Source organism: Orcinus orca, chromosome 5 (genome assembly GCF_937001465.1).
Source record: "Orcinus orca chromosome 5, mOrcOrc1.1, whole genome shotgun sequence".
NCBI lineage: Eukaryota > Metazoa > Chordata > Mammalia > Artiodactyla > Delphinidae > Orcinus > Orcinus orca.
In genome coordinates this window covers 145,527,175-145,669,237 of record NC_064563.1, presented here as the reverse complement: position 1 = coordinate 145,669,237, position 142,063 = coordinate 145,527,175, and the positions used below count along the sequence as shown (strand labels likewise).

Below are 142,063 nucleotides of genomic sequence, written 5' to 3'. Positions count from 1 at the left end.
AATGCTGCCAGGGTCAGCTGGTAAGGACTGGATACTCAGAACGTGAACGTTTATCAGGAAAAAGAGAAGATTTTCAGGCCGTTGTATACCAGTACAAGCAGATGGGCTTGCCAACATCAAAGAGAGCTCCAAAATTTCTCCAGAGCCAAAAATAGTGATGAAGACCCTGGGATGGGCAATTTCATCATCTGATTCAGTGGAGAGCATTGTGGGAAGAGATTAAAATGTCTGTGAAAATTGCCACCATTATACTGAAGCTAAACATTTTGTTTGACAAAATGCCTGAAGTTGTAACCACCCATTTGAAGTGCTTTCCTTGCTAGTGGCTTGGAGTTTGATCGTCCTGGTGGTGGCTTCTGCAAGATCAACACCCCTTACTGACATCTCCAAAAGTGTCACTAGAAGAACAGAGCACAGGGCCGGTCAAGGACAGCCTAGATGACCTGCGGTTGTAATGCTTACTATGCATAACGACTGGTAGTGGGCATTGCCCTGCTTCTGTTAAAGTCGCTGGCCTTAACAGTTTAGAACTAGACAAGGGGAATTTTGTGTGAAATAGGTAAATCAGAGCCATCGAATGAAGAGGAAACAAGAGGCATGGTTGAAAATTACGCCAGTAAAGAAGTGTGGATTAGAGTTTGTAGAAATACACAGCCAAGTAAAGTAGAAGTTATTGGACTTCTTGGAGGATGAAAGAGCAAAGCAGAGTACGAGCTATATGACAAAGGGTCTAATCCCGATAAGGTTGCCAGTAGAGCGTTTGCTGAAAATAGACATTTTGACACTAACAATGCTAATGGAACCTGTGCATCTGACAGACGAGAAATCTAATGGCCAAATAAGCCTTGACATGAGTGGGTCTGAGAACAAAACACCGTCTGTAGGGCAAAGCTTGGAGGAGCAGGAAGGGAATTGTCTACTCTCCAATGATCTGAAAGTCCCTGAAGAGAAGGACCTTTTGATTCTCTTTCCTTCTACAGCTACTGCATCTACTCCTTACTTGCTGTTTTTTAAGAAATTATAGAACAAGTGCATTTTCCTTGTGTGCACATTAAACAGACCTGGACAAACTGATAAAGTTGTTTACATCAAAGAGTTTATGCCTCTTGAACATCATGCTCAATGGTGAAAAGCTAAAAGCATTTCCTCTAAGGTCAGGAATAAGACAAGGATGCTCACTGTCACCACTTTTAGTCAACATAGTATTGGAAGTCCCAGCCACAGCAATCAGAAAAGAAAAAGAAATAAAAGGAATCCAAATTGGAAAGGAAGAAGTAAAACTGTCACTATTCGAGAGGTAGACTCTGGTAGACACAGAGATGTCCCATTCAGATCCCTCTTCAAGGAAAGACTTGCTGCCCAGCTGTGAGCTGTGCAGTCAGCAGATGGTCTCCAACTGTCAGCTTCTTCAGGGTCAGCCTCACCTGAGATCATGCCCTTCCCAGGGCAGGCTGCTTCAGGGCTAAAAGGATGAGGACATATAAAGGAATGGCTGTTTTGTCCTGCGAGCTTCCTGCTGGGTTGACCCAATGCTTGTGTCCCCATAAAACCTGTCTGTTGAAACCTAATCCCCAGTGTGATAGTATTCGGAGGTAGGGCCTTTGGGGGAGATTAGTGCCCTTACAAAAGAGACCCCAGAGAACTCCCTTGTCCCTTCTGCCATGTGAGGTTATAGCAAGAAGACAGCTGTGTGACCCAGGGCTCTCATTAAAACAAACAAAAAAACTGTCACTGTTTGAAGATGACATGATACCATACATAGAAAATCCTAAAGACACCACCAAAAAACCTCATCTATGAATTTGGTAAAGTTGCAGAAACAAAATTAATATATAGAAATCTGTTGCATTTCTGTACACTAACAACAAACTATCAGAAAGAGAAAAGAACCTCATTTACAATCACATCAAAAAAATAAAATACCTAGGAATAAATCTAACTAAGGAGGTAAAAAGACTTGTACTCAGAAAACTGTAAGACACTGATGAAAGAAACTGAAGACAACACAAATAGATGGACAGATATACGTATTAATGGATTGGAAGAATTAATATTGTTAAAATGACCATGCTACCCAGGGCAATCTACAGATTCAGTACAATCCTTATCAAAATATCAATGGCATTTTCCACAGAACTAGAACAAAAAAATTCTAAAATTGGTATGGGAAAAGCAAAAGACCCCAAATAGACAAAGCAATCTTTAGAAAGAAGAACAAAGCTGGAAGTATCACACTTCCTGGCTTTAGACTATACTACAAAGCTACAGTAATCAAAATAGCACGGTACTGGCACAAAACAGACACACAGATCAATGGAACAGAACAGAGAGCCCAGGAATCAACCTACACTTATATGGACAATTAATCTACAAGAAAGGAGGCAAAAATATACAATAGGGAAAAGTCAGCTTCTCCAATTAATGGTGTTGGGGAAACTGGACAGCTACATGCAAAAGAATCAAACTGGACTTCTCACTCACACCATGCACAAAAATAAATTCAAAACGGATTAAAGACTTAAATGTAAGACCTGAAACCATAAAACTTCTAGAAGAAAACATAGGCAGTATGCTGTTTGACATCAGTCTTAGTAATACTTTTTTTGATATGTCTCCTCAGGCAAGGGAAACAAAAGCAAAAATAAACAAATGGTACTACATAAACTAAAACTTGCACAATGAAGGAAACTATCAACAAAACAAAAAAGGCCACCTACTGAATGGGAGAAGATATTTGCAAATAATATATCTGATAAGGGATTAATATCCAAAAACATACAAAGAACACATATAACTCAACATCAAAAAACAAACAACCCGATTAAAAAATGGGCAGAGGATCTGAAATATATACATATTTATACATATATATATATATATATAATGGAATACTACTCAGCCATATAAAAGAATGAAATCTTGCCATTTGTAGCAACATGTTACCCCTTATATGTGGAATCTAAACAAAACAAAACAAATGAACAAACATAACAAAACTGAAACAGTTATAGATACAGAGAACAGGTGGTTGCCGGAGGGAAGGGGGGGAGGATGAGAGAAATAGGTGACGGAGATTAAGAGGTAAAAACTTCTAGTTACAAAATAAATGAGTCATGGGTATGAAATGTACAGTGTGGGGAATATAGTCAATAATCATGTAATATCTTTGCATGGTGATATATCGGAGCTAGACTTACCGTGGTGATCATTTTGAAATGCATAGAAACATGAATCACTATGTGTGTAACAGGAACTAACACAGTGTTGCAGGTCAATTATACTTCAGAAACAAACAAACAAACCCACAGAAAAAGAGGTCAGATTTGCGGTCACCAGAGGAGGGAGTGAGGGAGGTGGAATTGGATGAAGGTGGTCAAAAGGTACAAACTTCCAGTTATAAGATAAAGAAGTACTAGGGATGTCATGTACAGCACGATAAATATAATTAGCACTGCTGTACTTTATACATGAAAGTGGTGAAGAGGGTAAATCCTCAGCGCTCTTACCCCAAGGAAAAAATTTTTTTCTCTTTCTTTAATTTTGTATCTATATGAGATGACAGATGTTCATTTAAACTGTAATAATCATTTCATGATGTATTAAGTCAAATCCTCATGCTGTACACCTGAAACTTATACAGTCTGTGTGTCAATTACATCTCAATAAAACGGGAATAAAAACTTTTTTAAAAAGAATCTTTAGCTCTTGGTTATTATTAGTCTCTCTAAGTTTTTATACAAATGCTGAAATTAGAATGATTGACAGTCATGATAATTTTTAGAATTCATTTTCCTTGGTAGAGACTCCTAATGCATTAGCTTCTGGGAGCAAAGGTGTATAGGTTCTTAACTGACCGATCCACAATGGGAACATTGAAACACTTTTGAATTGACGCTATCTTCTTTGTTTGCTTTTTAACATAAAGCGCTTGTGTTCATAGCTCATATTTTTAATTATCTGCACGATGTTTACAGGTCCTGTGGTTTCTTCAGCTCAGAAGCAGACCCTCATTCAGCACATTTAGTTTTACAATAGCCATGAAGCCACATCTCGGATGGGCTGTATCAGAGACACCAAGTTTAGAACGTGTGTCCTCACAGTGGTGGACATTATGTGCCTTGACTCACTTTGAAAAATGCCTCAGAAAACCTGGACAGTCCCCTGCTATCTTCACAAGACTTTTACACGTATTTATGAAGATGATTCTGTACTTCATGACTCTTTGGGGCACGGGCTAATTTCTCTCTTCCTAGACATACTCTAAACCATCTGAATATGGTATATCAAACTGAGAGGTGAGACCTTAGATTTAACGTAAACATAGTATGAAACATAGTTTGATGTATATAGTACATTAAACTGAGAGATGAGACCTTAAATTTAACTTCTTTTTAAAAACAAGGAGGTCGATAAAATTTAACCCCCTTCTCCCCAAAAAGGAGGAAGAACCTGCTAACTGTACATAATCTGTTGTATTTGTATAAGTAAGTCTCCAGGGGGAATCTTAGTTTTTGACAAATTTCAAAACACAGAAGAGCTCCTGTGGTTTCCAGGGCCTGGATGACTCATAAGAGATGAATTTCCCTCTGCTCTGAAAGGACCCTGAATTTTACTGAATTTAATTGCTAAACCAGGTGTTTGTCTAGCTCGGAAAAACAAGCAAGTGGGAGAGCCGACCCCTGCAGCCTTGTGTCTGTGCCTCCGTGTAGGAGGTGCTGACTCCCCCGAGGGCAGCCTGGCCAGCCCATCGCACCTGAGCACTGCCGGCAAGAGTGTCTTATTTCCTAGCATCTCTCACTTGAGGTCTGTAGGTCCTGCACCAACGTGGACCTGAGAACCACAGCGGCAGCTCTGCCAGCACCTGTGCCCGCCCCCCGCCAGCTTGTGTGCAGACTGGCTCAGAACTGGAGTCGCCCAGAAGCTGCGGTCCCCCGCACTCTGCACCCCCCACCATGGCTGCTCACCCCCTCTCCGTGCGCCCACCTCCAGGTGAGAGTCTTAGGCATCTTTAAGAAAGAGAAGCCAAACCCTGGTTATTTTTCAGCTGTGCTGGCTGAAGGGGTTGGAGGGGGACTGACGAAGGCTGTGGTCACTGGAAACGTCCCGGTTGGTCCGTCAACCCAGCGGCCCTGTGTGTGGGTCTGAGTTGGCATCTCTGCCAACACCTGTGCCCGCACCCCACTCCCGTCAAGGGGAAGATGGAATCACGCCTGAGGGCGGCCAGCCGGGCCCACAGGTGCGCGTGGTCTTCCAGCTGCCCGGCCAGCCCTCGCCCTGGGTCTGGCCTCCAGGCAGGCTGGTACCTTGGAGCTGCCTTTGCGCCCGTGCCCCGTGTCCCCTGCCTGCCCTTCCCGGGTCTCTTCTGTGAGAAGTCTCCCACTGTGTCTCCCCTGGCTCCCCTCCCCAGGGCTCTTCCTACTGAAGCCCACACCAGCTCTGAGCCTTTCAGCCCGTGATGTCGCCTCCCTGTGCCCTTGACCTGGGGTCATCAGCAAGCCTAGCCCATCCAGTGCCTGGGCTCACCTGCCCCACGAGGGAGCCCACCCAGGGCTCCAACCAGAGCCTCTGAGGGTGATGGTCCCTTGCCCACCCCGTGCCGTCGAGGCCCCTGGAGACGCAGAGTCGCAGAGGCCTCAGGGCTGGTCCTCGGAGGCCAGGAGACCTTGACCTTGACCACCGGCCCCATAGACCTTGGTGAGCCTCCAGGTCCCACCGGTTAAACGTGGATGACAATACCTGACCTGGGGGTGATGAGGGGGCTAGATACCCAGCCAGCAGGCCCTTGGGGTTCTCAAGGCCCGGTTCCCTCTCCACCCCTGTGCTAGGAAGCAAGGCCGAAGACCCCCGCCCAGCCCAGCAGCACAGCGTCCCTGAGGACCACCTTCCCCACAGTGCCACGGCCGGGCCTCTGCTGAGACCCTCCCCCAGCCCACCTCCCACAGGAGACCCTTCCCCTTTGGGCTGCCGTCCCACCCAGGGCCCAGCCGTCTGCTGGCCAGAGCCACTCAGACACCCTCCACCTTGTAAATCCTCCCCCATTTCTGGCCTCCCTCATCCAGCTATCTGCACTTGCCCCCTGGGGTCGTGGTGCACCCCCCTTACACCCCTTGGGACCACTTCAGCCTCCTTCCAGAAGGCCCCTCCCCCCACCCCCGGGCCCAGGAAGCCCAGCCCCACCCTGCTCTACTGGGTTATGGTACCTCCTGTGCCAGGACCTCACATCTTTCCAGGGACAACACCGCCCGATGCTGCTCCCGCTTCCCCCATGCCCAGCACTGGCTGAACCCATGGAAGGCGCTGTGTCTGCCTGGCATGGCCTTGAAAGCAGGGGCCAAGCGTGGGGAGCGGGAAGGATGGGGGGTGAGGGGTGCAGGAGTGTCACTATGGCCTAGAGGCAGCATTTGAAGACACAGGACCTGGAGCCATCAGCCCACCACGTGACGAACGCTGCAAACCAGAGATGCTGACATGGCCCGGGACCCTCAGCACGTGGGGGAGGCGTCCCCACCAATGCACGGGCACACACAACCATTCACACATTCTGCACAAACACACTCCCACACGCACACGCACACACACACACACACGCTCGCCGACATACATGCACACGAACATGTTTTCATATGCGTGCACACGTGTACACAGGCACACATGTTCACGCACAGGCTCCCGGCTTTCCTGCCCTTTCTTCTCCCCCACTGGCTCTCCATCCCGCCTGTGCATCAAAATCACTGGGAGGCTTTTGTAAACCCTGACTTTCCACCAGAATCCCTGCACCAGGGTGCAGCCTGGTCCCCGGTGAGAGCTCGGTCCTATTCTAACCCTTGGCTGGGTCCTCCTGTGCTTACAGTCGGAGGCCTCGGGGTGCAGGGTCTTCCTGGCCCCCCAGGCCACACATGGACCCTCCCCGGATCGAGATCCAGACTCCCGGAGCCCCCTCCCCGCGCCCCATGGTGGGTCTTAGCCCGGCCTCACACTCTGCATGACGGTTCCGCACTCGCCCCACGCGGCCACCAGGATCACGTGCGTGCTGTTGTGGTCGCTGACATTGCAGGACGGGTGTCCCAGGTACAGGGAGGATTCAGGGATGGACTCCTGCTGCAGGAAGCGCTTCTGGATGGCGATGGCCACCTTCTCGATCTCACAGAGCACCCTGACAGCCCCGGTCAGGTTCAGCCGCGGGGACAGGCCCTGGGGGGCTGGGCGGGCACCCTGCACTGAGACAGCCCCAGGTCCTGCTGGGGTAGGGGGCTGCTCTGGGCCAGTGGCCTGGGTTGTGTTGCCAGGAGAGTCGGCTGCAAGACATGAGGAGACAAAGGCATAGGGTGGGTCTGTGCTTCGGGACAGCCATGTGAGCCTGGCCAGAGACGTGGTACAAGGCAGGGGCGGGGCAAGGGGCAGACAGCAGACGGACCACTCCGCACCCTGCAGCAGCGCACCCCGGGGCCGCACATGCCAGCAGAGCCACACACATGCGTGTTGCACATTCCTGCCAGCCCAGGCAGCTGGGCCTGCCCTGGTTCACCGTGGCCCCCGTGGCTGGAGAACTGAGGGGTCCCCTGCCCGCCCAGACTCTCCCAGGCTGACACTGGGCATGTGCTGAACCCATGGGCTTGGGATCAGCCATCACTCCTGGGGGCCCCTGAGTCTTATCTCTAAAGTGGGTTAATGAAGTTCGCTCTCTGGATCCTTGCGTCCCTTGTTCCTACTCCAGCTTCCTGCTTCCCTAAAGCATGCTGGGTTTCGACCTCTAGAAGAACACAAGCCTCTGTAAGAGCATCCACCGTCCTCGGAGGGCAGACCCAGGACACACCTCAGCCCTCCCTGAGCCTCCTCTATGGCCCGGCTCTGCTGCCTGCCGCCCCGGCACCTGCCCTCTCATCTCAAGATGCTGCTCACCTGGCTCCCCAGCCCCAGGATGCAGTCCAAACCCCTGCTCATGGCGTTCACAGCCTTCTCGACTGGCCTCACCCGGCCTCGCTGGGCGGGGTACTCCCCCTCTCTCCCACCCACCTCCTGTAGGCATCACGCTGCAGCCAGCACACGCTGCGTGCCTGGACCATGCCCGCTTTCAACAGCTGTGTTCTTACTGTTGCACCCACCCACCACACCCTGCCCCACCGCAGCCCCCTCTGCTGGTGCCGTCGGAGCCATCCTTTAAGACTAGCTCAAAGACACCTCTTCCAGGAAGCCTTCCCTGACCACACTCAAGGGACTGAAACAACTTAGTCTCCTCGGGGCCTCCTGCTTCTGCCTCAAGTAGAGCATATTCCATATTCCTTCAGACACTGTGTTCACTCCTATAAACATGTCTCCTCTACTTGACCGCAGATCCCTGGATGGCAGGGGCCATCTCAGAGTCAACAGTGAATCCACGAAGGCCCCATTTAATGGGAAAAGTGCTGCGTGGACAGTGGGTCTGAGTAGAAACGCTTCCATGTCATGTGTCATTTGTCACACAGGCTGTATGTTTTGCAAGATCATCTTTTAGCATCTGAGAGGACGCACCTGAGTTGATGTGTATATTTTCTCATCAAGGGCATCAGAAGAAGCACTTGGAGATGAGGCACCACCCAGAAGGCTGGAGGGATGTGGAAGGATGGGGCGGCACAGGCATGTGCACACATGTACACACACGTGCACACAGGCATTGCACACGTGCACACACATGCACGTGGGCACATATGCATGCTTGCACGTGTTCGTACACACGGAAACTTGCCCAAGACATAGAAATATGCCAATCTCGTTTAGAAAAGACGCACTTTGGGGACGAACGTCCTTCAAAGAACAGACTACCTGAGCGTATTCCAGACAAGGGATCCTGAGACTACTACCTTCGCAGGGTCTTCCAGAATATTCCACGGGGAGGTCGGGGGTGCCTCCCTCGCAGCTGCAGGTGAAGGACCCCAGGCTGTTGCGGCAGGAGGAGCCCGGGGCGCAGTCATCCTCCCCGCTGTCGCACTCATCGTAATCTGGAGCGTTTAGGAAACAAGACATGAAACCCTCACAGGAGGCCTGAGAATCGCGGCTCTGCCCACTGTTTACAGGCAGCCTGCATCTCGGGAACCAAGGTTAAAATTATCAAATGATAGCAAAGATGGCCAGTTCTGCAGGGTTCGGGAGACAGGGTGGTACCCTGATTTTCTGCCGGGTATGGGAGTGAGAGGCGGGTGGCAGGAAGTCTGCAGGGGCTGTTCTGGAAGGAGGATGATGGGGGCGGATGGGAGGGGGGGAGGGTGAAGGCAGCTCAGCATCCCCTCAGCTGCCTGGAGACCAGGAGACCAATGGGCCCCACCTGGACCCTGGTATCAGGCAGAGGGACCCCGGCACACACTTGCTTTCACCTCTAAGCTCAGTTACTTACCTTATGAACCATAATGCGGCTTTACTGCAGAAAATGGATAAAAACCAGGACAGCTTAGCAAAGAAAATAAAATGCCCCCTTGAGGTCACCTCCCAGACGTAAGTGTTTGTATGTTGGTGTATTCCTTTCCAGCCTTTCGAAAGGCAGACTGCAATGCAGCTAAGATCACGTTTTATACACAAATGTGAGTCCAGTTTCCATCCCATTTCCTTGGGTCAGGAATATTTTCTATCTCAGCAAACCTCATTTTTAATAATTGCCTGACAGTCCATGGCATGGATTACCAAAATTGACTTACTATCTTCCCTATTACGGGACTGTGGGTTATTTCCGATCTTCTGCTTTTAAGGTAGCACTGAGATGAATGTCTTTACATGTAAACTATAGTCCACACTGAGTTCTGTTTCCTTAGGATGGAGTCCTGTAAGTGCTACGATACATGGGCTACATGCAATGAGCAGGATAAAACATTAAGGAAGAAAGACAAATATCATATGATAGAGCTTATCGGTGGAATCTAAAAAATTGGTACAAGTGAACTTATTTACAAAACAGACATAGAGTCACAGATGTAAAAAACAAACGTATGGTTTCCCAGGGTGTGAGGAAGGGATAAACTGGGAGATTCGGATTGACATATACACACTACGATATATAAAATAGGTAACTAATAAAGACCTGCTGTATAGCACAGGGAACTCTATTCAATACTCTGTAATGACTATATGGGAAAAGAATCTAAAAAAGAGTGGATAGGTATATATGTATAACTGATTCACTTTGCTGTACAGCAGAAACTAACGCAACATTGTACATCAACTGTACTCCACTAAAAATTAAAAAAAAAAAACACAAAGTAAAAAAACCCAAAAAAACAAAGCGGATGAAACATTTTTACAGCTCTTGACAAATACCAGGAAGTGTGAGCAAATCCTATTCTCCCAGCGCTGTGTGCAGGGGCTGCTTCGCTATCAGGATTATCTTAAAAAAAAAAATTCCTTGTAGATGGGCGAAAAGAGTAACTCATTTTAATGGGAATGACTTTGATCCTTCCATCTTTGTTAGTCGCGTGGGAGTCATCTTTCACATATGGTCTATTTGGGTCTTTTGTGTCTGTGTCTATTGGGTTCTTAGTATTTTATCACCAATGTGTGTGATCGCTCTTTATTTAGGATATAATTCTTCATCAGATTGTTGAAATTACTTTTTGGTTCACTGCTTGCTTTACAATGGTGACTGTTCTGTTTGACATGAGAGCTTTAACTTTTTATAGAGTCAAGTAGTCCAGGCTTTTCCTCTGCAGGCTTAACCCTTCTCATTCCAAAGATCAGAAAAATATTCATCTATACTGTCTTTGATTTCATCCATACATATAACTATAAGCCTTTTATCGTTTATTCTCAGGCATGCTATGTGCTAGGGTCTGAACTGTGTGTCCTCAACATCTGTGTGTTGAGGCCTTGACCCCAAGTGTGACTGCATTTGCAGGTGGACCCTTTAGGAGATAATTAAGGTCAACTGAGGTCGTTAGGGAGGGGCCCTGATCCGACAGGACTGATGTCCTTATAAAAAGAGACAGCAGAGCGCTCCCCCTCTACACACACAGAGGAAAGGCCAGGTGAGGACGCAGCAGGAGGGTGGCCGCCTACACGTCAGGAGCGGGCCCTCACCAAGATCAGCTGGCACCTTGGTCTTTGGACTCCCAGCCTCTAGAACTGTGAGAAAATAACTGTCTGTTGTTTCCATCCGTGGTATTTTGTTACAACTCCAGCTGACTAATACAATATGAGAAGAGACTCTAAATTGCCTTTTCTCCCGGCTTTTCTTTTCAATTATTTTTCCTAGGATTTTCCACAGTTTCCTTGGAAACTGTGCTTGGGAGGAAATCTGCCAGCAGAGAGGGACCTGTCTGCCCTCAGCCCATGGAAGAGCAGCAAAGGAGGGAGGGGCAGGATGCAGCCTGCAGAAAGGAGGCGGCATCCCCGGGAATCTTTGCAGGTTCCCCCGAAGATTTTTCAACCCTTAAACCTTTTAAAAAAAAAAAAAAAACATAGGAGCAATAAGAGAGATGAGGGTCCTATCTGTTTCGCATTTTCATCTAATGCAGGGAAGCCGTCAAGAGGAGGCGCATCTTTCAGAAACAAAGCCAGTGGCTAGGATTTCACTGCCTCTCCCTTGCAGAGCAAGCCTCCACCGGGGTCCAGCCTCTGCCTACCCACTATGAAGGGGTCACCTCCGACCACCTCCAGCAGAGAGGCATTCTGAAAGGCGGCCAGGAACGTGGCAGACACCTCCCGGACATCCACGTCTGCGATGACCAGCAAGTTGAACTCCACCACGACGCTGCCGCTGGAGATGCGGGTCACTTCCACCTGCACCCCACCTGTGTCCAGGTGCTGAAGCATGGAGGCTGGCAAGGAATTCCGCACCTTTAGAGAAACAGGTCTGGTGAGAAGAACCGCGTGCCGAGAGAGGAAACGGGGTCCTCGTCCTCTCCTCTGGGGATCGCAGCCAGCAGCAGCGCTGGCCTTGGGAAAGATGTCAAGGCCGCAGGTGAGTTCTGCCCAGTCCCCAGGCCCAGCACGAATGCCGGTGGGGCCTGAGACACGGAGCCCTGTCCCCCAACCAGAGCCAGCCGGTCAACGTGGGGCTAAGTGCCAAAGCCCCACCCTATGGGGCTTGTAACTTGGTAGGGGGCTCATAGCGGCATTTAGCATCTGCTGCTCTTAGCTCAGAGCCCCGGAGGACAGGGCTGAGCAACTGGTCCTAGGGAGGGACACCACCTCTCCGACTCCACTTTTTCCGCGACAGTGCTTGTGGCCTTCATACTGCGGAACATTTCCCCTTCCTTTCTTCCTGCTGCCTTTCCGAAAACTGCTTCCCCGTGGGCATCCTAGTGAGACAGGTAGTTCCTGCCTCTAAAAGCCTTGTTCATTATTCCATCAATCTGGACAGAATCCTACATCACGCACCATATTATTCCATTCTAGCCCATCATGGCCAAAATGCCCAGAAAGGTACCCAATCTTGTAATGAGCCTTAAATTGTGCGTGTAATGCAAATGTGCTATGGAAGAGCCCACCTCCGCGGTTTGCCCTCACAGAGAAAACCTGGTCTGCATCCGAACTGCATGAGGTTCAAGGAACAGGCTCGTGGATTCCCAGCCTTGGGACAGCCAGTGTGAGCAAGTCTGTTGTTACCCATCAGAGGGTGCAGACGCCCCGGAGACCCCAGAGCCGCCTGCAGTCACATGGCTGCCACCTTTATCATTGGAAGAGTTGGTCTTCTCTCTCTCTGTCTCTCTTTCTCTCTGGGATTTCCAGAGAGGGATCTGCCAGAGTCTTGGATTAAAATCACTTTTATCTGCATCTCAAGCCAGTCTCAAAGAGAAGTTCCAGGCCCCTTGCTAGGAGCTGACAAACAACAAAGTGACACATTAACCCACAACCTCCCAAAACGTGTCCTAATGTCCTACGTAGGTGTTAAATTGCATAATTATTTGCTATCCTGAAACTCTAGACAGACAAAAACTGTCCCCCTAAATAGGCAGAAGATGAAAAGTTTTAAAAAGGAGAGATTAATCAAGGAACCTGGGGTAGCAGTGAAGCTGCCTCGTGTGACCACCAGAGCTATGTGAACTGATTTCAGTGATTGTTGTTTAATATGATGTGTAACTATCATTTAACCTAAGGAAGATTTGATATACATATGAATGAAATCATCAACAGCTCTTGAATCCACACACTGGGCCAGAAGCTGGGGACCTCAGAATAAATCAAGCAGGACCCCAGATCTAGAGGAGTCCCAGTATGACAGTTCCTGGAGGCAGCATGACTTTTATCGGGAACGCTGATGGGATTGAACGGAATCACCAAACAGCGCGGCCACCAGCATTGCTAAGGCGCCACCGTGTTATGACTCCACCAATAGGTGGCGCTGCCGAGCTCTCTCTAGTCTGTGTCTTAAACCCCCAGAACAAGGAAAAGCTAAACTGTATGAGACGTCCTCGATGCAAACAAGATCATGACAAGTGCATTCTCTATCCATCAAAGGGTAATCTAACCACCAGCAAAAAGAATATTGAGATTGCTCCTCTAACTAAATTGTAACAATATACCATCCCAAAGAATGCCAGTGGGTTGGCGGAGGGCACTGCAAGGGAGAGTAGGAAAAGGAATTTTTTAAAGGTCGGATCATAGTGGCATTATTCACAATAGCCCAAAAGTGGAAGTAACCCAAGTGTTCATCAATGGATCATGGATAAAGAGAATGTGGTCTGTCCATACAGTGGAATACGATCCAGCCATAAGAAGGAATGAAGTTCTGATGTTGGTACAACATGGATGAACCTTGAGGACATTATACTCAGTGAAGTAAGCCAGACCCAGAAATCACATATTGTAGGATGCCACCTCTACGAAATACCCAGAACAGGCAAATCCACAGAGACAGGAAGCACACATCTGGTTCCGGGGGCAGAGAGACGGGCCGATGATGAGCTAACGGGTTTCTTTCTGAGAGGATGAAAACTTTCTGGAATTAGCTGGCGGTGACGGTTGCACAATTCTGCAAATACAGTCTAAACCACTGAATCGTGCACTTTCAAAGCGTGAGTTTTGCGGTATGTGAAATCGATCTCAATTTTTAAATTGTTTTCTTTTTGAGGCCGGGGGAGGCTTTCTGCTCTACGGGGTCCCGCGTCAATAAAGAAGTTTCACTGAACAGGAAACAATGTGACGTAAGGATGCAGCAGAGGAAAAGGCATGTCTCCCACCTGCTGATGTGTCTGCTTAATGGCAGATCCAGGACACAAGGCATCACACCAGAGCTGGAAGTCCCAGCTTCCTTCAGAAGCGAGAAGTCTGTGGCACCTGCAGGTCTGGGTCTCGTTTGGCTGCCACCACCTCCCTCCTTCACATCCCAAGAGAAAATAAGGACCGATTCCACCAACTCACCATCCGAAAGAACAGCTCTAGGAAGGCCTGGTACTCCTTGCTGCTTGCGTTGCGGAAGGATTCTAAGTACTTGACGTTCACTATTCTGACTTTTCCACTGAGCTTCTGGGCCGCTGCAGGATGGAGAATAAACACGTTTGCAGGGGTATCAGGTAGCAGAGTATCATCTTATCTTAATAAGAGTATTTTTACGTTGGCCAGGAAGAACATCGAACTGAGGCTGATTTGCACTCTGTAGAGAAGGAACAGCACCTGGTACGCACAGACGCAGCCTCCAGCTCCAGAGGACGACGGGACAGAGGCTGGGCGCAGAGGGAGACCCTGCCGGGGGCCGCGGAACCAGCTGAGCCCCTGCGTCTCTCTCCTGCCTGCCTGCGGAGAGGATGGCGACAACTGGAGGGTGTGGCCTGACCTAAAAGCCATCAGGAGCACGAAGGTGCACAGGTGAGAGCAGAGGTGGACCCATCTCAGGCCGGGGTCACACAGACGCGCGGGCCACTCCTCCCTCCAAGCACGGGTGAGACCTCCAGATGGCAGATGTACGCGACAGCCCAGCACCAGCTCTCCTCCGGGGCCGCCCTGCCTGACCGTCCGGCCAGCAGCGACCTCCACTTCTCCAGCTGGCCGTGAACTTGCACTCGCCTTCCTCACCCACATCTCCTCTCTAGTTTCCCAGTTCACAGCTAACTCGTATTTTCAAGCATATAAAAAGAAGTTCTAAACGTTTATGACTTAGGCATCCCCCAGTGGGTCACCTTAGGCGTCTCCCAAGGGACGTGCACCCCATCTCGAAGACCACTGTTATCAACTCTTAGACAGTTGCCCAAGATGTGAGGACTAATCTGCAACATCAGGTCTGCCCTTGGCTGTTCAGGTAAGCTGGACATTCAAGAAGATATGTGGATGACAAATGCTAATGAGGAGAAGAGGAATTTTTTTTTTTTTTTTTGCAGTACGCGGGCCTCTCACTGTTGTGGTCTCTCCTGTTGCGGAGCACAGGCTCCGGACGCGCAGGCTCAGCGGCCGTGGCTCACGGGCCCAGCCGCTCCGCAGCATGTGGGATCTTCCCGGACCGGGGCACGAACCCGAGTCCCCTGCATCGGCAGGCGGACTCTCAACCACTGCGCCACCAGGGTAGCCCAAGAGAAAAGGAGTTTTATCTGAATATATAACTATCGACAAGGCTCAGCTCCACCTTACGCTTCACTTGCTCAATTCTACTCCCCTCCCTTTTACTCTGCGGGTCCCAGGCTCAGTGGGCGGGGAGGGGGGCACTCACAGATCTGTCCATCATCATCCTTCCTGAAAGCCAAGTCCAGGTCTGTTAGGAGTGAGGATGGTCACAGGAAATGGATAGACCAGCACTGCACCCATTTCCCTGCCATGTACCCACGAGGACCCAGATGGGCGAGCGTCTGCAGCCTCTGCAGAGTCTGGAGCGCTTTGCAAAGCAGCCTCTTTGTCTACCACCTGTCCCTGAAGTAAGCCCCCTCCTGTGTGGCCTTTGAACACCAGCTGAGTCTGAAGTGAGCCAGACATTCCTATACTGAGAGGAAAACGGAATCCCTGCATCCACAAGTTCACACAGCTGTTTTAAACCTTAAGCCACCAAAAGTCCTTTTCATGCCTTTTCTCATCCCTTTAAGAGCCAGTGGCAAACGCATCTCTGAAGCCTGTTACCTGTCCTCACTTTCAGGGGGGCTCTGGAACTTTCTTTTCCACATACTTTGGCCACGATCTCCACCAGGTACAAAACACCAGGCTCTAGGCCAGACAGTGTCAGGCTTGCGTTCTGGCTCTCCAGGTGCACAGTGGGGGTCCGCGCAGAAATCAGGGTGAGCTGGAAAGTGGGGCGCGGGGTGAGATCCGCCACCCATGCCACGTGAAAGCCCGTGCTGGTCACATTGGAGACGGTGACCCTTCCGATGGGCGTGGGAGCTGAGAAGTGGAATATAAGTTCCCTGATTAAAATCAGTCCAACGTTCCCAGGAGACAGGAAGGAGAACCGAACCCCCCCCCCCCCGCCACGGGGACATGAGAGTCCTCAGGGGAGGCCAGCCCAGGGGAGTCAAGTCCCCCAGCTTCCACCTACACATGTGGATGCAGAGTCCCTGGACAGCCCCTGAGCCCTGGGCTCCCAGGGACGGCACCCCTGCCCCTTAGGTTTGCTCTGTGCCCACCCCTGAGGTCCCGGGACCTCTGGAAACAAAGTTTTCTTGAGCAGGTTCTGGGCAGCTCCTCCAGAGCGGCTGCCCCCCTCGACCCCTGGGCGGACTCCCCAAAAATCAGCCTGGTGGGCCTTGCTGGCTACAGACCATTCCTACAGGGGACTTGGGTGATGTATGTGGGCTGAAGAGTTTAGTTCTGGATCTAGCCCTGTGCAGCAGAGGAAATGCATCAACGGAGCTGCTTGTAACAGTTGGATGCAATCCAGGGCCAGGCTAGCTCCGTGAGCTCACACGGGGATGCCAAGGCCACCTCCCTCCTTGGGAAGCGCAGGGCCAGGCCCGTTCCCTGCACAGAGGGGCTGCCTGTCTCCTGGGGGATCACCCAGGGGTCTTGGTGATGGCTCAAGCCTCTACAAGTGATGGGTAATGTGGAACTGCCGGGGGTCAGTACGGCTGGGAGGGTACACAGCTGCTGGGGGAGCTGCAGCAGGCTTGGGGATGCAGAACTTCTGGGGAGGAACAGAAAGGTTGGGGGCCCAACCCCGCAGGGGGGATGCGCCCCGTGCTCAGTGCACTTAAAGCAACACATGCCCAGCTTCCTGCTCCAGCTATTGGCAATCGGGAGGCTTAGGAAGGGGGAGGACCGGGCTGGAGGGAAAGCGGGGAGACCAAGTTCTCACCCTTACTAGACCGGAAGCCGACCGCCAGGGGACAGAGCTGCACGGCACTGGGTTGGTCTCACCCAGTGCTACTGGACTGCCCTGGACTGGACGACTGCGTGAGCCTTTGCTGAAGGCTCCCGCAGCTCCCCATGGCCCCTGGGACGCACCCTTCCTGCCACTCACCGCAGGCTGGGGTCTTCAGAGATGCAGGCGTGGTGGCCGAGGGCAGGTCTGGGGAGCCGGAGGGTCCAGGGTCTGAGTTTTGTGGCCACGCGGGGTCCAGAGGTACTGGCGGCGTGTCCCTCATGGGGAGGCTGGTGTGCCACTCAACGTGGTCCATGGGGCGCTGGGTAGGAGCGGGCCGGAAGAGCGGCTCCGTGGTGGAGCTTGGGGGCAGCCATCCTGGGGAGGCTGGTAGGCTGTCCACGGCCCCAAGAGGGGAGCTGTGGGTGGGCCCCGGAGCCCGGGAGGAGAAGGTGCCAGCCACCCTGCTGGCCGCCCACTGGCTGGTGCCCAGGCCTGGGGCCACGCTGGGCTCCCCCTCCACGGCTGGCCCAGTGCTGTTCCTGCCATGACCGAGCGCGCCGCTGACCCCTCTCCTGGGCGGGAGCCCTGGGGTCAAGGCCTGGCCTGCTGCAGTGGTGCTCCGCGGGTATCCAGGGCTGGGGGACAAGGCGGGGCTCTCCAGGCCGAGGGCTGTTGTTTCTGTACCGGGACCTGGGGCTGTTTCGCCTGTCACCGGAGATGGTGCACCACCGGTGGGGCTCACCACGTCACCTGCCGAGACACATCCTCTCTCAGACGGGGCGTCTGGTCTACTCTGGTCAAGAGCCCCCCCCCAGGTGACTTTAAGAGGGAGCACAGGCTATCCCCACGGGTGGTTAAGAATGTTTGACATGGCCCTTGTTTGTGGTCTCCCAAGAGCTCTCGCGGAAGGCCATGGAGCCTCTCCATTTGATCAGTGAGGATGCCGTGACCCTGAGATTAGGGGGTCCACCTGGGAGGCTGCAGAACCAGGACATAAGTGCGAGGCTTGGCTCTTGCTGGCCTCAGATGGACCGTGGATCCACGGGCCTTTGGAAATTGGGATAATTTCCCCCAAATGTGGGCTCAGTGTGGGGCTAGGTTCTGGTCACTCTTATCAGCTCGCTGGGCGACACAGGTATAAGAAAAAGGATGGGAGAAGAGAAGCTGTGTGGGTCTTAGGAAGTGGGACACTATACACAATAGTTAAGGACTAGAGGCTTTCTCCCAGGGAACCATTCTCTGCTGCTTCTTCCAGCCAGAAAGCCTTTGCAGGGATGGCAAACAGGTAGCTGAGCACCTATGCTGCCCACCCTGTGTCCAGAGCAGACATTGCTAGTCGATCACAGCATTTTAAGTCTGTATGTGACCTCCTCCGGCTTCTGAGCTCAGCACGCCAGGTGGCCCTAACAAACTGATCGGAACTTGCCCCCAGAAACGTTGGGGCAGAGACACGCCAAGAATGGGGCTCAGAGACCCCACATCAAGGCCTTCTCCATGCTCACCGGGGCTCCTACACCATCTTGGGGTCCAGTCCACCCAGGGAGGGACCCCTGCCCCCAGGGGTTTCATCATGACTTTCTCTGACCCTTTCATTCATAAAAATAATTTAAAATCATACTTTAAAACTGCACTGGTATGAAGACTAGATTCGTAATTGATATTTACTGTTATTAGATTCTTTTTTTCTTTTGATATTAAAAGCAATTAAATCATTCTCATGGGCCCCTAACAGTATGGTGGGCCCCAGGCACCGTGCCCACCCTGCTTGAGAAGAGCCAACCCTGCTCCACCCCAGGTCCTCAGGGAGGGGGCTCAGCCCAGAGCTGGGGGCTTGGGGATGGGGCGCACCATCACAGGCCCGGCCCGGTCTGGAGGGGTGGGCATCCCTGGCCGTCCGGCACCGGCAGGTGTACGAGCCCTCGAGGTTGATGCACTGGGCGGCCGGCGAGCAGTCGTGCTGCAGGCTGTCTGCGCACTCGTCCCAGTCTGTGGGCGGGGAAGAGACAGGACACGAGCGGGTGAGAAAACGGCCAGGGGCTGCTCAAGCAGAGCGCCATGGTGGCAACTTCCTGCTGACCAGAGTCTTTGCAGCGAACGACAAGGGGTGGAGCAGGGCGTCGGTGAAGCCCTCGGCATCCAGCACCCGGGGCTGGCGGTGGGGTTCCCTGCACAGAGCCCTCCCTGCAGCTCCTCTCTGGGCCAAGGCGACAAACCAAAAGCCCGCCCTTGCCCACCTCCAGCGCTGGCTGGCTGATCTGGGGGCAGAGGTTAGGGAACGTTGGGATTCCTGTGGAGGTATTAGCACCCACAGGTGTGAATATATTCCCCTCTTGTTTATTCTTTGTTCATAAGGTGCTTTCTCTTCCCTCTGACGAGCCAACATCCCCTCCTATTTAATGTCTCAAGAAAGAAACAGAAAAGTAACTGAGCCAGGAGGTGTCCAGTTAGTATAACATGAACTTTCCAAGACACAGATAGGACGGCTGTAAATACCTCCCCCGCGAGTCTGGGAAATGATTGTGAGAGACCCCAAAGCCCTGTGTCCCTGGGAAGCCCTGACCCTTCTGACCTGGGCAAGGAAGGTTCAGTGAGCCCCCAACCCTATAAATCCCCCCAAACCCTTCCCTGCCACAGTCCTTTCTCGGCCTCTGAACTTGAACTTATTTACAAAACAGAAATAGAGTCACAGACGTAGAAAACAATCTTATGGTTACTGGGGGGAAAGAGGGGAGGGATAAGTTGGGAGATTGGGATTGACATATACACACTACTGTATATAAAATAGATAACCAGTGAGGACCTACTGTACAGCACAGGGAACTCTACTCGATTCTCTGCAATGACCTGTATGGGAAAAGAATCTAATAAAAGAGTGGGTATATGTATATGTATAACTGACTCACTTTGCTGTACACCTGACACGAACACACCATTGTACCTCAACTCTACTCCAATAAAAAATAAACAAATAAAAATAAACCCTTAAGCAATCAGTACTCGAGCTGTATTTCAGGCTGGGAGGAGCCGGGGGTCGGGAAGCAGTCTTCCCACAGCTCTAGAAATCCATCCTTCAGCCCAGGTCCAGCTCTACGGGTCGCTGCCCGTCCCATCCCCGCCCAGGAGAGCAGGTGGCTCTTAACAGAGTTGCCTCTGCCAGCGGGGGAGGCTGGGTGCCTCGACGGGGTGAGGTTACCCTCGAGGGGTGGCTACCAGGCTTCCCGAGAGCTGCAGGCGGGGTCCCCGAGCCAGGCTCAGGGCACCAGCGAAGCCCGGACTTGGCTGGACTTCAAGTCAAGATGAGGCATGAGTCCAGTTTTGTGCAGAGAAAACCCCGCCACTGAGCGCTCAGAGGCCGGTTTCGTGGGTTTCAGTTTCGCTTCTTGTGATCTTTACAGAAGCAGCTCCCCGAGCCCAGCAGACTCATCAGCCGATGCAACAGTTACACCCTGACCCAGATCCCCCTGGAGCGCAGCCTGACCACCAGGTGGCTCGAAAGCGCCGGGGGCTTAAGGCCAGGGCTGGAGCCAGGCCCGCCGGGCAGCAGGGCCACAGGAGAGCGGAAGCCCCCGTGGAGACCTGAGCTCAAACCGCAGAGCCCTGGAAGCTATCTTGGGGAGGTGATTCCCCACCCCCTTCGCTCCGCCAGCACGTGGCTCAGGGGTAAGTCTGAGGAAGATGCAGACAACTCTGTTCTGTCTTGTATAGAAGCCCGAGGCCTGGCAGTTCCTGGGTTCAGAGAGGGAGGCGGGCCTGCGAGCCGTGAGAGCTGCCAGGCGGCCTTTGCGCCTCCTGGGCCGCCAGACGAGGATGTGGGCAAAAGCTGCTGGTGCAGGACCTGTCCTCTGCTCCTGCCAGCCCTGAAGCGGGGATGAGGACGTAGCCCACCTCCCGGAGGAGGCGGCAGCTGCGACAGAGCCAGGACTCCTGGCACATGTAAACCCCCAGGAATGAGGTGGGGAGGCCCGAGGACGAGCTCTCCCATCCCTGAAAAGGCAGGCTCCTCGGGAGGCCCCAAACTGTCTTTGGGGCCCAGGTGGCCTTCAGAAGTGAAGCCTGGCCAGAGTCCTCAGCCCTTCCTGGGGGCCAGATTCTCACTCAAGGAGGAAGGTAGTCACAGAGAACTGGGTTCTAACGGCGGCAGGAACAGAGGCTGGACCAAAGGCAGTGCCACCGAGTCTGGAGGAAGCAGGCCCACCCCCGCAGGCCAGGTAGACCGTGACAGGCCCGGGGCCAGGCTCCCCTGCTCGTCCTCCGTCACCCACCGCCCACAGAGGCCACAGGAAGGTCCACTGCGCCTATGATGCTGTCAGGGGTGCGCGGCCGACTGGAAGCTTAGGGGAGCGTGGCTAGGCCAGTCCTGAGATCACAGAGAGGGCGCTGCCCCCCAGTACTGAGGTGACCCCAGGGGAACCCCTCACACAGAACGGCACCGCCATCAGGCCTCATCTGGCTGGCGTCTGCACAGGGCACTAAGCACGAAGGGGCCACATAGATGCACGTGGAGGCCCAGGGGGTCGTCTGCACGTGGAGCAAATGAGCAGGACGGCCCTTCCTGAGCAGATTTTAAGGAAGGGGAGGGGCGAGGGTGGGACGGGATGGAAGTGGGGCGGGACGGAAGGACTGGTGAGGGCTCGGGGACCCTGCAGGACCTTCCGGGCCTGAGAACTCACCCGACATACGAAAGGGCATCCTAGGGAAGACTTAAACCGAAATGTCGGCGGCGCTGTCAGATGTGCGCCGGGCACCCCGCTGACCCCACACCTGCAGGGTCCCTTATTTACCCTCCGGGGGGATGGGTCAACCTTCCTGTCTCTCAGCTGAGCACACCGAGGCCCAGGAGGCGACGTGCCTTGTACAGGGACCCACGGTGAGGGAGTGTCAGAGCTGGGATTCCAGCCTGTCCCGTGAGGCCCCCTCCCACCAGGCAGTGTAAGCAGGGCCGGAGGCCCAGGTTGCTACTCAGCACTGAGCCTCCCCGCACGGGCACGGCCCCCCGGGAGGGAGACCAGGACGCGTGGCCACCCAGTGACCCGGGCGGGGTTGGTATGGGCCTCGGGGAGAAGATGAGGTCGTGACAACATGACCGCCACGCTGCTGGGACCTGTGGATTCACAGCAGCGAGAGCTCGCAGATAACCCGGGAAAACTCAGCAGTGCCAACACCATTTCTGTGGGGTCGCTGAGGAAGGAGCTTTCCGTGCTGCGGTTTGTTGAATTTTTGTGGAATCACAATGAGTGTGCTTCTCCAGTTCCCCGGCCGTGCCTGCGGGGCTGGGGGCTCTGGGACGGTGGGGAAGGCGGGGGACTTCGGTTCGGGCCTCCCCGGGTGAGGGTTGCGGCCCGGGGGCTGCCCCTCGGGCTCTGGATCAGGGGACTCTGTGCAGGGCAGAGCCATCTCGTCCACCAGGAAACAGCCGAGGCCTCCTCGTGGCCCTGGGAGACCCTCCCACCTTGGCCCTCAGCTCCGAAATGTTAAGCAAACAGCCTACCGTTTTTCAGGATGCTGCAAGGTGAGAGCCTGCTCGGGGCTCCCAACTTCCAAGGATACTTCCAGAACTTCGTGGTGGTGGGGGGGCTTCAGAATGATGAACCCTGGGATATTAGCAATGCAGGGCACCTCTTCTTCCTTTGTATGAGTTTGCTGAGGCTGCCATCACAGACTGTCCCAAGCTTTCAAGCTGGCTTAAAACAGAATTCATTCTCTCACAGTTCTAGACGCCAAAGTCTAAAATCAAGGTGTTGGCAGGGCTGGGCGCCCTCGGGCTTTCGGGGAGGGTCCTTCTTGCCTCTTCCGGCTTCTGGTGGCCCTTTGAGCTCCTCGGCCTGTGGCTGCGTCACCTCTGCCTGCATCTTCACGTGGTGTCCTCCACGGTCCCTGGGTCATCTCCTTTTCTGTCTCTTCTAAGGGCACTGTCATTGGACTTTGGGCCCACCCTGATTCAGAATGATTTCTGATCCTTCATTTCAACTGCAAAGACCCTTCTTCCAAATACGGTCACGTCTGAAGTTAGGTGTGTACTTATCTTTGGGGCCACCATTCAACCCACAGCATCACTTGACAAAGCTCTGGAATAACCTGAGCCCTGATGCCAGGGGATGAGGCTGGGAAGCATCTCGAGGTTAGGGCTGGATCTGCAGAAGACGGCTCAGATCTGTCTCAGGTGGGCCCTGGGGGTGCAGGCCGAGGGTCCACCCACAGGCTGCCCGGTGTCTGCCCAGCACTTATCCCCTGAACCCAGGCAGGCAGGCCCACCAGGTGCAGAGGGCCGCCGTCATCTCCATCCCCGAGGGGGTGAATGACAGAGGAAGGGATCCCAGCCTCAGCAGACAGGTGTTTCCCAGGCGTGACTTCAGGTGTGACACTCCCACGGCCCCTTCTCTGCATTCGTGGGCTGGGGGAGCTTGGGACAGCAAGCTGGCAGGCGACGGGGCTCAAAGGAGTTGACAGCGCTCACTCTGGGACCTGCTGCACTCGGGGGTGGTGCGTTCCATAGATTGAGCCCCAAACAGGCTCTTTGATGTAGAGACTGCAGTGCCCTCACCACACAACGGAACTTCATCCCTGCTTTGACAGCAAAACCTTCCTGACGTGACAGCTCGCTGTCTCTCTATGTCTGTCTCTCTCTGTCTCTCACTGCCCCCTCTGCATCCCCTGCATCTCTCCCTCTCTCTGTCTCTTGATGTCTCTGTCTCTGTCTTATCTCTGACTCTGTCTCTCCCTCTGTCCCCATCTCTCTCTCTCTCTCACTGCCCCCTGCCCCCAACCCCCTCTCCCCGCCTCTCTCCATCTCTGTTTCTCCATCTCTCCCCCCCTCTTCCCTAATCTGTGACTTCCTGTATCACCAAGTAAAATTACAAGCCTTTGGGCTAATGAAATAGATCTCCACGTTAACAAGGCGCACAGCAGCCAGGCCTGGCTGGGCCCCAACGCAGACACAGTAACTCCCGTCCCTGTGCCCTTTGTGGACCCTCCAGCCCGGTTCCACCCTGGGTTCTGGGGGCAGCTGAGAAACACCATCGAAGGGAATAAGCGTCCCTGAGCTCCGAGGGGTGCTTCTCCCGTCAGGAATTGGAGGTGTGGGACACAGGTGGGCTCACTGTTTCGGGGCGGCAGCCCCAGGCCCCAGTCCCCATGGAAGAACACGGAATACGGACTCAAATTTCATTTGCTTCATCTTTTGGAACAAAGTGAATGTTGATCAGGACTAACGCAGCCTGGACTTTGGAGGGCATCGGGGTGGCACACCCTGGGCACGGAGAGGAGGACCCACCTTGCACAAGCGTCTCCGACTGGTCCACCTGGAACACGGTGCTCGCCCACAGAGGCGGGAGCATGGGGGACAGTGTGGACACGCCCACCGGGAACTCGGGGTCCTGCACCGTCAGTCTGAGCCTCACCACCACGCTTCCGGCCCGGAGAGACACGACCTGCATCCTCAGCTTCCCTCTTCGGTACAAGTCAGAAAGCGCCGGCGGAAAGGAGGTTGCAACCTGGCCCAGAAGAGGCAACAGATGCTCAGAGGCAGCAGACTTTTCCATCAAAGCCTTCAAAACCAGTCAGCGGGGCCCCGGGTGTGACACGTGGACGGTGCACAGAATCCACGTGTCCTCCTCCTGACCAAGAGGGGGCGCCCAGCCACCCTCCTCGGGGAACAGCAGAGTTACCCCCTCCGGCTCACTGCAGCCCTGGGACAGGGGGCCGGGCCTGCTCCCTCTTGGTAAGGACTCAGAGACCATGACAGTCGGATCTCCATCCTGCAGCCCTAGATGCACGGCCCACTCTGGGTGCCCTGGAAACCGGTGCGAAGATAATGTGTGTGTGAGAGAGATGGCTGGATGGACTGATGGACGAAAGCAGCAATCCCGTGGCTCCTCAGAGCTGCCCCCCTCCCACTGGGCTGTATCCCCAGGAAACATAGGCACAGCCAGGTGATCAGGGGCACCTGTGCCCGAGCAAGGAGACCCAAGCCTCGCCCACATTCCTCCTACACCACTCCTGCACCCACAGGCGAATTACTGCCAGAAACAAGGGAGAATTCTTCAGGAAAGTTCAAAAACCAACTCCTCTCTGCAAGTGAACATTGAGAGGCGACCCTCCTTCCGTCCCTCCTATGTCCACACATTCTGCAAGTAGAAGCCTGGACTGCCCTCTTGTTTCAGAATATCTTTCCAAGACGTTTCTGTGATGAACAGCCTTGGGAGAGAGAGGATGGCCCCATCCAGAGCAGAACAGATCTGTTCACCGTCTGATGTGGTAAAGATAATGTATCTCCGGAGCAAGGTTTAGGCAGGTTTGCATGGGGGTCCTCAGCTGTGATGCAGACGCACTGCATGTGCGTCACCCACCGGGCTCCCTCTGCATCACCCCCGTGGGACTTGGGGGCCAGCAGGGGACCTGGCACCAACGTGATGCTCGTGCTGCCCGCTGTGCTGTGAGGGAGGGAGTCCTTTGTCTCTGACCCAGGCATCTCGTGTCCTCTGCAAGCATCCATGCAACAGGCTAACTTACTAGCTTGCAAGAAGGGCCAAATCCTAGCCCTCTCCCAGCTACTGACAGGTTGGCAAGTCGCTTTTTTCTCCAGCTCAGCATCCCAGGATAGATGATAGCTGCTACTGGCCTGGTTCCCCCAAGCCTCATGCTGGTGCCCGCCTTCAGCCCCAGGGAGGAACGGATGCTTTGATCACTGGTAAATGCTTACTCAGTGAAGCTGCCCCAAAGAAGGAGGGCAGAGGCCCCAGGTCCCCCAAACAGAAGGTTCGACAAAAAACCCAGCTGAGCCATCAAGTGGTCCAGCCCGTTTGAATCAAAGGTGGTTTGTCCCCAAACCTATTTTAAGTCACGCATAAAAGGGGGCACAGGGTGGGTTTCTGGCTCCGGCTCTCGGAAAGCTCCTCTGCCGGGCTTACCTCGTGCAGCAGCTGCTGGGAGAAGTTCTGGAACTCGGGGCTCCCACGGTCCAGCAGCCCCTCTGTCACGTTGCGGTTTAGGATCCTGACAGTGACTTCGAACACCCGGGCATCTGAGACAGACGATGACACAAATGAGCTGAAATCCGGGGAGCGCGAGTCACACGCTTTTCTGTCAATGTTTTCCAATCTCTCCTACTCTTTGGAGGAGAATTTTTTGGAAAACAGATTGAGGCATGAGTCTTAGTTTTGGTAGCCACATTGGGGGAAATCAGCGTGAGGAATATATGCCTCTACGCTGGAGTGAAGGGAACTCAGACACAGACACACACTTTTAGAGCCAAAGCAGGGGGACAAGTTACAGACGTCACATGGCTCACACCGGCGGGAACTGGGGTTCAACCAGCCATGTAGGGTCCGAAGGCCCCTCCAACGATTCCTCACCCAGTGTGGCCGCTGCTTTCCTTGGCACACGCCCCAGCCAGGCCCCTGACACTCAGGTGACAAGTTCATCCTGATTTCTCTGGGACTTTCCCATTTTCCCACCAGAAGTCCCACCTCTCAAGAACCTACTCTGTCCCGGACAAAACGATAGGGTTGGTCAGCCTGTAAGGGACGTGTCCTTTTCTTTGGACATAAGCAAACCTGGAAAAGATTCAAGATGGGACATGGGAGCATGTCTCTTTCGATACCAAGAATGAAACCCACATCCACAGCAGACCCTGCAGCCATGATCTAGATTCTAATGATCTGAAGGCACTCACAGTTTGTCCCACCCTGGTTCTCCACCAGCCAGCGAGCTTCGCGCCGGTGGGGCAGAGTTTATCACCGCTGCACGCACACAGCCCCAGAAATGACACCAACGTTGTTTAGCGTACATTTCTAGATGGGGGCCCCTCTGAACCTTCTCCCACCTTAGCAAAAGGAACGAGTATCCCTTAGGGTCCGGGATTCCCAGGCTCCGGTCCTGCCCACATCACAGAGCCTCTCGGGAGGTGGGTATCCACCAGTGCTTCAGGAATCCAGACTTACCGTGAGGCCCCGGGTCTCCACTGCTACGATAATCTCTATGGCCTCCAACACAGCAAGCATTTAATAATGTCAAGTGAATTAGCTAAGACCTTTAAAGTGAATCGAGCTTCTTAAAAAAAAAAAATAGGGCTCTGCAAACATAAGGCATTTCTACAATACAGAGAAGGAACGAGAATCCAGCTGGGGAAGGAATCAGCTTGTAATCAGGAGTGTTATGGAACCTTCCAAATTATCTCCTCTGCGTTGGAATGTAGGTAATTTTTCCTGAGGGCACAGAGTCCATGGGGTTGGGGCAGAGCTGCATGTTCCTACTGCCCGTCCCAACTGAGATGAATTCGCGCTGGGATGTTGGTCCCACCAATTTTCACTTCTGAGATGAGTTGTGGGGGGACAGAGGGTGGAAGTGATCTGTGGGGATGGAGCCCCTCACGGTCCCAGTTTCCTCAAAGGGAAAAGAGTGTTCCCCCCATTTTCTCCGTGGAGCAACTTGAAAATAAAACAAGAGGGTAAGGTGGCACAAGTTTGGAAATTAGAGGCTGGTGCAAAGTCAAGGGCTCGAGTTTTTGCATGGCCGGGGTCTGGGGGCCCTCTGGGGGCCTGTTCTGCGTGTTTGCCCTTTAGCAGGGGTCGGCCCCCAATCAGTGCATAAAGGGTGTAGGCCAGACCTCCCCAGCCCTCACTCCCTCACTGCCACCATCACTGTCACTGGCGTTATCCCTACCCGTGAGACAGAACCCCCAGAGGGTGCTTTTTTTTTAATTTTTATTTTATATTGGAGTCTAGTTGACTAACCATGTTGTGTTAGTTTCAGGTGTGCAGCAACGTGAATCAGTTCTACATATATATCTATTCTTTTTCAGATTCTTTTCCCATTTAGGTCATTGCAGAGTACTGAGCGGAGTTCCCTGTGCTATACAGCAGGTCCTTGTTGGTTATCTATCTTAAATATAGTAGTGTGTTTATGTCAGTCCCAGACTCCCAATCTATCCCTCCCCCCAACACTCCCCCCACCATAGCATCTTTCATACAGTGATTTCTGCCCTCTGCCTGCTCTGAACCCCCAGGCTGGGTCTCCTCCCCTGCTCCAGTCCCAAGACCAGAATGTCTCAGAGCCACACTGTCCGTACGCACCCTTCCACGTCCTGCTGCCAGAGGCCAGCCTAGGAGGGAACTCCCCGGGCCGAACCTGACAGAGGTCTACACCACCGGGGTAGCACCACGACCAGGCAGAGGGGAGGTGGCATCACGGGGCAGGGCCAGTGTCGGCCACCTGGCAGAGTCACGTGGGTCACGCCAGCTGCCTCCTGGACACTGGAATCCCCAATTCATGCCTACGCTGTGTTTATTTGGGGCAAAAATTTCTTCAGGGCTCCGATGCAGTGGGCATCATGTTAGCTTTGCAAGTGCACGGCATGGGAAATGAGGCATACTTCGTGAAGATCTTACAGATGCTCAGCTCTTGGGTTTGGGGAAGTTATACAGACTCAGCTGTGTGGAATTAAGTGTGGCAAAAGTTCCTCCGATGCGTGTGAACCGCTACCCGCTTCTGCTCTACTATACTTTGGGCTTCACTCTCTCTGACTGCATTATGCGTCCTTCAAACCACAGCAAGATGGGATCTTCACAGAGCCCTCATCACCCCAGGTGTCAGAAGAGCCCCCAGTCAGGATGAGACGCAGGGGAGCGAGGGGAGCCTGTGCTGGCCACGAGCACCGTGGCACTGCTCCGGGACACAGAGCGCCCTCACTGCCCCCCAGGAGAGTTGGGGCCAGGTCAGTGACGGCCCCTGTCCTGCTCGTAGGAAGCACGTGATTGGAATCACCGGGGCCAGCAGACTAGGCTGGAGAGACAGACTCACAGGTCATGTGGATTTCAGACATGTGGCCTTACCGGTCTTGACAGTGACCGTGGTGGTGACGTTGGCCCAGCACCCCTGGTAGTTGGTCCTCACTGCATACAGCACTCCGGCCTCCAGCCCAGCCACCTCCAGGCTCGTCCCCCGGGTGCTGGCGTTCCTGAGCAGCTCCTCAGCCTGGTAAACCTGCACCTGGAAAGTGCAGTTCTGGGTGGAGTTTAAACTCCAAGACACTTGAAAGCTGCTGCTGGTGACGTTGAGGACCACGAGGTCTCTGATGGGAGGGCAGTCTGCAAAAGGGCAGAAGGAGGAAGACGCAGAAAACGTCAGAGAGAAGCAACAGGAGCAGAAGTCAACAAGTGGGCCGACATCAAAGTGAAAAGCTTCGGTCCCACGTGAAACCATCCACAGAATGAAAAGGCAGCCTACACACCGGGAGAAAAATCTGCAAATCATATATCTGATAAGGGGTTAATATCCAAAATATATGAAAATCATACAACTCATTAGCAAAAATAAAAACAATAATCATAATCCCATTTTAAAATGGGCAGTGGATCTGAATAGACATTTTTCCAGAGAAGACACACAGATGGCCAACAGGCACGTGAAAATGTGCTCAGTATCACTGACCATCTGGGAAATGCAAATCAAAACCGCAGTGAGGTATCACCTCACACCTGCTAGAATGGCTGTTATCAGAAAGACAAGAGGTAAGAAATGCTGGAGAGGGTGTGGAGAAAAGGGAACCCTCGTGCGCGGCTGGTGGGAATGTAAATTGGTGCAGCCACTATAGAGGACGGTATGGAGGTTCCTCAAGAAATGAAAAATGAAACTACCATATGATCCAGCAATTCCTTTCCTAGTTATTTATATGAAGGAAACAAAATCACTAACTCAAAGAGATACCGGCACCCCATGTTCATTACAGCATTATTTACAATAACCAAGCCATGAAAACAACCAGGCTGTTTTTGTAGCTGTGGTCATTATGGTGTGTGATGGGCTGAACTGTGTTCCCCTAAAACTCGTGTGTGGGGTCCTAACCCCCCAGTGCCTCAAAATGTGGCCGTATGTGGAGACAAAGTCATTAGAGAACTTGTTAAGTTAAAGTGAGGTCATCAGGGTGGCCCTAATCCAGCCTGACTCGTGTCCTTATAGAACAGGAGATGAGGACACAGCCAGGTAGAGGGAGGACCACGTGAGGACACGGGGAGGAGACGGCCGTCTGCACGCCAAGAGGCCTCTGAAGGCACGAGCCTGCCAACACCTTGCTCTTGGACTTCCAGCCTCTGGACTGTGAGAGAGTAACTTCCTGTTGTTTAAGCCCCGCAGTCTGTGGTGTGTGTTACGGCAGCCTGAGCAGATTAACGCAGGGTGTGATGTTTCTGGGCTACGTTTATAAATGCTGTCTCAACACAGATTCAAAGGGCCTGCTCTTCTGAGTCACAAGTACTTGATCATTTGCCGGAGGTCTTCTGCTCGGCTAATTCGTCACCCAAACAATGGCCCATGGGGAAGCAGGACTCTGGAGTCAGGCTGAGGTGTCCTGCGTTTTCATATCGACATTCATGCTTTAGGGAGTAATACTCAAATATAACAACCAATGTGTATTTTAATGCTCAGATGGAATTAAATGTCTTTTTGGGGGAGAAAAATTCTGGCTTCACAGCAGGCACCTGGCCAATATGAATTATACAAAGCCTAGGGTGGCCCTCAGTCTATAGACACCACCATTTTTACAGCAGAATTTGATTTCTATAAGAAACAAGCGATGAGGAGATTTTTTTTTTTAAATCTTTTGCAAAACCACAGTAAAGAAAAAAGAATTAAAATATATGTGAAGTTTCCAAAGCCCTTCCTGTAAGGATTCATAGGATATATGCTTTCTAATATTACAAAAAAATTGTCTTTCCGACAAATGTGTACGCTTCCTTTCAGTAAAAATTAAAATTGGCACAATTCAACCCATTTCCCTTTTGCCTTGGCTGCCAAGAGGCTCAGGATCAAGACTGGTGACCCAGCCTCATCCTGCAGCTCAGCCCTGCTGAGTCCTCCCTGAGCTGCCCTTTAGAAACGGCAGTGCCCTGTGGATGTGCTCCCCTACCGTGAGCCCCTGCAGGTCCCCGCAAAGCATGGGTATAAACTGGTGGATGCTGGAGAGACAGGTGAGCCCAGCCCTCCCTCCATCTAAATTCTTGCAGCTTCCTGAAAACTCTCCTTGCATGCAGAGGTAGCGTGTACTTGGAAGGAGACGTGTTTGTCCTTTTCACTGAATTGTCCAGTATTTTTCTGTGCCTTTGTCTCACAGGTGGTTTTCACTCTTTATGACGCTGTCCTTTGTTTCAGCTGAGGACTGGACAGCAGCTCAGGCCCTGAGACCGTGGGTCTCACCCCCACCTCCCGGCCACTGGGACCATGAAATCAAGACAATCACCTTCTGGGGGTCTAATAACCACGTAACTTTTCGGTCTGTGTCCCCAGGAACGTGTCACTGAGAAAGTAAGGAAAAGCTACAACTTTTCTAAAAATCTGCTAAAAGCACCGAATGTTCTGATTCACGCAAACCATACAACACCCAACATTCCTTCAATCCCGCAGGTGGCCACACGACACCTGGCAAATAGGACAGTGAGGCTGAGAACGAGGCCTGAGGCCTGGCTGCCGTATCCAGCTCGCAACAAGGTTGCAACCCCGCGTCCTGGTTGCCATTCAGGCATCACTCGATGTGCAACGGCAAACGAATCCGTATGATGGGCCTGTGTGTGGCCCTTTACAAGCACGAGTGCCTCCAGGCTGAGGGGAATTAAAATAGAAAGGGTCCCCTAGGTGTTGGAAAGAACTCCGGGACTGGCGTTTAGGAAGTCTGAGAGGGTATCAGGCTGGCTGGAGACATATTCACTGTTTAAATCAAGACGCCAGAGGGTCCCTAGAACACGGGGATAAGGAGCCACCAACAGGGTGGTTTCGACAGCTATGAAACACTCAGAAGCATCTGCAGAAGCTGCCGTCTGCCCATGGTCCCTGCAGCTAAGGCGCTGTGGGCGTGCGGCCCTCTCCTCCGTAGAAATAAGTCCTCCCTGCAGAGAATGCTACAGCCGAACATTTGTGTAGCTCTTTCTCCAATTGATTACCTTGAGACGTTGACAATTGTCCCGATCCAAGCGTGTTTGACCAACCACAGTGGCGATTTCATACGGTTCGACATTTATTGAGCACCTACTAGGTATCCAGCACAGTGATGGAAACAAGGACGGATTAAGGTCCACAGCGATGCCAGACACACACATGGGATGTCCAAGCCAGCGTGGCCAGTGTCGTAGCAGCAGTGGGGACACGGGGCTGTGGGGACACCCACGGCGCTATGGGCACCCCCTCCCACTACAGGCAGCATGCTGCCAGCCAGGCCATCGGTGACACACTTAGAGCTGCCGTTGGCTGAGGGCTGTGGCAGCGGGCGTGTCATTCCACGCAGCCCTTCTAACAATACCAGGTAATAGGTTCTACTGTACTATGATCCCATTTTACAGAGGACGAAACTGAGGCCCAGAAAGGTCAAGTCGAGAGTCAATGGCAAAGCCGTCCAATCACTCATGACCAAGTTCCCATGCTGCACTCCTAAACTGTCCCACCACCGGCAATAGACTGGGTAATGACCTCCAAAGAGAGCAGCTCCTAATCCCCGGAACCTGGAAATGTGACCTTATTTGGAAAAAGGGTCTTTGCAGGTCTGATGAAGTTAAGGATCTCAAGAAGAGACTGTCCTGGATGATCCAGGTGGGGCTTAAATGCGATCACAAGAGAGAGTCGGGAGAGAGGATGCACGCGCACACACAGAAGAGAAGGCCACGTGCAAAGGGAACAGAGAGAGGACTGAAGACGTTGGCCTTGAAGATGGGAGCGATGTGGCCACGAGCCAGGGGATTCCTGCAGCCCTCAGAAGAAGGGTGAGGCAAAGAAGGGGTCTCCCCTGGAGCCTCCGCAGGGAACGTGGCCCTGCCGACACCTGGACTTGAACCCAGTGATAACGATGGTGGGCTTCTGCCCTCCAGAACCGTGAGAGAATAAACTTCTGCTGTTTTAAACCCCCAAGTGTGTGCCGTTTTGTTACACAGGCCCAGGAAATGAATCCACCTACCCACGCGTCTTTAAGTAGTTTTCAAGGCCGCTGTTGGTGAGAAGGTACAACTTGTTGGGAAGGTCTTTGTGTTGCTGTGAAATCAGCCAACTTCTGACACACCAAGGCTAAGCCCTCTTCTGGAGGACAGAACCTGAGATACTCTAAGCCGGAAATAATGCTTCTTTCCTGACCCTTCCTTCTTCCCTCTGACTTGGATTTCAGTTCATTGGCCAGGACGCTTTCTGTCACTGCCCTTTGGCTTTGCAACGTCCCTCCCTCTGAAAATGTGGCCCAGAAGATAAGCCCAATTCTTGACCGGGTGTGATCCCAGGGTGCCACCGCCCTGCGGCCCTCCCCGGGCTGCGGTTGTGAACCTGAATTCAGGAGTCGACACTGATCTGAGGGAAGCATGTCAGATTCTCTGTGTCCACGGGTCTGGGCCTTTGTTCCTTCCAGGCAGCCCTGACCTGTGTCTGGTGGGGCAGGAAGGGTGCTGCCGGGGCAGTGGGCTTTCCCATGATCTCCCGTGTCAGTCTCTGCTCCTCTTTAAGCCCCGGACCTGCCAGCTGGACACCTGAACCTTGTAAAGGTAGAAACACTGGGCATTTGAGCCAAGACGCTGAGCATTCAGTCGTCGGAAACCTGACTATAGATCAGGTTTGTGAACTTGAGCGGTAATCCTTCGCAGCCTAGTGGACTCTCCAGCGGCGGCCCTGCCCTCACCAAGCAGCCACCTCAGAAGATGGTTCTTTATGGAGCTGAATAGCTATCAGTCTTCAGCTGGGTAGGGGACCGTGTCGGAGGGAGTTAGGATGACCCTTGAATACAGTTCCACTCCATCCTGAAAGCAGAACGTGTTCCACTCCATCCTGAAAGCAGAACGTGTTCCACTCCATCCTGAAAGCAGAACGTGTTCCACTCCATCCTGAAAACAGAACGTGTTCCTGGAACGTGAAGTGCAAACCGGGCAATATTTCTTAGGGGTTTTCTTGTGCAAGAAACCAGCTGCCCTGCGTGTCATTAACTGGGTGACCAACGTCACAAGAAAAGCATCTGAAATTTGCGCTGTATTTTCCACGGGTCTGTACCTCTTACCCGTTCCAGCAGATAGCTCATTTATTGTATTAGCTTCTAAATTTAAAACATGTGCTCTTTCCCTTCACCATATGCGATTGGAATTCGCTCTAACTTTCTGATCGGGAGACACCGGCTTTGTCTTTTCTGCCCTGTTGGAACTGAGGTCGGGGCGGTGCGCTTTCCCTGTTTATGTTGAGCTGTCAGCGTGGCAGTTTGGCAGCACTCCTGCCTGTGAACAGAGTCTGATGTCTTCTCAGATAACCGAGCAGAGTATGGTCAATAACTGTATATTCCAAACTCCTGTTCACATGGCGGGTCGGGTTGCTCCCCCCTGAGGCCACAGCACAGGAGATCTAGGACGGGCTGCTGGGATTCTGTGCAAAGCTTTGTGGGTACATCGTGCACAGAGGAGATGCACGGTTCTAATCGGACAAAGCCCCCAGGGCACAGGACAGGCGAGTCTGGCCGCAGAGGTGGGGCTGGTAGGTGCATTTTTAAAACTCCAGAGACCCTAGGAATAGCCACCACTCAATCACCCCTCTCCCCTTAAAGGGAAAAGAACATGAGGATTAAATCACTAATTTATTCCAACTCAGTTATAACAAGATTCTCCCCAACCACTTCACAATGCTAGCGAAAGTTGTAGTGTTCAGAGAGGAATGTTGGAGGTGACATACAAGTCCCCCACGAGGGAAATAGCTAAGAGCATTGCATCCCTGCTATAGCATACCACTGTTACTCGAGCATTGAAAATCGTAATTATGAAGACAAGGTTGCTTCTTGGAAACCTTTACATGACATAATGGGAAGTGAAGAAAGCAAGATACAAAATTGAATATGTGGCAGGATTTAAATAAGGTCAAAAACAAAAAAACTGGGAGGAAACAGGAGAAAATAAAAACAATTGGCCACGGTGCTGAGACTGGGAGCGACTTATCCTTGCACTCCCGTAACAATGTTGTTAAAGCCATAAATCAGGTTCCAGAAAGAAGAGAGAATTCTAGAGGCCAAAGGGGATAAGGTGTGTCTGCATCTCAACTGAGGCTTCCTTAAGGCCTTCCTTCCCCACCTGGAGAGCCCGGTCGCTCACCTTGACAGCTGCCATCCAGCTTCTGGGGGGACGAGGTGGGTGACTCCGGGTGACCGAGGCACTGGTACGAGCCCTCCATGTTTAGACACCGTCCCCTCCCAGCGCAGGCGTTGAGTTCGTCATAGGAACATTCATCTACGTCTGTGGGAAAGGAGAACAGGTGAGAATACTCATCAGGGCCATCGGTCCTTCCCATTAACCTCTAGATGTGTATCGCACAAGCTGAGGAAGTGGTTTGGGCTGCGGTCCCCAGGGGCCTCTTGATGCCCTGCCTCAGAGGCCCCGTCGGTCACAACCCTCTTCACCGGAGCAGCTGGCCCACGGCTCAAGGCACAGCTCCATGTGCTTGGGTGGGCGCTGTGGCCCGAGCAGATCACTTTGGGGCTGTGTTGAGTCTGAAATCATGAGGTCCAGACATCCTTCCCAAGCATCTATCCTGTGGACGGCAGTGTATGGATGGAGAAATAGGGCAGAGCAGCCCTTGACCTGCAGAAGGGGCCTGGCCCTCTCCTGTCGGAAGCCAGGCTTCTCTGCCGCCAGGACCGAGCAAGGCCATATCACCGTTTTATCTAAGCCAGACGGAAAAAAAAGGCCACCGTCACCCACCGAGCACCAACCGCTCTCTTGGCCGCCGTGAGGGGCTGTTCGTTCTTTACTAACCCTAGCTCGTCTTCATGCTGGTTACCCCTCCCCACGGAGATTGATTGAAATACCCAATCACAGAACTGCCTCTGCTTTCTGACAGCATCCAACCTAGAACAAGCCCCACTCCCTTACCCCTCCCTCTCCTCAGCCACCCAATCAGAGCCGCACCCCATAACGGAGTCTCTCTGACCCCCTCCCGCGGACGCGCCCGCGGGCCCTGCCGCGTGCCTTCTCTCTCGCTGCCTCGTGAGCTAACCCCTCCTGGTTCACCTGCTGGGGAGTTTCTAGGGTCTCCAGACGGAAACCTGTCAGAACGGACGAGACAAGCACTTGGTTTAAGGGCGCTGCTCGGTTTGGTTTTCAAGAACATTTGCAGAGTTGAAGGGAAGGCCATCCCTAGAGCTTTCCCTGGGCTCCAGACCCTGGCGTCTTTCTGTGTGACCTTCAGAGGCATAGAAAGAGCTGCCTCACGAGAGCGGCCATCCTCCTAAGGGTGCAGCAAACTCCAGCTGCCTTCTGTAGTGGGAAGGAAAGTGCCGCTGGAGCCCAGCCGTCTGCTCACGGACTGTCCAAGGTTACTTTCATGCCACTTTGCAAAGCTGAGCTGTTGAAACAGGCCATGTGGCCCACAGCCAAAAATATTTACTATCTGGCCTTCTTCAGAAAGTTTGCCAAACCCTGACATGGACAGAAAAAAAAAAAGAAAAGAAAAGCCAGGTAATTTCTTCTAGAAACACATCTGTCTGCTGCACCAAACTCAGATTTGTGCCAACTCTGCTTTAAGAGCCTTCGAGATGTAAGGATGTCCTTAGCGAGGGTGGGAAAGAGGCCACAAGGAAATTTGGGAACCCGAGAACTGAGCAAATGGGTTATTTGTGTGCTGTTCTAGGATTTGTTCTCCAGCCTCCACCTGGATGGAAGGAGAAACTGGACGTGAGAGGCTTAGGAGGAGGCCGGAAGGAGGGAAGGGGAAGGGGATGCTAGCACAGATCGTGTTCTCAAAATCTCGGCTTCGGAACTTGGAGTTTAAACTCTGGGCTGGGATGAGCTAAAGGTGGGTCTGACCACCCCTCACCCACTGGATGATTCTCCCACTCCGGTGGTCCCCGCCCCCAAGGGGACAACAAAGGGAAGCCGCACCTTGCACCCGGATGTCAATCACTTCATAGATGCGTTTCACCACGCCGTCCAGCGCCGCGGAGATGCGGGCCACAGGCTCCGGCTGCGGCAGACCCAGCAGCAGCCGGGACACCGTGATCGAGGTGTCCCCCCCGGCCGAGTGCAAGTGGTGGACAGCGGTGTCCAGTGGCTGCAGGGCACTGGTGACCTGTGAAACCAGAGTCAGAGCATCAGGTGGTGGAAGGACGCGCCCATCGGACAGACAGGGAGACAGAGGCATAGGGACGTTAAAATTAACTGCACAAACACACAACACACACACACACACACACCACACACACACACCATTCTCCTGTGCAGCAAAAAACTCTCTCCAATATTTTTATTTCTGTTGTCATTCCAATAAAGTCCCGCAAACCAGATTATAAATACTTTGGGGTTGAATTGTGTCCCCCTCCCAAAAAAAAATCCCCATGTTGGAGTCCTAATCCCCCAGAACCTCAGAATGTGACCTTATTTGGAGATAGGGCCGTTGCAGATGTAGTTAGTTAAGATGAGCTCATTAGGGTGGGCCTTGGTCCAAGATGACTGGTGTCCTTCCACAAAGAAGACGTTTGGACACAGACAGACACTGGCAGAGGAAACAATGTGAGGACACAGGGAGAAGCTAAGGAGACGCCTGGAGCGGACCTCGGCTGTGTGGTCTGCTACCGCAGCCCCAGGAAGAGACACCGGTCAACCAGGGTCCCCCCACCGGTCCCCGCCCTTGCAGCTGACAACAGAGAATCAGGTCTGGAATTGGGGAACTGGACGTCAAACCACATCTGACATTTTCTGAAATTGAACGATCCCTTTTCTCGTTTCATATGAATTCTCTTTGTTCCAGTCTAATATCCCGAAATCTCAAGGTAGCATTGATATTTGCCTTGGGAAGACAGGCAAACAGCGTGACTACCAGGCAGAAGGGCATCACCGAAGCAGGATTTGCCAACAAACCCACAAGTCTCCCCTGGAAACCAGAAAGGTGTTTGGGGGGCCCTGGAGCCCGCGCCCTCCTCAGCAGACTTGAAACCCTTCACAGGGGGAGGCAGATCAGGAAGTCAACACTGGCCTCGTGCAAACCCCTTAGTTAGGGCGCCCAGCACCTGATGCAGTCAGGAGCCCATGTGGACAGGCTCTCCTGAGGGGAGGAACAAAACCTTCACACATGAAGAGGCAAAGGGTGACGAGAACAATAACATTCAAAAACCAACAATCACAGCAGCTTAGAACCTACATGGATCAACATCGTTTTAAGCTTTTTAATGTACTGTCTAAACCTCACAGCCACTGTCTCATGTAGGCTTATGATTATTCCTGTTTAATAGAGTAGGTATCTAAGGCACAGAGAGGTTAAGTAACTTGAGCAAGGTCACACAGCTGATGAGTGACAGTATTGGGATTTGAATCCATGCAGTCTGGCTCCAGAGCCATGTTCTTACTGGCCAGCTAGGCACCCCCAGCTAAGAAAAGACAAAAATCTCTTCTAGCTGGGACAGTTAAAGAGGCTTCTGGGTCAAGGTGACCTTTGGGAGTACCTCTCAAGCCGTTTTACTGGACAGCCCAGAGCAAGGTGAGGGTGTGTGCCATCTGTTTTGGGCTCACCCCGGCCAACTCTGGTCTGATTTCATGACCCAGGGGCCACATCTACAGGACCTGACAGTCAGGAAGGACCAGGCACACAGTGTGAGGGGTCCAGTGCGGAAGGAAATGTGCAGCCCCTTGTTCAAAAATTATTAAGCATTTCAAGAGGCAACAGCAGAGCATTATACAAATGCAGGGCCCTTCCCAGCGTGGGGTGACTGCAGGGCACTCACCTGGGAAGCGGGTCCTGAGGTCAGACCACCACCCTGGGCAGGCACTGTCAGGTGGTGGTGAGCAGTGCCTGCCCCCAGCTGGGCGCCCAGGACCTGGGCGGGGGTGGGGCGACTCCCAGAGCGTGAAGACGTCCTGCTCGTTGCAAGGCGCTGCTGAGGCGTCAGCAAGCATGAGCTGTGTCTAGGCTGGGGCTCCCTCCTGGGGGTGGGGTGCGGGCCTTGCCCCTCAGGGGGCCTGTGGCCACATCTGGAGACAGTTTTGGTTGTCACAGCCGGGCACATTTCTGGCCTCTTTTGGGTAGAGCCAGGCCTGCTGCGAAACCCTGTGGGGACAGGCAGCCCCATGACAGAGCCATGCAGCCCCAAACATCGACAGTGCCAAGGCAGAGAAGCCCAGTCTAGAGGTCCCCATCTCAGCACCTTCCAGAACTCCTGGGACTTCCCTAAAGCAGGAACCAGAACTCGGGGATGCGTGAGAGAGGTGCTCAAGGGCACAGCTCTGGGGCCTGGGAAGGCTGCACCCGGGCCTTAAGCAACAGACCCTGAAAACAGGAGGAGTTTCCTGCTTCACGTCGTGATAGGGTAGGGCTCGCACGCCACGTACCTCAAAACACACCAAACTGCACCCTTCCGAGAGGGCATTTTATTGCACAAAAATCGTATCTCTTTCAAGCTGGTTTTTTTTTTTTTTTTTTTTTTTTTGTAATACGCGGGCCTCTCACTGTTGCGGCCTCTCCCGTTGTGGAGCACAGGCTCCGGACGCGCAGGCTCAGCGGCCATGGCTCACGGGCCCAGCCGCTCCGCGGCATGTGGGATCCTCCCGGACCCGGGGCACGAACCCGTGTCCCCTGCATCGGCAGGCGGACTCTCAACCACTGCGCCACCAGGGAAGCCCCAAGCTGTTTTTAAGTAAGAATCCACATTTGGTTCAGAGTCAGTCAGTTGGGGTCTCTTGTGGAACCCCTCCCGACACCCCGACACCTACCATGGAGTGCAGAAGCCTCATGTGATTCAGCAGCCTGGGGTCTGCCTGCTGGAGCTCCGTGAAGTCCATCTTCACCAGGACGGTCACGTTGTACCAGAAACTCGCCAGCTTCCTCTCTGGAGCTGCCCGAGGGCACAGGGATGAGCCTCAGGCCCAGGACAGGCTGGGGCCACAGGAGGCCCCTGGGGAATGGGGTGGCACGCTTCCGACCCCCTGCCCCTGCTTCTCTTATGTTATCTATGGTCCCATTTATACCGTAGAATGTACTATTGTACACAAGGTATATTAGATAACATGACGTATATTACTTATAACATATATACTATAATGTATACAGTATAATAGTATCATTATATATTATATGTAACATAATATTTACATTATGTATACTATTACTTTATACTATGCTAATAAGATATATATTATACTAATACTTCATGTTTTATAATATATTGTATATTGCACGTTATATATCTATACAGTTTATATGTGTTTCCCTGGCTCTGAACCTTGACCACCTCTTCTCCTGGGGGCCTGCACTGACTTGCCAGACGGGGGCCTGGGAAGGATTTCGGGTCCCCGTGGGGCTGCACAAGCAGACAGTCCTAAACCTCCCAGCTCTGACACAGCTCAGCTCCCAGCAAGCTCACCGGGAGCTCTGAGGGCCTCCCCAGGCAATCTTGGGAAACTGGGGTCCCTGCTTTTCCAGGAACGTCTAACCCCCTCAGGGCAGCTGTGAGCACACTTCTCCCCCTGAGGGGTCAGTGGCCGGATTTTATGAGTGAAATGGGCCCGTGCACAGGCTGCAGGCTCCCCACAAAACCCGGGCTGCTGCTACCAGAAATTCACTCCTCCTCCCACCTTCTCCCAGATCAGGCCTCAGCCCTACCTCGGGGGGCAGGGGCCGAGCAGCGGGGGCCCGCCGACGAAGGGCAGCACTTCTGAAGACCAGGACAGTCCGCATCCAGGGTGCATGGCGAGGTAGACGCTTCTGGCCTCACCACTGGGCAGAGGCCGGGTTTAGATGCGAACTCCTCAGACCGATTCAGGGCTGGGGGACAAGCGAGCAGCGATTAGTGCTATTGGCTGTGGAATCCCAGATGGCCCGCATGGCGCTGTGTCTGGATGCCTCCTGGCACTGGGATCTGTCTGCGGTTCCGAGGCGCACAGAGCAGCCCACTCAAGGGCCACCACCAGGCCTGGGCAGGGCCTCGCCCTGTCCTGCAGAGCAGCCATCGAGGCCGTTTGCTCTGACTCCAACGTAGCCTGACCGTCTTTCCTGGGAGGAGGGCAGCTTCTCCCAGGAAGCTGGGGTCCCGGGTGTCCTGTTCCTCTAGGCCTCAGGAGTCCATGTACAGGGCTCTCTACCACGCCCGTAGAGGCCCCCTTGCTGCTCTGTGTCCTGACAGCTCACTCACTCACTCATTGAATATTTATTGAGCACCTACTATGTGCCAGACACAAAGCAAGGTACCCGTGACCCAGCAGTGGGCCCGAGGCAAAGTCCCTGCCTCAGGACACTTAGATGTTGGACAGAGACCAATATGCCAATAGGCCTACAAAAGCTCAGATGAATGAGAGCTGCGGGGAAGAAGCAGGGCCCAGGGGCAGGTAGGCAGGGAAGGCCACCCTGAACGGAGGTCTCTGCAGGGGCCGGGGCACTGGGGGGACAGCCTGTAGCTTGAGGCCCAGGAAGTGGGAATGCGCTGGGCCCCCCAAAGGTGAGAAGGAGGTCCCTGGGGCTGGTGAGGGCGCGGTGGGTGAGCAGGTGGGCTGGGCCACGGAAAGACCCCCGCGGTGTTGAGGTGGGTGCCCTGGGGGTTTGGGGCAGGTCCGTGGTGAAGGGGACACTGTGGTGCCCTGCCCAGACTCTCACTGCTCTGCCAACCTCTGCGTCCCCACCTCCTAGGACCCTCAGGTGGCCCTTGGGGGCTGGAGCTGCCGCACCCCGTATGCAAACCACCTTCCGACCCGTGGCCAATGCCGTGAAATCGTCCCCTGCCTCTGCCCCTTCCCTTCCCTGTCCTGCGTCCACAGCTTCCCTGAGGGCGGCCTGACTTGCTAATCCCTGCGCTGCTCTGGCAGCCGCGCCTGTCGAGAGCCTATTGTGATGGTCCAGGCGCGCCTGTCCAGAGCCTATTGTGACGGTCCAGGCAAGAGCTGGTGGAGGCTGGACCAGGGTGATGGGTGGAAACAAGCGGGAAGCCTCAGATCCTGAGTGTCTGTAGCTGGAAGTGCCCGCAGGACGTGCTGACAGACAGGGCAGGGTGTAAAAGAAAGAAGCTTCAAGATGGTTCCAAGGCTTCAGGCCTGGGCATCCACTCGGCACCATTTCCGGGAGAAGCTGCAGGAAGAGTGGCCTTGGGTGGAGCCAGGATTTGGCCGTGCGGATGTGAAGTGTGGCGCGCTTTCTGGAGGCGCACGTGGAGATGGGGGGCAGCGAGGCCCTGTCCCCTCCCCTGGTCAATGCCCGGGAGGTCCGCTGAGGTCAATCAGCGGGGCTGTGGGCTGCACACCTCCAGGGCCAGCACTCACAACGTGCTCGGTGGGACGCAGCTCGGGGCAGACGATGCAGACGACAGGAGCCTGCAGGAGGCAAAGACGACGGGGGCTGTGCAGCCAGGTGTGGTGAGGGCTGGCGGAGGCATGGGCAAAGAGCTTTCAGAGATCTGATAAAAGCAGGAACTATCTGAGAATCCGGGGGCTCCTAGGGGACTAGCCGGGAGCCAGGGTGCTGACATTCAGGGGACAGGAAAGCACAGGAGAGGGAGAGAAGAACGGGAACCTGGGGGAAGCGGGCGTGCTGCTCTCTGCAGGGAGGCGGCCAGGGCGCCAGCTGATGCTGCCGGACACTCGCTCGGTGGCTGGGCGTCGGGGGCGGCAGGGCTGACCCCCCTGCCGGGTCTGTGCAGGCCCAGCAGTGGATGGAGCTCAGGGCAGCATGGGATGCAGGAAGCTGGGCAGCCGTGAGCGTCCGGGGGCTGAGGGCAGCAGGGAGGGAGCACAAGGAAGGCAAGACCCCAACCAGCGTCCGAGGAAGGGCCTGTGTGAGCTCCACCCACCCACCCGGGGACGAGGGCTCCAGGCCCGACTGGGTGTCACTCAAACCCATCTGCCTCCTGCCCAGGTCCACGTAAAGCTCTGTGTCCTACGTGACAGTCAGGAGAGCCACTCTGGGCTCCCCAAACTCCAGGACAGTCAGCGAAGGCGTGACAGCCGTGCTCTGGAAACGCGCCCTCAGAGCTGGGGAGGGCCAGCCCCTCGGGAGGATGCGTGGGGTCGCCAGGTGGAAAGGAAGAGCCGAGGGGCCGGGGTCCTAAGGGTGGTCCTCTGGGGCTCTCCAGAGTCTCTGCAGGGTGCTCCACAGCCAGAAAGAAGGTGGCGGCCCCTCCTGCTGGGAACACATCACCAAGGCAGCTGCATGGGTCCCCGTCAGCTCTCTCCTCACGGAAGCTGAGCCTGGGCTTGGCGGTCACTGTCAAGCGCGTTCTCCTCTCCACGCTGTCCTCGGCCCCCTCCTCACTTCCTAGTTGCCCCGGTGGCTATTCCGACGTCTGACGTCCTGGAGAAGCGGCCATGCAGGGACAGCTTTGGTGCAGCCCGAGAGAGGCTGTGCTGGGATGGAAATGCCGAGACCCCCGGAGGGCCACCCGCCAAGGATCGGGAGCACGTTGCTTTCTCTCCCATTGTGAAAACGAGCCGCCTCGGTTGGCAGTCCCTCTGCCCACGGGACTCTAGCTAGAATGTTCTGGGCCTCTCCTGCCTGGCAGTTAAGAAACATGAGATTAAATGTATCATGGGCTCCTGGGACTGAAAAATGACATTAGGGGGAAAAAAAGGGAAATCCAAGTAAAGTGTGGAGTAGAATTAAGCAGTAATGCACCCACGTTGGTCCTTATTGGGGAAAATGCTCCCTGGTAATGTAAGAGCTAACATTAGGGACCCTGGGAGAGGGGTGAAGGGGGACTCTCTCTACTGTCTTTGCAAATCTTTGTCTGGAAATTGAAAACTATTCTAAACCAAGAGGTTTAACTAAATGAAAGGAAAATAGCCACCAGGAGAAACGGGCTTCCAAAAACAGTGACCTGATCACAACAGAAGTGCTTTCGAGTTAAAGTTCGTCTTAATATGGAGGCTGCTGGGAAACTCCCTCCATCCCTCAGGGCTGGCCGGCTTACGGAGAGCCAGAGAGAACAGTAAATGGTTCCAACTTGGTAGAAAGTCAAAAATCCTCCTCTCCTTCCCTAACTCGACACAAACAATGACCCAGGACTGCCCAGCGCCTGGCAACCCCAGGTGAGTCACGGTTCACGAGATAAGGCGGAGATTTCTGTCTGAGTCACAGCCCAGGACTCTCTAGGGCTGGGGAATCGGATCCGCTCTGGAATAATCAGATAATAACCCTTCCTCGGAATTCTCCTTCCTCAAAGGGGCCCTGGCCATCAGCCTGGGAGAAGGGAAGTTTGGGGTAGGCTCCGGGTCCAGCGGGGTCCTGGGCTTGCCGTGCAGAAGGGCGTGCGGAAGAGATGGACCATGCGGGAACCGGGGCGTCGCAGCAGGTGGTGAGTGCCCACTGAGATGCTCAGTTCTGCTCTGAGGAATCCATCCTGACTAAATATTCCAACTTTTGTGCAGCAGTGTTCGCACCAGATGAAACTCATCGCAGCGTTATTTATAAGAACCAGAAATTGGAAACCACTAGATGCTAAGTGGTAGCAGATTGCTCAGTGCTGACCCATCCGTGTGATGCGGTGCCTTGTGGGCATTAAATCACGCTGGAGAACACGATTTATGGGCTCGGAAGAGTTCCAGATAAATTGCCAAGGGGTACAAGTGTGCTGCAAAACATCTCCAGCAGGGTGACCACCCTTCTGTAAAAGGTCTTCCCTGAATGAGACTAGAAGAAAATGTTAACCGTGGTCATTGTTGCGGGAGGGGGGTTGTTTGGGGGGGCGGGGGGAGGGCAGACTTACGGGCAATTTCCCTTTTCTTTGTTTCCAAATTTTCTACGTTGCTTGTGTATTCGTTTTTGCACTGTAAAAATACACTTAACTAAGATCATGTATGGCTTATCATGGCCTTCCCACAACTAAGATCATATATGACTTATATCATGGCCTTCCAAATGTGGGACTTAAAAAAATTGAAAAAGGCATCGAGACTGAAAAAAAAAATCATGTGTTCTCTTCTCACGTAATGCTCTTCCCTTTTTTGGGTTCTTGACTGTTGAGTGGGAAGAGAGAGAAGAAAGGAAAGCTGAGGTTTCACTGCTGCCGGGGATGAGACCGCTGAGCTGAGGTTGCCGAGACATGAGAAACCCCAGCCCCGGGCGGCCCGGAGGCGAGTGCCTTCTGCCTGCCTCTCCGCCCCAGGTGCCCAGGCTGCCACATCCGGGCTGTGGCCCCAGGCTCCTCTGTGCCAATCAACCAGTGGGTCTCAGCACATCACTTACAGGGACCTCTCACTTCTGGTTCCAGAGAGCCAAGCCGTCGTGAGGCACCTCTGCACCAGCTTTGATCCGAGGAGCCAGGCAGGTGTGGAGAAAGCTGAGCTGCTGGTGCCCATTGTGTAAATACTTCCCACCAGGCACCTTCTAGCTGCCCACGTGGTGTCCCTGAGCTCGGAGGTGGGGGAGACCGAGGCTCACTGGGGGCCTCCCAAGCTGCAGGAACAAGTGCTGCAGCCCCCCATGCCCTCCCCGGCGGTCACAGGGCAGCCCCGCAGCAGCTGCAGTGTCAAGCGGGGCCCAGGCAGCAAGCCGGGGCCTGCCCAAGCAGGTGTCCAGTGGGCCGTGTGCCTGGACGTTCCTCCTCACTGTGCCCCTCCCACGCACGCCACAGCCCCTTCCTCAAACGTCACCAACTAAATACGACAGGGCTTTAAGTCACCCGCCTCCCCAGGTCTGTGTCCCCGTCTGCTCCCGTCCCGTAGCGACCAGGAATCTCCCACTGGCTTTCACAGGCCCCTTTTCCTCTCTCTTCTCCTTCCTTCTGGGATCCTGCCTGCGTCCTCTCCACGCTGCTTCCAGAGTGACCCTTCCAAGGCACGGGGGGGACTGTGGACCCCACCCCACCCCAATTCAGCCCCCTCTGCTGGGCCTGGGGGCCTTCAGGGTGAGTCCTCCCCTTGCCCTCAGCGCCTCCCACCCTGGCCCCCCGCCAAACACCGGCCGCCCCATGACCTGCGCTTCCCCAGAGCAGATCTGCCCACGGGACTCTAGCTAGAATGTTCTGGGCCTCTCCTGCCTGGCGAGCCCCTGTTTAAAGGCGCTAACACTTTAAAAGTGGGGCTGAGTCCCACGGGAGGCTGGTTCGCTGGGAAGCAAGATGAGCTTGTGTCCCTGCTTCCCAGGAAGCCGGTGCCTCCCGCCTTCTCTCCTGGGGGGAGGGCAGCAGGCCGCACAGACAGGTGACTGCTCAGGCTGGGCGGGGCTGGGGGGCTTAGCCTTTCCTGGGGGCCCCTCTGGCCCTCTGAACCTGTGACCTCACCAGCCCCACGACAGACCGACAGCAGGTGGGGAGAGTGTGGCCTCTGCGGGGGAAGGCGGGTGGGCTAGGGTGGGGCCCCCTCTTTCTACCAGGATCTGATGCTCCAACCCAAGCGCCGTGTGCCCCAGCTGAGGCCTCCCCGACCCGGGACCCCCAGCCCCAGAAGAGCGTGCTCCCAGGGCAGGGGCAGCTCCCGCTGTGCATGGGGCCCTTGGAGGCAGGGACGGCAGACAGAGAGCCGTGGTCACCATGGGAAGGGGCTCCTCAGACCCAGCACCGCCCCTGCAAGTGTCCCTTCAGGGAACCAGCGGGAATACACAACAGGCACCCAGCCGCGGACCTGAGGCCAGCTGGCCCTTCCTGGTTTTTATTGGTGGTGGCGGCATTGGTGGCCATGGTGTCGTTTTAACACTCCCAGAAGAGGTGTGTTCCTGTGACCTGCTCAACGCTGAGCGGTCCGGTCATCTCGGGGCCTGGCCCTCTGAGCTGCATGAGTGCACATGTCAGCCACCCCGTCCTCTGCGGGCTTTGGAGGCTGAGGGAGATGCACTCAGGATAACTACAGGTCCAGCCCGTCTGCAGGGTCTGAGGGACCCAAGACTCTACATCTGCTAGCCCCTAGGGCTGGAGGGCTGGCGCCCCTGGTGTGCCGTGTCCACGTCCTAGCCTGCGGCTGTCCTGCTGCCCGGGACCCCGCGGATGGACGGGTCACGGAAGCCGCTCCCACACCCCGCGAGCTGGTGCTCTCTGCATTTCGGAGGAGGCAGCCCCATGTCTCAGGGTGCCCTATTGCCACCCTTCCCACTTCCCCTCCACCACGGGGGCGGGTGTAGGCAGGCCTCCTGCCTGTTCAGAAACTCATCTCAGCTCTGAAACTGATTCAAACGATCACCACCACCCCCCCACGTATTCACACAAGCACACGCCTGCACCCTTGACCCCGGAAGAGGCCTTCTGGAAAGTTCCCTCCGTGTCGAGAGGCTGAGCCCTGAACGCCACACAGCCCCGTCCGCCCGGCCTCAGACAAGCCTGGGACAGCCTCAGCATGGCTGGTCGCCGCCCCAAGCATCTTTGGAACCACGCAGAGGGAGTAAGAGGCCTTGGGAGCCTCTGGGCAGCTAGGGGGCCCTTTCCATCTCTTTCACAGATTGGGGCTCAGACTAGGGTCTCACAGCCTTTAGAACGACAAGGCTGGCTGCCATCACAGAAGAGATCGCAATGCTGTTCTCAAACTCAGCTGCCTGTTAGAATGGCTGGGGGAGCTTTAAGAAATATCCCTGGGCCCCCAGGCTACGCCCCAGACTGAATCCATCAGAGTGTCTGAAGGGGGACCAGGCGTCATCGTTATTAAAGCTGCCCCGGGGACTTCGGTGTGCAGCCAGGTCTGAGAGCCACCACCCAAAACAGAGGCTCCCAGAGGGGGGCTTGGGCCGGTAGCATCACCATCACCTGGGAACTCGAACTTCACCCCTGCCCCCCTGGGCCTGAAATCCGGGGTGAGGCCAGTGCTTAGACTGGCCCTGTGGATGACCCTGTGGCACACCTGAGGCTGAGGACCCGTGTTCTAGTCAGTTCAGGGCCAGGGGGCGTGAACAGTGACTATCCCAGGACGGGGCAGGACTCACGCAGGACGCAGTAGAGGCCCAGCTGCTCATAGCCTTCGCAGCAGTCGGTCACGTTCCTCCGCTTAGGAACCTCCACCACCAGGTACTGGGTCCGGTAGACGGTCTTGGGGCAGCGCCGCCAGGGGACCCACCAGCCGCAGGGAACGTAGGTCAGGCGGGATGTGTGCACTGCCTCCACGCTCTGGACGTGCTGGCTCACGCTGTAGTTGCACAGCTGGTAGCTCAGCAGCGAGAGGCCTTTTTCTACGAGGGAGGGAGGAGGATGGAGAAACAAGAGAAAATGCCAGAATCAAACCAATGTGAGGGGTTCTCTGCAAATCCTCTGCTTCTGCAAGAGCAGGTGAAAAAGACACCCGCACACGGCGGACCCCTTGGGATCTGCCCACCAGCCCGTATCCGAGAAGGTGATGCAGTAGCATAGACGCAAGGGAGGCAGCATGACACCTGCTGGCTGAGCAACCCTCCCCCACAGAGCAGGAGATGCCACCCCAGCCCGACCCCGGCTCCCCGCACCCAGGGGCCTGACGGTACACATAAGGGGACACAGAGAAACCAAGCTCCTGGGGCTCTTGTCCTGGGCTCTGCTGCGTGTTCTCTGACTCTGCGGGCTGGAGAGCCCTGCGCACACCTCATATCTCCGCAACAAGGGCTGTCACGTGCGACGTGAATACACAGCGGTTCCCTCAGTGAATACATAGTAAAGGCCCACTAAGTGCTGGGCACGATGGCAGTGACACCATTTTTTTGGAATGAGGTGAAAGATAAACACACAAGTCAAATACATGTGAGAAGTTCATAGATGGTAAAGTTCAGTCCAACGGTTGCTGTGGTCAGCGGGAGTGAGGACACAGTGCCCGAGGTGGGACATCCAGCTGGCCTTTTCAGGCCCTAGGTGTCTCTCACCTGGAGCCTGGTTCCTGGGCACAGATGTCCATGGCCTTTATCAGAATTGTCACTTGGTTCTCGAGACCCCATATCACCTACTACCTTCATCAGCCGCAGACCCCTGTGTCGCGGACCACCTGCCACTGCGTGTCCCATCTGCCCGGGGAGCCTCTGTTGCCTCATAGAGCAGGGACCGTGTGAGGGCTGAAATATGTCCCATCCCAAATTCATAAGTTGAAGTTCTAAACCTCAGTACCACAGAATGTGACTGTACTCGGAAAAAGGGTTTTTGCAGACATAATTGGTTAAGATGAGGTGATATTGGTGTAGGGTGGCCCCTGATCCAGTACGACTGGCATCCTTATGAGAGGGAGAATTTGGACACAGAGGCAGGAATGCACACAGGGAGATGCAATAGGAGATGAAGGCGTAGGTCAGGTGATGCAGCTACAAGCCAGGGGTCCCTAAAATTGGCAGCAACACAAACCATCAGAAGCTGCGGAGAGGTGTGTCGGGGACAGATTCTCCCTCCCAGCCTCAGGAGGAACCAACCCTGCCAACACCTTGACCTTGAACCTCTGGCCTCCAGACTGTGAAGAAATAAATCTCTACCACTAAGCCCCCCAGTCTGTGGGGCTTTGCTGAGGCAGCCCCAGGGATCTGACAGGAGGGCCGTGGGGTGCCTCCCACGTCTGCGGCCAGCGTGGGACTTGCTGCGTTCCTGGGCTGTCAGTGAAGGATGAATGAATGCTTTGAATGTAATTCACGTTTTCAGATACTCAAGCTTTGAGCTCTAAGCTTTAGGAGACTGTACAGCCGCTGGGTAGGGGCTCCATGTTGCAGTGTAAACCCTTCAGTGAGAAGGTGGATTTCTGGGGCGAAACTCAGAGGGGGCAGGAGAAATCATCTTCATCCCCATCCCCAGGACAGCACCCCTGAAGAGTTCCACCTTTGGCCTCAGGGTCGCCCACAAGCATGCAGAAAGCGAGACTTGGGGGCCGGTGACCCCCAGGAAGAAATGGGGCCAAGCCAGCCCTCACGCCCAGGCTGCTGGGAGAGCCTGCAGCCTTACTCTGGGCAGAATCGGGTGCCGAAGCTCACTGCCCCAGAGCAAGCCCACTCCCAAGCCATGTGGTGGCCTCCCCTGGGGTGGCAGGGCCTCTGGGAGTAGACCCGACCTGTATTCACCAAAGGGCGGGTCCCAGGAAGCTTTGGGAGGGAGTAAGAGGCCCTTGGCTGGGTGGGGTAGGGCAGGAGAAGGCGGCTTCCGAAGCCAGAGCTTAGAGGTGACTGGGATGAGGGGCTGGAGAAGACGCCACAGTGAAACGCGGTCACTAGTTGAGCGATGGCGCCTTGCATGTGTTCGCGAGAACACGCACACGTGTGCGCACGTGCACGCGCACACACTCCTCCTTCCAAGTGAAACTGCACTGGATCTCCATGTTTTGTTTTTCCCATTCTGTGAGAGGCCACCAAGGCCTCCCCAGGCCTGGCTTCTTGGCCAAGCTCGCAGTAGAAACCGCTTAGCAGATCCTGCTGCTCGACAAATCCTTTCAGGAGCACAGGAGGCAGGGGCCCTGGGTTCTAATTCCAGAGGTAGAAAATCTTAATGCTCTGGGGGGTTCTGGGGTCAGGACTGCAGTCACACCAGCTTCACTGGTACCAGCCGTGTGATTCTAAGCACGTTTCCTGCCCTCTCAGTGCCCCAGCCTTGTCATTTGTAGAATCATAGCTGTGCCTGAGGTTGTAGGAGAATTAAATGAAATCATGCCTGTACCGGAGCATGTGGTACCTGGGAGCAAACAGACGTGCAGCCCTGACGGACCACCTAGCGCTCCTGCTGGGGTCCTCCCGCACATGAAATGCGTCCTAAGGCCTCCTCTGGCTTCCAGACATTCCCATTCGTTCTGCCACTGAGCTGTATGGTTTGCATAGTAGTCATTCCAAAGGAAATATCAAGTTGGTTTTTTTTTAATCACAATTCATTAGAAAAAAAATCACAGAATCCTGCCCATGGGTGAAAAATGTTTAAATTAGTATAAAACTGAAGTCGATGGTAGAAACAGAGTGGCTCTGTTTGAATTCCCAACGGAATAAGATGGATTTCTATAGGAAAATGATGTAAAAGGTTTGCAATCTCAATTCTCTGAAATCTGGGGTTTCAGAAATCCAACGTGTTTTTAGCAGCTGACACGTGTCTCTCAAGGGCCTTGGACATGTGCTTGGTCCCTCACGTCCCCGTGGGCCACTTGCATCCCCACTTGCTGAGGAAACGGGGCTGGCAGAGCCCAAGGTGAGCGGGAAGCCCCACTTCATGATCCCCGCTCTCTGGCGGGCAAAGGAGGTCTGAGCCAGGGTCAAAGGCAGGGGTAGCCCTGGTGGAAACCTTGCCCTCGGCCGGCTTTGTGGCCCTGGCCACTCTGGGTCTCCCTCTCCTTATCTGTAAGTTGAAGACAAACGGGCTGTGCTTCCAGAGGGTTCGATTCTGACTCTCCAGGAATGTGTTACTCTCAGCGTGGCCAGTGGGCCTGTAACATCTGTACCCCAGGCAGAAATGCAGAGTTCCGGGCCCCTCCCAGACCCACTGACTCAGAGTCCACACTTGAACCCCACCAAGCCCCAGGTGATTCGGAAGCATCTCTGCCTGCCCAGCTCTCGGCAGGGCTGCCGTCTTCAAGGGACCCACTCCCAGGGAGCCCATCACCCCTCCGCCATCCCCGCACAGAGCCCGGACCCCTCACCTGTGAAGCCACTGGCCTGGCTCGGGCCCACGGCGGTGACCAGAGCCAGCAGCACCGGCACAAGGGTCCTGAGCATGGTCGGGCGGTGGCAGTGGCTCTGGCCTCTCCCGAGCGGCAGCACAAAGGGGCCTGGGCCGCCTGGACCCAGAGAAAGGGCCCTTCCCTTCCCTGTGCCGCCGACAGTGGCAGTGGCTTCAGAGGATGCGCTCGCCGGGAGCGTTCCCTTATGCCTGCTCGTTAACACCCACCACGGCCGCAGCAGTGTCCCTCGGGGCACCTGCGTGTCACAGCCCATTCTCCCTCCAGGCAGATGGCATCTTTCAGGAAAGGTGAGTACCCAACTGCCAGGCTGCATCTCTGGGTCCCATCTCGTTGTTACGCAGAAAACACATTTCAGACCCGAATCTGACTCCCTCCATCAAGTCCAAAGTATTCTCTTACCTTATCGTCCCAAACTGGCAGCAGAAAACACCAGCAAATCAAAGTGGTGCATCAGATTCAGAAAAGCATCCTTCACACAATTGGACGAAACAGATCAAAAGCCGTAAAAACGTTCCTATGACCCAGTGATCCCTTCCCGAGGCTTGCTCTGAGGGCCATGAAGCTGCAGTCTCAGATGTTTATTACTTGCTAGAATTTAAACCGGCAAAGCGTGGAAGTGAGCCTTTGGGGGAGGAGGGAGAGTAAGTTCTTATAGAGCATCTGGATGTGGCATCACCCAGATGTGCTCCCCATGAAGACGTTTAGCGGCGTGGAAACGGCACCTCATCATGTGAAATCAGAACAGCACCTCATACAGCTCTGTCCCCAAAAGACAACAACTCTATGATTCTGTAAAATTGGGCCCAACCCAGAAAGGACCAGAGGACTACACCACGGTGAGGGATGACAGAATGATAGCTGATTATGTTTTATTTCCATAACCATCGTGTGTTGTGTGAACTGGGTTTTTAAATTTCGTATCAAATACTTCCTATTTGGGCTTCCCTGGTGGCGCAGTGGTTAAGAGTCCGCCTGCTGATACAGGGGACACGGGTTCGTGCCCCAGTCCGGGAAGATCCCACGTGCCGCGGAGCGGCTGGGCCTGTGAGCCATGGCCGCTGAGCCTGCGCGTCCGGAGCCTGTGCTCCGCAACGGGAGAGGCCACAACAGTGAGAGGCCCGCGAACCGCAAAAAAAAAAAAAAAAAAAAAAAACTTCCTAGTTGATGACACGTCCTTATTCCTCCGTTGGGCTGTCTTTCATTGCTTGGTACAATTTTTAACATTAGACTAGGCACAATTATTAACATTAGATGAAGGTCTCATTAGTTCTACTGAGAAAACTTTCAAGCAGGGTAACAGAGATCCACCTTGGCTACATGTTTCAGAAGGATAATTCCCTTGTGTTCAAAATAAAAAAACAGCTCTGCCAGAAGGGCCCTTCTAGCCTAACTCCCAAAGGACATCAGTACGGCTTTTATTCTCGGGAGATTAATTTCTGAGATGATTAACTGCTGCATTTGCCTGGTTAATGACTAGATCACAGATGCCAGGACAAGAAGACAAAAAAAGGAGCTGGAAATAATCACGCGGCTAAGGGGCTTAATGCAAGTCTCCTGGGAGACAGCACCCTTTATAGAATAACAGTACTACAGGATTGACTCATAAACTCTGCTGCTGTAAAGGAGGTTAAAAAAAAAGTGTCAATAAGAAAAGAAGACATGTTAAAGCTATAATATTCAAAAAAATAAACTTTAACTAGCTCTAACAGAATAAATCAGAAAAGTATTATAATTAAGGGAAATATGAACATTTAAAATGGGAGATGCATCTGTATTACAGTATGCTGTCATCTCTTAGAGCTTTTGCTACGATAGCATATGAGCACTTCTATAAAATATGAAGGTGGAATCAAAGATAATGTTATATTTTAAAGCTCAAATTGGCCCTGTGCATGCACCATTTTTTCTCATCTTCAGAATCACCCTGCAAAGTAGGTCCCTTATCCCCGTTGTACAGATAAAGAAACAGAGGGTCTGAGGGACCACACAGCCCATGAGTGGGGTTCAGCCCCGAAGCACACATCCTTCACAGTCCACTCCACTCCCTGTCAGGCCACAGCTCCAAGAGAGGGGAGCAAAGTCAAGACATTTCACCAGCTGGGCGCTTCCTGCTGTTTGGAAAGTGTCCATAAAATGTTGTCACATCATGCTTTCTCTTTATATCGAAACTCACATGAATTAAAAAAATAAACCCTCAAAATTGGCAGCCTATTCCTAGCTCTGTCCTCTCTCACCCTCCCGTTCATATCCTACGGGCATAGAAAGGGTAAGCCTGCGGGTTGTTTCTAGTTCATCCACAGAGAGGTGTTTCCCTCCAGCGTATTTTTTCTGCATGACGGCCACAGGGATTTTCCACATTTGACTTTTCCATGCAAATGCTTTGAGGAGAAATAACCGTCCACTCTAACCAGCGGGGAGAAGGATGTCCCTTCAGGATGTCATGTCTGGGTGTGTCTGGTCACGGGTCCATCCAGCAAAGAGCCCCCAGGTCCCTCTTTTGGGGCAGAAAATCCAGCATCTTGCCTACACCGTGTCCGAGACCTGGGGAACTGGGGGAAGCCAGCAGTGTGCCGGGCTAAACCTAAAGGTACACACACACTCATTGACACTCACAAACTCACACTGATGTGTGCAGACACATTCACACTCACACTTATATGTATACACACACTCACACATGGCTGCAGTCATATGTGCACACTCACACACTCACTCACCTATGCACAATCGCTCACACACATCTACACTCTCACACGCACACGTGAATGTATCTGTGAACTCACACCTGTGTGTAGACAGACTCACAACACTTGCAGGCTTGTGCAATCAGATGCTCACATGTGCATGTGTACGTACAGACACACACCTTTGCACGCTCACACACACGCACAAACATGCAGGATGAGGTTGAGCTCCCCGACCCTGGAACCGGTGTCTCCACGGACCCGCCCTATGCTCCCTGCCGTTGGTGACAGAGTCTGGGCCAAACTCTGCCCACTTCCTCCTCTGGAAGAGGACGAGATTGAACTAGGTGACCTCCAAAGGGCCTTTCTCATCTCTGGTTCTGAGTTCTGTGGTCCTATGAACAGTGGTTCAACAGACTCCACTACAAAATCACATCTGTCGTTACCCTGCAGGCCAAGATGTACACGTGCGCAGCGCCATCCTGGGATGTGGCATTGTGTCCCAAGGGACAGACGTGCAGGGCCATTGAGGGGCTCCAGATATTGTCTGGCCAGGGACGGTGTGGGCAGCCTTGCTCACAGCCTGCTGCCTGGAATCCTGTTCCCTGCGCAGCCCTGGCGACCACCATCCAAGAGGGGCGGGCAGGAGGGGCCGTGCGGGGCCTGCCTTACCTGGCCCGGGGTGGGGGGCAGGGGAGGATGCACAGAAGAGGCTTGGGTGGCAGAGGTGTGGGGATGGAGGCGAGAACTGCCGTGGGGCACAGGGGAGCTGGGGGGCTCTGGACGGGGACAGCGTGGAGTCTGGAGACTGCTCTGCTAGTTGCCGGTTGGTGAGGCCATACTGGAGGTGGGGAGGTGCCCCTGTCTCTAAGGGGGTATTTCCAGGGACACTAGCCATGATGGATGAAGTTATAAAAACGCTGTATTTGGAAGACACCCTAGGCAATCGGGCCCAGCTTCTGACCCAGTCCAGGTTGCCCTCTGTCACACCGATTACCTAAAGCCATGTTTCCCGGGGCGCGGTGAGGACCACCCACATCCAAATACTGCGGACGGGCTTAACGGAAGTGCAGGAGCCTGCTAGCCTCGCCCCAAACTTCTCAGGCTGTTCGGGGTGGGTCCCCAGGGGCTCAGGTCCCTCAGGGGCACACAAAAGCTTGAGCACGTTCTGCTCCCGCCGGCTGCCTCTAAATGGACATCCAGCTTTAACTGCAGCACCTGGAGGCAGGTGTGCTACACCCTCTGATTTGGGCAAAGTCATCACTGAGGCGGAGGGAAGGAGTAAGCAAGTGGCAGGTGGGGTGACGTCCCCGGTGGCTGCCTCACTGCCCCTCCTCAGAGGGGTCAATTCCGGTGGCTTTCACCCCTGCCTGCCCTAGGGATGGAGTAACACACCGTCCTGGTTTGCCGGGGTTAAGGTACTTCTCAGGATGTGGGACTTTCACTGCGAACTCCAGGAAAGTCCCATGAAAGCCACGATAAGTTTGTCAACTACTGGGAATCTCATTAAGAAATACCAGTCCCCACCCTAGCTGAGGAAAGAGCTTAGGACCTCTGGGGGAGGGGCAGGACCCTCTTTCTTTAAGGCACCTGATGTGGGGCGGGGGGCGTTCAAGGGGCAGCAAGCTGGACAACCTCTTGTCCGGTCCAGATCCAGCATGGTTTGCCAACGAGGAAACGGAAGTGAGATGCCCTTGGACAAGGTGACCGCATGTAATGGGCTGAATGGTATGTCAAAAGATATGTCCAAGTCCTAAACCCCGGTCCCGTGAATCTGAATTTATTTGGAAATAGAGTCTTTGCAGATGTAACCAAGACAGAGACTGGAGTGATGCGTCCACAAGCTGAGGGACGCCAAGCGTTGGCGGCTACACCAGAAACTGGAAGAGACGAGGAAGGAGTCTCCGTCTGAGCCTTCAGAAGGAACCATGCCGCTGACACCTTGGTTTCAGACAACTGGCCTCCAGGACTGTGAGAAAATAATGTTCAGTTGCTGTAGGGCGCCCCAGTCCCCCCAGGCCACTCACACACCAGCGGCGTAGCCTCACCCACCTTTCCTGTGAACCCCCAGCTGGCACTCTTCCCTCCGCCCCCTGCCCTCTGCCCACCTCCCCTCTTATTCACCCCCACGAGCCCCACCCCTCTTCCAGCAGAGTTTATTTGCGGTGAACAATGAGAGACATTTGATACACGTGGGGTCTGTGAGCGACAGGTACATTCATTCTTTCAGGAAGTGTAGGCATCAACCTAAAATAACACAGCCGGGTTCTGTGCCTTCCAGGCATGGGGGCTTTCTGCAGCTTCCGGAAATGTCTCCAGAGGTGACTGTTAAGTCTCATCGCTGGGCATTTCCCGCTGACAGCCCAGCCCGCTGTCGCGCTCTGCCAGCCGCGATCAAATGGGTCTATAACGCCTTCATCCCACTAGGAAAGCACCTTTTCCATCCTCTGGTGCAAGGGAGCTGTGCGCGGGCTTGGGCTGTATTGTCTCAGCCACATCTGGTGCTTCCCCTGCAGAGACGACTCACTAGCGGCCCACACTTTGTTGTCCACACCCGGCACTGGCCCTGCCTGGTTTCTTTGCAAACCTTCCCTCACTTTCACTTGGAAATTCTCTCACATTGCCTGTTTCTCGTACTGCCTACAGTGAGTGGTTTTCAGAGAGTGCTGTTTTCGTCCTGAGGCCTTTATCCTGCTGGATGGTCCTAGTATTCAGCACCGAGGCCTTAGCAGAGCTGCGTCAGAACACCCAGCCCCCAGCATCAGGGCATCCGGGGCCCCAGCCCAGACCTAGCCCTCTCTGCCTCTCTGCCTGTCATGGCCTCAGCCGGTAGTACAAGACAACATTTCTCTTTGTGCTTCACAAGGAAAAGGGAGATTCGTCCTGAAAAAACTGCATGTTGTGGACTAAATGTTTGTCTCCTCAAAATTCACAGGTTGAAGCCCACTGTGGCTCTATCTGAAGGAAGGAAGTATATAACTAAGGTTAAATGAGGTCGAAAGGATGGGGCCCTGATCTGATAGGGTTAGCACCGTTATCAGAGGAGACCCCAGAGCCCTCTTCCTCTCTCTCTTTCTGCCACGCGAGGACACAGCGAGAGGGGAGCAGTCTCCAAGCTAAGAAGAGCCCGCACCAGACACCTCCCCTGCTGGACCCTGCTGGCGGACTGCCGGCCTCCAGGACTGTGAGAAAGTAAACGTCTGTTGTTTAAGTCATGCAGTCTGTGGTCCTAGCTAAGTGCATCGAGAAGCTAGCAGCAGTGTTGTTGACGGCAGCCGCCCAGCACTATGGGTCTTGCTGGTTTTCTGAGACGAGGTCAGAGATGAGCTCTGAGCCTCTTGGGGGAAGAGAAAGCCCCCAAGATCACAGTCTGGGGGGCCTCAAGAGGCACCCTGGGTGGGATTTTGCCTGCAGACAAGTGGAAACAAGAGAACACGAGAAGGGGTTGCCTGGCGTCCGAGGGAGCAAGGTGGGTCCACATCACAACAAGAGCCAGCCGTTTCCAAGGTGACACAGGAAGCTGCTGGGGACAAGTGCGGGGCCAGAGCCCAGGAGAAAGCGTCGTTGCAGGTCTTGCTCCTGTGGGCACGTCCAGCCCTGACGGTTTGATTCTGAAACAGCTCCAAGGAGGGGTAGGAAACAGGAAGTGAGAAAGGAGGAGGGGAGGCTTTGATACTGAGAGTTCACATTTGAGAAGTATCAAACATACAAGAAAGAAGAGGAAGAGAGAGAGAGCTTGCCTGCACAAATCAGGCTCCTCTGGGATGTCCGTCCTTTTCATCCGCAAGCTGTTTACAATCAGCTCTCTGCCTGTCCATCCATTCATTCATTCCACACACGTCCCCGTGGTGCCTTCCAGGGCCACCTGGGGACTCAGCAGTGGACAGGGCTGACCCAGACCCAGAAAGCCCTCAAGTCTGCTGTGGGTTAAATCATGTCCCCAAAAAAGATATGTTCAAGCCCTACCCCCAGTACGTGGGAAAAGAGGTCTTTGCAGTTGTAATTTAGTTATGATGAGGTTATCCTGGCTTAGGGTGGACCCGAAATCCAATCTGCTCGCTGTCTTCCGAGGAGGGAAATTTGGATACTCACAGAGGCCGTGTGATGACGGAGACCGAGGGTGGGGGCAGCTGCAGGTCAAGGGACACTGGGGACCGCCGGCCACCGCAGAAGGGGACCCAGCCCTGCCGACTCCTCGATTCTGGACTTCCGGCTCCTGGGCTGAGAGAGAACAAATTTCTGTTGCTTTAAGCCCCCCAGTTTGTGGTGCCTTGTTACGGTGGCCCTAGATATCCCACAAAATACAGTGGAGAAGTCTGACATTAAATATAATTTCACAATTAATTATGTCCTGACAACGGGGCCCGTGGAGAAAGCTGAGACCGGGAGGTTGAGGACTGGCTGCAGAGGCTCTGGGGCCGGGAGCTAGGTTCCTCCAAGGAACTGGTGGAGGGGAGGGCCCCGGGGCTCAGAGAGGCCAGATGCAGCCCCAGCCCGTCATATCATGCCATCTTTCAGGCCACAGCCCAGGACAGCGTGGCATCCGAGGGCCGTGCCTCTCTTGAAGTGGGTATTGAGGCAGAGTGCCAGGGAAAGCATCCCGGTGTCACGTCCACCTGGGAGCAAGGTGCTGACCTCCACGGAGTATGTGACAGGGCCTCGGTGTCACTCAGGGCCAAGTCACAGGAGGTCGACGTCAGTTTCGGCAGGAGGTATGTGGGTCAGATAATGAGGGCTGTTAAGCCCTGGAATGCCGAATCTAGAGCACTGTGACAAGGAAACGCTCGCGCCGGTGAACCTGCAGAGGCAGCTGGGGCTCCAGCACCACACCCCGTGCACCCCACCAGGGTCGCACCCAGGAGCACCCCCTGCACGCCTCCAGCCTCTGCGTCTGAGATTACAGCCACAGGGCAAGGCTCCCTTCACGAGGGGGTGGCTTCAGCTGGGGGTGAACAGGCACTCAGCTCTGAGGAGCATGATACAGAGCGAGAGGGACCCACCGGCCGCCAGGGAGGAAGAGCTTGCCCTGGGCTTTCGGGCCCCACGGGTCTGGCTCCATCTCTCCGTCACCACTACTTTCTGAACAGCCTTGGAAGGCACAGAGACAATGCACCTCCTCACGGGTGGCCCTATGAGCTAGAGACCCTAGTATGTGACCAACGTTTCATCAAGGCTCTTGTCCCTGCTAGCCCCTCGTGAAGGTGGAAAACAGGGATGACCTTGAGATGACCTTGGGCAGGAAAGTGCAGTGCAATGTCAGCTGCAGTCACGTCTATGCGTGAGACCCACTGGACACATAGACTCCTTGCCACTGGTGGTCTGGGGACAGTCTGGGGACAGACAGGCAGGCAGTGAAGGCCTGGCCTGGAGGTGGACCCGATGGGAGTTGGCTGTGCTGGGGAAGCTGCCCCCACTAGTGGTGCAGGTGTGGGTACTCAGCCTGGCGACGTCAGTAGCCGGTCAGGGTTAGGGCAAGCAGGTGACACTGTGGCAGCCAGGACAGCATGGATCATGGGCACACGGGTGCCGCAGACAGGGAGCCAGGGCAGGGGTCAGCTGGCCGGCCTCGGGAAGGTCCACCAGTGGTGGCAGGGCTGGCCCTGGGCCACAAACTCCTGATCCCCAAAGGACAATGCCCAGGGCCACCTTGGGATGGGGAGGGACCCTGAAGAGACCACAGGACCAAGGCACAAACGGAGGCTGAGCCAGCAGGAACTGGGTCCAGGGTCCAAGCCAGCCTGGGGCTGGAGGGCAAGGTCAGGCATCACAACTGGGGCCTGGCCTGGGGCTTGGGAAGGACACCAGGGCCATCAGGTCAGGGTTGGACCAACAAGGAAACAAATATTGGTCCAATCAACACCAGCTCAAATACTAATTCCTCCTTGTAACCTCCTGCCCTCCCCCCTCCCATCTCTCTTCCTTCTGAAGTTTTTGGCCCCTTTGTCCCTTATATCCATGTGAATAAAGGTCTCCTCTCCTGATGGACGGGGGGCAAACCAACGGGAGGGATCATGGCTAAGACCACCTCCTCCTGGTACCCAGCCCAGTGCCTGGCATACAGTAGGTGCTCAATAAGTTCTTACTAAGTGAATGGCCTTGGGTTAGCCCACATGCACATTAGCGGATCACCAAGACAAGCACACGGAACAGAGGTCCCTATGGCCAGCTTCCCCCACCCTCTGCCTTGAGGGTACCTTATTTTCGGGTCAACAGACTCTAACAGAACCACAGCCTTGCCCCTCAGCGTAATCCAGGCCACCCTGGTGTTCAGACCTTCGGGAAAGTGCTGCATTCTGGCGATCGGGCTCTGCTGGTTGGGTCCCCTTTCCACGGGGATTACAAATGGGGAACGATCATGGCAGCTTTCTCACTCATCTCCTGGAGAAGGAGTCCAAGAGCGAGAGGAGGACCGTCCCAGATGAGAAACTGATGCCCGATCGTGCGTGTGGTCTTAGAAATATATCTAAATTTAATGTTATTATGTGTTTAAAATTCTCATAGGGGGGAGGCTCCCTTTAAATCAGACCACTTCACACATCACTGACCAAGAAAAGACTCTGAGTATCGCACCATAGGACAAAGAAGACCCTCTGGAAAATCTTGGCCGGTATTTGAACCTGGAAGAGACGCACAGCGTAACGCCGAAATCTCTGCTGGACGCTCAGCCCTGAGGCTGGACGATGCCTTCCTAAGGGCTGGACAGCCAGGCCAGCACAATCACCCTGAGGGTTTGGTAATGGGTTCTTAAACTGGAACCCATTACAAAACTGGAACTGGAATGGAAGCTCTGGAACTTCCTTCCAGATGAGTAACTTCTTTTCTATTTTCCGAAAGTTAGGAGGTTTTCTTCTTGTTGTTCTTAAGAGATACACTGGAAGTGATGTTAAGGAAAACATACCCTTTCTGAAAACCTCAAAGTATGTGAAGAAAGTCCACCAGTGTCCCAGTGCTTTGCTGAGGCCTTTCTGGGGGAGGGAGGGCCTGGAATTCCAAGCCCAGCATTTGCAGAGTAAATGAATGAGTGTTTGCCCCACAGCGTTCGGTGGTTTGGGGCTTGTATAAATAAGAGACAGACAGATGAGAAAGCCCAAACGGAAAGACCGGCCTGGAATGTCTCGCTGACTGGTGGGGCCGTGGAGAGCAGTTTTCCATCCCAGAAGGAAACAGACAACGCAGCGTTTCCAGCACGACACCCGGGGAATCTGCTGAACAAATTAGGGAGAAATGATACGTGCAATGTCTTGGGGGCAACCGTCTCTTGGATCTCAACAGTGTTGGAAGGGAAAAGAACAAGTGGGGGGCACTTGAGAAGGCAAAGATGACAACCAAGGGTGGTAGATGTAGTGGGTAGAACCGTATCCCTCCCAAAAAATTTCGTGTCCACTCAGAACCTCAGAATGTGACTCTTTTGGAAATAGGGTCCTTGCAGATGGAATTAAGGTAAAGACAGAGAATGAGGTCATGCTGGATCAGGGTGGGCCCTGAATCCAATGAGCCTGTCCTTTTTTTTTACGGTACGCGGGCCTCTCACCGGTGTGGCCTCTCCCGTTGTGGAGCACAGGCTCCGGACGCGCAGGCTCAGCGGCCATGGCTCACGGGCCCAGCCGCTCCACAGCATATGGGATCTTCCCGGACCGGGACACGAACCCATGTCTCCTGCATCGGCAGGCGGACTCTCAACCACTGCGCCACCAGGGAAGCCCAAGCCTGTCCTTCTAAGAGACAGAAGAGGACACCCAAAGGAGACAGAGATTGGAGTGATACCTCTCCAGGCCCAGGAACACCAGGGACGGTAGCAACGCAGGGACTGGAAGAGGCAGGTGGATTCTCCCCGTGAGCCTGCAGAGGGAGTGCAGCCCTGCTGACACCTTGATTTCAGACTTTTGGCCTCCACGCTGCAAGACAATATATTTCTGTTGTTTTAAGCCACAAACTTTGTGCTAATTTGTTGCAGCAGCCCAGGACACTATTACAAATGAAAGGGTTAAAGGCTCCCACAGGACTTAGGCAGGTCCCACCCTGTGTCTTTGCTTGCTGGTGTGTTAGTTTCTGCTGTATAACAAAGTGAATCAGCTATACATATACATATATCCCCATATCCCCTCCCTCTTGCTTCTCCCTCCCACCCTCCCTATCCCACCCTTCTAGGTGGTCACAAAGTCCCGAGCTGATCTCCCTGTGCTGTGCGGCTGCTTCCCACTAGCTATTGGTTTTACATTTGGTAGCGTATATATGTCCATGTAGATGCCTGTTTTAATGCTTGCTCAGAGGCAAACCACGAGGAAGGGAATGATTTTCCTGCTGAGATAACTTTGCTCACAATAGATGATGCCTCTGGACACAGAACTGGTGCAGAATTTTTAAGTGTTTTGCCCTCAAGGTTTCACAAACTATTCTGAGAAAATTAGACAAAGAAACCGTTGGTCAGGCAGTGGTGGGAGCAGAGGATCGAGGGAAGGATTCCAAAATCAAGCTCTGACTCTGCTTCCAGGCTGAGGTATCTCCTCTCCCCTGGCCTACGAGCCAAGAGAAGAACGGCATTGTGTCACTAAGCACCCGAGAAAGGCAGAGTGGCCAGGTAGGGGGTGCAGGACCCCCCAGGATAGGTCTGGCCGTGCACAGGCAAAGGCGTTTAAACCAGACCGAAAACCATGCAGGACCTCACATCCATCTGTCTACTGAGGGGCCTTGCCATACCCCCATGGGCCCTGCAGAGCTGAAACCCAGCAAGGCACAATAATTTCGAATTCTCCTTTTCTCAATTTTTATAAACTAGAAATAAAATGGCCTTTTGATCATCCGATTTATCCTCTTGGAAATACTCTTTTTTAGAAGAATGGGCACTGATCCCATCCACGAGGGCTCCATCCTCATGACTTCATCACCTCCCAAAGGCCCCACCTCCTAATACTATCACATTAGTGATTAAATTTCAACAGATGAATTTTGGGAGGACAAAAAACATTCAGACTATAGCACAGAGGTTATAACGTATATATCAATACACATATCTGCATATATATTTAAAAAGATAGACAGGTTATATTATATATATATATGAAAAGTATAAACAGACTATTCTGTACATATCAATATATATAAAAGGAAATACAGAGAGACAGATTATACTATAAATATCTAAGAAAAGATATCTAGGCATAGACGGACATTATACCATACATATGAAAAGATATAGAGAGATTATACTATATATATAAGAACAGATATATACATAGAGATTAAACTAGAGAGAATGGAGCAGAATTCTACCAACTGGTGAATCAGTGGAAAGTACAGGAATGTCTTGCCCTATTCTTGCAGCTTTTTTCTAAGGCTGAAATTATATATCACAATGAGAAGTTTATAAATCATTACGATGGCAACGCACCACCTAGATCCCTTAGGGTTGACCTGGGAAAGCAGAAAGGCGGTTTCTCGCCAGGCGGGACCTGCCTGGGCCATCTGTCCTGAGGACTCCTCCAAGCCAAGGCAGCTGCCTGGCCTTCGCAGGCGTGAGGGGGTTCAAAGGGCACTTACTGAGTCAAAAGCCTAGAATAAGGCTTCATGGACTGCTGTCAGCTGGGCTTTGCAGGGACCTCGGTGACCATGATGAGCGGAGATGTGCAGGCCACGCACCTAGGGAGTGGAGGGAGGGTCGAAGGGACGGGGGCCCAACGCGAGTTCCTCCTCCAGGGCCCTCTTGGGGCCCTCAGGCCTGGCCTTGCTCCCAGCCCCATGCACTTCCACCAGAGCAGACCACCCCCTCTCTGTGACGGGGACACCCAGCCCCCAAGTCAACAAAGGCTCCGGAAGGGGCAGTGTCCTGGGCCATCCAAGTGGCAGCTCTGACCCAAGTATGTGGAGAGGGATGCCCAGCTGGGCCACTGCCTGGGTCAGAGCCCAGTACAGTCCGAGCCCCCAAAGCCGTGGTAGGTTCCCTGGATCCCACAGCTGATAACCCCAAGGGCTGCATCAAGGCCCTGATTTCTCCTCCGGAGATGCAAACCCTGAGTGTGCATCTTCTCCCAGTCCTACAGCGACCCTGCTTGGGGACAGAGCGCCAGCAGGAGGAAAACCAGTCCTGAGCCACACACTCGCCCCCCCGGTGGTCCGAGCCAGCTTCCTGAGCTGATGGGACCCGCACTTTTCACAGTCCTGCCCCGTTTCCACTCCATTCATTCAAGATGCTTTGACTGAGAACCTGCCGTGTGCCACCAGCCTGTCCCAGGCCCTGTGGTGACCGTTCGAACCGAGGCTCCTCAGGGCTCTGAGGAAGCAGGGTCATCTCTGCCTGGTTCTCGAGGCCCAGCCTTGAGTTCGGCCTGAATGCATCACCGGGCTGCACTTGGTGTTCCAACAGGTGAGTGCCTGGCCGCCCACTCACAGGGCCCCCCAGGTCTCTTTGCAGGTGTCCAGGCCCCACTCGGCTCCCCTACGCAGTCCATCCTCTTCCTTTTCGAGATGGACCCTGCTGTCCTCTGCCCTCCGTGCCAGGGCTCCTCTGCCTTCCGAGTCTCAGGCCCCCCACGGCTTTCTCTTCTCCCGACCTCAGGGTCTCCCATCCATGCCCTCCTAGCTGACGGATAAGTCCATCTTTCTCTCACTTCTCGCCAATAGAAAGTCTCTGTCCACTCATGTTCACGTCTTGAGCCGGGCCAGGGGGTCTATGTCTATATGCTGACATGTCAGACCTGTCAGGATCGTGGAGAAGTACCCGTGGGTTCCCACGATATGCTATAGAGGAAACCGTATCAGGAGCAGGTCTAGAAGTCTCTTGAGGTCCAAGGAGATTTCGACCTGGGCTACTCCAAGCGTGGTCCCCCGACCAGTGGCAGTGGCATCACAGGGAGCTTATTAGTCACGCTGGCCCAGGCTGACCCACAACAGCTACATCAGAATCTGCAGTTTTAGAAGCCCTCCAGGTGACTCGCGTGTGCATGAATATTTGAGAAGCAACTGGTTTAGAGGATGCTTTGCTATGGGAAAGAAAGGAAAGAAAAAAAGGTGACGGAGTTTTAATCAAGGGCGTCTGCCCAGGAGCAATGAACTCAGCTGCAGGTGTGAACGCCGAGGTTCCGGCACAGACTCCCACGGCTTCCCACTGGCCTGTCCCTGGCATCGGACAAGCAGCTAACGGGCAGTTACAGACGAGGTCGGTTGGATGCCCTCAAGCAAGTTGCCAGAGCAGCCTGACCCCAGCCCCCTTGTTACCGTGGAGGGAAGAAAACGATCAGGTGGTTTTCCTGAGCTCCCACAGGATGGGGGCAGCCACCACCACCCTGTGTGCTTGTACAGCTCCGTCCCCTGGCCCTCACCTCCTCCCAGCCCAGCGCCTCATGTGCCAGAAAGTACCGGCTGGAACCAGTAAGAGCCATAAAGCATCAGGGATGGAGGGTCCTCCACTCGGTGGTCCACAGTTGGGCTCTAAATCTGCAGCAGCTGAAGCCAGTGAGCTCACACCTGGCTTCCCTCTGGGCATGGCGGTGATGACGTAACTCTGGAGCAAGGCGACTTCGTCTCCAAGACACAGGGCACGCTACTCAGAAAATAAAGTGCCGAGGTGATGACATCAGAATCTTAAATTCCTTTTGGCCACAATAAAATTCTGAAGGTCTAGAAGTTACAGCTCGCTATATGCTTTACTTAACACCTCCTAACTTCTGACATGCACAGTGGGTACCTTCCCTTATACATAAGAAATGGCGAGCATTTCTCCCCCAGTGCACAGCCCATCCTGCTGCAAGGGCACACTGGATTCAGCACAGTGAGGTCATCAGGTTCCCCAACAGACGTGGAAACCAACGGCTCCCCAGATGTTTGGACTAGAGACGCTGAAACTCAATTTTGGTTTCCCAAAATTCCTCCCCCCACTTCCCCCCAGCACAGCCTCTGTTAAACCAGACTCTTTGTTTCCACTGAGACAGTTTTTGAGTAAATACTGCATCAAAGATTCCATCCTGCTTCAACGAAACATGAAATAGTCAGTTTCCAATTTCTAAATCCTGCCTTATTGTTTTAAACACAAATTTCAAAAGCCCTGATCCCCTGGCCCTGTCCTGCACCAGAGTCTGCTGAAATGGCCCGGCTTTTTCTTCTGCACTTTGGGGCCCAGAGAGAGGACGAGTCACAGATGATGATCCTTGTCCTAAAATGAGGCTGAATGGAGGAAGCAGAGGTTCCTCCCTGAGTCACACGTCCCGTCTCTGGGGGGCAGATAGGGCGGCTGCTGAGTAGAGACCAGCCTTGGTTCAGCGGAGCCAGCAGGAAACTCCCAAGGCTCCCAGACCCGCTGCGTGGCCGCTCTCTGCGCCGTTTAGGCAAAGGTGGACACGGAGACCGTCGTGGTCGTGTAGGAATAAAACAGTCCGCTCACCTACTAAAGTCACCTGACAGGTCTGGCGACTGCGATAACAAAGCCACGTCTGGACCCTCTGGGAAGCTAGGGCAGGGATGGGCAGCATTCCCTAAATACAGTCAAGTTCTGCATAGAAAGCAAACACCTCCAATGCTACTTGCTGTCTTTCGGCTTATTTATCCATTACCTTCCCTCCCCCACTTGTGGAAAGGGCCACTTCTGATCCTCATGGAAACCAGGGGCTCCTGTATTCATTCACTCACAGCTGCTGGAGGTGACTCTCGCCCACCTGCTTACTCCGCCCTGAGTGTCCATGGCCACACGTTGAGCAGACAACCTCCCCCATGCGTGCCTCCCTTTGGCGGTGTTCCAGGAGAGATAGGGGCTATCTTAGCCCAGATCACATGCAGAAATGCAGAACCACAGGGGGAAAGTCTGCGTTCAAACAAATCGTTATTGTACTTGTGCTACCATTTCTGCCAGGGATTCCAGGAATAGAAGGAATTGTGTGTATTTGAATCCCATTTTCAGCACCGACAAAGCAGATTTGAATTCTCCGTCCTTCCACCTGTTCGGGTCTGTGCTCCTACGAGGTGCCCAAGGTTCATCCTGCATGCTGACAGACACCGGCACTCGTCAGTGGACTCCAGGGACCACGGGGACTTCACCAAGGTAGGAGTAGGGGGCGGGCGAGGTTTGGGGAGGGGAAGGGTGGTGAAAACAAGGGCGCTTGGGATCTGTGGGTCTTGAAAGTCTTAAGGTGGGAAAATTCATAGCAATGCCACACACTCACACACACACGCAGACACACATCATTTAGGTGTTAATCTCCCTCGTGAGATTTAGCTGCAGGGTCTAAGTGCAGTTGGCATGTGACTGATTGGCCAGTCCCAGGGCCTAGAGGACTGAGGGGTCAAGGCTGAATTTCTACCTCCGGGGCATTACCTTCCCTCCTTCCACAGCCCCCTCCCACTGCCCCTGCCCACCCAGACCCCAGGGGGGCCTGTGCACCCACAAGCCATGAAACAGGCACGGTCAAGACCTCAGAGGGCCCAGGGAAGCCTGGAGATTGCCCTATGTGGAAAGGAGAGGGGTCTGTGCCCTCCTGCCCCGTGGTCACCGGCTGACGAGACAGAGACCAGAACTGAGCAGAGCAGAACCAGAGGCACCAGGTGGGGCTGAGGCTGGGGACAGTGGCTCACAAGGGCAATGAACAACAGAGGCTGAGCCAGAGAAAGGCTGGGCTCAGACGCCTTCACACAAATTCCAGGCCTCGTAACCAAGAGGAGCCCCGTAGAGTCAGAAGGAGGGAATGAGAAAATAGCACCATTTTATGCAATAGATTGTCAACTTGTGCGATCAGCGTCTTTCCTCTTCTTCCCACCAAGAAGGGGCCCAGGTTGCAAATATAAATAGGTACTGTCTTAGTCAGCTCAGGCTACTAAAACAAAACACCGGAGACCGGGCAGCTGATAAAAAACAGACGTTCATTTCTCACAGTTCTGGAGGCTGGAAGTCCAAGACCCAGGCACCAGAGGACTCTGTGTCTGGTGAGGTCTCTCTTCCTGGTTCGTAGATGGTGGCTTCTTACTAGGGCCTCACATGGTAGAAGGAGCAGGGAGCTCTCTGGGGTCCATTTTATAAGGGCACCAATCCCATTCATGAGGGCTCCACCCTCATGACCTAATCAACTCGCAAAGGCCCCACCTCCTAACACCATCACATCAGGCATTAAGATGTTGACACATGAATTTGGGGGGCGGGGACACAAACATTCAGACCACAGCAGGTACCCAGAATCCATGTGATGATGGAATTTGGGAGGTCCAGCTTCTTCATGGACACCTCCAATGCAGGGGACAGTCAGATCTTGGAAAAGCCTATTCTGGGGATCAAAGCCACAGCACAGGGGGTATCTGAGGCGAGCCGAAGCTGGAATCAGATGCCCAGAAGAACCTCCCCCCAAGATGAGGCAGGCTGGGTGGGGAGGGCAGTGGAACAGGATATGAAAGATGGGCCAGAGTACCTGCCTAGAGGAATGAGTTTAAATGGGTCTTATATGTCTGAGCTTTTAACCAAATGGCAGTGGGGTCCCAAAGCTACACGTGGCCTTTGTCAGCCATCTGACAAATGATGCCCTTCGTTCTTAGGGACAGGACAAGAGCTCATAGATAAAACTATGGGGCCGGCCAGGGCACCTACACTCCCGTGCATGCACAACTGTCCCAAGAAGAGCCATTGTCACCAACAGAGCCTGAGCCGGGCCTTAAGGTCAAAGGTCTGATGGGGCCCAGCTTCACTGTTTACCACCCGGTTGGCTCCAGCTAACCACTCTGAGTCTCTGCTTCCTCGTGGGTAAAATGAGGATGAGACTAAGGCCTGGCCCCCAAGTCATTGTCAGGATCAAGAGAGCACGTCCCTAACAAAAGGGTAAGCAGATGCTCTGAAATATTACGTCGCTTTTTAGAACCCGTCGTCCCCTGGCCCTACTGCCACCCCACGCGGGCCACCTGGGACTCCTTGTGGGGGGAGCTCCTGCCTCATCCTCAGGCAACACAGATGGCTGTGAGGGGCTGGCTGGGACCCACCTGCCACTGCCAGGGCCGGCCGGGCGAGGCTGCACCAGTGAACAACTACAGCAGCAGAACTGAACTAGCGCACATCCAGCTGCTACGCTTCCTTCTACGAGCATTAGAAGGAAGGATGACTAGGACTAGAGTCTCTGCCCATCCTTGGCTCTGGTGTGGGTCACAGCAAAGCATCTACCTTCTTGATTCACCGCTGCTGTCAATTAAAAGATCTCTGAGGCCCGTCACAATGGCTTCCCAGCCGCGGGCTCAAGAGTACGGGATGCTTGCAGGCACCTGCCACCTGACATTTGAAGCTCCCGCCGTGTTTTTTTTTTTTGCTGTGATATCATTTATCTAGTATTATATTTTTATATCAAACTTTGATTTTCTTTGTATGTTACACACTTATTTCTCATTAAGATGAGAAAGTGGTTATAATTGTGATCTCATTATAAATTCTGTAGATGAGTTTTTTATTGAGTCTATATTTTTTTTTTTAACATCTTTATTGGGGTATAATTGCTTTACGATGGTGTGTTAATTTCTGCTTTATAACAAAGTGAATCAGTGTTTTTATCTGTTTCAGATCTCACCGTGCAGGAGAGACCAACTGGGTGTAATTGAGGGAAAAGTTGTGTTCGCAGCGGGAAGATCAGAGCTGACTTCCGGTTCAGGCCCGGTGGACCTGATGGTTCCTCCACGGTGTGATTCCAGACTGGTTAGGAAGGTCACCTCGCCCCAATACACCCTGCTGGGCTGAACCCCTCCTTCCCCTCATGCTTAATCAGAGTAGGATGGCAGCTGGCAGCTACGCATCGATTTTGTAGGACAAATTAATTTAGAAGCAAGTTTCTAAATGTCAGAAAAACCTAACTCCAGATGTTTTGTTATTATCCAAAGATCACGATGAATAAATTGGACTCGTTGCAACGGAATGAAATGTATCACAGAGCATTACTCTTAGAATAATATTTTCTCTTTCTAAAACATAATTGTGCCCTTATTTGTTTTTCAATTAAATGGACATAACACACCCTTATCAATTTTCCAAGTGAATGAACATAATTGACCATAGTACATAAGAACTTTCATTAACGCCTGAATTTCACTTCCTCATAACAAACCCCAGGACGAGGATCGGCGTGCAAATAGCTGGTTTGGGTGGTGGTCGGAAGCACAGCGGGTGAGGGAGGTCGGGGACCCGAGAGAGCTAGTCCCTCTGGGGCTGCACGGAGAAACCAGGCAGAACACACGGCAGAACTGTCCCAATGAGGAAAGCGAGAGCCGAGGCTTTTCTCCAATTTCCATCCCTCTTGCTTGGGGGTCACTCCCGGACCTCGCCTCCCTGTCCTTCAGCCCGTCCCATGAGCAGGACAGACTCGCACCTGAGGCCAGAGAACGTCACGGATGCTGTTCCCACGGAGCAGCTGGGGCTTTTTCTGGGGGAGGGGACCCTGCAAAGTGGCTGGGGTGCCGACAGCTTCCAGCTGGAGGGACAATACTTGGTTCTGTCCTCTGCAAACTGTAGCACTCTCGTTTGTGTGGGAGCTTGAAGAATCTGGGCGCTTCCTCCTGCCGTCTTGTCGATCGCATCCCCCTCTTCCCACCCCCATCCCGGCTGTGCTGGCTGTACCTGTGTCCACGGCGGAGGCCCGGTCCCAGCCCCACAGCTCGTCTCTTTGCACCTGCTTCCTCCTTAAAGGATCCCACAACCCACGGTTGTTCATGCCGGAGACGGGGTCACTGTGACCCTCCCCCACCCTCATCCCCCACTCTCCATCAGCCTCCGGTCCAGGGAAAATTGACCTCCTGAGTCCTCTTCTCGTCCGGCTCTGCTCCCCCTGTTGTCACTCTGACCCAGACTACTACCTTCCCTCCACTCCGGATGTGAGTGGCCACTTCCAACATCCACTGCCCTGTGGTCCACGCCGCACACGGCCGCTCCAGGCACCAAACTCTCTGTCCTCCAGCCTGGGGTCCAGGTGCTCCAGAGTAAGTCCCCAAGTGAATAAGCGAGTGAGTGAAGGACTGCTGTTCCTTTCAAACATGTCTGGAATCCACCACCTGCCCCCCCCCACTACCCTTCAGTGCCTCACAAGTTTCAACTCTTGGCCTAAACGTCACTTACAGATGCTTCGTCTGGCTCTGAGGCCAGAGGAGCTCCAGTTATAACAAGCTGGACTTTCTCATCATACCCCTTATCACAACGGAATTCAAGATTTGTAGAATTTCAGGCAATTCCTGGCAGTCCAGTGGTTAGGACTCCAGCTCTCACTGCCGAGGGGCAGTGCTTCATCCCTGGTCGGGGAACTAAGTTCCCACAAGCTGAGTGGCATGACCCCCCCCCCAAAAAAAATCGTAACATTTCACATTTGGTAATCATCTGTCTTCTCCCCAAGACTGTAAACTCCCTGGAAGCCAAAATAACTGCAGACTCCCCAGCCCTAATGCCAAGGAGGTAGGCAACGCCATATCTGGTGAATGGTACAAGGGTGTCAAACTGGATTTCAGGTCGATGTGGCTAGTCCTCTGAGCCAGGGGCTGCGTCCAGCGCTCATGAGACTGGAGTGTTCAAATCAGCTGAGAACTCAGAGCTTCCATCAAGTGGAAACAAGAACCGAGATCGTCAGCTCTGAAGCAAGAAGGGACAGGAGTCTGCTGGGGGACGCGGGGGCTAGAGGGAGCTCTAAGGCAGCCGGACCCGAAAGCTTGGTTCCTGTTCTGTCACCCACGGGCCGGGGAGGGAGGCTTTGCCTAGACATCAGCTTAGGACAGAGATGGCAAAGCTGAGCCTTAGCTGAGGAAATGGGCTCCTTATCCAGCCCACGAGCACACTCCCAGCCGGAAACACAGGTAACAAATTCCAGAGGGCCAGGCGAGTCCCCAGGGACTAGAGCCGGGGTGTCCCAGGAAGGCATGGGGCAACCCAGAGTCTCAGGATGGGGCCCGGATCGTCATGCTCAGCACAGGTGAGGGCAAGTCTGAGAATCCCCTCCGAAGAGGTGGTGAGGCCACCCCAATCCAAGCTGGACAGGGGTCAAGTCTGGGTCCCCTGGCCCAAGCTCCGATCTGGCCAGGGTTGGGCAAGAGTGACCCCCCTGCAAGAACTGGGAAACTCCTGGATGAGCTTTAACAGGAGAGTCAGAGAAGAAGCCGTGGAGAAACGGACCTGAGCCCGTTCCTACTGGGGAAGGCCTGCGTCCACCACAACCAGTAACTTGTAGGATCTCCGACAACTCCCTGTTTGGTTCAGCGTGCCTGTTTCCCTGCCTCGGCCGGTAGTAGAGCTCGTGTATCAGCTTCCTGTGGCTGCTATGACAACGACCACAAACGGTGTTTAGAACAGCACAAATGTATGACCTTCACGATCTGGAGGTCAGAAGTTTAAAAACAAGGTATCGGTGGGGCTGCATTCCTTCCAGAACTGGAGGAGAAACTTCATGTCCTTGCCCTTTCCAGCTTCTGGGGTCCACGTGCATCTTTGGCTTGACCCCTCCTCCCATCTGTGCCAGCCGCGCACAGCATCTTCTCTCCTCCCTGATCTCTGCTCGGTCACATCTTCTCTGACCGCCCCACCCCCCGCCTCCCTCTGTCCCTTGTTAAGGCCCTTGTGATCACACGTAGGACCCACCTGGATGATCCAGAATATTCTTCCCCTCTGAAGATTCTTAACTGAATCACACACGCCAAGTCCCCTTTGCCGTGTAAGGAAATATATTCACGGGTTCTGAGGATTGGGACGCGGGCCCCCGCGCCCTTGTCCTCAAGAGAGCAGGAGAGAGAAAGCAACGGGAAGCTTGCACCCAGCTCCCATATTGGAGAATGAGAGGAGGCGTGGCGGGCAAACCCAAGGGGAACCGAGTCATCACAGCCAGCGCAGAGCCTCCAGGAGGGGGAAGCCCAGACCTGAGCGAAGGAAGGGGAAGGTAGGAGGGAGCCGTGCAGAACTGAGAAACGGCACTGCGGGTTAGCCAGCAGGCAGCCTGGGTTTTCCACCTTGGATAGAGGCAGGATTCCGGAGACACACGCTTCAAGGTCATCTCATCCTACTGGCCGTCATCTCTCCAAATGTTGCTGTGAAACGAGTAGTATCTCATTTGAGGAAGACTTCAGAATCCCACCAGCTTGTGGAGCTATCACGCCCGTTCCCATCCTCTGAGATCCAGACCACATGGCTCCAAATGGAAAGAATGAGACCCACGCCAAGAATCGCAGCGATTGACGAAGCTTCACGCCAGCTCAAGACGCAACTTGTTGGCATGTAGATTCGTGTTCCTAACCAACCTTGACGCCAAAATGTTGCATCTGCTTCTGCTCCTGTCGTTCATTTATTCATTCGGTTGTGCAATGCCTAAGTCCCTGGCGGCAGCTCTGCTCACAGACCTTTGATCTGCTCCCGGTGAGTCGGGCCTCTTTTCCCACCACTTGCACTGGGAAGAGCTGTTGTAATTGGGCATCGTGGCTGAATGTCTGGAGACCAAATGACAGCACGAGAATTTAACAGGTGAGGTCAACGTACTGTTCCGTTGGCAGATCCAAGAAGTAGGAGGGCTCCTGGCCAGTCCACAGCTGTCCACAGAAGCAGTAGGTGACACCCGGACAGTCCACAGCTGCTGACCCACTTTTGTTTCTTTTTTTTCCTTTCTCTTGTAATAGCTTTATTGCGATACAATTCATATGCCATAGAATTCGCCCATTTAGAGTGTAAAGTTCGAGCATTTTTAGTATATGCACAGAGTTGTGCAATCTTCACCACAGTCCTTTTTAGAATACTTTTCATCACCCTAAGAAGAAACCCATCAGCTGTCACCTCCCCAATCCTCCCCCCTCCCCCCTCCCCCTCCAGCCCTAGGCAACCACTCTTCTAATTTCTGTGCCTGTGGATTTCCTTATTCCGGACATTTCATATAAACAGGATAAGACAAAATGTGGCCTCTTGTGCCTGGCTTTTTTGACTTAGCAGAATGTTTTCAAGTTGCAGCCATGCTGTTGCAGGCATTGGTTCTTTGTTCTTTTTCATGGCTGAATAATACTCCACCGTATGGCTAGAGCACCCTTGTTTCCCGAGTCGTCTGTCGATGAGCACGTGGGTTGTTTCCACCTCTGGCTGTTGTGAAGAAGGCTGCAGCCCCCGCTTGTTGAGATCTACTTGCTCACAGAAGAATTGTGTTTGATGGCAGCAGCAAGGGCACCTTTGTCCCACTAGCTCTAGGCTGGTGACTTTGGGGCCCCTTCTCTGTCTCCCTAGGCAGGAGCCATGAGGACCCCCCCAGTTCCCTGTGAAGCACCCCAAGGCTTTCAGTCATCTCTCGGAATTCATGGCCGGCACTGCCTTGCTTTACTGATGGCCTGAGGATGTGCAGAGCCCACGTTCTGCCGCTTGATGGTGTTAAATCCTGTTTAAGGATTTTCAGCAGGTCCCCTCTTCCTGGGGGGCCTAACCGTGAACTCTGGGGCTCCTGGGGTGAGACCATTCGGCCCACTCGCTGCCACCTCCAGCCCAGCGGCCCACAGGAAGCTCGGGAGAGGACGGTGGCCTCCACAGGGCCATGGCCGTCTCACCTAAACCACAGTCATTAGGCTCCGGTCGCCTCGTGCCCTGGACTTGGGCTATTCATGAGTGCTAGCAGCTGTAAATCAGGAATCGGTTTTCATTACCTTGATTAAGACATCATGACGTATGTTGCTGTCCACACCCAAACACTATCATTGTAATATTCTTGGAGCAAAACCTGTCCCTGCAGAGTAATGTAAACTGCTCACTGCACTTTCTTCACCTGGATCAAATCCCACTGAAATCGATGTATTACTTCCTCTGTTCTCACTGGGAAATTGGTGGGAATCTTACCGAAAGCTGTTGGCCCACTGGGAATAAAACACTGGCAGACGAAAGGGGAGAAGCAGCTCACTGTGTGCAAATTACCGACACACCCCCGTGCATTCATGCACGCACGTGCACACACATGCACACACACGTGCGGTGTTGACTTGTCTGTCTGGGCCCCCAAAGGTCCCCTCAGGTTACGAAGAAAGGAAGGGAAAGTGGGCAGTGGGTCCTGAGGACCATTCACTGAGCTGACCCGACCAGGGCACGGCTACATGGAAGGTGTTTCAGCCCCACGGACAGAACCATGCGGGGAGGACACCAAAGTCAAAGTAGCCAGAGGTTTGGAACTGGGGGAAGAGAGGTTCTGGTGACTATAGAACACCCTGGAAGGAAAGAGTGGAAAAAACAGGGGTAATTGAAAGGAACCAGCAACTTCACCTAAACAGGAGGACAGATTAGGGGGAAGGCCCTGAAAGTTCAGGAAATGTGAAATGTCCATGGGGAAAAAAAGGCCGTGGAAGGAGAAATCTGAAGACACCTGCTACAGCATCTCCAGTGGGTGAGCGGCAGGTGGGGAAATTAACGTGAAATGAAGAGACCCGGAGAGAGAAAATAGGGAGAATCCTTAGAAGAAAAAATTAAGTGCTGTGAGGAGCCTGGAGAATCTGTGAAAACACTGAGACCAGGGGAGGGAGTAGGAGGCGGGCTGGGGACCTCACTCTCCAGGGCCGTCTGCTTTCCACCCAGAAGCGGCATCTATGCTGCACTCCACGTGGCCACGCAGCTGCTCTCACGCTTGGTCTTCACAGTAAACCTGTAGAGGGGGGCTCCTGACATCCCCAGGTGGAGGTGAGAGGACCAAGCTTGCACGCAGAACCCAGATCAGCCCAGGTCTCCTGGCTGCACACCCCAGTCCACAGACGGGGCCCTGGAGGGGAGGGCTTGGTGAGCTGACAGCAGGGAAGCTGCCTCAGTGCCCACCTGCCCCCAACTGTGCCCTGTACCACCGCCCAGCCGGCTCCGCAGCCCGCAGTGAAGATCAGTCTGGGGTGCAGCCTAGCATCAGGCTTCCGGAAAGCTCCCCGGGCGAGTCTGATCATTGCCGAGATGAGGCCGGGCGCTGCTGCTGGGGCAAGGGAGGTTCCATCCTCCTTCTAAAGGCGGCCCGGCAGGCCAGTCACCAGCTATTCACAATTGTAAAAATGTTTAAAGTCTGCAGACCGTGCCATCTGGTCATTCACGGGATGCTACGTTTTAAAATGAGCTTCAAACCAAAGGCCAAGCAGGGAGGGTCGGCAACCAGGAGCAAGGATGGGGCTGGGTGAGGGTGGTGGACCTCAACACCCTCCTGGAGGGGCAGGTTCAAGGTGAGCCACTCCCGTGAAGGCACAGCACCTGCCTATCAGGTTAGGCCAGTCCTGGGAACCCCAGACAGCCAGAGAGCATCTCGCCTGGATCAGCTGGGACATGCTGCGGGAGCTAACTTATTATGGGGTGGATGGGACAGCCGGAGATGGAGTCAGCCCCCCAGGGCTGAGCCTCAGCTGGGCAGGGACCCCCCCGAAAGAAAGCCTGAGGCCAAGGACTACCTCCTAGGCCCTCGCCTTTTAAACCCTTGCCCCTGGGGCGTGGCTAGATGAGAGCAGCCTCTGGATTAAGTCAGCCTCCAGGCGCTCACAGCATCTGGAAGAAATCTAACCCCTTAGACACGGGGAAGGAGAGTGTCTTCGAGTATGAAAAGCCCAGCTGCGCCTGGTCTGGTTGCTATTTTGAAATTAGTCATCCCATTCAACCACAGATACCTTCCATCAATCAGCTGCAGTTACTGAGTGCCCAGTGGGCTCTGGTCCTGCCCTTAATTGTGGCCTAGTAGCCACTCTACTCATAGCTGGGCCAGAGTCCCTTTGTTGCCCGGGGTGAGCCCCTGAACCTTGGCCACAGGGAACTTGGCCCCCTGTGCTGACCTTCTGGGATGCCTTTGGGGTCTCTTCCACACCCCACACCACCACCCCAGCTTGCACCTGCCTGGGGGACAGGCAGTGGGTACCGAGGGCTCTGGAGCTGGGCCACTCCCAGGACTGGTCTGACCCAGGTCTCACCCTTCCTTCCCCCAACTTATTTTTCCAAACTGCAAAGCTCCAACCGACTTCCAAAGTCACTCATTTTACAGAGAAAACACATGGAAATGCTAACATGGATTCAGATCGAGTGAAAGCCAAGAAAAGAAAACAAAGGAAAGGAAAAAGCTCTTCACGGCTTCACCAGCGGCAGCTCTGCGTACTCCCTGCTTCATGGCGCATCTGCACCGGTTCCAAAGGGCTTCCTCTGGGGAGCGAGTTGGCCTTCAGAGTTGCTGACGCACCAGTTTCCTGGGGCTTCCATCTCCATTGTGGACCGAAAGAAAAGTGGTAAATGTGGGAACCAGGAGGACACCCCACTTTCCTGAGTTAACCAGCCCCGTTTAACTCAAGGATTCTCAGGCTCCCGGGGGGTAGCAGAAAAGAAGGCGAAATTTCTAGTCACCAAATGTATGTTCATGTACTTTTTTAATGTCTTTGTACCCAGGAGTCTTCATTTGATCTTGGTCCATGGAAAATGTTAGGATTCAGTTCAGTTGAATATAGCAAAGACCTGACAACAGTGTCTTAAATGCACAAAGGTTTAATACTCTTCCGTAAAAGAAGTCTGAAAGCAAACATTCCAGGGCAGATACAGCAGCTTCATGAAGTCAACAGACCCCTGTGCTGCTTCTGTGTTTCTGTCCTGCCACACATGGCTTCTCTTGCCAGAGTCAACTCATGGAACAAGATGGCTGCTGGACCTCCAGCCACGGCATCCACATTCCAGGGAGTGGAAAGAAAGAAGCAGGGTTTGTGAGAGAAGTGCCTCTTCCCTTTGGAGGAGACTTATCAGAATTCCCACTTTTCTATGGACATCTCTTTGGCAGAATATCACATAAGGGCCTGGAGGCTGGAAAAGGCTGGAAAAGGCAGTCCTTTAGCTAAGCACATTGCCACCTCAAATAAAATCACTTAGAAGGAAGGGGAGGGAGGGTGGATGTGGGGGTGGGTACCAGCAATCTCTCACAGATGCTTGTTACCCTGCTGAGAAGATGTAAAGGTGATGGTCACTGCCGGTCTCTCCTTTACGTCCATAGTAAACATGTGAAGAGGATCAAAGTTGCAGATGATGCTGGCATCGTTTTCTTAGGTGTATAAGGAGGTTAATAAAAGCTAGAGCAGATGGAGAGAGATGTGGCAGGATTTAACCTACATTTTTTTTTTTTTTTTTTGCATTGATGGAGTTTCTGCATCCATGGCCCCATCTGTTGACTAATCGGTAGTGACCAGGTGTTTATCAGCAGTTACTTTGTGCAGGTGACCCTGGGCTTGGAGCTTGCAGCATTGGTGGGAGTCTTAACTTAAGTCAGACACTTCAGACTGTCCTCCCCACCCCATCCATCAGCTGCGGCTGCCGCAGCAGAATACTGCAGACTGGGTGACTTCAACAGGAGGAGTTCATTCTCTCATGCTTCTGGAGGCTGGAAATCCCAGAACAAGGTACCAGCAGGGTTGCTTCCTCTGAGGCCTCTCTCCCCGGCTTGTAGATATCATCATCTCCCCGTGTCCTCACACTGTTCTCCCTCTGTACACGTCTGTGTCCTAATCTCCTCTTCTTATAAGGACACGAGTCAGATTGGATTAGCGCCCACCCTGATGACCTCATTTCAACTTAATCACCTCTTTAAATACCTTATTTCCAGTAAGGTCACATTCTGAGATACTGGGGATAAAGACTTTCAACACATGAATTTTCAGGGGACGCAATTCAGCCCATAACACCCCTCAAAGCAGGACTCCAGTCACCATTCTCTATTTAAGACCCTGCTAATAATTTAGTGGACCTACACTTCAGTATTTCCTCAGGTTATTTCTCCTACTCATCTGTGTTTCACCAGAGCAGAGAGACATTAGTATCTATTGCAGATGATTGGTTCCTGGAAGCTCTAAGGAGCAGAGCTTCAATGCCTCAAAAGGTGATTGTGTTCCACAACCAGGCTTTTGGCGTTTCTGGAAAAACAAATGGACTAATTTTAGGGACCCTGTCGTTTTCCTAGGTGAGTGCAGGAGCTCTCATTTTGGACCATTTATCCTGAAATAAGTACTAATCTTCCGTTCCTTGAGGCCTCTCAGATCATCCAGAGCCCTGGGTCTGCTGCATTTTTTTTTTTTTTTTTTTTTTTTTTTTTTGCTGTACGCGGGCCTCTCACTGTTGTGGCCTCTCCCGTTGCAGAGCACAGGCTCTGGATGCGCAGGCTCAGCGGCCGTGGCTCACGGGCCCAGCCGCTCCGCGGCATGTGGGATCTTCCCGGACCGGGGCACGAACCCGTGTCCCCTGCATCGGCAGGCGGACTCTCTACCACTGCGCCACCAGGGAAGCCCAGGTCTGCTGCATTTTGACGGCATCTTGACCATTTGTTTGTTTGTTTGTTTGTTTGTTTGCTTTTAATGCAAAGCCAGTCCCGTAGGTGGACTCCAAGTTTACAGGGATAGGAACACAGCTCACCTGTGCAGGCCCAGGAGACCTGAAATCGAAGGTGGGCAACAGAATCACGCCACCGTTTATGCGTTGCAAATGCTGGGAAGGAAATGGATGGCAGCCGTATTGCAGGCTGAGGGAGAACATCCCACACTCCACGACTTTGGGGCCAGGTGGTACCACCACCAGTGTCTGCAAAGACAACCAGAGCTGGGAAAGGGAAAGCCAAGTGCAGGAGCAGGTCGGCCCAGTCCTGGACCCCAGCACTGTGGCCTCCGCCACCAAGTTCACCTTCCCATGAGAGGCCCAGCTTTAACCTGACGCTGATGTTTCATCGCAGGATGGAAGAGGACTTTTCCCAGCAGTCTGGAGTCAGGCAGTGGCTCTCTGCAGCCTTTCCTGCCCTTGGAGAGAGAGCCCTAGAGTCAAAAGTCTGAGTTCTGGTTCTGAAGCTGTCCCCGGGCTGGACTGCTTGACTCCCACCTAAAAGGTGAGCAGCTGGACCTAGAGACCCCCAGGCCCCTGTCCGTCTCCGGAGTCCTACGACTTTTTCTTGGGAACCAAGAGGAACTGATTTGAGAACCATCCTCACGGATGCAACTGTGTCTTTCTAATCCAGGAGTCCAAAGCCGCCATGTTCCTCAGGGCCCTATCCCTGCCCTGCCCACGGGGAAGGGCGAGACACGCGCTCTACACAGGTTGAGCCAGACTCAGCTTACCTTCCGTCTTCCTCCGCCATCTGCAAACTGCTCTTTATTAAGTGTGAGCTATGATGGAAGTATAGCTGGCCCTCTGCCTCTGCAGATGCGGAACCCACGGATTCCGACGGGCAGCTGTAAGGGACTTGAGCAACCTCGGCCTTGGGTATCAAAGGAAAGTCCAGGAACGAATCCCCTGAGGATACCCAGGGATGCCTGTATTAGAAGCAAACTCATTTCTTTCCTCTTCTTAAAATAGATATACATTGATATATGCTTTTTAAAAAAATCTTCCTTTGTCTCAGCTAGAAAGAGACAAAGTCATATGTGTGTCCTGCACTTTCTGGTTGATTAAAGAACAGCTTGACCCGATAAATGGAAATTTTAAGGCGCTTACAGGGCCTGGAAAGAAATGCAGAAGCCAATTTGAGCACAGAATAAAAATACCATCTGGGTTCTGGTGACAATGAGTAACACTGTTGGCTCTTCTGAGCTCAGACAATTATTATATGAAAAAGAAATTTTTTAAGCCTGCACAGTTAAAATGGTAAAAGATGTTTCACGGTGAAAAAAAGAGACAAAATTAATGCCCGTAGTCGTGCATCGCGCACCCTGGTACCCAGGGCGTTCATCACGTCTGGAAGTGTGTGGAGGATGGAGAATGTCGTTAGGGACATCTTCAACCTGGATGAGTATGAGGTGATGTCACCGTGTGTTTGGAGTTCATGGTCGCTCCTGGATGAGTATGAGATGATGTCACCATGTGTTTGGAGTTCATGGTCGCTCCGTACACCCAGGAACTGATGACACGAGGGTGGGGTGGAGACGGGGAGGAGGTTGATGAGCTAGGATCATGGGGACGCTTTCTCGAAATACTTGGACTCTTGACCGAAACCCACACGAGTTAATGGGGGATGGCCTCTTCTCCTAGTCTTGCCAGGAGACTGTTCCGTCCCTGAGTCAGGACCAGACATCACTCCCCCATTCGGCATCTCAGCCTGCCTGTCAGACACTCACCTGCCTCTGGTTCTGGGACTCTGGCCTCCCCTAGTCCCCATCCAGCCATGGAAAGACAAAGATTTCTCTCTTCAGGGCTAAAAGCCATCTCCGCGGCTGTGGGCGAAGGGGAGATGTCCCTCCTGCTGTTAGGGAGCAGAGACAGGTGTTGAAGGAGGGATGCTCAGGGCTCCGAGTTCCCCGATGCAACCAGGAAGCCGCCAACGTTTCTGCCAGTGTGGTTACAACGATCACAGCTCACACTGATTGAACCTCTATATGTGCCAAGCACGGTCCTAAGTGCTTTCTCGGGTATTGTTTCATTTAAAACTAATCACCCAGCAGTTAGACTCTTTCCCATATGTCAAACCACAGAACCCTTGACCTTCACATGCTGTCTGGACACCACGCTGCTTCCTCTGTTCCCCAGCCCCGCTCAACACACACACACACACACACACACACACACACACACACACACACACTCTTGCTGTCCTAATTCCTTGCCTGCATTCTTGAACCAACTTTAATCAGGCTGTCACCTCTACTACTCCCCCCAAGCAAATCTCAAGGTCACCAGTGATGTCACTGTTGCTCAATGCAGAGCTCAATCCTCGATCGGCCTCTTTCTTTTTTTTAATTAAAAAAATTTTATATACAATTTTTAAAGGTTACTTTCCACTTAGAGTTACTAAAAAACATTGGCTCTATTCCCCATGTTGTACACTACATCCTTGATCCTGTCTTACACTCCAAATTTGTCCCTCCCCTCCCCCCATATTGCCCCTCCCCCTCCTCCCCACTCGTTTGTTCTCTACCTCTGTAAGTCTGCTTCTTTTTTGTTATATTCACCAGTTTGTTGAATTTTTTAGAGTCGACATGTAAGTGATAACATACAGTATTTGTCTTTCTCTTTCTGATTTATTTCACTTAGCATAATGCCCTCCAAGTCTATCCATGTTGCTACAAATGGCAAATTTTCATCCTTTTTTATGGCTGAGTAGTATTCCATCTTCTTTATCCACTCATCTGTCAATGGACATTTAGGTTGCTTCCATATCTTGGCAATTATAAATAATGTTATGAACGTCAAGGTGCATGTATTTTTCGAATTAGTGTTTTGGGGTTTTGGGGTTTTTTTTTTCGGATATATACTCAGGAGTGGAATTGCTGGGTCATATGATAGTTCTATTTTCAGTTTTTGAGAAACCTCCATACTGTTTTCCAGTTGGCCTCTTTCTTGACTCTGCAAGCAGCATTGGACACTGTGGATCACTTCCACCTTCTAGAACACTTTTGTTACCTACCTCTCCTGGCCTATGTGATGCTTTTGTGTGGATTTTAAAAAGCCACTGCTCAGGGCAGATGCAACTCCATGGGCATCCAGCCCACGAGCAGAGTGAAGGTGGCCCCCTTCACCTGGAGCCTTTATGCAGTGCACAGACTGCACAACTGTACAGGGCAGTTCTGCAGGACTACAGGCTGAGGGTGGGCCATCTGATAGCAAGACGTCAGAGGCACAGAACAGGGAACTCGAGCAGACCCCAGAAAAGGTAGGTGGGGGTAGGAAAAGGTTTCTGGAAGAAAGGCAGAATGGAGAAGGAGAGGGCATGTCTTCCGGTGGGAGAAGAGCTTCCCAGTGAACTCTCACTGAGCATCTGACCCGGTGCTTACGTGAGGGCATATTCTGGAGTAAGGCTCGTGATGCATGTAACTTACTCTCACACGATTCAGCTCCATATCTATGTATGTATGTAAAGGGGGAGAGCAAAGGTTCAAGCAAACGGGGTCAAAGGTAGATGGACATTCTTTGTACTCTTCCCATACTTGCAATTTTCTGTCAATTTCAAGTGATTTCCAGCTAAGGTGCTCTTTTAAAAAGAGATCAGAAGTTGCCAGGGGCTGGGGAGGAGAGAGGGGTGAACAGGGAGAGCTCAGAGCATTTGCAGGGTGGTGACACTACTCAGTACAATACTGTTAGGGCGGATACATGTCCTCCCACACGTGTCCTCACCCATGGAATGTACAACACTGAGGGACCCCTAACGTAAACCATGAACTTCGGATGATAATGATGTGTCAATACAGGCTCATCGGTGGTGACAAATGTACTATCTGGTGGAGGGTGGCAGGAATGGAGGAGGCTGTGCCTGTGTGGGGAAAGGGGGTATATGGGAAATCTCTCAATATCGCTGTGAGCTTAAAACCATTCCAGAAAAATCTCTTAGTTATTTATTTATTTTTAATTTATTTATTTACTTTTGGCCATGCCACGTGGCTCGTGGGACCTTAGTTCCCTGACCAGGGATTGAACCCGAGCCCTCATCAATGAAGGCGCGGAGCCCTAACCGCTGGGTCACCAGGGAATTCCCCAAATGTCTTTAAATTTTTTTTAAAAAGTAGCAGCGGCTGAACCCGTAGGACACCCAGTTGACAACCTGGAGAGGCCACCTTCATGCAACCCCGGATGGACCGTGGCCCAGGACCGTGTGCTCTCAAGGGCCTGCAGCAGCAGATCAGCTTCTCAGAGGCCCAGGTCTCCCCTGCAAACTCTCCATCTCGGGCCTCCCCCAGCATGGGGCCCTCGGGGTGAGGCCGTGGGCTGTGGAGGGGCTGTGTGGACAGGAACCCAGGAACGCCCACATAGGCAGGAACTGTGCGCAAGGAACAGTGGCCAGACGCCGCGTATCACTGTATTCGCATCCAGGAAAGGCGCCACTGCCTTGGGTCCCCACGTGCAGGCGTCTGGAGGAAGCTGGTCCAGAGGTCACAGCTGAGGTCTGGAGGCCGGGCTGAGACCTGCCACTTCTGCCCGGACTCGACTTGCTCAAGCCCTCAGACAGAGGTGGACGACCAGCCCCAGGACAGCATCTCCTGACCTGACCCAGGAGGACAGCCTGGCTGCACCTCCCAAGGAAAAATCCCAAAGGCGGCAGGAGCGGGGTCTGGGCCAGTACAGGAGGGCAGGCCCACAACCTGAGCTCTACCGAGAACAGGCCCGAGGCTCCCAGGCTGACCTTCAGCGCCCGCTGCTTGGCCCGCTCGTAAGCCGTGCCGGGGAACCAAGGGATGGGCATCTCTTCCCACGTGCGGCCAGCCTGGGGCAGACAGAAGCCAGTGGACAAAGGCTTGGCGGAGGAAGACAGAGCCCCGCCCAGCACAGTCACCACCATGTCTCTTTCCCCATTCTCAGGTTCAGGGTTGAACGTGGGCTCCCAACAGATGCAGTTTCCAGCTAATGTTTCCCTGCACGGTATATAAACATCATAGCATTGGTTTTGACTCTTCGGTTCAAAAGTATTCGCCCAAACGAGTGATCTCACCATTCACATTTCTGTGTATAGAAATATCCAAAGGAGACAAGTCTCCCGAAGCAACGCTTGCCAAAGATATCCTCTCCTAACATCCTTGTTTATGGAAAAATTAAGTGTCTGTACTGAAGGTTCAGCAGAGTCGGAGGAAGAATCCTTGTGTGACGGACGCCAGCACAGTCCCAGAAAACCTTCCTACGTCTTCTGTTTAAACAGATCGGGGGCTCATGCCCCAAACCTAAAACCCAGAAACGAAAAGAGTCAGGAAAGATTGCTCTGAAACTCTGTCTTCCTCTAGGCTTCTCAGGGGAGTAGAGTACAGGGCAAGAAAGTTTGCCCTTCTGCCCTTCTAGGTTCTTTGGCTGGTCTGATCATTAAATCCACACAAGAGAGATTCACGGGAGAAATAAGCAAAGAAAATGACTTACGTATGGGCAGCCAGGTAACTGAAGCTTGTATAACGTCTTGAGCTAAGGAAAGGGCTGGGGTCTGGGGCCACGAAGGGGAGGAGGGGCCTCCACAAGGAAGGCAGAGGAGATGTTCGGAAAACAAAGGTTGCCCTGTTATGCAGGTAAGTTTCTCAGGTAAAAAGGCATCCCTGGTGAGCGCTCTCTTCCTGGTACCTTCCCCCTCTGCAATGTAAGCAGGCAGAGGGGGAGTATAGAAATTTTCCTGAATCTGCTGGGGGTTTGATTGCATTTAGCCCAAAATAATCACGAGAAAGTGGCATATTTTGGGGCGGCAAAACGTGCCCCCCTTCAACGGCACGATTTCAAAAGACGTCAGGACCCTGTGACCTTGAGTCTTCACACTTTCGAAGGAGAGCTTGTTTGGCATTTTTTATGTTTTTCTCTTTAAGATGGATTTTATCGAGGTAAAACGTACATATGATAAAATTTACTCACTTAGTGATATATATCTATATCAAACCATTATGTTGTACACCTGAAACTAATACGATGTTATATATCAATTATATCTCAATAAAAGCGTTCATCACTTGCAGGTGTACAGCTCTTCTCCGTCAAGATATAGAGCTTTCCCATCACCCCAAGAAGTTCCCTCCTGTCCCTTCCCTGTCAATCACCTCCCCGCCTCAGCACTCCTGACTTACGTTCCTATATTTTTGCCTTTTCCAGAATGTCGCATAAATAGAACCATACAGTACGTAGCTTTTAGCATCTGGTTTCTTTCACGTAGCACAATGCTTTTGAGGTCGTCATGTTCCTGTCTCGGTAACCGTTTACTGCTGAGGAGGGAGTGTTCCGTTGTATGGAGGTGACACTACTGCTTTATCAAGTGCCAGGTGATGGCCATGTGGGTTATTTCCAGTTTGGGTGATAAAGTTGCTAGATGTTTTCTCCTCTCGTGGGTAAACACCTGGGAGTGACACAGATGGCTCACGGGGGACAGCATATGTTTAACTGCAGAAGAAGCTGCTAAACTGTCTTCCAAAGGGGCTGGAACACTGCACATTCCCACCCGCTGTGTGGGAGTCCCATACCCCCACAGCCTTGCTGACACCTGATACTGCGGGCCTTTAAAATGTTACCCATTCCAATAGGTGTGTAGGGCATCTCATTATGATGTTAAGGTTCGTTTCCCTAATGACTAATGATGTTGAGCAGCTCTTCACGTGTTCATTTGGGGTCTGTATCTCTTGTCTGGAGTCTGCTCAGCCCATTTTTAGAAACGGAAGCTGCATTTTCTTATTCCGGCTGCTAATGAGTGGTGGGGTGGGAGGCATCTCAACCTGTCAATTCTAATCATTTTCCTTCATGTCACCTTTAGGATGCCCTGAGCATCCCTGAGGTTCTGTAGGACACATGCGGCCAATCTGGGAAGGCTCCTCGGGGTAAAGATCCCAGTCCCTGGGCACGTGGGTCATTTGTGAGCACATGAAGTCCTCTCGTGGACGCTGTAGAGATGGTTCAGTAAAGTGCCTCTCCAATTCTGTGTTCACATGCTCTCCTGAGGGGGAAAGAAAGTGTGGACCATGCAGCTGTTGCGTTTAGAATCCTCTGAACCTGAAGCCGGCCTGGTGCTGGGCCCTCAGGGGTGGCCGATTTCAGCTGGCCCGAACCAAGTTCTTCTGGCAGTGAAGGTCACAGGAGCCCTGTAGCAAGGCCACCTTAAGGCTCTAGACGGGAAGGGCGTGGCTGGACCTCTGGAACCGCATACACATATGCTAAGAAGGGGTTAGTCACCTGTCGATGGTGCTTTTGAAACCCATTCTGGAGGCACGAGCCCTGCCATGGTCTGGGTGGGCAGCTTCCCAGAGCACGCAGAAGTCCAGGAGATGCACTCTGAACGCACGAATCAGCAGCTCATGGGAAATGTGACTTTTTTAAATGGAGAGTGACTGCGTGAAGTCGTGTGCATGCTGGGAAATCAAGGTAGGTTTCCTTGCGTGGTAGATACAGGCCTTCACCTGACAATGTCAGCGGATGCACCCACTTGGGTTTGAGGAAAGATGCAGTCGGAGGACCAGAGAACCAAGCCGGGGCCTGCAAAAGGGGTGCAGCGGAGCGGGCTGGCAACCAGGCAGATGGATTTAGGGCTAATGACATCTCATGGGTGCGGGGCCAGGGATTCTGCTCAACCTTCTACAGTTCACAGGATGGCTCCCGCGCCCAGGAATGATTCAACAGCCCCCAGCACTTCCTGATTCACGTCCGTCAGGCATCCAGCCAGCCTGTGACAGATGTGTCCAGTGCACCGGCCCGTCATTGACACTTGTGGTACTCCAGGCCATTGCCATGCTTATGAATTGCCATGTTGTCATTGACTATCATTAATTCCATTGTATTTTCATCCTCATCAGAGAACAAAGCAATAACGGAAAACGCAAAGGTAAGTGAAGAGGGCGTGAGTGGCATATATGCCTGATCATTTGTACACAGGCGGGAATAAAGCGGAGCGTCTGTTGATGACGCAGTTACGGCCGCGCATCCGTCCTGCACAGACGTCGCGTCCAAGGTCTGAGAAACCCACGTGTCATTCTCTTCAATGGTGAGGCTTCTCTATTCGCATTCTTGCATTGTTCATTTTAACTGGGAGGTTTACAAGACCTTAACTCATTTTCAAAACATAAAACTAAATTAAAAACTAGATGAGTCATATGTGATGGTTAACTTTATGTGTCAAATTGGCTGGGCTGCAGTACCCAGATTTTGGTCAAACATGATTTTAGATGTTTCTGTGAAGGTAATTTTTTAGGCGAGATTCATATTGAATCGGTAGACTTTGACTAAAACAGGTTGCCCTCTGTATTGGGGGGTGGTCTCATCCAATCAGCTGAAGACAAAACAGACTGACGTCCCCCAAAGAAGAAGGAATTCTGCCAAAAACGGACTTTGCGCTCAAACTGCAACTCTTCCCTGAGTCCCCAGTCTGCCCGCCCACCCTACAGATTTTGGATTTACCAGCCCCCATAACTGTGTAAAATAATTCCTTAAAATAAATATTTCCCTCTCTCTCAATATACAACAGATATATAGATACGCAGACACACACACACACACCCTGTTACCCTGCTGATTATTGGTGACGCTTCTGTGGGGAACCCTAACACACTACATTTATTATTTTTCTTGTAAAACGGCACTTGTTTGAGATTTTTAAACGGCTGACACTTCATTATTCACATGACGTTGGCTATTCTTCCCTTCACAAAGGTTTTTTTTTCCTTTTTTTCAGGATATTGAATATATTTCCCTGTGCTGTACAGTAGGTCCTTGTTGTTTATCTGTTTTTTATATAGTAGTTTGGGTCTGCTAATCCCAAACTCCTTATTTATCCCTCCTCCTACCCTTCCCCTTTGGCAACCATAACTTTGTTTTCTATGTCTGTTTCTGTTTCATAGGTAAGTTCACTTGTGTCATATTTTAGATTCCACGTTTAAGTGGGCTATCATATGATATTTGTCTCTCTCTGACTTACTTGTATGATAATCTCTATGTCCATCCACGTTGCTGCAAATGGCATTATTTCATTCTTTTTTATGGCTAACATTTCATTGTGTGTTTGTGTGTGTGTGTATACACACACACACATATATATATATATACACCACATCTTCTTTATCCATTCATCTGTCAATGGACATTTAGGTTGCTTCCATGTCTTGGCTATTGTAAATAGCTCTGCTATGAACACTGGGGTGCATGTATCTTTTCAAATTAGAGTTTTCTGTGGATATACGCCCAGCGGTGAGATTGCTGGATCATATGGTGACTCTATTTTTAGTTCTTTGAGGAACCGCCATACTGTTCTCCACCGTGGCTGCACCACTTTACATTCCCACCAACGGTGCACAAGGGCTCCCTTCTCTCCACGCCCTCTCTGGCATTTATTACTTGTAGACTTTTTGCTGATGGCCTTTCTGACCGGTGTGAGGTGGTACCTCATTGTACTTTTGATTTGCGTTTCTCTAACGATCAGTGATGTTGAGCATCCTTTCATGTGCCTCTTGGCCGTCTGTATGACTCCTTTGGAGAAATGTCTATTTAGGTCTTCTGCCCTTTTTTCGATTGGGTTTTGTTTTTTTTTTAATTATGGAGTTCTATGAGCTGTTGGTATGTTTTGGAAATTAAGCCCTTGATGGTCGCATCGTTTGCAAATATTTTCTCCCAGTCTGTAGGTTGTCGTTTCATTTTGTTTACAGTTTCCTTTGCTGTGCAAAACCTGTAAGTTTCCCTTCACGAAGATTCTGAATTCCACCAGTACCTGGGTCACCGTGCGCATACGTAGCTTGTATAATCACAGTGGTGAGTACGTCTGAAGAACAATGTTGAAAGTGGCTGTCCTGTCCACCCACGGCAGGCGTCCATAGGCACGGAGACTCAGGCAGATCCAGCTGCCCGCAAGACACAAACGGAAGCTCAGATCACGTGTGTCTCCCTCCTGGGTACAGGGAGAAGGGAGTGGGAAACCAGCTCCGTTCGGAATGGAAAATGGGACGTTTAGAGGAGAAGGAAGCTCAGGACAAGTTGAAGCCAGAAAAAGCTGGACCAGAGTTAGAGGAACTGTGCAGTGAGACACAGGGGAAAGGGCTCCCCACTGCTTGAAGCTGACCAGCAATTCCCAGCAGATGATGGTGCTGAGGACCAGGGCCTCCTATCCCGTTTTATGTTTCATAGACGCTAGAATGCGAAGGAATGCAATAAATATTCATTGAATGAACAAATGAATGAGTAAATCCCATAAAGTCAAAACATAAGAAGTTTCTGTGCACACACAGGTGGGTTAATTCCGGTACTCTCCCCAGCTATTAGTGAAACCTCACACAGGAACAGCCAGCACCTGCTCTAACACATACTTCAGTGGTTGCCCAATGCTCATTTGTGAAATCCATTTTTAAAAATCTGCTATTTCAAGTGTCTGGAGTGAAAATAGTGTCCCCATCATTTTTAGAAGTTTCCACAAAAGGCAGTGTGGTGGGGTGAATCGTGTCCCCCTAAAGATATGCTGAAGTCCTGACCCCAATATCCATGACTGTGGCCTTCTTTGGAAACAGGGTCTTTGCAGATGTCATCAAGTTAAAATGTGGTCGTTGTGGATGAGCTGGTCTGTAATCTAATGGCTGGGGTCATAAGGAGAGAGAGATAAAGACACAGAGGACACACAGGGAGGCCGTGTGACAACGGGGCAGAGATTGGAGTGCTGTGTCCACAAGCCAAGGAGGGCCATGGAGTGCAGCACCCACAGAAGCTGGGAGAGGCGGGAAGGACCCTCCCGTAGAGTCCGCAGAGGAAGCATGGCCCTGCTGACTCCTTGATTTGGGACTTGTGGCCCCCAGAGCTGTGAGAGCACAAAGTTCTCTTGTTTAAGCCACACGGTCTGTGATGTATAGAATGAGTACACGTACAATGGCACAGAACAAGGCTATGCCCTGAGAGCCAGCACTAGCAGTGAGCTGAACAGGAAACAAATTCTTAGAGGTTTACATCATGCTGGGCACCTGTCCACTGTCTAACACTTGAGACTCACTAACTCAACCCTTCAACAACCTAGGGGGAGACCAAGGCACAGAGAGGTTAAGTAACTCACTCAAGGTCACACAGCTCATCCCTGGCAGGGTGGGGATGTGACTCAGTTTGGACCCAGAGCCTCCTTCTTCAGCACTAAGTGGTCCAGCATGTGGGCCTCTTCTGTCGCCGCAGCTGAGCCTCTGGATCTGGAAGCACGCTCTCTGCAGCACCGTGGTCTCCATACGAAGCACCAGGGTTATTCCCAATGAGACACTTTGCGGGCAGCACAACGCCTAGACTTGAAAGTGAGTCGGCCGTGTCAGGAGAGACGTGAGTGCCTTCACCGGGCAACTCTTCAGTGAAGAGCTACTAGGTGCCGTCACCACCAGAACCGTCAAAAACTCTGGGTCAGACCTGACCGCACACATTCAGCCCTTCCCCTCCGCCTCGCGCCCCAGCCCCGCCCTCCCACCTTCAGCTCCGCCTCCACCCAACAGCCCCCTACTCCGTCCCATCCCTGCTCCAGGCCTCCTGCTCTCAGCTGCCTTGTGCATGTGACCAGGCCCCACCCCTACAGCTCTGACTGCACGACCCAGCCCGACCTGGCCCTGCCCACCGCCATTAGAGCTTATGACTATCTCCCAAGTCCCATCTGCTCCCCCCACGTCAGTCCAATTGTGCCACCCCCAACCGCTGGCTGCATCTTCCTTTCCACCCTCATCCCCCACTACTCCTCCTTGATCTTCACGCCTCATCTGGTCTCCAAGAGCGTGAAGCTCCTCTCCGTGCCAGGCAGGATGCTAAACCCTGGGGCCGCAAGCAGAGAGAAAAGGTGCGGGGACAGGTGAGAAGGTACCTGCGATTGCCTCCAAGTGATAAGTGCTGGGCCCCGAATGCACCTGAATCCCAATGGAACAGCAAGGAAAAACTACTTAGCCCTGTGCAGAGGTCAAGGAGGGCTCCCCAGAGGAGGTGACACCAGGTTGAGGCTGGGAGGATGGCGAGGAGCTGGCTAAGCATGAGGTGGGAGAAGGACATTGCAGGGAGGAGGAGGGAGAAGCTGTGTGAGCTCCCTGAGTTGAAGTTAGCTCTACCTGATGGCATCTTGGCCCGCCTGCAAGCTTCAAAGGGCTGGAGAGACAGGCTGAGCTGCAACAGCCCAGCCTCGTGTGCCTTGCTAAGGTCCGGAGATGGCAGGACATCCCCGACTGCCACTGTTGAGTTGCACCCCGCTTTAGGTTCTATTCATACATAGAACATACATTCCTGGTTCTCTTGCCAGATGCTTCCTCACCTCCTCTGGACCCAGAGAGACAAATAGCTTGGGGCCGCTCTGCTGGGGGCAGCCTCTCAGAGTTCTTGTAGGGTCACTGCAAGTGGGACTGTGATCTTAGGCCTGCTGTGGACATCCCACGCAGTGCTGGGCATGTGTGAATGCGTGGGACCCAGCTTGGGGGTGGGGAGGCGGAGGACACAGGGACCCGTTGCCTGGCAACAACACCCCGCCCTTCCCCAGCCCAGCCAGACCTCGTGGTACCTACTGTGCCATAACTTTCCTCCGACCACCTGCAGGGCGACTGCACTTTGTCATCGTAATCCGTCCTGTGTATGATGCTGGTGTGAAGGCTTCAGCCTGCCCTGTCCCTGGAGCCCCTTCCCCGCAATGGCTGATGACCCTGGAGGGACTTCTCCATCCCTGGGTGAACCAGCTCCCAATCCCAGGGCGCTAGAGCCTGGCTCCCGCCTGCTTATCCCCAAGGCCCTAAATCCATCTGCCTGGTTGCCAGCCCGCTCCGCTGCACCCCTTTTGCAGGCCCTGGCTTGGTTCCCTGGTCCTCCGGTCCTCCGACTGCATCTTTCCTCAAACCCAAGTGGGTGCATACGCTGACATTGTCAGGTGAAGGCCTGTATCTACCACGCAAGGAAACCTACCTTGATTTCCCAGCATGCACACGACTTCACGCAGTCGCTCTCCATTTTAAAAAGTCACATTTCCCATGAGCTGCTGATTCGTGCGTTCAGAGTGCATCTCCTGGACTTCTGCGTGCTCTGGGAAGCTGCCCACCCAGACCATGGCAGGGCTCATGCCTCCAGAATGGGTTTCAAAAGCACCATCGACAGGTGACTAACCCCTTCTTAGCATATGTGTAATACAGTTGAATCCCTTCCCATCCGAGACAAAAGCTACTTACTGGATACACTCTGCCACGTTTGGGAGTGTTAGTTAATTAATCTGGGATAGATTAATGCAGCCAGAGCAAAGATTCAACAGGCAGGGGTGCCAGGCTGTGGGGCAGTGGCCAGGGTAGAGCTAATAGCATGCACGAGGGCATGAGAAGGAAGTGGAAAAGGGGGAGCAGCGGTCTGGACTGGGCCCTAGGGAACACCTCCCTCCCTCTCCACCCGGCAAACCCAGGGAGTCACAGTGCCCTAGAACCACCCCGCTGGATGTTTGCATCAGTGACCATGCCTGCTGTCTTATTTCAGGCCCTTTCCATTTCCCATCGCAAACATTGCAGAAGACCCACAGCTTCCAGGCTCTTCTCTCTCCTCCCCTCCAGTCCTCTGCAGAACACCCAGGCTCACCAGCTGGACATGTCTCTCCCAATGGTAAAATCTCTCACTCTGTCCTTGTCACCCAAGGGAAGGCATGGCCTCACAGAGCCCGCACCTGTCCATGCTCAGCCCTCAGCCCCGTGGGCACCAGCTGGGCCCACGTTAGTGCAGTGTGGACTCCGTGAGGGCAGGAGCTTTGCTTTTCCTATTGATCTGTCCTAAGGGCTAGAAGAGTGCCCAGCATGAAGTAGGTGCAGAAGAAAGCAAGAGAGAAAGAAAGACAGAAAGAAAGAAAGAAAGGAAGGAAGGAAGGAAGGAAGGAAGGAAGGAAGGAAGGAAGGAAGGAAGGAAGGAAGGAAGAAAAAGAAAGAAAAAAAAGAAAGAAAAGAAAGAAAGAAAGAGAAAGAAAGAAAGAAAGATAAAGAAAGAAAAAAAGAAAGAAAGAGAAAGAAAGAAAAAGAAAAGAAAGAAAGAAAAGAAAGAAAGAGAAAGAAAGAAAGAAAAGAAAGAAAGAAAGAGAGGAAAAGACAGACAGAAAGAAAGAAAGGGAGAGAGAGAGAGGGAGGGAGGGATGGAGGAAGAAAGAAGACAAGTAAGTGACCGTTGGGTTTGGTCCCGTGGAGGTCACCGGTGACCTTGGCAAGTGATGGAGACTCAGGAAGACTGGAGTGAACTGAGGAACACCCAGGGAGAGGGCTGTGAACAGAAATGGGGGCACAGACACCTTCCAAGTGTCCTGATCATGCTGTATTTCATGTTGATGACCTCATGCACGCCATTGGCAAGTTGAGCTCCTTCAAGACGGGGCCTGAGCCTTGTGCATCTCTGCACCCCACCAGCAGCACAAGCACCCCCGCCCCTTGGCCCATGCTCAGTAAACTTACTCACTGAACACCTGGATAAAGCTGTTGGTGAGGGCTTCCCTGGTGGCACAGTGGTTCAGAATCCGCCTGCCAATGCAGGGAACACGGGTTCGAGCCCTGGTCTGGGAAGATCCCACATGTTGCAGAGCAACTAAGCCTGTGCGCCACAACTCCTGAGCCTGTGCTCTAGAGCCCACGAGCCACAACTCCTGAGCCCGTGCACCACAACTACTGACGCCCTCGCACCTAGAACCCGTGCTCCGCAACAAGAGAAGCCACTTCAATGAGAAGCCTGCGCACCGCAAAGAAGAGTAGCCCCTGCTCGCTGCAACTAAAAAGAAAGCCCGCATGCAGCAATGAAGACCCAACGCAGCCAAAAATAAATAAATAAAAAATAAATAAAAGCTGTTGGTGAGAAACGTCACTTTTGCTCATAACCCATCAGCCATAACTGATGCCCCCTAATGGCAGGGGGCAGGACATGTAATTATCATGAGTGCCCTGGGGTGGTCGGAAGGAGACTCAGAGAGAAGCCCAGAAAGTCTCTGCTGCTCTGTAAAAGGGAACCCCATTCCATCCACTGTCAATGGAGCCCCCCTGGGGCCGGCGCCCACCTGCCTCGCGTCTTCACGCTGAGAGACAAGCGTGCTGAGGAAGACGTGGGCTCTGCCCTTGCAGAGCTCTGAACCTCAGCCTGGTGACAGGCATGTAAACCCACATTTCTTCACGAGAGGAGTGTCCCAGGCCCCCAGGTGTTGCTTGTTGGGAGGGCCAGAGAAGCAACACCCAAAGGTGGCCTTTGCCCTGAAAGTTAATTTAGAATTTCCTGATTATCAATGAATGTCTATTTCCCCTGTCATTACAACTCCGTGGTCAAGTTTATAATTGCTATAATTCAGTAACAAATTTCACCACCAAAAATAATTTTGAGCTGGTGTGCATCAGGGTTACCTTGGGAAAGCATCAGAGGAGCAAAGCATCCCAGTGCCACGGATCAGACCCGCCCCACCTGCCATGGGTCGCTTCACACTCCAAGCTGTACCGCAGGAGCCAGGCACCGCCGCGGTGCTGACCTTCTCTTCAGATCCTGCACCCGGCGTCCCTAACAGGGCTTCGCTCAGAGCACATCCGGGAACCTCCCCCCTCGCCCAAACTTAATACGTCTTTACTTAGCAACATCTCCTAAGGTCCTACTTTTAAAATATTATAGATTTGTATGGAATTTCCTCGCATTTTTCTGTACGTGCCAATTTATAGGTTTCCCTGGCTTTTGTATTGCCATTATTATTTGCAAATGGGAATACGTGCAATTTTGAGCACATTAGTTCTATCAATTTATTATGACACCTGTCGTATCACATGAGGGATTCTGTCTTTATTTCGTGACTTTTTTGTTAATATGCGTCAGTGTTTTCTTTTTTTAATTTATTTTTTATGGAAGTATAGTTGATTTATAATGTGTAAGTTTCTGGTGTACAGCAAAGTGATTCAGTTATACATACATATATATATTCTTTTTCATATTCTTTTCCATTATGGTTTGTCCCAGGATATTGAATATAGCGCCCTGTGCTCTACAGTGGGACCTTGTTGTTTATCCATTCTGTGTATAATAGTTTGCATCTGCTAATCCCAAATTCCCACTCCACCCCTCCCTCACCCCACCTCCTCCTTGTCTGTTCTCTATGTCTGTGAGTCTGTTTCTGTTTCGTAGATAAGTTCATTTGTGTCGTATTTTGCGACACTGCAGTGGCTTCTCTTGTTGTGGAGCACGGGCTCTAGGCACGCGGGCTTCAGTAGTTGCGGCGCACGGGGCTTAGTTGCTCTGTGACATGTGGGATCTTCCTGGACCAGGGATCAAGCCCGTGTCCCCTGCCTTGGCAGGCGGATTCTTAACCACTGCACCACCAGGGAAGTCCCCGTGCATCATTGTTTTGTTGTTGTTTGTTTGTTTTTTGCGGTACGCGGGCTTCTCACTGCTGTGGCCTCTCCCATTGCGGAGCACAAGCTCCGGGCGCGCAGGCTCAGCAGCCACAGCTCACGGGCCCAGCCGCTCCACGGCATGTGGGATCTTCCCGGACTGGGGCACGAACCCGCGTCCCCTGCATCGGCAGGCGGCCTCTCAACCACTGCGCCACCAGGGAAGCCCCATCATTGTTTTTAAATCTTATATTCAGGATCACCCCAGGCTGATTCTGTTTCACCCCATGCATCTTGCTCGTCATTCTCACCATCTCCTCCAGGAACACTTTTATCTGCACTTATTCTAGATCTAGTTATTTTTCCCTGGAATAGCTTTAAGGAGTTCTTTAAGGAAGGAGTAGAAATGACAACAATAATACCTAATTCTCGTTGAATGCTTACTGTATGCTAGGCAGCACTAAGGGACCTTCATTGTCTCATTTAATCCTCACACGTGTCTCATTTAATCCTCATACATGACCCGCGGAGGTGTGGATTGCTATACAACGCTCCCGTCTGAAGGATGAGGACTGCAGGTTGCCGAGGTTACGTACTAATAACTTGCCCAGGGCCACCCAGTTATTCAGTGGAAGAGCTGGCATTTGAACCCAGGACTGATCAATGCCACCACCACACTCTCAGCACCGCCTACTCTGCCTCTTGGTGCCCTCCTTAATAAAAAGAAAAAACATCAACACCCTGCATTTCTTGCGGTTGTGTCTGAGCCAGACCAGCCATGCCTATTAAAATCACCGCAGCTCAAGTTTTCTTTCACTGTGATCAGTGACAGTAGGTTCATCGTTCCTAATTGCAGAATTAAACCCTAGTTTCTCAGCGGCGGGAAGCTTCTTCATTTATTGTGCGGTTGAAACCAAGTTGCAGACTTGCAGGCCTGTCAGTTTCAGTAACATCTCCACAACAGCTCAGCTATGCTTGGTGACATTTTGTTTTTATAATATGTCCAATGAGGCACCAATGGTATAATTTTTGCTTATTATCTCTTTACCGTTTTATACAGATTGGACCCTGCTAAAAACATTACCTGAGCAATTCTCTCCTGAAAGTTAGCTTAGACCTGCTAGAACAACTGATGGCTTATAGTATACTATAGTATGATTGTCTTGGTGGTCGCTTAGAGTTTTTGGTACCTGAGCTCAAGATAGGCCACTGACTCTAGCAGGCACTAAAAGGCAATGAAAACAGTGAGGTCCCCTTTCTTGCAGCACTGGGAGGGGATTTTAGTTTTAATTCAGAATTCTGATGAGCTAACTTCAAGCCCAGGAGAAAGATCAGAGCACTTAATTTTAGAATAATTATTACACTGCTGATGATACAGTGGTGAGAGTATCTCAGTAAGCACGCCATCAGGACGAAATCAATCACTCCAGTCCATTGAGTGCAAGGGGAGGACTAAACTTGAAACGGAAATCAGATTTCAGAGGGATGCCCAAACGTTTTTTCACGCTTACCTCCCCATCACATACTCTGAATACTTTATTTTTTTAATTTAGTCGATTTTTATAAGTCAAAACTTCTTGGGAATGTTGCCAAGCATCCTTTGAGAATCCTAGACGTATCATAGCCAGTGATACATCAAGTGAATTAAATACGCAGGCTTGGTAAAACCTCAGATGACATCACTGTGGTTTTCGGTCATGGGTCAGCCTCAACTATCAACGTTCGAAGTGTTGAAACATTGGCAATGATTTGCCTACCTTGTTAAGAAAGCAAGCAAGCATAAAAGGGACAGGGTATGTATTTTCAGAAGTAGTCATTTCACAGAGAACCAGACAGGGTACCAAATCAATAGAGTCACATACTGAGGGCGGGATTCTGTCTAATGGAGGAAGCAGATCAAATCATTTGACCCAGTTTTTACGAGTGCTTCGTAAGCAAACTCCAAGTTCTATAATGTTTTATCAAGTCTAGCTCTATAGTTGCTATTTTAATATTAATTGGGGGGGAACTATTAAAGACGCTTAAATGTGTCAAATGTATAGCATAAAACATGACAAACATCAAAAGGCATCTTGGAGGTGATTAAGTACAGTAAGTACTTTTAAAATCAAATTTAAATGCACGTTTGTATTTCTTTTTTCAGTAGGGTGACTCACGTTCTGGACCAGGGTCAACGACGCTGACTCTTACTAAAAGAAAAGGGGCAAAGCTTTAAAGTCTCCAAGATTTTTTTAAAAAGGAAAAAAGAAAGAAACAAAAAACAGTGGCATCTCTGATCTTTTAAAAATGGCTTCAGGGTCAGGGCTTCCCTGGTGGCGCAGTGGTTGAGAGTCCGCCTGCCGATGCAGGGGACGTGGGTTCGTGCCCCGGTCCGGGAGAATCCCACATGCCATGGAGCAGCTGGGCCCGCGAGCCATGGCCGCTGAGCCTGCGCGTCCGGAGCCTGTGCTCCGCAACGGGAGAGACCGCAACAGTGAGAGGCTCGCGTACCGTAAAAAAAAAAAAAAAAAAAAAAAAAAAATCATAAAAAAAAAATGGCTTCAGGGTCAGATCAATTTAGTCAGCGTTTTTAGCCCTCTGTTCACTCTGTGCACGGAAACACACAAAGCTGGAGGTCCAAATGGGACAAAGTTAGCCATTTGTGAATGTCCTAGTGAGAGACACCCCCATTCCTCTCGTAGGTACCCAGAACAAACTGCTGTTTGGGAAGGGCCGCCCCACCAATACCCTTTGCTGAGTTCGTTTTTCTCCCACAATCTGGTGTCTTGGTCTAGAGATCCAGAATGCCTGTCAGCTCCCTCAGGGATGAAGCTGGAACGCCTTGCTTCGTGGCCATTTACGGGAAGCGGGTGGCTGATTGATTCCAGAGCTCTCATTGTGGCACAGAGAGGACAGAGGCTGACAGGGCCACCTCCTGCCTCAGGCCCGCCCTGCATCTGGGTCCCCGGGAGAGGCGGAACCGCCTGCCTCGGGCTCCACAGCTCTGAGCACACACGGGTCTCGCAGCGTTTACACCTGGACTGACAGTTCACATCTATTTCCCCAGAGAGGATGCCAGCTCCTAGAGGGCAGGGACCACCTGGTATTCATCTTTGCAGCCCAAGAGCCTGGGGCACGGCGGGCACGTAAATCATAATACTGAAGGCGGGGAGGGTGAAAAGGAGAGATGGCCGAGGGGTGGATCCGATCCGCTTCCCCACACGCCTCACTCTTCACAGAAAAAGTAGCTCATCAAGCACAGGCCGTGGGCTGCAGGCCCCTCAGCTTCCTGCTTCCTTCTAGGTCTCCCGGCTGCACACGCCTTTCTCCCTGCCCCGACCACCTAACCTCAGCTCTGGGCCCTGGGTTACCCCTCCCCGTTAGAAGAGAAAGAAGATAAGGGCCGACCAGTTAACCGTGCTTCCACAGATCTGAAATATTTTCGGAGCGGCTTATCTGCAGGTCTCAGCCTTTGCTGTCTGCCCTGGTCTGACCTCTATTGCTCCACGGCCTGGCTTTTACGAGGCTCGCCTTCCTGGGGCGTAGACGGCCGTGGTCATTCTAAAGCGCAGGGGAGCCGTGTGGGTCTGATCACGATTGAGGGAAGACATTTGTGCAGCAGCGGCCGCCATTTTTCACCCTGCTCCACGGCCTGGGGACATAGATCCATCTTCCTTTACCAAAGGAATCCCACGGTGCAGCTATTAAAAGAACTGCATTCCTCCCCATCTTTCATGAGAGCAGCTTATGGAAGGGCACACAAGAAAACCCATCTAAATCCATGTTCTTTTTTTTTTTTTTCCTTTTTTTTTTTTTTTGCGGTACGCGGGCCTCTCACTGCTGTGGCCTCTCCCGTTGCGGAGCACAGGCTCTGGACTCGCAGGCTCAGCGGTCATGGCTCACGGGTCCAGCCGCTCCGCGGCATGTGGGATCTTCCCGGACCGGGGCACGAACCCGTGTCCCCTGCATCGACAGGCGGACTGCCAACCACTGCGCCACCAGGGAAGCCCTAAATCCATGTTCTTGTTGCACGGTTCATAATCAAATACCCAGAATTACAACTGCTATTGAAAACACACACACACACACACACACACACACACAGAGTCCTCTCCCAATCTTGCCGAAGGCAAAAGGGCGGCTAGGAACTGGCGTTGAGGTGCTGACGTGATTCAGTTACTATCGGTGGCAACTGTCAGCCGAATTGGAGGACCTGGAGGTGTCTAGGTGTTTAAGGACCAGGGTGGTGGGAAGAGAGAGGAGGGGTGAGCAGGTCCTGCCTCTGAAGAAAAGAGCACGGCGGGCTGAAGCTTCTACTCGGGGGGTTCTTCAGTTCGGTACCCTCCCCTTTCTTACCATGATGTGCAAAGACCAGGCTTCTCAACAGTGAGGACACAGTGGAATTGACACTCAACCCAGCCCAGCCTCAACCATGCTCAGGAGAGAGCTGGGGCCCACCCAGTTCTGAGGCTCGCTGGCATCTCACATGGCAGACACCATGAGGGCGGTTGTCATGATCCATTCACAGAGAATCGAACGCTTCACCACTTCTCATTGCCTCCTTTTTCCTACATCATCATGTGCTTTTCAAAGACCTTCCCCCACGGCTGACATGGAAACAGGAACACTGTGTTCACGTGTCGTAGGTCAAATAGTAGCCTCCAAAAACATCTGGTCCCAATCTCTGGAACCTGTGATGTGACCTTATTATGGAAAAGGGGTCTTTGCAGATGTGATTAAGTTAAAGGTCTTGAGATTGGAAGATGATCCCTGATTACCTGGGTGAGGCCTAAATGCCATCCCAAGTGTCCTTAGAAGAGAAAGGCCACAAGACAAGGAATGCCAGCAGCCACCCAAAGGTCAGAGGCCACCAAGAGGTTCTCCCCTGTATCCTCCTGAGGGAGCGCAGTCCCGCTGGTACCTTGACTTCAGCCAAGTGATACTGACTTCAGACTTCTGACCTCCAGAACCATGAAAGAATACATTTCTGCTGTTTTAAGTCACGAAGATTGGGGTCATTTGTTAAAGAAACCACGGACAATGAATCTACCTCTCTCTACCTTAACCTGACTGTTTAAAGGGACAACCCCTCAGCTTAACAGGTTGGGCAAATTTGGACGTCTAGACACAAGTTCAAAATGAAACAGAGAATCACAGCCAGTTAAAACTTCCCACTTCCAGGGAATTCCCTGGCGGTCCAGTGGTTAGGACGCTGCGTTTCCACTGCCGAGGGTGCAGGTTCAATCCCTGGTCAGGGGTCTAGATCACGTAAGTCACATGGCCAAAAATAATAATAATAATAAATAAAAACTTCCCACTTCCAAATATGTAGAGGCTTATGTTTTTAAACCCCAATGTACAAAAGGGCTGTTTGGTACAAGAGATACAAACAAGTCGAGTTATGGTATTACTGACACAGACTCAGACATCACTGTGATAGTCTCTGAGGGAAAACTGGCCATCGAGGGCAGATGGCCCAGGACACAGTGCTAGCGACAGGCCCAAAGCTCTGGGACTCACAGGTTCACAGGCACAGTCTCTGCTGTGAGCCCACACCAAGAGCCCACAAGTGAAGCAGCTGACCTGCTAGCAGCTGGTAACCGATGAATAATGTCACAGCAAAGCCACCGCAGCACAGGGGCAGGAGGCCTGGGGCTGAAGCTTGGAGGAGAAACGGGATCTGCCAGCGGGCTGAATAGGAAAAGGGCATCTGGGCAGTGCCGGTCCCAGCCATGCGTGGCTGGAGCAGTTGGTGCAGAGGGGACGCCCAGAGCCATCTCCACTCCACTTTGTAGGTCGTGCCAGCACTGAGGCCGCAGACAACATCCAATTTGCACTTAGAGAGATAAATCGGACTAAAAACGTTCTGGGTTGGCACGGAAAGGCGCAAACCCGAAGCAGGAACGTGGCTGAGTGGCTACAATGACTGGCCAGAGGCCCTGGAGCCAGGGAGCGGCAGCAGAAGGGCAGGTGAGGACAGATCAGGGGTGTTTAGAGGTAGATTGATAAGACTGAGTGACGGCTGAATGCAGACACTGAGAGAGAAGAGTCTAAAATTACCATCAGCCTTCTGGCTGGGGTGACAGGGCAGTCCCACTAAGTAGGACAGGGATAGGGGAGGAAGAAAAGGTTCAAGAGACGACAGAAAGAACTTGGGAAGTTGTGCTATGTGAGCGCAGAGCTGTAGGTTATCCAAACGGTGATATCTAACGAGAAGCTGTCCAGATAAATGAGGTGAACCGTGTCTAAATAAATCTACATGTACATGGAGCTAGAAATCCTGCCGGGATGCATCCGTGTATGGAGGACACACAATAAAAATATGAACTCAAGGTCAGGCACCACGCTGGGCACCGGGCAGGCAGAGGGGAACAGGAAGCCCACTGAGGGGGAGAGGTTGCTGGCAGGCAAATCCAATAACAAGTGCACACGTGTATAACAAGCTACACAAGCTGCTATGGGAGCACAGAGGGGGGGCCCCAAATGCAATGAGGCTGAGTGATAACAGGGGTGGGGGCTGGGGGAGTCCTGGAGGAAGGAACGAGAACCAGCAAGATAAAATTATCAAGGGGAGACTGAGTGTGCACAGGGCAGGGGGAGGAAGAGCTCAGGGGAGAGGACAACGGACAAGGACACTCAGAGGTGAGAGGCAGAGTGTGACTTGTTCGGAGAGGACGTGTGTCCACGTGGGTGCCGGGGGACGTGGGATTAGAGGCGGGCTGTCACCAGTTTGGTCAGTCACATTACGAAATTTGAATGTCATCCTTAAAGCAATAGAGAGCCATCAGCAACTTAAGCAAGGGAGTGGCATGACACCTTTGGCTTTTTAAGAGGATCACTTGAACTGCAGCACGAGGGTGGATTGAACAGGAACATCCTGGAGGCTGGGGAGCAGTTAGGAAGTTGAGGACTGGCCCGTGGTTACATTATCAGAGGTACAGCCAGGAGGTGGATGGCCCCGATTTGGTGACGGGCCGAATACTGGTGACGAGGGAGGGGCTCTGGCTCAGGCAGCTGGGCTCACGTCCCAGGGATGGACAGAACTGCATGGGGTGAGTGAAACAGGAGGGCCATGGTCAGAACGTCAGGAGACCCAAACTGTGAGGACAGTCTGGGCAGAGGAGCTGACACAGGAGGCTGAGAACCACAGGTCAGATAACGGGTAGAAAATCCAGGGGAGGGAATTCCCTGGAAGTCCAGTGGTTAGGACTCCGCGCTCTCACTGTCGAGGGTGCAGGTTCAATCCCTGGTCGGGGAACTAAGGTCCCGCAAGCCGTGTGCTGCGAGGCCAAAAAAGAAAAAAAGAAAAGAAAATCCAGGGGAACGAAGCATCACTGAAACAAGTAGGTTTGAAGGAGGCATTGGTAGGGTCACAAACCAAAGAGCCAACTGAACAAACTGCTGGATTTAGCAGTCAGGTCTCTTTTAGTGAAATGGCCTGATCACATGGCTTAAAGAGGAGACACCAGCATGTATCTTCCTGAGGCAGCGGGAAGGGATGCAGGCAGAAGGCGATGGCTTTTGGCATACGGTACAGTACACTGAAAACTAGAAAACCCAGCTTCTAGCTCTGGTTACACAGCTGGTACGCGTTTTCTCACCCGTAACGTGGGGACAAGTACGTGTGCTCGCCCAGCCTAACCACAGGGGACCCTAAAACTCAAGGCCCTTTGAAAGACTTATAATCACTGTTCTTTTAGTTCAAAGCCACTTTTTGCTCCACCACCATTCAGTTCAAAATACAAAGACACTTTTTCAAGTGTTTAAAGAGTTGCAGAAGAAAACTTTTAGGTGCAAGATTCTTCCTTTGAGACTGAATTCTCTTAAAATTAGTGGAACGAAAACAACTGACAATAGAGCTGTTCATTTTGCAACACGTTTTTAATTTTAATCAACCTAATGCAAGATTATTTCTTGCACATGTTCCTCAGACGTTTCATAAATTTTTTTTTACCTAGGGTCTATGTATAAACTCAACTTTAAAAAATTAAATTTATCTGAAAACTGACATTTGGAAAATATTAAACAACATGGATTTAAAAGCCAGGAATTTAAGCATTGGTCCTAAAAATTATCACTTTAAAAGGCAGTCTCGGGAATTCCCTAGCGGTCCAGTGGTTAGGACTCAGCGCTTCCACTGCAGGGGGCACCGGTTCCATCCCCGGTCGGGAGACTAAGATCCTGCATGCACCCCGGCCAAAAAACAAAACAACATGCGGTCTCCTCTCCATTCCAATCTGATGTGTTTTGTTTACCTTGCCTAACAGAACCTTTCTGTAGAGTTAGTGTTTACAGTTTGGCATTTCTGTTACACTAATTTTCTGGTTTTGAATGAGAGGGAAGTGAGTTTTCTAAATAATGGGCTTGTAATACTCATGCAAGAAAACGACAGTCTAGGAGACAGCAATTGAGAATTGATATTAGAGAAAGTAAGTTAGTTGCCCAGCGATCGCTTAAGCCAATGCCTATTAAAAAATGAAGGTTTTGTCTGTGAACACGCAGCTGACAAGTGGATGCCACGCGAGGCTGAAGAGCAGAGCTGCCACCCCCATCTGCTCAGGCGGGGTGAACCTGGAGGCCCGTTCACCCCAAGTCAGCACCGAGCGGTCCCCAGCGATCGGAACGCCGAGCTGGGAGGAAGCGTTAGCGCCCAGGTTGGTTCTCAGCAGGTCGGACGCCCCGTCGAGAGGCGTCCGCGCCGCCGAGATGCACCTGGACCCGCGCACCAAGGGGCTGCCGTCGGAAAACAGTCCTCCGACGGCCGAGCGGAGGCGCCGCCGCAGCGCACCGGACCGGGAAGGGGCACCACCCGGCGAGCCCACCGGCGCGTGTCCCCGCGGCGCCAAACCCACCGGGACCGCCAGGCAGAGCGCGGTCCGCGCCTCCGCGATACGCGCCCCTCCAGCCGCCGCCGCCTCCCATCAGGGCAGCCCACGGGGGAGGCGCGCCCCGCCTCGAGCGGGGGGAGGACGCCGGCGCGTGCGGCTCAGGAGGAGGAACACCGGGCGGAAGGCGCGCGCGGCAGGACGCGGCGGCGGTGGCGGCCAGCCGCCTGCCATCGGGCCCGCCCCCGCCCCCGCCCGGCCCCCCGCGCCGCGCACCGCCCTCGCCCCGCCCCCCGGCGCCTGGCGGCCAATCACAGGGCCGCGCACGTGACGAGCGCTGCCTGCGATGACCTCATCCCTGGTGTGGGATGACGTCAAATTCAAGATGGATGGAATCACAGCGGCAGCGGCGGCTGCGGCGCGCGCGAGTCGAGTGTGAGCGGGAAGGGGCCTGGCGTCTGCCTCGGGGCTGAAGACCGGTGAGTAACTGTCAGGCCCCTGGCCCTAGGAGAACTGCGGGGCCCGTGGGAGGCCACAGCCTCCCCGCAAAACGCGGCCTTTCCTGACGTAACTCTGAGGTGATTTCTCTCCTCCTTTTTCTCTCCGCCGGCGGGTTGCGGGCTCGGAGCGCTTCTGCGCGTGCGCCGGGCCCGGCTCTCACCGAGCATGCCCTGGGCTCCCACGTAGCTCGTTGTGCCTTCACACTGCGCATGCTCCTTGCCCGCACTTGGCCTCGCCCTCGCCACTGCGCACGCTCCGTCCCTCACTGGGCTTCCCTCGCCGGGCCCGGTGCCCTTGCGCCGGGCGGTTGGGGCGCCTTCCGGCCGCGGGCGCGTGCTCCATCCCGGGCAGGCGTAGAGGCCGGCTGGTGTCTGCCGGGGCGCGCGGGCGTACGCGGAAGCTGCGGGGCCGGGGGACCCCCGCACCTGCCGCGGCCCGCGCCCCCGCCCCACCGGCCCTCGAGCCCCGCCTAGCGGCCGTCGGCGCATCCAACCATTGACCCGAGTGGACTGCTTGCCCCGCCTCGCCTGCCTCCTGGCCGGCCCCCCGCAGACCCCCGGGAGGACCGGTCTCCCCGACTCTCCAGCGCTGGCCCCGAGCGTCTCTGCTGGAATGCGGAGCGCCTCCCCCGCCTCTCGGGAAAGCCCCCGTCTGAAACCTGCAGCCGGAGGCGTAGGTTGCCGACCGGCCGCGCTGGAGACCCCCGCCCAGAGACCTCCGCGGGCCGGACTCCCCGAGATCTTTTCTCGCCCAGACCGCTTACCTGGCGCGCGTTCACTGGCCCCCGTACGGGAGAGCATGGCTGTGACCGCGGGAGCGCCCCTCGGTCCCGGCCCTCCACCCGGGTTGCTGCGCGCTCCGACCGCAGCGCCGCGCGGTTCTGGAGGACGCCGCTTCGGCAGCACCGTTCAGAGGGGTGACCGTAGAGACAGGTTCTCCAGCGGGGCGGCCTGGCAGTGGGAGGTGGGGGAAGCGGTGACCGGAGCCCGCGCAGTGCACAGCGCCCTGGGGGTCTTAGGGCGGGAGCCACCAGCCCCGCTCACGCCCGGCATCTGAGGGCGCCAGGTATTGCGCAGCATCCAGGACTGCTGACAGCGGTGACCCTGCGTCATCCATGGGGAGCCTGCGTTGTGGTCTGATTCCTTGTTCGGAAGAAAGTGGGTTAATCCGTGTCAGAAAGGCTTCTCGTTGACAGTTACTTTTGAAAACTTTTACCCGCTGGTGCTTGGAGTAAATCCTTCATCCACCTTAATGACTAATAGTCATGACGTTTAAATATGAGTACCAGTAAATATCAATGGTAAAAAGAAAGTAGACATGGGGGGCATTGGTTCACTTCAAAATAACGTTGCATCTAATTTATTCTTCCTTTTTACACTGTTCGGTGTAGAATGTGCTTCATTCTCTGGAAATAAAAGTTGCAAAGGATATGACCCCTGCCCTTGAGGAACCTGACCGTGTTCATGGCAGGGCGTGTTAGGTGTGTAACAGGAGAGGAGCCAGGGTATTGAGAGGGTCTCTGGGTGAGGGGAGACGACCAGAGGGACCAAAGCCAGCGGGGGTGAGGAGAGCAGACGCCAGAGCTGACCACGAGCAAGGCTTGACGGGCGGTGGGCACTGGCTAGAAAGGAAAGAGAAGAGGTTTCCAGTTTGGGAGACCTGCTGGCTGGCAGCACACCGAACTAAACAGGAAATACGTGGGGACCGGCAGATGTGGGAGGGTAGGGTCCTAGGTACCATCCTGGACAAGAGGGCTGTCCTGTGATGGACGAGTCCCGAGAAGCCTCAGCAGGGATACAGAGTTGGAAGTCATAGGCCGGTAGCAATTAAGGCCACAGGCACTCACGCACAAAGCGAAGACCACGGCCATGCGCCGCTATCTGTGCCGGATGCTGGAGCAGCAGAGATGCGCCAGCCCAGGCCTCGAGCCTTGGTAATGGTTTCTCTCTTCAGGCACCTGCTGGGCCTGCACTAAGCATTAGGAACACACAGCTGACAACAGGCTTCTTCCTTCTAAGGACTCTCATGAGAGGGTAGATATAAAGGCCGATCATTCAAAATAGATGTGTTATTGCAGAGGGGACGAAGTACTGTGGTAGCTTAGATGGCTGAGCTACTGGCCAGGAGCACATCACTAGAGCTTTGTAGAGATGGTGACGTTTGAGCTGGATCTTTCTGTAGAGGTTAGCCAAGTAAAGGAAAGGTAAGAAAGACAGTCGGTGGGAATTGGGTGTGCAAGTTTGTAGGGTAGACGCTCACCCTCATGCTGTCCAGTAAGGGTGGAGAGACGAACTGTGATCAGAATATGAAGACTCTTGCATGCCAGTCGTAGAGTTTGCATTTTATCTAGGGAGGAATAGAGAAATCAATGTAGTATTCTAAAGGGCACCGGTGGGACCAGCTCTGCTTTAGGAAAACAAAAGGCACGGTCTCCACTCCTGCATCTGATCGGTGTCAGAGTACAGAAAAATCAACAGATACTTATTGTTGTGTGAGACACCACGTTGGGCATTGTGAAGAGTGTCAAAAGACATTGAATAGATTCCTAGTCCTTAAATAGCTTTTACATTTCTGCTGGGGAGACAGACAACTTACAGTATTCGGCACTGAATAAACACTGCGTAAATGGCGTCCCTCTGTAATGCTGCAGTTGAAAGGCGTTTGCTCGTTACAAACTGCAGTGGTCGAGGAAGGTGTGTATATTAGTTAGCTAGGGCTGCCGTAACAGAGCACCACAGACTGGGGGCCCTGAACACCAGCAATGTATTTCCCACAATTCTGGAGCCTAGAAGGCCAAGATGAAGGCTCTGGCAGGCTTGATTTCTCCCGAGCCCTCAGCTTGTGGACCGTCATCTTCTCTGTCTTCACATAGTTTCTCTCTGTGTCTGTGTCCTTCTCTCCACCTCTTACAGGAGCACCAGTCACGTTGGATTAGGGCCCACCCTTAAGGCCTCATTACAACCTACGGTCTCTTAGAAGACCCTGTCTCCACGTACGCTTACATTCTGAGGTGCTGGGGGTTAGGACTTCGACCTAGGAATCGCTGGGGACAGTCCAGCCCACGACCGAAGGCTTAATGGAGGAAATGGCCTTGAGCTGAGCTTTGAAGGGTGAGTAACGTTCAGCTGAGTGGGGGCGGGGGCGGGGGCGGGGGGTCTGGGACATTGCAGATTGGGTGACAGGAGAAGCAAGACCTGCGGGTGGTGTCTCAGAGACAAAGTATCTGAAGCAGGAAGTTATCACGAGGCGATAACTAAAGGAAAGAAAATTTTAAAAGTAGTTTGAAACCAGATTTACAGAGCCTTGAAGTCCATGTTTTTAAAGTTTTTCATTTTAACCTAATGGAGAACCATCGTTTTTATCATTTTATTTCTTTTTAGTCAGGTCTTAGGTCTCAGCTAAACTGTCACATCGAGGCATTTCCCGACCATCCCCTCCAAACTCTGGTTCCCTACCCCCCGTCATAGCTTCCTATTTATTTCCATTGTAGCTCTCAGCACAGTCAGAAGTTATCTTTTTTTACTTGTTTCCCTGTTCATCGTCTGATTTACCCCACTGGAAAGCGGGGGCCTTGTCTGTTCTGTGCGACCCTGTATTTCACCTGTGTCTGTCTGTGCCTTGCCTGTAATAGGAGCTCGGTAAAGAAGCTGAGTTCATAATGGTAATACCTAATGTGTGCGTCCAGCGGACGATCAGAGTTTTGCTTTCGGAAGCTCAGTCAAGGTGGATTTGGAGGCCATGATAGGAAGGACGAGTACCACTTGGAAATCTATTAGTCAGGGTCCTTTAGTGACAAGAGCAGAAACTGCCAGGCCAGCTTGAATAGAAGAAGAAATTGAAAGGTAGAGAGAGGGCTGCTCTTGACATTGAAGGAAAGACAAAGAATTGGGCCGGGAAGGACGAAGACCAAGGTAACTGCAGGAGCCCGTGTAGCGGGCACTGCAGGCTGCACTTCCAGGCCAGGGCTGAGATAAATCAGCTCCGCTAGTTGCTGCCTTTGTTGTTCTCAGCCCATATTCCAAAGGAGAAAGTTTCTAATGGGCTGGGCATTGGTTGTGTGCCCAGTCCTGAGCGAGGGGAGCACAGCGCCTCAGACTCCTCGGGACGGGGGTGCTCCAGCAGGAGGGGCACAACAGGAGGCTGCTCTGTTAACCAGGCTGCGTTCTGCTGGGTGAGGGGGCGCGCACACCCTAAGACCAAATCAGACCTCCTCTCCACACAAAACCTGTGGTGAGATGGGGTCCAAGGGGCTGACATCGCTGCTCTTGAAGGGTCAGATCAGCGAGGCTGGCTTTGAATGCCCAGGCGCTTTCGAGGATGTCTGGACATCTGCGTTGTCTCCAAGTGAGCCACGATGAGATGTAAACTCAGAGCTGACTGCCTGCCACCATCTCATAGTAAAATCAAATGGACAGAGTCCGGCCAGACCCAGAGGTGACGGTTTGGGAGTGAGCGGGGTGTGTGTTTATATTCCGAAGCCAAATGCAGATGCTTTGTTTTTCTAACTACGTGTTTGCTTTGTGTTATATGCATTCCTTCTTTCTCCCGGTGTCATGGTTAGGGCTATATAAGCGATCTCCAGCATTCCAAAGGCTTGTGTGCCCGGAGTTCAGTTTCACGTTAATGTTTTGGATTAAAGAGAGATTTTCCTATAGAACTGGAGTAAGGGTTTTGTGGGCTGGTCTTGGAGCAAGTTTGATTTACAGTGTACCTTAGCTCTGATACCAGCCTGAGTGTTCGTCTCCAAAACTCGAAAGCTGCTGTGAGGTTATTTGGTCCCTTCTCATCTCCCCTTCTGCGCCCACTGTTCACCTCCTGATGTCCTTCTATCCGAGTGTCTAGCTCTGCTTTGCTTCTGTTTATATCCCTGGAATGTTCTATAGTCCAGAACTGCCTACTTTCCTCCATCTCCTTAAAAATCGTAACTTCCTACAGTTGGTATAAAGAGGGAATTATTTGCACTGAATTACGTTATATTAAGATATGAATTCCCTGCCCCTCTTAGCACTCGGTACCTGAGGACTTTGAGGCGGTGGTATGAAATAGTTTTCTGGAATCCAGTTGTGAAGTGCGCCGCAGCCATTCTAGGGAATTGGAACTTCATTCAGGCCAGGGGCTTCTGGAGTTTTTAAGCCCTGGCACTATTAGATGCATGTTTCTGGAAAGTATCTATGGTAGAATGGTGAAGAGTGGAACCTGTAGTATTGATATCATTATAATTGTCCGGTAAGCAATGAGTCCCCCATCTTCCCGCAGGTCCCCACCGTTCACTCATCGACCCTCCCACCCCTCGGCCAAAGTAACTGCTTCCTGTAAACAGTCTTCTCGGCACTTTTCGTATGCTTCGTTATGTTTAGTCTCACATGTCTGTCCTACCGTGGAAACGTTCAGGAAAGGAGGAAGAGAAGTAGAGTGCCCGCATGCAGACGGGAAACACCACATGCACCAGGAGCTCGCACACATACGGCGCCTTTTGTTCTTCGTAAGAATCCTGCGCGGTGGGCAGTGTTAGCCCCATTGAACAGGTTGAGGAAACGTGTGCTCAGGTTGAGTGATCTTTACGAGGTTACATACTTAATAGGTGGCAAAGCCAGGATTTGAGACAAGTAGACTCATTTGACAGTCTTTCCCGTGGAGCTGCAGTGACGGCCATGAATTGTTAACTGTATAAAGATTCTCTCATTTGAAATATCAGGAAACAACATGAAATAGAAACAATTTAGGCAGAGTTTGGGGAGATACTTGTGTGCAGGGACCCAAGTGGAAGGCAAGCCCGGCCCGCTTCAGGAGCTGGTTTCCCCGGGGGTTTCCTCCCAGCCTCTTCTATGGTAGAGGGACCTTTTCGTCCATGTTTCACCCACTTTTCTTGTAAGAGCACCAAGGTTTCCACCGTGACTGAGTGGTGGCGGGAGCTTGGGCGCTGGAGGCTCATGCAGACGAGCAGTGGGCAGGAGGGGCCAGGGATGCAGCGACAGCGCACATGTCCACGTCAGAGCCTTCAGACCTGGGATGCTCTGTCCTCCGTGAGTCAGAGGTCCTGAGTGTCCACGAGAGATTGGAGTTTGATGACCCAGCAGATTTATGGAGGAGAAGGTACCTCCAGCACGAAAGCTGGCCTCCCCTGAGGCTGCAGAGCAGACAGGCACGCGGCTTTGAGCGTTCAGTCTGCACATCCACCAGCTACAAAAGGTTTTCTGGATTATGTCATGACACGCAGCAGTCATGATTCTCACCCCCGTTTTTGCCTGCGTTCTTAGTGTAGCATTTTATATTTTTAATGAAGTTGTGAAGCTCAATCAATATACCTACTGTGTCATTAAAACACAGAAGTCCAAAATGTTAATTGTTTGCAGCTAAACCAGGAAAGGGGCCATTGTTAAGCTTTGATGATTGAATTAAAAGGTAAAAGCAAGGGCCTCTGCGTGAAGGAGAGGAGTCTGCACTGTGTGCTCCTGTCACCCCAGACACCGAGAGCCCTTGTCCTGGGCTCCTGAAGAGGATGGGAGAGGTCACTGTCATCCGACGACCCTTGGGGGGCCTTAATTTTGCTCCGGGGGCCTCATGCCTCCACCCCCTCCCCAGCCTCATGACCCGCCCTCCCCTACGTGTGTCTTTTGCTCCAGCCAGGCACTTGGCCTTGGCTCTGTACTGAACACACTGCTCCTGTCCTTGAAGTGTCCTTCACCCTTCCTTCCTGACGCCCATATTTTCTGAGTCCTGCCTGTTCAGGACACTTCTTTTGTAGAATCCCTTCCCTGACCTTCCTCTCACCTGGACCCAGTGCCATCACCTGTACTCCACCTGTACCTCTGCGCCCTGCCGCCAGGTGCTTGGCACACCGGAGTGTGTGGTGGTTTGACTTCCCCGTTCCCATGCAAGGCCAGGAGCTGTAAGGCAGGACCATGCTTGTCAGGCTGCCACCCTCCCTGTCTGGCCAGTTCTAGCACATACTAGACCGGTGCCCAACCATGAGAAGTGTGTAACGTGATGACCAAGAGTCCAGGCTCTGGGGCCCGACTCCCAGCCCCACAATTAACTGACTGGGTGACCTTAGGCACACTACCTGACCTCTCGATGCCTCGGTTTCCTAATTTGTAAAACAGGGATGATGGCAGTACCTAGCTCAGATGTTTATGTGGGAATTAAAAGGTACGGTATGCAGGTGAAGAGCATGGCCTCCAGCGCCAGGTCACCTGGTGTGAATTCTGCTGTGCCCCTGACTGTCTGTGCAAACTTGAGCCTCAGGCACATAGCCTTAACCCTGTGCGCCTCAGTTTTCTCAACTGTAAAATGGGGATAATGATGGTACTACCTCCTAGGGTTGGTGTAAATATTGAGTTAAAGCCTGAAAACTGTTCACAGGGCTGCGTGGCAGAGCAAGCGCTCAGATGTCAGCTGCTGTTCGTGCCCAATCAGTGTCTCGGGAATGGTATGGAAAAATCAGTACCTGGAGCTGTTCTGCACTGTTATCAGGAATTTGGACATGCTTAGCCACTTCTCAAGCAGGCGCTCTCGATGATGACTATAAATTAAGGCTAGAGGCGAATGAATGGTTTTAAATTCCAAATACTTTTCAGGGACGGAGACCATTCCTCTTACAACTCAACTCTCAGTGACTTATTTTTCCCTAATTTCCTGTTTCATTCAAAAAGTATGGAAGCCTGTGGTTTAGGGATTAGAAGCAGTTACTTAGAACAAAAATAGAGGTCATGATAATTTGAAGGAAGAAAAAGAAGGAAACTTTTCCCAACAATGAACAGTGAGAAAATGCGGGTTTCTTGGCCTGTAGGAATAGGGAGCGGATGATATGTGCATTAGCGTTGCTTCGTGTCCAGGGATGTAGAAAATCTCACTTGGTTTAGTCCTCACACAGTCGCTTGGTTTCTTAGTTGGGGTTCCCCCAAAAGCAGACCCTGAGACAAGGATTCAAGTGTAGATGTTTATTTGGGAAGTGATCCCAGGAAGCATAAGAAAGGTTGCAGGGAGGGCTTCCCTGGTGGCGCACTGGTTGAGAGTCCGCGTGCCGATGCAGGGGACGTGGCTTCGTGCCCCGGTCCGGGAGGATCCAACATGCCGTGGAGCGGCTGGGCCTGTGAGCCATGGCCGCTGAGCCTGCACGTCCAGAGCCTGTGCTCCGCAACGGGAGAGGCCACAGCAGTGAGAGGCCCGCGTACCGCAAAAAAAAAAAAAAAAAAAAAAAAAAAGTTTGCAGGGGAAGTGAAGCAGGAAAGGATGCCCGTGAAGGGTACATTGATTACCAGGTTCCTGCTCACATTTAGAATATCTAAACTGAATTCCTGAAAAAAGTCTGAACCAATTTTTCAAGCTTCATCTCAAGTAAGGACATCCTTCCAGTTCTGGCAGAAACCTTGGAGACACCCTTACCTCCTCACCTTCTTACCCTCTGCAGTCAGTCCGTTAGAAATCCTAATGACTGTCTTTACCTCCACCGCTGCCCCGCTGGTCCAGGCACTGTCCTGTCTCACCTGCATCAATGCGGTGGACTCCTAGCTGACTTCCCAGCTTACACCCTCTCCCATGGTCCATTCTTTGCAACAAAGCCAGAGGAATCTTTCTGAAACAAAATTCAGGTTGTTGTCATTCCTCTTCTCAGAATCTTCCAACAGCTGCCCTGGTAAAAAGTGCAGTCCCTCCGGTGGTCCCCCCAGCCCTGCACAGTGTCTCCCCAAGCTCCTTCAGTGTCATCATCCACGGCTGCTTCAGCTCTGCTCCAGCCCTGCTGTTACCTCGTCTCTTCCCTATGCCTATATGCTCTTCCCTCAGTGATCCTTATGGCTCATCCTTGCGTCCTTCAAGCCTTCTGAAATGTCACTTTGTTGAGTGAGTGAATAGGTGAATGACGTGAAGTTCTGGTAAAATTTGTAGTATGTTATAGGTGCTGAATAAATGGTAGCGATTATGGTTTTCTTTCCTGATTCTCACAGTAACATTATTATCCCTGCTTTACAGTGGGGAAGACTGAGGCTCAGAGAGGTTGATTAGCTTAGAGCACTGACCTTCAGACTGTCTTAACTCTGACCCACAGGTAATCTAGAGATGATTTAAAGTATATGGGAGGATGTGCGTAGGTTATATGCAGATACTACACCATTTTATATAAGGGACTTGAGCATCTGTGGATTTTGGTATCCGCAGGCTTCCTGGAACCCATCCCCTGCAGATACTGAGGGACCACTGTACATCTCACCCCAGTGCCGGCTTACATGTGTGGAAATGTATGCGTATAACTTGTGAAAGTTTCACGAGATCGTAGTCAGCCTTACTACATTTGAGACATTTGGACTTTTCTACTCTGCCCTAGTCATTTTTTTCAGTTGTTCACTTCAGACCACTAAATTGATTTTAAGAAACCCTTTTGAAAAATACTTGTCCAAGCCTTTGATTCTGCATCTGCTGTTTTTCCCTGTGGCAGCATCTGAACTAGCTGTCTCAAAAATTAATTGCACTAAAAATAGTGTTCACAACACGGCTGAGTTATGAGGGTGGCATTATAAGCTTATTTTTTTCTCTGCTGACCTCTGTAAATGATGACAGGGGTTTCTTTGCACATAAATAGATGTGTGATTACAAAGACAGTATAGTAGGATTAAGGGAGAAATTTAAATGGCTAATCAAAAAAAAGGAAGGGACAATCTCCTTCTCAAGCACTCACCATGGAGGTGAAGCGATGCCAGGCAAGAATGAACCGCAGCTCGGTACAAGCTGACCAAGGCAGTTGTCTGTGGACGGGCTCCAGGCGTTGTCTCTGGAAGCAAAGTCACGTCTCCAGGTCAGTCAAATGGAGTCAGTACCTCAACAGGAGCCAGATCAGTGGGAAGACCGGAGATCACGCTTGGTCACTCCAGGTGGTGGCCTGGGAAACTCTTCCCTGCAGATTCTCCTGAAGAGCGCAGAGGCTAGTTGACCAGCAAAGCCTGGTCCTGTGAAGCCCGAGGAGAACCTGCAAACGTGCGGGTACCTTGTTTGGTGTATCTCTAGCTCACCCTCTAGGGAATGATAAAACTGTCCAAATAGTCTTAGTTACTCTGAATCCATTTTATATTAAAAAATAAATGTCGTAACTATTTTAAAGAACAAGATGGCATTATAAAACCAAGCAGAGACGAGACATTACCGTAGCAGCAGCCTGAGGGAAGTGTCAGATTTGGAGAGTCAGGTGTCCTCTCTGTGTGAAATGGCTTCATCTTCGTCAGAGGTTAATCTGGACCCTTTTATGCTGAATTAAATATCTATTAACCCTGCAGTTTCTGAAAATTAATTGCACATTTGTCAAGTCCTTACTAGGTATGACATACAGGCTCATGTAATTTTCGCAGCAACCCTAAAGGAGGGCACAGTTGTTAACTGTCTCACGTGAGGGACCTGCTAATCTGAGATGCTAGTGGACCACAAGGGAGGATCTCAACCCCAGCCTCTTGGCAGACACCCACCCCCGCCACCAGCCCCCCACTAGGCCTTTAGATCTCACCTTTAGATTTGAAGGGAGTTTCAGTGAAATCTCAAGTCAAACCCCTTAGTTTAGAATTAGTATAATTAAGTCTAGATCCAGGCTAAAGCTTCTACTGTGCTATTGTTGAAAGTGTAATTTGGTAAGGAAATAGTGTTCAGATTGCAAGGTGTTTAGCATAAGAAAGAAAACAAACTTCTTTATTCTTTAATATTTCTAACCTTTGCTAAACACTTTGATGCAATCGTAATTAGCAAATGATTTTCCTCTTTCCAAATTCTTACCTATTTTTTAAATTTTTTTTTTTTTTTTTTTGCGGTACGCGGGCCTCTCACTGCTCTGGCCTCTCCCGTTGCAGAGCACAGGCTCCGGACGCGCAGGCTCAGCGGCCATGGCTCACGGGCCCAGCCGCTCCATGGCATGTGGGATCTTCCCGGACCGGGGCACGAACCCGTGTCCCCTGCATTGGCAGGCGGACTCTCAACCACTGTGCCACCAGGGAAGGCCTCTTACCTATTTTTGAGACCTCTACTTTACAGCCTATTGTTAATTCACATTGTGTTTAATCATATTCAGTAATAAAACTGCTTTCCTTTCAGAATTACGGACTTCATGGGGTTCGGTACTTCATACTTACTCTCTGAGCCAATGAAGAATAGAATTAAGCCTCAAACGGATGTGGGCCGTAAATATGGATAATAAACCTTGTTTTCAAATATTGCTTCTCTACGTACCTGCCAAGTTCTAGCTGCCTTTTTGCTGGTATGGAAATGCCTGTTACAGACCTTAGTGCTTAAAATCCTTCAGTTTTAATGACTGATGACCTACCTAAGCCATGAGACTTGTTTCTGTATATTTTCCTTGTTACTTAAGTAAGATTATTCATCCAGAAACCTCGTGTTGGGCCACAGTCTGCTAGGCACTGGCACCTGTGAGAAGACAGCTGGCGTTCCCGGCCCTCGAGCAGCCCTCGTCTGGGGAGCTTCCGCCACCCTGCTCACGCGACTGCACGTTTGTCTTTCAGGTGAGCCCGAGCATGGAGGGGCTGCTGCACTACATCAACCCAGCCCACGCCATCTCTCTCCTGAGCGCCCTCAACGAGGAGCGCCTCAGAGGGCAGCTGTGCGACGTGCTCCTGATCGTGGGGGACCAGAAGTTCCGCGCGCATAAGAACGTCCTGGCCGCCAGCAGCGAGTACTTCCAGAGCTTGTTCACAAGTCAGGAGAACGGGTCACAGACTGTGTTCCAGCTGGACTTTTGCGAGCCAGATGCTTTCGACAACGTGCTGAACTACATCTATTCTTCGTCTTTATTTGTGGAGAAAGGCAGCCTTGCTGCTGTGCAGGAGCTAGGCTACAGCCTGGGCATCTCCTTTCTGACCAACATCGCTTCTAAGACGCCCCAGGCCCCCTTTCCAACGTGTCCCAACAGAAAGAAGCCCTTCACTGAAGACGATGAGAACAGTTCTCAGAAGAGAAGCGTCATCGTTTGTCAAAGTAGAAACGAGGCCCAGGGGAAAACCGTGAGTCAGAATCCAGCCGACCTCAGCCACCCTCCTCGGCCCTCCCCCGGCATCGCCGTCCAGGCCAACGCCAGTAAGGCCCCCGGTCCCAAGCCCACGGAGACAGCGCACCACGTGGCAGCAGCTGAGAAGAGTCGGCCGAAAGATGGCCCCGCGGGCCTCGCGAGGCCCCCCGAGCTCGCCGGGCCATCGGAGGAGCCGAGCCGAGGCGGCCTGGCCAAGCGGGGCGCGGCGCCGCCTCCGAAGCCCCCGCAGGACCGGGGGGCCGCGGACGAGAGGCCGGGCGCCAGCACTCCGCTCCCCCGAGGCGTGGCCGTGGAGCTGGCACTGCGGAGCCCGCGGCCGCCCGTGCTGTCTCTGCGCGGCGCCCCGGAGACGCCCTTCCTGCTGAAGGAGGCGGGCCGGGGCGGCGGGCCGGGCGAGGACAGGAACCTGCTCTACTACTCCAGGCTGGGGCTGGTGATCCCGGCCGGGGGGCCGGTGCCCGGGGGCCAGGGCGTGGACAGGAGCGGCCCGCTCGTCAAGAGCCTCCTCCGCCGCTCGCTGTCAATGGACAGCCAGGTCCCCGTCTTCGCGCCCGCCGCCGACCTGCAGCCCCCGCAGGGCTCCTGCTCGGGCTCGGGCGACGCGGCGGGGAGCTCGCTCGGCGCCTTCTCTCAGGGGCCATCCTCCAGGGACGCGAGCGAGGCGGCGGCCCCCGACGCCCGGGCCCCGGCCCCGCAGCCGCATCGCCTCCGGTCCTTCAGCGCGTCTCAGCCGGCGGAGCGGCCGGGGGCAGCCCCCGGGCCCGAGGTGCGGGTCAAGGCCGAGCCGCGCAGTCCCCCGGAGCCCGGCGACATCATCCGTGTCACAGTGGGGGACGCTGCGGCCACCACGAGGGACCTGGTCCCGCAGGCGGACGACGACCGGCAAGACGCAAGCCGACTCCCGGCCAAGAGGCGGTTCCAGGCGGACAGGAGGCTGCCGGCCAAGCAGCCGAAGGCCGAGGGCCGGGGCTCGCCGGGCGCGGGAGACCCCCGTGCGGAGCGCTCGAGCCCGCCTCTTCTCGAGGCCGACTTCCCGGGTTCTGACTTGAGCAAGGACGAATTCGGTGAGCTGGAGGGTGCGAGACCAAACAAAAAATTTAAATGCAAACACTGCCTTAAGATCTTTAGATCCACGGCCGGCCTTCACCGGCACGTGAACATGTACCACAACCCCGAGAAGCCCTACGCCTGCGACATCTGTCACAAGCGCTTTCACACCAACTTCAAAGTGTGGACGCACTGCCAGACGCAGCACGGCATCGTGAAGAACCCGTCCCCGGCCGCCAGCTCGCACGCCGTTTTGGACGAGAAATTCCAGAGGAAGCTGATCGACATCGTGAGGGAGCGGGAGATTAAGAAGGCCCTGATCCTGAAGCTGCGGCGCGGCCGGCCCGGCTTCCAGGGCCCCGGCAGCTCCCCCGTGCAAGCCATCAAGAGGAGCCTGCGGTCCCGGGCCAAGGGCGCGTACGTGTGCACGGCCTGCGGGAAGGCCTACCGCTTCCTCTCCCAGCTCAAGCAGCACGTGAAGATGCACCCGGGAGAGAAGGCCCTCGGGGCCGGCAGGGCCACCAGGCCCAGGGAGCGCGCGGCGCCCGGGGGCCCGGCGGGCGGCGGCTCAGAGCTCTACCTGTGCCGCCTCTGTAACGCCAAGCTCTCTTCTCTTCTAGAGCAGGGGAGCCACGAGCGCCTGTGCCGCACGGCCACCGTGTGCCCCTACTGCAGCCTCAGGTTCTTCTCGCCCGAGCTCAAGCGCGAACACGAGGGCAAGTGCGAGTACCGCAAGCTGACCTGCCTGGAGTGCATGCGCACCTTCAAGTCGGCCTTCAGTATCTGGCGGCACCAGGTGGAGGTGCACAACCAGAACAGCATGGCCCCGGCCGCAGGCGCCTCCCCGCCCCGGCCCGACCTCAACGGTGAGGCCAGCGGCCCGACCCGGCCACAGGCCCTGCCCGAACCCGGCCGGGCCGACGCCGCCACAGCTGCTGCCGCCGCCGCCGAAGACGACCCCGCGGGCGGCCGCGGCCCCGAGCCCGTGAACTTCGACCCGGAAGACGCGCCCTGCCTCCCCGAAGACCTCAGCCTCTCCAGGCCGCTGAAGGTCCAGGTCAAAGAGGAGCCGGCGGAGGGGGCCGAGGAGGAGGCGCCCGAGCCCGGCGCGGCCCCCAAGGACCTGTGGCCATGCGAGAAGTGCGGCAAGACCTTCCCGGCGCCCAAGCAGCTGGAGCGGCACCAGGAGCTGCTGTGCTCCGTGAAGCCCTTCATCTGCCACGTCTGCAACAAGGCTTTCCGCACCAACTTCCGGCTCTGGAGTCACTTCCAGTCCCACATGGCTCAGGCCGCCGAGGACCCGGTGCACAGGGAGCCCGAGGTGGGCCCGGGCCCCACTGGCTCCCCATCGCCGCCCCCTCTGCCCCCGCCGCTGCCCAAGATCCAGCCCCTGGAGCCCGACAGCCCCACGGGCTTGCCCGAGAACCCGGCTCCCAGCGCCGACAAGCTCTTCGCGGCTCGGGAGTCAGACACGCTGTTCTACCACGCGCCACCCCTCTCGGCGATCACGTTTAAAAGACAGTTTATGTGCAAGCTGTGCCATAGGACATTCAAGACGGCGTTCAGTCTCTGGAGCCACGAGCAAACCCACAGCTAAAAGGCCGCCCGCTTCGCTCCTAGGAGACCGGAGCCCCTCGCCGGATTTCAGCCTGTGCCGTGAGCTGTGTCATAAGGAACAAAACATCTTTCCGAAAGGAGTAATAAAGGTTGCGAACTGTCATGCTTGAATATAAGTTTGAGGGAAACTGATGTTAATCAGCAATGTCCTTACTCAACCTAGAAAAACTCCAAAACACCTTGTGCTTCTGGACCTACGGTCACAGGATGGCTTGACTTCGTTACTGTTGAAATTTGTTTTTGGTCGTGTGCATGGTTCCTCATTCCATGGTATCAGTATAATCTTTTACTTGAGGTGGTTTGGGTTTTTTTTGTTTTTACTGATTTGCAATTAGTGAAACACTGTTCAAGTATTTCTTCTTTTGATTCTCTTAAGACGCCTAAGTTCTGGTTAAATCTCAGCCGTGTTTGTAAGTCCAAAACGTATCGGATCGAAGTGGAGTAGTTTGCAGTATTAAGATCTTAGAATACTTCAGCAATAAAAAATGATAAACCTCAACTTTAATAAGTTATCCTGACACTTGATAAAAATAAATATTTGGTATTTTGTGGTCATTGAGAACTTTTTTTTGTATGAAAATTGTGAGATATAAATCAGCAATAGTAACACTTAGATTTTTATAAAATAACAAAAACTTGCTCTTGGGTCATTTCATATAATTAGTGATGGAAGACTTGGGAAATGAAAACATTAAGATTTCTGGAAGCCCTCCACGTCGGTTTCCAAAGCTTCGGTAGTGGCGGGCATGGTAATCAAACGTGCTCCGTCACGGCTCTGAATTCAGACCAGCATCGAGGGGCTGTGCGTGTTTGCTTTCCTCTGGTTTGCGCTGTCACAAATGGAAACTCTCAGTGTATTGGGGACAGAGAACAAAGATAGCATATGGCACAAATTTTGAATTTAACATTAGTGTAACAAGGTCAGGACATATATTTACATAGATCCCAAGCCTCCGGAGTGAGTACAGCTGCTCTAAATCCCAAATTATCGTTTACTCTCAGACACTTGAAGCAGAGGGAGAAGCCACACTGCAGTCTCCACATGCTTTTCAAGAACAATATATACAATAATCAGCTTTCCTGCCTCTCTGTCTTGTGATTTCTGGTAGAATTTTTTGGAGTTGATGGTGGTAAGATGTCCACAGTGAGACCATTATGCTTTAAGTCACTGCTTAATATTCCATAAATATGTATTAAAGTACTATCAAGGGTCCAAAATTAGTGTTTGCTACTTATTTTGGCCCATAGGGCTTGGGCTTCTTTTCTTTTTTATTGTTTTGTGTAAATTGTAATTCAAAGCCTTTCGGTGGGTGTAATCCAAAGTTCAGTGGGGTGTTTCAAAAGGAAAAGTTTATTTCATTGGCAGGGGTGGGGAAGTGAGCTATATAAAAGTAGAAATATTGTTGAAACCCCTAAGTTCTTTCAACGTAATGATGGATTAAGCCTCCAGGTTTATTAATTTTTTTGCAAGCTGTTCTTTCAGATAAGAAAGTCAACTACTGTGACTAAGGAGTAATCTGCTGAGTGCCTAAATTGGTGCTCTAGCAGCAGAGAAGTCTACTCACCAGTCTCGTAACCCGCATTCCATACCGACGGTAGGAAGGGGATTCTTATTTTTTATTGAAACACAAGCATTTTTATAAAATTTTAACTGACTTTGTACATTGTAGAAATTACATATGAAAGTTTGCCTTTTATTCTTTCATTTGGAAACTATCAAAAGTCCCCAACTATGGTTACTTCCTATTTTTGTTCTTAAATTTGATGGAGAAAGTAAAGTCAAATCAAGTTGCAGTTATTGATTATTGCCATCTTTATGTTGTCTTGAAGAAATCTATGCATTTTAAAGACAAAACGAAAACGTGATTTTATGTGATGGATTACTGTTCTTTGAATTCACTGCCTGTATAATGTGGTATTTCTTACTCTGAACGTCCTGGTAGCTATCACTTCAAAACAAGCCGGTTTCCTTCAGAGTGATCATTACTTATGGCTGTGGAAGGATGGGTTAGTAATTCCACGATACATGGGATCTTGGCGTTGTAAGTTCAGGATCCCAGGACTTGAACCTTTATGCTACATTTTTGAAGATTTTTTAACAACGTTAATGAATAAAAAATATTTTTGATCTAAATATAGGCTCTGCATATCTGTTAGATTTTAAAACTTGCCAGTGTTTGGTCTTGTTCACATTTTTGTCTAGGCAAGGAGCATAAGATTTCAAAGAAAATTTTGAACCAAAAACATTTGTAAGGCAGTTCTGGTTTTTCTATTACTTTTTATACTGTACCTTAAAAGCATCAGGCTGAAAGAGTTTATTTTGGTGGTCAAAAAATAGGCTTCCACTCATTTAACTATTTTAAATGTTAAGATGTAAAATAATGAAAGACACATAAATTGCTTTATTCAGTAAAGTTTTGTTTAAGAATGTTTATCTCAGCCAGTAGGCAAATACTTGGTATAAGACAAGTTGGCCTTTTCTTGCTGAAACACGTTAGCTAGTAAAGATATTCTTGAAGATGTTTTTTTCTGATTGTAATTAATTTTTGAGAATGTAAAAAGCTCATTATTCCTTGTAAGTATTCAGGATGCCTGCTTTTTTATGCAATTGTGGAAAGAATGTCAGATGTTTTAATATATTCTTTGTTAATTGAAAACTTGTTATTGAATCGTTTTCTTCATTTGGGGGAGGGAGGAACACCACAGAAAGTGTGTTTTTATCCAAGTAAGCAATGGAGGTAACAAATCGTGTGCATTTTTTACAGGTAAAATATCTAAAGAGTAATAGAATATTCACCTTTAAAACTAGTTGTGGTTAGTATGCGTTTATAATTTTGTCAGAATATACAGCTGACAGTTCGACAGTGATGTTGTCTGCATTCGTAGGGAGGTGGATGTGGCTCCTGGTTTTCTGTTTGGGAACAGATCATCATGGCCTTCTCTTTAAAAATATGCCCCAGCACTTAATCTCGGTGATAGTCTGATCCACACACAGCACCGATTGGTGCTAAGAGTAGAAACTGAGACAAGAATAAAATGTGCCCTTTGGTGGAGGAAAGAAGTGTAATCAGGCCAGCCGGACGGTCGGATGAGGGAGGGACAGGAATGGACTGATCCAAGTCGGCCTTTGTTCCCTCAAACTGTGAGTGTGTGTGTGTGCGCGCGTGTGTGTGTGTAGGGATGTGTGTGCGTGTAGGGATGTGTGTGTGTGCGTGTAGGGATGTGTGTGTGTGTGTGTGTGCGCGCGTGTGTGTGTGTAGGGATGTGTGTGTGTGTAGGGATGTGTGTGTGTGTGTGTAGGGATGTGTGTGTGTGTAGGGATGTGTGTGTGTACAGCCAAAATCTGGAACTTTAGGAAGTAAAGTTATTTTCATTTTCTTACTGCAAAAATAATGTCATTCATAACAGGTTTCTTTATAAATTGCACTAATTAATATTGGAATGTTACGAGTCAGTTTATCAATTTCTGATGTGTCTGATTTTTTTTGCAATAATTGTGAAAAGCATTATTGATTTAAATAATGCTAGCACATATTCTTTAATAAGTTCTTTAACACTGGCTTTTTTTTTAAGTTTTACAAATAGGTTTTTCTCTTGTGGCTTTAGCACTTTAAGGAGCTTGGCGTTCGCATAGTTTTTGGTGTGCCCACTCAGCGCTTCCCGGCTGTGTGCACTAGGGTGCCCCGTTGCCACGTGACTGGGGAGAAAACTCACTGTCCGTGTTTAGATTCTGGAAGAGAAAAAATGAGTCAATGTCAGGTTTTTAAAAAATTCCATTTAGAGACAGTCGTTTGGGAACCAAAGTATTTTACTGTAAATCTTTAAAACAGTTGAATTCAGTGCTCTTTAGTCATTTATTAGTGCTGTCCAGATTTTCCACAAAGTTATACTTGGTTAATACTAATTCTCAAAAGGTGATAATTTCTTATCGACATTAATCCAAGGCAGTTTCAAAATTTTCATTGAATGCTTATTGCTAAAAGAAAAACAGATGTGGCTGCTTTATAACTGTGTGTATTTTGTTGTCATACGCCTCAGCAGAGAAATCATTGTTCAATTTTATTTAGGAATAAGCTTTTTTGGACTGAAAACTCATAGTAAAATAGGACTTCTACCTAATGTTAAGCCATTGCTTATTTGTATCCAATTATCTGTTTACTTTGCTTAAATCTTGACTAAGGTTGATTGGAGTCAATAAATTTGTACTGTATTTTGTTTTGAATCATGGTCTCATTGGGATGTTTTGGACTTTAATTATATAATGAATAGAGTTTAAATTTATGAAAATTTAATTTATGAGATAAAGCCCTCCTCTTTGGGTGGTACGAATAGCCCCTTGAATCATGAGAGAGATTTAATTCCCCTACCGCTCCAGGTGGCTTGTAGAATGAAATTTGCACTGAAGCTTAAATTACTTGGACATCACAAATACATGATAATTAAAACCCCATCAGGGACTTCCCTGGTGGTCCAGTGGTTAAGACTCCGCACTTCCCCTGCAGGGGGCGAGGCGTGGGTTCGATCCCTGGTGGGGAAACTAAGATCCCACATGCCATGTGGCGAGGCCAAATAAAAAACATAAGTGGCAATCTTTATCCACCTTTTTTTTTTTTTTTTACTCTTCAGATGAGTAGTTTTTAAGCTGATTGTGGGGTAAATGCATGAAAGGAATGTGTTTAGCACCCTGCGTTGACATTTCAGCATAGCAATCGATAAACTAGTTTTGTTTCATGTTTTAAGGGTTTCCACGCAGCAGCATCTTTTATCATTCTAATCTAGCTCTTCCAAAACACCAAGACGTGTTCACTCCTTTGCTATTAGCTTTCCCTGCAAGTGAAGAGCTGGGGTGACCAAAGCCAAGTCCGTCCATCTGGGCTTGCCCTCGCCTCTTCCCGTGGTTTTGTTTTCCCCGCCTGATATCCCAAACTAGCCTCTTCTGGGAGCCTCTGGTTAAAAGTTTCTTGAACACACTGCACCAGGAATAAGTGGTTTAATCTTTATTTTAATCTGCTTTAGCCCTGCTATTCAATTTGCCACCAAATTTTGTTTTGTTTAAAAAACTTAGGTTTGCCTTTTGTTCTTAGTAATCACGGCTTTTTGAGGTTGGGGTTGTGGCACTCCTGTTGCATCCTCGGTCTTAGGCACACACCCAAGACAGCAAACGCTTGTGGTGACAAAACCATGTCTCCAACATGGAATACTTCCCCAGCCAGAGGCCAGATCTTGGCTCTGTGAACCGTGGAAGTTGAGTGGCAGGTATTCCTCCTACACGGCATTTGTCTGGGGAAAATGTTCCCCATGTTGTCACAGAAGCACTTTAAAAATAAAGCCTGGTGTAGCCCTGCTGTAGCGTGAACTTGGCTGTCGTGATCGGCCATCAGCCCCTACCCACTGCATTAGGGTGCCTGGGTCCGTTTGTTGACCTCACAGTAATGCAAACTGCTTTTCAGCCAGCTGTATCTCTTAGGTCCCACTTACTGCGGTTGGCATCATTTCTTCCAGAAAATACTTCCTTCCCCTATCCACCCACTCCTCACTCCAGCCCAAAGAACTCGTCCTCCTAAGTGTTCCCATAAGACCCTGACATGGTCCTGCCATTCCCCTTGCCACCTCCGTCTAACCCTGTATGGTTTATGCCACGAGACTGGGAGGGGCCCGAGGGCAGGGGCTGTTATTATCCATCCTCATCTCCAGGGCCAGGCAAGGGAAGGGATCTATGAAGTATTTGATACATAAATGCAGCAACAAAATCTTGTCTGAGATGAAAGACAACCAGACTGATGATTTTCAGCTAATATTAGGAGACTTCCTGAATACTTCTGCATATATTTCCCAGAATATTTTGATTCAGCTACTTAATAAGAGACCCAGAGTGTATTTTAATTTTTCCATGGTTCTCAGTAAGCCCAAGGAGGAATGGAAATATTCAATTAGCAGGTCTTAGGTTAACGAGCCCCTTGAACTGTGCAGACGCATCACCCTTGTGCTGCTCTCGCAGTTCTGAGTGTGTGGCCCATCACGGCTAAAGTGCCCGTTAGGTCACGCCGGTGTGGCCAGTTGCCTGGTAAGTTCATCAGTAAACCTAGGAGTAGCAGTAGCTAATCGATAGCTCTTCCTGGTAATGTAGGAATAACTGATGCAGGTGCTCTCACTGCATGTGAAGCAGGCACACGTGTGTCTGAGAGTTTGTAAAATAGCAACAGGCTCGTTTTCCTCCCATATTATTTTTATTTTATTTATTTATTTATTTGTTTTGCGGTACGCGGGCCTCTCACTGCTGTGGCCTCTCCCGTTGCGGAGCACAGGCTCCGGACGCGCAGGCTCAGCGGCCATGGCTCACGGGCCCAGCCGCTCCGCAGCATGTGGGATCTTCCCGGACCGGGGCACGAACCCGTGTCCCCTGCATCGGCAGGCGGACTCCCGACCACTGCGCCACCAGGGAAGCCCTCCCATATTATTTTTGACTTTCCCTTCCTGTCCCCTGCTCCCCCGCCCCCTTCTCAGATACCCCAGTCCTCTCTGGTCTCCCTCACTCTGGAATATTCCTCAGTCTGTCTTTGACTTTTATGGCCTTGATCATTTTGAAGATTGTGGACCAGTCATCCTGTAGATTCCCTCAACTGGAGTTTGTCTGGTGTTTTCTCATGATGAGACCATGTCATGCATTTTTGTACCGGAATGTCACAGAGGCCGTGTTCTTTCCATGTCAGCCTATGGGTGGCGTGCGACGCCTGTTTGTCCTGTTACTGGTGGTGTTAATTTTAATCATTCGACTGAGATCTTTTCTACCAGGTTTCTTCATTATGTTTTTCCCCTTTGTTGTTAATATTTTGCAGGGAGACGTTCTGAGACTGTGTAACATCCCATTATTCATCTCAGTTTCACCCACTAACTTTAGCCATCTGTTGATGTTTCTGTGTCTTGCCTGAATTATTTTTACAATTGTTTCCAAAGGGAGATTTTCTCACACCTTCATTCTTTCTTCATTTATCTGTGGGCTTTCTACTGCAAGACATTAATTTGTTCATTTACTTGTTTATGTCTTGTGGATTCATGGATTCCTGTTCTATTCAATGGGTTATAATTAGTTGCCGCCATTTTTGTTTTCATTTTCATGCTCAGATTATCCTAGATTTAGCCAGTGGGAGCGTTACACTGGCTTCTCTGACCTTTGGCATGCCCCCTTCATTCCTTGACTATCTTCTCACTTCCTGACACATCAAGGTGTTCCAGACCCATCTCATTCCTTCTCTGCCGGAGCCTGGGGAGTCTGATTCCTTTTAGTGGAGAATGGTGTTTGAAGACCAGGATCTGGGCGTTTAAGCATGCTGATTCTAACTAACGTGTGGAGGCTCCCAGGCCCTTCTGCGGACAGGCTTAAAGGGGAGAAACACACACACACATCTGAATTTATCTGGGAATCCTGTAGACCTACTGACATATTCAGAAATCTATGAGTTCACATCCATAGCCTCAATTCCAATCCAACACCACACGATGTATTCTTTGGCTGCCTCTCTCCAGGTTTGTATCTCTCCTCTGTGACGGTGAGAAACTCAGCTCCCATTACCTCAGTTTCCTTGCCATGTAGCCAATCTCCAGCCCTCCTTGGGCCTGCTTTCCACACTCAGGCTGACTGCCGTCCACGTGGGGATCTACCTTATGGCTTTTAACAGAGGAGAGAAGGATGGAAGGAAGGAAGGAGGGAAGGAAAGGAGGAAGAAAGGAAGGGAGGAAGGAAGGAGGGAGGGAGGGAGGGAGGGAGGACTATAATTGTTTCTTTTTCCTTTCAGTTCTATCAGTTTTTATATCATGTAGTTTAACACTATGATATTAGGTGCATAAATGTGTACAGGGTTGATTAATTGACCCCTTTAACATTTTTTAAATGACCTTCTTTATCTACTCTGAAACCTTCTTTATCTACTGTGAAACCTACTGTTTGTATTAATATAACTACTCCAGCTTTCTTTTGACTAATTTGAGCGTGGTATTCTTTTTTCCGTCCTTCTACTTGTAACCTATTTGTGTCATTATATTTAAAGCATATTTCCTGTAGGCATGTATTTGGGTACTGATTTTTTAAATCCAATCTGGCATCTGCTGTCTTTTAATCAGGGTATTTAGATCATTTACATTTAAGGTGATTACTGATCTGGTTGCATTTAAATCGACCATCTTATTATTCATTTTCTAATTATTTCACCTATTCTGTGTTCCCTTTTTTTGGATTAACTGAGTTTTTATGATTTCGTTAATGAATTTTTAATTACCTTACCTTATGGGTGATATAAGAATTGACAGTATATGCTTCTCAGTCTTTGTGCTTGGTTGTCATACATTTCATGTCTGTGTATGTCATTAGCCCCACAATACATTGTCATTATTTTGCTTTAAATAGTCAATTAAATTTTTAAAGGAATTTAATTAATAAGAAACAAAGTCTTTATATTTGCCCATATAAGTTTCCATGCCTTGAGCCCTTCATTTCACCTGCAGATCCAAGTTTCCATATGGTATCATTGTCCTTCTGCCTGAAGGACATTAACATTAATATTTCTTGTAGAAAAGGTCTACTGGTACTAAATTATTTCAGCTTGTCTAGAAAAATCTTTATTTTGCCAATTTTGTTTATTTTTTATTGAAATATATTTGATTTACAATATTGTGTTTCTTTCAGGTGTACAGCAAAGTGATTCTGTTATACATATATATGTATATATTCTTTTTTTAAAATTCTTTTCCATTATAGGTTTTATTTTGCCAATTTTGAAAGATTGTTTTGCTGGGTATAGAATTCTAGAATGGATAGGGATTTTTTTCCCATTTTAAAGATATTGCTTCGCTGTTTCTACCTTGAATTATTTCCAGTGAGAAATCTGCTTTCCTTATCTTTGTTCTCATATACATAATATACCAATTTTGCTTTTAAGTTTTTCTCTTTGTTACCAAATGTTTTTGTGTGTGAGAAGAGTGGCATTGTTTTACATTAAGTTCTTCTTACATAAATTTACATCACATTTTTTTTATTCAAACAGAAAGTCACAAAAATTATAATCATCCTCATCAGCTCACTCAGTCCCATGTAATTAATTTTTTTCATCTTGATCATTTGTTAGCAATTTTATGAATTCATCAGTTTTCCATTACAGTCCTGAAAAGGCTTATTCATTCAGTTCAGCAGTATAGTCAGTTACTAGAAACCTGTACTTGTCAGAGTCTTTTCCATGAATTCCTTGAAGATGAAACCCTTTTATAGAAACATTTTTGCAAAAGCATCAGAGTACACCCAGAACCATCTGTAAATGACAAAAGACTTAAAAATGACCACGGTTAAAGATTTGAAGAAAGTTCATAATAATGCAATTGACAAGGAAATTTAGTTATTTCTGAGATATACATTTTAAAGTAATAACTAGAATTACGACTTATAACGTTATACCAGAACACATAAGATTTTTAGGAATTTCATGTAATGTCTGAAACATTTATATTAACATATTTCCATACAAATACCCCAAAGAAAGTTTAGTATTAGTTTTTTTAGTGTTTTTTTCTAATTTTTGAATTTTATTTTATTTTTTTATACAGCAGGTTCTTATTAGTCATCAATTTTATGTATAAAACACATCATCATACATATCAGTGTATACATGTTAATCCCAATCGCCAATTCAGCACACCACCATCCCCACCCCACCCCCCACGGCTTTCCCCCCTTGGTGTCCATACGTTTGTTCTCTACGTCTTGTGTCTCAACTTCTGCCCTGCGAACCGGTTCATCTGTACCATTTTTCTAAGTTCCACATACATGCGTTAATATACGATATTTGTTTTTCACTTTCTGACTTACTTCACTCTGTATGACAGTCTCTAGATCTATCCACGTCTCAACAAATGACTCAATTTCGTTCCTTTTTATGGCTGAGTAATATTCCATTGTATATATGTACAACATCTTCTTTATCCATTCGTCTGTCGATGGACACTTAGGTTGCTTCCATGACCTGGCTATTGTAAAGAGTGCTGCAATGAACATTGGGGTGCATGTGTCTTTTTGAATTATGGTTTTCTCTGGGTATATGCCCAGTAGTGGGATTGCTGGATCATATGATAATTCTATTTTTAGTTTTTTAAGGAACCTCCATACTGTTCTCCATAGTGGCTGTATCAATTTACATTCCCACCAACACTGCAATAGGGTTCCCTTTTCTCCACACCCTCTCCAGCATTTGCTGTTTGTAGATTTTCTGATGATGCCCATTCTAACTGGTGTGAGATAATACCTCATTTTAGTTTTGATTTGCATTTCTCTAATAATTAGTGATGTTGAGCATCTTTTCATGTGCCTCTCGGCCATCTGTATGTCTTCTTTGGAGAAATGTCTGTTTAGGTCTTCTGCCCATTTTTGCATTGGGTTGTTTCTTTCTTTAATATTGAGCTGCATGTGCTGTTTATATATTTTAGAGATTAATCCTTTGTCCGTTGATTCGTTTGCAAATATTTTCTCCCATTCTGAGGGTTGTCTTTTCGTCTTGTTTACAGTTTCCTTTGCTGTGCAAAAGCTTTCACGTTTCATTAGGTCCCATTTGTTTATTTTTGTTTTTATTTCCATTACTCTAGGAGGTAGATCAAAAAAGATCTTGCTGTGATTTATGTCAAAGAGTGTTCTTCCTATGTTTTCCTCTAAGAGTTTTATAGTGTCTGGTCTTACATTTAGGTCTTGAATCCATTTTGAGCTTATTTTTGTGTATAGTGTTAAGGAGTGTTCTAATTTCATTCTTTTTTTTTTTTACATCTTTATTGGAGTATAATTACTTTACAATGGTGTGTTACTTTCTGCTTTATAACAAAGTGAATCAGTTATACATATACATATGTTCCCATATCTCCTGCCTCTTGCGTCTCCCTCCCTCCCACCCTCCCTATCCCACCCATCCAGGTGATCACAAAGCACCGAGCTGATCTCCCTGTGCTATGTGGCTGCTTCCCACTAGCTAACTATTTTACATTTGGTAGTGTGTATATGTCCATGCCACTCTCTCAGTTTGTCACAGCTTACCCTTTCCCCTCCCCATATCCTCAAGTCCATTCTCTAGTAGGTCTGTGTCTTTATTCCCATCTTACCCCTAGGTTCTTCATGACATTTTTTTTTTCTTCTTAGATTCCATATATATGTGTTAGCATACGGTATTTGTTTTTCTCTTTCTGACTTACTTCACTCTGTATGACAGACTCTAGGTCCATCCACCTCACTACAAATAACTCAATTTCGTTTCTTTTTATGGCTGAGTAATATTCCATTGTATATATGTGCCACATCTTCTTTATCCATTCATCAAATGATGGACACCTAGGTTTTTTCCATCTCCTGGCTATTGTAAATAGAGCTGCAAAGAACATTTTGCTACATGACTCTTTTTGAATTATGGTTTTCTCAGGGTATATGCCCAGTAGTGGGATTGCTGGGTCATATGGTAGTTCTATTTGTAGTTTTTTAAGGAACCTCTATACTGTTCTCCATAGAGGCTGTACCAATTCACATTCCCACCAGCAGTGCAAGAGTGTTTCCTTTTCTCCACACCCTCTCCAGCATTTATTGTTTCTAGATTTTTTGATGATGGCCATTCTGACAGGTGTGGGATGATATCTCATTGTAGTTTTCATTTGCATTTCTCTAATGATTAATGATGTTGAGCATTCTTTCATGTGTTTGTTGGCAATCTGTATATCTTCTTTGGAGAAATGTCTATTTAGGTCTTCTGCCCATTTTTGGATTGGGTTGTTTGTTTTTTTGTTATTGAGCTGCATGAGCTGCTTGTAAATTTTGGAGATTAGTCCTCTGTCAGATGCTTCATTTGCAAATATTTTCTCCCATTCTGAGGGTTGTCTTTTGGTCTTGTTTATGGTTTCCTTTGCTGTGCAAAAGCTTTGTAGCTTCATTAGGTCCCATTTGTTTATTTTTGTTTTTATTTCCATTTCTCTAGGAGGTGGGTCAAAAAGGATCTTGCTGTGATTTATGTCATAGAGTGTTCTGCCTATGTTTTCCTCTAAGAGTTTGATAGTTTCTGGTCTTACATTTAGGTCTTTAATCCATTTTGAGCTTATTTTTGTGTATGGTGTTAGGGAGTGTTGTAATCTCATACTTTTACATGTACCTGTCCAGTTTTCCCAGCACCACTTATTGAAGAGGCTGTCCTTTCTCCACTGTACATTCCTGCCTCCTTTATCAAAGATAAGGTGACCATATGTGTGGGGGTTTATCCCTGGGCTTTCTATCCTGTTCCATTGATCTATATTTCTGTTTTTGTGCCAGTACCATACTGTCTTGATTACTGTAGCTTTGTAGTATAGTCTGAAGTCAGGGAGCCTGATTCATCTAGCTCCGTTTTTCATTCTCAAGATTGCTTTGGCTATTCGGGGTCTTTTGTGTTTCCATACAAATTGTGAAACTTTTTGTTCTAGTTCTGTGAAAAATGCCAGTGGTAGTTTGATAGGGATTGCACTGAATCTGTAGATTGCTTTGGGTAGTAGAGTCATTTTCAGAGTGTTGATTCTTCCAATCCGAGAATATGGTATTTCTCTCCATCTATTTGTATCATCTTAAATTTCTTTCATCAGTGTCTTATAATTTTCTGCATACAGGTCTTTTGTCTCCTTAGGTAGGTTTATTCCTAGATATTTTATTCTTTTTGTTGCAATGGTAAATGGGAGTGCTTTCTTGATTTCACTTTCAGATTTTTCATCATTAGTGTATAGGAATGCCAGAGATTTCTGTGCATTAATTTTGTATCCTGCTACTTTACCAAATTCATTCATTAGCTCTAATAGTTTTCTGGTAGCATCTTTAGGATTCTCTATGTCATGTCATCTGCAAACAGTGACAGCTTTACTTCTTCTTTTCCGATTTGGATTCCTTTTATTTCCTTTTCTTCTCTGATTGCTGTGGCTAAAACTTCCAAAACTATGTTGAATAATAGTGGTGAGAGTGGGCAACCTTGTCTTGTTCCTTATCTTAGTGGAAATGCTTTCAGTTTTTCACCATTGAGGACGATGTTGGCTGTGGGTTTTCATATATGGCCTTTATTATGTTGAGGAAAGTTCCCTCTATGCCTACTTTCTGCAGGGTTTTTATCATAAATGGGTGTTGAATTTTGTCGAAAGCTTTCTCTGCATCTATTGAATGATCATACGGTTTATCTCCCTCAATTTGTTACTATGGTGTATCACGTTGATTGATTTGCATATATTGCAGAATCCTTGCATTCCTGGAATAAACCCCACTTGATCATGGTGTATGATCCTTTTAATGTGCTATTGGATTCTGTTTGCTAGTATTTTGTTGAGGATTTTTTGCGTCTATGTTCATCAGTGATATTGGCCTGTAGTTTTCTTTCTTTGTGACATCCTTGTCTGGTTTTGGTATCAGGGGGATGGTGGCCTCGTAGAATGAGTTTGGGAGTGTTCCTCCCTGTGCTATATTTTGGAAGAGTTTGAGAAGGATAGGTGTTAGCTCTTCTCTAAATGTTTGATAGAATTCGCCTATGAAGCCATCTGGTTCTGGGCTTTTGTTTGTTGGAAGATTTTTAATCACAGTTTCGATTTCAGTGCTTGTGATTGGTCTGTTAATATTTTCTGTTTCTTCCTGATTCAGTCTTGGCACGGTGTGCATTTCTAAGAATTTGTCCGTTTCTCCCAGGTTGTCCATTTTATTGGCATAGAGTTGCTTGTAGTAATCTCTCATGATCCTTTGTACTTCTGCAGTATCAGTTGTTACTTCTCCTTTTTCATTTCTAATTCTTTTCATTTGAATCTTCTCTCTTTTTTTCTTGATGAGTCTGGCTAATGGTTTATCAATTTTGTTTATCTTCTCAAAGAGCCAGCTTTTAGTTTTATTGATCTTTGCTATTGTTTCCTTCATTTCTTTTTCATTTATTTCTGATCTGATCTTTATGATTTCTTCCCTTCTGCTAACTTTGGAGATTTTTTTGTTCTTCTTTCTCTAATTGCTTTAGGTGCAAGGTTAGGTTGTTTATTCGAGATGTTTCCTGTTTCTTAAGGTAGGATTTTATTGCTATAAACTTCCCTCTTAGAACTGCTTTTGCTGCATCCCATAGGTTTTGTGTCGTTGTGTCGTCATTGTCATTTGTTTCTAGGTATTTTTTGATTTCCTCTTTGATTTCTTCAGTGATCACTTCATTATTAAGTAGTGTATTGTTTAGCCTCCATGTGTTTGTATTTTTACAGATCTTTTCCCGTAATTGGTATCTAGTCTCATAGCGTTGTGGTCAGAAAAGATACTTGATACAATTTCAATTTTCTTAAATTTACCAAGGCTTGATTTGTGACCCAAGATATGATCTATCCTGGAGAATGTTCCATGAACACTTGAGAAAAATGTGTATTCTGTTGTTTTTGGATGGAATGTCCTATAAATATCAATTAAGTCCATCTTGTTTAATATATCATTTAAAGCTTGTGTTTCCTTATTTATTTTCATTTTGGATGATCTGTCCATGGGTGAAAGTGGGGTGTTAATGTCCCCTACTATGAATGTGTTACTATCGATTTCCCCTTTTATGGCTGTTAGTATTTGCCTTATGTATTGAGGTGCTCCTATGTTGGGTACGTAAATATTTACAATTGTTTTATCTTCTTCTTGGATCGATCCCTTGATCATTATGTAGTGTCCTTCTTTGTCTCCTCTAATAGTCTTTATTTTAAAGTCTACTTTGTCTGATACGAGAATTGCTACTCCAGCTTTCTTTTGGTTTCCATTTGCATGGAATATCTTTTTCCATCCCCTTACTTTCAGTCTGTATGTGTCTCTAGGTCTGAAGCGGGTCTCTTGTAGACAGCATATATACGGGTCTTGTTTTTGTATCCATTCAGCCAGTCTGTGTCTCTTGGTTGGAGCATTTAATCCATTTACATTTAAGGTAATTATCAATATGTATGTTCCTATTCCCATTTTCTTAATTGTTTTGGGTTTGTTATTGTAGGTCTTTTCCTTCTCTTGTGTTTCTTGCCTAGAGAAGTTCCTTTAGCATTTGTTGTAAAGCTGTTTTTTTTGTGCTGAACTCTCTCAGCTTTTGCTTGTTTGTAAAGGTTTTAATTTCTCCATCAAATCTGAATGAGATCCTTGATGGGTAGCGTAATCTTGGTTGTAGTTTTCTCTCCTTCATCACTTTAAATATGTCCTGCCAGTCCCTTCTGGCTTGCAGAGTTTCTGCTGAAAAATCGGCTGTTAACCTTATGGGGACTCCCTTGTATGTTACTTTTCCCTTGCTGCTCTTAATGTGTTTTCTTTGTATTTAATTTTTGACAGTTTGATTAATATGTGTCTTGGCGTGTTTCTCCTTGGATTTATCCTGTATGGGACTCTCTATGCTTCCTGGACTTGATTAACTATTTCCTTTCCCATATTAGGGAAGTTTTCAACTATAATCTCTTCAAATATTTTCTCAGTCCCTTTCTTTTTCTCTTCTTCTTCTGGTACCCCTATAATCCGAATGTTGGTGTGTTTAATGTTGTCCCAGAGGTCTCTGAGACTGTCCTCAGTTCTTTTCATTCTGTTTTCTTTATTCTGCTCTGCAGTAGTTATTTCCACTATTTTATCTTCCAGGTCACTGATCCGTTCTTCTGCCTCAGTTATTCTGCTATTGATCCCATCTAGAGTATTTTTCATTTCATTTATTGTGTTGTTCATCATTGCTTGTTTCATCTTTAGTTCTTCTAGGTCCTTGTTAAATGTTTCTTGCATTTTCTCTATTCTATTTCCAAGATTTTGGATCATCTTTACTATCATTATTCTGAATTCTTTTTCAGGTAGACTGCCTATTTCCTCTTCATTTGTTAGGTCTGGTGGGTTTTTATCTTGCTCCTTCATCTGTTGTGTGTTTTTCTCTCTTCTCATTTTGCTTATCTTACTGTGTTTGGGGTCTCCTTTTTGCAGGCTGCATGTTCGTAGTTCCCGTTGTTTTTGGTGTCTGTCCCCAGTGGCTATAGGTGGTTCAGTGGGTTGTGTAGGCTTCCTGGCCGAGGGGACTAGTGCCTGTGTTCTGGTGGATGAGGCTGGACCTTGTCTTTCTGGTGGGCAGGTCCATGTCTGGTGGTGTGTTTTGGGGTGTCTGTGGACTTATTATGATTTTAGGCAGCCTCTCTGCTAATGGGTGGGGTTGTGTTCCTGTCTTACTAGTTGTTTGGCATAGGGTGTCCAGCACTGTAGCTTGCTGGTCGTTGAGTGAAGCTGGGTGCTGGTGTTGAGATGGAGATCTCTGGGAGATTTTCGCCGTTTGATATTATGTGCAGCTGGGAGATCTCTTGTGGACCAGCGTCCTGAAGTTGGCTCTCCCACCTCAGAGGCACAGCACTGACTCCTGGCTGCAGCACCAAGAGCCTTTCATCCACACGGCTCAGAATAAAAGGGAGAAAAAGAAGGAAGGAAGGAAGGAAGGAAGGAAGGAAGGAAGGAAGGAAGGAGATAAAAATAAAATAAAATTATTAAAATAAAAAATAATTATTAAGAAAAAAATTTTTTTAAAGAAAAAAAACAAAAACGGACAGATAGAGCCCTAGGACAAATGCTGGAAGCAAAGGTATACAGACAAAATCTCACACAGAAGTATACACATACACACTCACAAAAATAGGAAAAGGGGAAAAAATAATAAATCTTGCTCTCAAAGTCAACCTCCTCAATTTGGGATGATTCGTTGTCTATTCATGTATTCCACAGATGCAGGATACATCAGGTTGATTGTGGAGCTTTAATCCGCTGCTCCTGAGGCTGCTGGGAGAGATTTCCTTTTCTCTTCATTGTTCTCACAGCTCCCAGGGGCTCAGCTTTGGATTTGGCCCAACCTGTGTGGGTAGGTCGCCGGAGGGCGTCTGTTCTTCGCTCAGACAGGACGGGGTTAAAGGAGCTGCTGATTCGGGGGTTCTGGCTCACTCAGGCCGGGGGTGGGGAGGGAGTGGCACGGAGTGTGGGGCGGGCCTGCGGCGGCAGAGGCCGGCGTGACATTGCACCAGCCTGAGGCGCGCCGTGCGTTCTCCGGGGGAGTTGTCCCTGGATCCCGGGACCCTGGCGGTGGCGGGCTGCACAGGCTCCCGGAAGGGAGGTGTGGATGGTGACCTGTGCTTGCACACAGGCTTCTTGGGGGTGGCAGCAGCAGCCTTAGCGACTCATGCCCGTCTCTGGAGTCCGCGCTTTTAGCCGCGGCTCACGCCCGTCTCTGGAGCTCCTTTAAACAGCGCTCTTAATCCCCTCTCCTTGCGCACCAGGAAACAAAGAGGGAAAAAAAGGTCTCTTGCCTCTTCGGCAGGTCCAGATTTTTCTCGGACTCCCTCCCGGCCAGCCGTGGCGCACTAACCCCTGCAGGCTGTGTTCACGCCACCAACCCCAGTCCTCTCCCTGCGCTCCGATCGAAGCCCGAGCCTCAACTCCAGGCCCCGCCCGCCCCGGCGGGTGAGCAGACAAGCCTCTCGGCCTGGTGCGTGACGGTCAGCACCGTTCTTCTATGCGGGAATCTCTCCGCTTTGCTCTCCGCACCCCCTGTTGCTGCGCTCTCCTCCGCGGCTCCTAAGTTTCCCCCCTTCGCCACCCGCAGTCTCCACCCGCAAAGGGGCGCCTAGTGTGTGGAAACCTTTCCTCCTTCATGGCTCCCTCCCACTGGTGCAGGTCCTGTCCCTACTCTTTTGTCTCTGTTTATTCTTTTTTCTTTTGCCCTACCCAGGTACGTGGGGGTTTTCTTGCCTTTTGGGAGGTCTGAGGTCTTCTGCCAGCATTCAGTAGGTGTTCTGTAGGAGTTGTTCCACGTGTAGATGTATTTCTGGTGTATCTGTGGGGAGGAAGGTGATCTCCACGTCTTACTCTTCTGCTATCTTCCCCCTCTCTCTCCTATCCAACTCTTAAGAAAACAAAGAGAAGACTAATTTCATTCTTTTACATGTAGCTGTCCAGTTTTCCCAGCACCACTTATTGAAGAGACTGTCTTTTCTCCATTATATATCCTTGCCTCCTTTGCCATAGATTAGTTGACCATAGGTGTGTGGGTTTATCTCTGGGCTTTCTATCTTGTTCCATTGATCTATGTGTCTGTTTTTGTGCCAGTACCATACTGTCTTGATTACTGTCGCTTTGTAGTATAGTCTGAAGTCAGGGAGTCTGATTCCTCCACCTCTGTGTTTTTCCTTCAAGACCACTTTAGATATTCGGGGTCTTTTGTGTCTCCATACAAATTTTAAGATTTTTTTGCTCTAGTTCTGTAAAAAATGCCATTGGTAATTTGATATGGATTGCATTGAATCTGTAGATTGCTTTGGGTAGTATAGTCATTTTCACAATATTCATTCTTCCAATCCAAGAACATGGTATCTGTTGGTATCATCTTTCATTTCTTTCATCAGTGTCTTATAGTTTTCTGCATACAGGTCTTTTGTCTCCCCAGGTAGGTTTATTCCTAGGTATTTTATTCTTTTTGTTGCAGTGGTAAATGGGAGTGTTTCCTTAATTTCTCTTTCAGATTTTTCATCATTAGCATATAGGAATGCAAGAGATCCTATACGTATAGCGTATAGGAATGCAAGTGGTGAGAGTGGACATCCTTGTCTTGTTCCTGATCTTAGAAGAAATGCTTTCAGTTTTTCACCATTGATAATGATGTTTGCTGTGGGTTTGTTGTATATGGCCTTTATTATGTTGAGGTAGGCTCCCTCTATGCCCACTTGCTGGAGAGTTTTTATCATAAATGGGTGTTGAATTTTGTCAAAAGCTTTTTCTGCATCTATTGAGATGATCACATGATTTTTATTCTTCAGTTTGTTAATATGGTGTACCACATTGATTTGCATATATTGAAGAATCCTTGCATCCCTGGGATAAATCCCACTTGATCATGGTGTATGATCCGTTTAATGTGTTGTTGGATTCTGTTTGCTAGTATTTTGTTGAGGATTTTTGCATCTATATTCATCAGTGATACTTGTCTGTAATTTTCTTTTTCTGTAGTATCTTTGTCTGGTTTTGGTATCAGGGTGATGGTGGCCTCGGAGAATGAGTTTGGGAGTGTTCCTCCCTCTGCAATTTTTTGGAACAGTTTGAGAAGGATGGGTGTTAACTCTTCTCTAAATGTTTGATAGAATTCACCTGTGAAGCCACCTGGTCCTGGACTTTTGTTTGTTGGAAGATTTTTAATCACAGTTTCAATTTCATTACTTGTGATTGGTCTGTTCATATTTTCTATTTCTTCCTGGTTCAGTCTTGGAAGGTTATACCTTTCTAATAATTTGTCCTTTTCTTCCAGGTTGTCCATTTGTTGGCAGAGTTGCTTGTAGTAGTCTCTTAGGAGGCTTTGTATTTCTGCGGTGTCCGTTCTAACTTCTCCTTTTTCATTTCTAATTCTATTGATTTGAGTCTTCTGCCTTTTTTTCTTGGTGAGTCTGGCTAATGGTTTATCATTTTTGTTTATCTTCTCAAAGAACCAGCTTTTGGTTTTGTTGATCTTTGCTATTGTTTTCTTTGTTTCTATTTCATTTATTTCTGCTCTGATCTTTATGATTTCATTCCTTCTGCTAACTTTGGGTTTTGTTTGTTCTTCTTTCTCTGGTTCCTTTAGGTGTAAGGTTAGATTGTTTATTTGAGATTTTTCTTGTTTCTTGAGGTAGGCTTGTATAGCTATAAAATTCCCTCTTAGAACTGCTTTTGTTGCATCCCATAGGTTTTGGATCGTCATGTTTTCATTGTCATTTGTCTCTAGGTATTTTTTGATTTCCTCTTTGATTTCTTCAGTGATCTCTTGGTTATTTAGTAACATTTTGTTTAGCTTCCATGTGTTTGTGAGGTTTTTTCTGGTTTCTTTTTCCCTGTAATTCATTTCTAATCTCATAGCATTGTGGTCAGAAAAGATGCTTGATATGATTTCAATTTTCTTAAATTTACAGAGGCTTGATTTGTGACTGAAGATGTGATCTATCCTGGAGAATGTTCCGTGTGCACTTGAGAAGAAAGTGTAATCTGCTGTTTTTGGATGGAATGTCCTATAAATATCAATTAAATCTATGTGGTCTATTGTGTCATTTAAAGCATGTGTTTCCTTAGTAATTTTATGTTTGGCTGATCTGTCCATTGGTGTCAGTGAGGTGTTAAAGTCCCCCACTATTATTGTGTTACAGTCGATTTCCTCTTTTATAGCTGTTAGCAGTTGCCTTTTGTATTGAGGTGCTCCTCTGTTGGGTGCATATATATTTATAATTGTTATATCTTCTTCTTGTATTCATCCCTTGATCATTATGTAGTGTCCTTCCTTGTCTCTTGTAACATTCTTTATTTTAAAGTCTATTTTATCTGATATGAGTATTGCTACTCCAGCTTTCTTTTGATTTCCATTTGCATGGAATATCTTTTTCCATCCCCTCACTTTCAGTCTGTATGTGTCCCTAGGTCTGAAGTGGATCTCTTGTAGACAGCATATATATGGGTCTTGTTTTTGTATCCGTTCAGCAAGCCTGTGTCTTTTGGTTGGAGCATTTAATCCATTTGTGTTTAAGGTAATTATTGATATGTATGTTCCTATGACCATTTTCTTGTTTTGGGTTTGTTTTTATAGGTCCTTTTCTTCTCTTGTGTTTCCCACTTAGAGAAGTTCCTTTAGCATTTGTTGTAGAGCTGGTTTGGTGGTGCTGAATTCTCTTAGCTTTTGCTTGTCTGTAAAGCTTTTGATTTCTCCATCGAATCTGAATGAGATCCTTGTCGGGTAGAGTAATCTTGGTTGTAGTTTCTTCCCTTTCATCACTTTAAGTATATCATGCCACTCCCTTCTGCCTTGTAGTGTTTTTGCTGAGAAATCAGCTGTTAACCTTATGGGAGTTCCCTTGTATGTTATTTGTCATTTTTCCCTTGCTGCCTTCAATAATTTTTCTTTGTCTTTAATTTTTGCCAATTTGATTACTATGTGTCTCGGCATGTTTCTCCTTGGGTTTATCCTGTATGGGGCTCGCAGCGCTTCCTGGACTTGGGTGGCTACTTCCTTTCCCAGGTTAGGGAAGTTTTCGACTATAATGTCTTCAAATATTTTCTCGGGTCCTTTCTCTCTCTCTTCTCCTTCTGGGACCCCTATAATGCGAATGTTGTTGGTTTAATGTTGTCCCAGAGGTCTCTTAGGCTGTCTTCATTTCTTTTCATTCTTTTTTCTTTATTGTGTTCTGTGGCAGTGAATTCCACCATTCTGTCTTCCAGGTCACTTATTCGTTCTTCTGCCTCAGTTATTCTGCTATTGATTCCTTCTAGTGTAGTTTTCATTTCAGTTATTGTATTGTTCATGTCTGTTTGTTTGTTCTTTAATTCTTCTAGGTCTTTGTTAAACATTTCTTGCATCTTCTCGATCTTTGCCTCCATTCTTTTTCCAAGGTCCTGGATCATCTTCACTATCATTATTCTGAATTCTTTTTCTGGAGGTTGCCTATCTTCACTTCATTTAGTTGTTTTTCTGGGGTTTTATCTTGTTCCTTCATCTGGTACATAGCCCTCTGCCTTTTCATCTTGTCTGTGTTTCTGTGAATGTAGATTTTGTTCCACAGGCTGCAGGATTGTAGTTCTTCTTGCTTCTGCTGTCTGCCCTCTGGTGGATGAGGCTATCTAAGAGGCTTGTGTAAGTTTCCTGATGGGAGGGACTGGTGGTGGGTAGAGCTGGCTGTTGCTATGGTGGGCAGAGCTCAGTAAAACTTTAATCCACTTGTCTGCTGATGGGTGGGGCTGTGTTCCTTCCCCAGTTGGTTGTTTGGCCTGAGGCAACCCAACACTGGAGCCTACCTGGGCTCTTTGGTGGGGCTAATGACAGACTCTGGGAGGGCTCACGCCAAGGAGTACTTCCCAGAACTTCTGCTGCCAGTGTCCTTGTCCCCACAGTGAGCCACAGCCACCCCCCGCCTCTGCAGGAGACCCTCCAACACTAGCAGGTAGGTCTGGCTCAGTCTCCCCTGGGGTCACTGCTCCTTCCCCTGGACCCGGATGTGCACACTACTTTGTGTGTGCCCTCCAAGAGTGGAGTCTCTGTTTCCCCCAGTCCTGTCGAAGTCCTGCAATCAATTCCCACTAGGCTTCAAAGTCTGATTCTCTAGGAATTCCTCCTCCCGTTGCTGGCCCC

The 142,063-nt window shown here is 51.0% G+C and overlaps 2 protein-coding genes and 1 long non-coding RNA gene across 12 annotated transcripts in view; 1 reads left to right on the top strand and 2 right to left on the bottom strand.

Moving 5' to 3' along the window:
• Positions 1-51,679, bottom strand: part of UMODL1 (uromodulin like 1) — a 63,303-nt gene extending 11,624 nt beyond the window's left edge. The window contains exons 1-16 of the mRNA XM_033418366.2: positions 51,604-51,679; positions 47,978-48,220; positions 40,754-40,915; positions 39,865-39,986; positions 37,045-37,231; positions 35,260-35,400; positions 29,008-29,262; positions 26,086-26,198; positions 24,450-24,669; positions 19,028-19,165; positions 17,336-17,929; positions 16,003-16,260; positions 14,323-14,435; positions 11,583-11,796; positions 8,838-8,975; positions 6,976-7,295 (exon numbers count right to left, since the gene is read on the bottom strand). Coding sequence (XP_033274257.1) covers positions 6,976-7,295; positions 8,838-8,975; positions 11,583-11,796; positions 14,323-14,435; positions 16,003-16,260; positions 17,336-17,929; positions 19,028-19,165; positions 24,450-24,669; positions 26,086-26,198; positions 29,008-29,262; positions 35,260-35,400; positions 37,045-37,231; positions 39,865-39,986; positions 40,754-40,915; positions 47,978-48,220; positions 51,604-51,679 — 3,294 coding nt within the window. The remainder of the gene's footprint in view (positions 1-6,975; positions 7,296-8,837; positions 8,976-11,582; positions 11,797-14,322; positions 14,436-16,002; positions 16,261-17,335; positions 17,930-19,027; positions 19,166-24,449; positions 24,670-26,085; positions 26,199-29,007; positions 29,263-35,259; positions 35,401-37,044; positions 37,232-39,864; positions 39,987-40,753; positions 40,916-47,977; positions 48,221-51,603) is intronic.
• A 29,808-nt stretch (positions 51,680-81,487) lies between these two features.
• LOC125964514 (uncharacterized) lies at positions 81,488-106,144 on the bottom strand. Its single transcript, XR_007477584.1, has 3 exons — positions 106,005-106,144; positions 90,677-90,895; positions 81,488-89,769 (listed from the first exon to the last, which is right to left on the bottom strand). It is a non-coding gene; the product is annotated as an uncharacterized LOC125964514 (long non-coding RNA).
• On the top strand, positions 105,085-124,143 carry ZBTB21 (zinc finger and BTB domain containing 21). Of its 10 annotated transcripts, XM_033418365.2 has the most exons (5): positions 105,251-106,173; positions 106,632-106,721; positions 108,154-108,351; positions 116,734-123,063; positions 123,140-124,143. In XM_033418365.2, exon 4 carries the CDS (start codon positions 116,746-116,748, stop codon positions 119,899-119,901), a length of 3,156 nt encoding a protein of 1,051 aa, XP_033274256.1. In that variant the 5' UTR covers positions 105,251-106,173; positions 106,632-106,721; positions 108,154-108,351; positions 116,734-116,745; the 3' UTR covers positions 119,902-123,063; positions 123,140-124,143. The 10 variants fall into 10 exon arrangements, with proteins under 10 accessions (XP_033274255.1, XP_004264628.1, XP_033274256.1 ...); XM_033418364.2 differs by lacking the exons at positions 105,251-106,173; positions 106,632-106,721 and adding an exon at positions 105,085-105,219; XM_049710291.1 differs by lacking the exon at positions 106,632-106,721 and having other exon boundaries at positions 105,251-105,913.
• The last annotated feature ends 17,920 nt before the right edge of the window (positions 124,144-142,063 follow it).

Coding starts and splice junctions, on each gene's coding strand:
- ZBTB21 (XM_033418364.2), top strand. CDS start 116,746: ATGGAGGGGCTGCTGCACTACATCAACCCAGCCCACGCCATCTCTCTC.